Source organism: Cupressus sempervirens, chromosome 6, assembly GCF_028749045.1.
Source record: "Cupressus sempervirens isolate cs-2001-9-10 chromosome 6, ASM2874904v1, whole genome shotgun sequence".
In the NCBI taxonomy this organism is placed as follows: domain Eukaryota; kingdom Viridiplantae; phylum Streptophyta; class Pinopsida; order Cupressales; family Cupressaceae; genus Cupressus; species Cupressus sempervirens.
This window is the reverse complement of record NC_143123.1, coordinates 393609371-393753549: the sequence shown is the minus strand read 5'-3', so window position 1 is coordinate 393753549 and position 144179 is coordinate 393609371.

Here is a 144179-nt window from a genome sequence, read left to right as displayed (position 1 = left end):
TCAAGTCCCAAACAAGGTATCAAAACACAAAACACAAGTACTCTCTAAGTTTGGAAATCCTAAAAGTATACTAACTCAAGGGTTCCAACATAGATAGACCTCTAGACCCAGAGGCACCAAAAAGACACGTAGGAAACCTAATATGCAAGCAAGAAAATGTCATCGTAAAAGTCATGTAGAAGTTACCCGAGCAATCCCTTAGGAATCTTGGGTCCCTACTGATCCTGCGGCCACTAGTATCCTCTCGTACTGACGAGGCCTACTATGGAATGCAAGGTCGTAACCAAGCATTCTCTCTACCCCATCCTAGTCTATACTAGCACTCAAGGCATGGGAGAGAACATACAATTATCTTATTAGGTTCATTTTTTCTTATTTAGTGTAAATGTTTTCACTTATTAAAACAACTTACAATGGGTTACTCTAGGCAGCCTCTTAGGGCCCCAATCCCCATTGCAAGCCACTTCCCGACACTACACATAGATAACCTAGCCTAGGCTCATGAAATCATAAATCAAAGAATCATAATAAAACCACCTCAGTCCTATACAAGCAACTGAAAAGACATCATAAAAGATAAGCCACAAAACTACAACAGTTCTTCATGAGCAACAGATATGCACCAAATAATAATCATATGACCACGACAGTTCTCTATCAGCAACTGAAAGCATCAATGATAAATCACAAAATCCAATGGTTCTCCAATGAGCAACCAGAAAGTATCTCAATAGTAAATTACAATACTGATCGAAGACTCCAAAATGGTCAAGTCAAAACATGACATCATCAAGAACATAACAAACACTTCAGTCCTTTCAAGCGATTGAAAAGCAATCCAAGTATAACTAATCGAGACTCAAAAATGGTTAAGTTAGGTATCTCAAATACATACACCTCAGCTCCACACAAGGAAACTAGAAAGCAATAACAAACAGTAAATACATCCATCATAGAGCATACTATCACATTACCTTGGTTGGTTTGAAAAGATCGAGAACAAATCATCATAACATCACATTCATATAACTCCCAAGCCTCTGGTAAACAACCTAAATTGGTCAAAGCTAAGTCAACCCCAAAACATAAACAGTACAAGAAAACATCATAATCTCATAATTTGGTTTGATTTGAAAACACATAGTTTTGAGTTTAACAATAAGGTTTAAATTTTCCAATGTTCGTGTTCAAGTAATAGTCTCATAGTTCAATTTGATTGATAATATACTGTTGAGTTAATGTGAGGTTTCCATTTCTAGTTGAACGTATGTTTTAAACAGACAGAACCCATAGTTTACCCTTACAAATTATCTCATTCCAATATCCAAATGATACACACAATTACCCCTAATTGATTATAGTAAATTTTCTCAAAAATAGTCAAAGGTAATAATTTATTTATTAAATAATAATTAAATAAATTAAAATTTTCATTTTACAACATCCTTTATTAATTAACTTTAATTAAACTAAATTTAATTTAATTAATTATTAAATATAAAACTATATCAATATTATTTAATTGATTAATAATATGTAATAATAAATTTTATTAACAATATTAATAATTAATAATTTAAATTCATTATAAATTAAATTTAATAACATTAATAATTAATTATTTAAATTAAATACAATTTAAATAGATTATCATTTAACAGTTTATATTAAATATAATTTATTTTTAATAAATTAATAATTTAAAAAAAATCATAATAATAATTTTTTTTTTATAATAAAAACAACCAACGTATATTTGAAAAGCCCGCTGGCTTTTAAATGAAGCCGTGCGGCCTTCTGCGTCCGCAGACGGCCTACTGTTGCAGGCAGTAGTTATTACTACTGCTGCGTACAACAGTACATCTGCGTACGCAGAGTAATGTACGCTGCGAGGAAGGTAAGAAGTGGGGTAGGGGGGGGTTGGTGGTCCCCACCCTCCCAATCAAATTTTTTTTTTAATAAAATAAGACCCTTCACAATATATATATATAATTTTATTATTATTAATATTATTTTTAAAAACATTTGTAACCATAGTCTGATAGGAGAAATACGGACAACCATACAAATTTCCAACTTAGAATATTCAATTTTCAATTTTAATTCTTTCCCAAGTTATCTGATAGGAAGATTCGATTAACCGTTTTAATTTCTAAATTAAATTTTCTTTTAAATCTCAAAATCTCCCAGAAAAAAATGCAATTTTCTTTAAACTATGGACAAGGTTTTCAATTTAATTTATTTTCTTTCAACCATAATATAAGATGGGATATAATTCACACATCATAGATTTAGAACAAAAGAGCAAAAGATTCATGCAACGAAATCCAGAGAATCAATTTTCACAATCACTAAGAGGATAGGATTATCTAATTGCATAATTCGACCAGTGATCAAACACAAGACCCTACCTGAACCTGATGCTAACACGCAACCAACTGAGAATTGTGAGAAGATTCACTTCCAAAATCCACGTCCCAAATTCATCTCCCAAAATCTGTCTCCAAATTCCTGTCTCGAAATTCCCCAATTCGTGTCCAATATCTGTCGTCCTCTAAAATGAACCCCTAAAGTTGTGATAAAGAGTTTTCTCCTCAAGTCGGGGCACTAATTGTGCGTTCACCCGAGAAGACTCTTTGCTTAACTGAGTTAACTCCAAATTAACCTTTATTATCTTTTATTTTATTTTGCATTCATCTTTCATGCACATTAAGTTGATTTATTAAATAACTTTATTTAATATTCCACTTGACTTCTATTTTAAATTAATTTATTACTTTAATCTCATGTGCACTTTATGAAATTAAAATAACGTTATTAATTTCTATTATTTAATCTTTTAATTTAATTCTCAAATTTAAACTCATGCTTAGATCATGTGATCTAGAATTCTTAATAATTTTATATCTTTCAATTTTTAATTAATTTAGAAACTTAATTGATAACATATTTAATTAATTTAAATAACAATAATATTTAGCATTTATTTAAAAATGAACTCCAAATATATTATTATTAAATTAAATAAATATTATCCTGTTCTAAATTTATCTTTAAACTTTTATCTCTAAATTTAATTCTTTTATTTAATTAATTTCTCAATTAATTAAATATTGAAGACATCATATTAATTCTCCATTAAATTAAATCATTAATTAATCTTTTAATTAGACTTAATTAATAGAAAACACATCAAGGACTCATATAACAACATACGAAAACCCATCATAGAAAAACACATACTAAATCAAACAAAAAGGGTTATAATCTCGAAATTACATCATTTGATGCATTCAGAGGGTACTTAACTCAGATACTTGTCCTAATTATCAATTAGGACAATTGGCTAAAGGGTTTAGGATTTGGACTTAAGAGTTTATCTCCCCTCTCTTACCATTGAGACAATGCGATAGGGTACGCTCATCTTGGCAATTCAGGGAAGTCGATACCCGGTACCTGCAACCTACATAAAATCCACGCATGTACAAACACAATATTCTAAGCTAAACAGACAATGCCAGGAAGTGGTGCATCGTGTAGATCTCGACTAGCAAGTGACTATGACTCCCTTCCTTAACCACATCAAAAACACCATACATAAATAAAATAAACACGCACACCATACACATGCAATATGGGGTAAGTATCCATAAGAAAGCACATGGAATAATAAACCATCTAACTAATCATCATCGATAACTGAAACCATTGAATAATCATCATACATGCATGAAATATAGAGTACCAAGTAATCTCATCATGTAATAAACTGAGTGTAAAACAATATCTGATAATCTCTAAAATAATAATACTAATCATCAAACATAAATTGGCCTAAAAGAGTTTGGCAAGGATGACAGAAATGCGACTTAGGGGCAGGCACTACATCATTGTAACCTACCGACTCTATAACCAATGAAATCATTCTAATATTGAATTCCATGGTGATGAATTTAATGGAGGGCTCTTGTAGGTAATTTTTTCATGTGGAAAACTTACCAACAACATGGAATGTAGTGGGAGAAGCATTTAAGAAATTGATATAATTAGCCACCATAGGATGAACCATTGATTTGCTTGGTTTAACCATTATTGGGATTATTTTTCTTATAGCTGAAATCAATTAGAAGCTTTAAAAAAATTGAAGTGAAGAACTTGTGAGGAAATTAAATTAAGAAGGGTTTACACTAATTTATTGTTGTGTATACAATGCCAGCCATGGACAGAGTGAACATCACTGGGATCTACCTAATGTTCTACACAGAGAGCTCATCAATCATCATGAAAAGAAATCACAAATTTCAAAGTAGTTGAATAGTGGAGGGAAGGTGTCAGTCTGGATTATGTCAAGTCCTTGGTCTAATTTTTTGAAAAAAATTCGATGGCATTTAGAGAAGAAACTAAAGGTGCTCAAAAACAAAAAAAAATCAATTAAACACAAGGGCTTGGATAAAACCTAACTTGCAAATGGTTCCACATCCATATCAAAAACCTAGCAAAAGAAAGGAAAAATAGGCCAAAACATGTGGTGATCCTCCTTCCTACAAATACTCTCATCCCACAACATTCATTAATGATATCAAAACAAAAAAAAAGTTCTCTATCTTAGATAAGACAAATAGCCTGATCTGGTCAGTCAGGAAGTGAGTAAATGTCCTAAAATAGGGGTCATTCATGAAAAGAAGACAACAAGAGGTGAAAAGAAGGAAAAGCCTTAGGTTCCATCAAAAGAAAATAGCAATGCCTGAGTAATTATAAAGTCAAAGCAGGGTTTTTTTTAGCTCTCAATCGATCATTTTCTCTACTTTGAATCTTGACAAACAAATCCATTTCTTTAACCTTAACAAATATATAGATAAAAATAAAAAGACTATGTTCTCCCAACATATAGTATTTCTATCAGATTCCTTCTTGGAGCCCCTAAATCTACTTAAAATTCACTCTCCCTTGCTTTCTTCTAAAATCTATATCCTGCCTCAAAAAATCATGTTCTACCTAAGAAGCAGCCACCCATGGTTCCTAAACACATCTCACCCAAATACAAAGAAAAGATCATCATTTTTAGTAATTAGATTAGTGAAGATTGATGGCAGAAATTTCAAAATGTTGGTATCTTCAAATTTTAGAATGGACCTAAGTTAGAAATGTTCAATCTCATAAACTAGTTAGAGGAAATCGGCCAAAACTAGGTAAGTATCTCTCACCATTCTGATAGATTAATGTATATTCATTGCATTAATGAAAATGTTAAAAAATATTTTCTTTATTTTTTTTTATTGTTACTTCAAAGGATTTGTTTTTAAATTCTTTGAGTGGATTCTAGATTGTAAAGAAGAAAGGCTAGACTTTTTTATTCCAACTTGGATAACCCTTCAATCTCTTTCTTTGGAATTAATGCATATAGAAATTATCAAGAATATAGGTTTTTCTATGGGTGATTTGATTGGTATAAATGCATCTTTTAAATAATGTAATAATTTCATACTCTTGATAAACTATAAATTAAATATCATGGAATTCAAACCTATTAAAGTAATAACAAACACAACTATCTATAACTTAAATTACCTCAGAACTAAGGGTAAAATTTCAGAAATAATTAGATTGAATGATGAGAGGAAAATCATTTTTAAAAATATTCAACTTATTGCAAATCTTGAACAGCATTTCCTATGATAAACATTAGAAATCATAGAGAGCACCAAAGGAATGCCATTAATGTGAAAAACCTCTTGAAGACAACTCTGGATTCAGTAGGGATAGAAAAACTAGATATTAAAGATGGTATAGTGAGAAAAGACAAGTCTTCTTGATCAAACTCTCCCACTAATACTAATAATAACTCACTTTGTATTCCCAAGTAAGTTTTGGAAGAAGTGGTAGAGCTAATACATGAGGGTCTACAGAAGATAGAAATTGGGAAATCAAAAAGTTCAAAAAAAAACAAAGGATCTAATAAAATGTTAAGTGTAGATTTTGGTAAAGGAATCAACCCTAATGAACAAAGTACTGGTGAGGACCATAGACCCAAAGATCACTCTAGAATTAAAGAAATTCTTATACAAAATATGGATAATATAAGGTAGCAAAGTATAGGGATCAACAATAAAGAGGTTAAAGGAAAGAACAAAGAAAGTAAAGAAGGAAAAAAACATTAAATTAATCAATGAGGAAGGTAAATCATTAGGTAAAAAGTCGAAGGCCTTGGATAACTCAAGTAGAAGTATTGAAGAATTAGAGAATAACTTATTGTTCTCTGATGAAGGCTCTGAATTGGTAAAGCACATATATACAGAAGGAAAATTGGAGACTCCGCAACAATAGAAAGAAGAACATTTGTGGGAGAATAGAATCCCCCATAAAAATGAAATAAATAGATTCACAAAATTTTGGCAAACTCCACCTACTAGTAAAGTATCCCCCAAGTGTGACACTAGTGAGAAAAGGTAAAGGAAAGCATCTAGAGCAAGATTATTGGAACTATAATATAGGACTTTCATTACTTCTTGAACAATGATATTATCAAGGATGGAGACTTGGAAAAGGAAATTTTAGATGAGATTGAGAAAGAAAACTTGGAACTATTAACTAATGAGCTCATCCAAGTATTCAACTTTGAGAATATAGACAAGAGTAGTGAATCACAAAAAGAGAGATTATTGCATGGAGTTTTAAAACTTGGTGGAGATGATTATACCTTTGAAGACTTAAAAAGAGATCTATTAAGCATAGAAGAGGAAGACAAGAATAGTAAATACATATAGAATTCTGAGTACAAATCAATGGTAGAACAAGGCAGTAGGACTGAGGAAGGCAATGTCAAAAAGATTCTAGATAAAGATGATAAATCTATAGAGGTTCAAATAACCATTGTAGAAAAATTATTGAAAGAGCTGGAAAATGAAGGGAAAAATGAGATACAAGGAAAACAATCTAAAATCATCTTAAATGCATAAGAGAACATAGAGTAGTTGGGTATTTAATGAACCAAGAAGGGATAAATGTCCCTAGATATAGTAAATTGAAAGCTAAAAGAGGCAAGAAATCTTGTAAGGAACTTAAAGAAGTAGATGGGCAGGCAAAAGAATAGCAAAAGATCAGTTAGTTATTTAATCCAGGAAAGGGGAAGTTCCTTCCCAAGTTATCATGAAGATCTCTACTTGGAATGCTAGGGGTTTAAATGCTCCTAGCAAGAAACAACTACTAATACAAAACCTAAAACAATTTGAATCTAAAATTATTATGTTACAAGAAACTAAATTGAATAAGGAAGGAGTCAAGTTAGATAAGAAATTAGGTAGTTGGAATGTTAATTTACAAGAATCAAGAGGAGCTTTAGGAGGTTTAGGCATGATATGGAATCTTAGGAAAGTTACCCTTAATATATTAAATTCAAATAATTTTTAGATGAGCAGCACAGTAAAAATCTTAAAAACTAACATACAGTTCACCTTATTAAATGTATATGGTCCAATCCACAACATGGATAAAAAAATCCTATGGGAAAAAATTAGCATGTTTATTAATGAACATAGTAATGAAACATAGAGGAAAAATTTGGAGGCTTACAGCAAACCACCAAGCAACTAAGGATTTTTAAAATTAGGTTGAAGATAATAATCTAATTGATGTTCCTATAAATAGTGAGAAATACACTTGAAACAATAAAAGGAAAGATTTCTCCTATATAACTGAGAAATTGGATAGATTTTCTATCAAAGGAGAACTTAGTGATTTTAATTTCAACATTCAATCCTCAATTCTACCAATAGCAGGATCAGATCATTACCCTATTTGAATTGTTTTATCTGAACCAAATAAACCTATTAGGAATCCTTTTAAGTGTGAAAAAATGTGACTTTTAGACAAAAACTTTATGAAACTTATTAGAGATTGGTGGAAGCAAGGCAATTTTAAAGGTTCTAAAATGTATATCTTTGTTTCCAAGATGAAAATGATCAAAGAAAATTTACTTAAATAGAATAAAGAACATTTCAATATCATATTTGGAGAAAAAATCAATATTGAGAAAAGATTAAAAGAACTAAATATTGAAGTAATTAAAAAGTGGATGAGTAATAATAACTTTTATTTAGAAAAAGATTTACTTGCTAGGCGGGAAAATATATTGGCAAAAGAAGAAATCTTTTAGAGACAAAAGTCAAGAGAAAATGGTTAGAAGAAAGAGATCAAAACACAAAAAAAATTCATAATAGTACACTTCATAATAGAGCAATTAACGAAATAGTAAAAGTCAAAGATCCTCTAGGCATAACCATAGAAAATCTTGATAAAATAGCCAAGATTTTCGTGAGTCACTTTAAAAATATTTTAAATAAATTTGATAGCTCAAATATGGTAGCTCAAGCAAAAATGATTGAAGCTATACCTAAAGTGGTCTCGCCAGAAGAAAATAGAATGTTAAACAAACTCATCACTTTGGAAGAAGTTAGATTAGTGTTATTTAGCATGAATCCTAAAAAATCTCTAGGACTTGATGGATTCCAAGCTTTCTTCTACCAAAAATGTTGGGATATAATCAGTCTAGATCTCTAGAAAGCCATTGAAGCTTCAAGAAATGGTGGATCATTACTATCTGAAATCAATTTTACTTTTCTTACCCTGATACCTAAATAGGGGATCTTGAAAATCCAAGGGACTTCAGATATATTGCTTTATGTAATACTATATATAAAATCTTATCTAAGATCTTAGCTAATTAGCTTAAATCAATTCTTTCTAAGCTTATATCCAAAGAACAAACATGTTTTGTCCTAGGTAGATCAATCCTAGATGGATTACTAATTATTCAAGAAATAATTCATTCAACCAATAAGAATAAAGTGGCAAGCATGTTCATGAAACTAGATATTTAGAAAGCATACGACATGGTTCATTGGAGGTTTTTATGTAAAATCTTAGAAGTCTTTGGATTCTCACATCAATGGATTAATCGTATCTACCAATGTATTTCTACAACTAAAAATTTCAGTCCTCATTAATGGAACACCTGAAGGATTTTTTGAAACATCTAGAGGTTTAAGACACAGATATCCCCTATCTCCATTTCTATATATTATTATGGCAGAAGCCTTTGGGAGAGCAATAACCAAAGCTCATACTGAGGAAAAAATAAATGGTATCACTAAAATAGAAAATGTTCCCAATATTACCCACCAGCAATATGCAGATGATACTATTGTGCCAAGTGAAAGCACCATAAAGAGGCCCTAAATATCAATTCTATCATCCAACTATATATGGAAGCATCTGGTCAAAAATTTAATGCAGCCAAATCTGAAATTTATTTTATTAACACCAAACCTAATATTGAAAAACAAATTTGTAATATTATGGGGTATAAAAGAGGTACATTTCCATACAAATATTTAGGAATAGAGTTAGAGAAAGGAAGTAAATATAAAAAGGAGTGGAACATGATTATTAAAAAAGAGGATGTAAGGATAGGAGGTTGGAAAGACAAATGGCTAACAAAAGCTGGGAAAGTCACTAAGATCATAGCAGTTTTGTCTGCACTTCCAATATATCCCTTATCCTATCTTCCTCTATCTAAACACATTAAAAGGAAGTTCAAGGCAAAGCTTAGAAATATTCTCTAGAATGAATTTAATGATTGAGAAAAATTAGCTCTCATAAAATGAGATAATATATGTAAGCCAAAGGAGCTAAGAGGCCTAGGGATTAAAAATTTAGGCTAGCAAAATGAAGCATTAGGGGCTAAACTAACCTGGTGCCTTTTTGAAGAAAGGGATCGTAAATGGGCTAAAATCATGCATAATAAATACTTGGAATATTTAGAATGAGGTCCCTTCCTAAAAGATTCGAAAGCTAGAACTTTATAGCTAAAAGTCAAGCCCTTATTAGTAAATTTCTCACATGGGATATGGGTAAGGGTGATGGAGCTTTATTTTGGGAAGATTCATGGGATGGTTATCTCTTAATAGATAGTATGGGATTCCCAAAAACTAGTAAAGAGTAATTCATCAAGCTTTGTGGGAGCAAGGTTAGTGATTACAAAACAAGAAAAACTATTAATGGAGTCTCTAATTGGAAATGGAAATCCATAGAAATTTGGATATGGATCCAGCAATAAAAAAGGCATTTGAAAAGATAATCCAAAAAAGAAAAGTAAAGCAAGTAGATAGAAAAGACAATCTCATTTGGGTAGCATCAAAGGATGACAAGTATAGTGTCAAAAAAGGATATAGAGCTATCACTAATTCCCAAAGATGGGAAGAAGTGAATATTCCACTTAAACTCTTTTGTGATTCATCATGTCTGCCAAAGGCAAGATTCTTTTTTATGGCTGGCATTTTAGAAAAGGATCCTAACTATCGATAAACTTCAAAAGCTAGGTATTGAGGGTCCATCAATATGTGTACTGTGTAAGCAAGATAGTGAAGATTATGATCACATATTATACAATTGCACATATTCACAATATTGTTGGGATTGGCTCAGACATATGATGGGTTGAACTACTCCCATGCCGAAATCCTTAGTGGATTTCTTTAAGGGATGACCAACAAAGTGTAGTAGTGGTATTTATAGTAAATTATGGAATATTTGCCCATGTATCCTTATGTGGAAAGTAAAAAAAGAAAGGAATAGAAGAATTTTTCCTGATTAAGATATGTAGCTAGAAGATATTATTAAAAAAATTAAGACTTGTATAGTTGAGACCTTAAATTCTCATCTTAGGAAATCCCAAATAAAGGAAGGATCATTTTCAAGCTAGAATGGATTAATGAAAAAGAAATGGGTAAATCTAATTAATCTTTTACTTTTATATAAAAAGAAGAATAAAGAGGCTAGAGAAAATTGTAGATGGACCCCTCCACCAACTAGGTGGACCAAGTTAAACTTTGATGGAGCCCCAAGAGGTAATTGGAGTTCTGCAGGAATTGGGTGTATCATTAATAATGAGTCAGGTAAGTGGATTGCTAAAAGGGATAAATCTATAGAACCCACTACTAATAATTTAGCTAAATTAGAAGCCCTACAAGAAGGCCTTCAAATATGCTTAGATATAGGTTTACCTAATATTATTATTGAAGGAGATTCTTAGATTGTCCTAAATGCCATTAGGAAGAGAAAGACACCTAATTGGGTTTCAAACTCGAAACTGGAAGAAGTGTTTAATATTCAAAATCGTTTTACAAATTTTCAGATCCTCCACATTTTTAGGGAAGGAAACAAAAAAGTAGATCAGTTAGCAAATAAGGGGCTAAAGATCAATCTAATTTCTAGACTAAAGATCAATCTAAAATTCAAATTACAATAACTTAGCAAATTAGATTGATCTTTAATTTTCCTTCCCTAATTCCACATTTTACAATAACTTAGCAAATTAGATTGATCTTTAGTCCAGAAATTCAAGGATTTTAATTTTTAATTTTTTCACTAACTAAACTAATGTGTTTTTTGAGTGTTATTTTTGATGAGTAGGTCAATAAGAGGAAATCATCTCTTTAGAAATTGATCCTACCTAAGATACTAGATCCGGTTGAATTTTTTAATTCTCATTTTGATCAAAGAAGCCTGATTGATCAATTTTATATTATGTATCTTCTTGTACTCAAAATAAAAGATTAAAATAGTCAACTGGGGCATGCCCCTTTTAATTATGTAATGATATCGAACTATGGTCCTGAGCAAGACTAAAGGTTTTCTTCTCTGTTCTTTCCTACCAGTGCCTGTTTGAATGGAGCTACGTTATTGTATTTTTATTATTATTAATATAATTAAGTCCTTGACTATATACTGATCAAAAAAATTATATTTATTAAAATGTAGAAAAATATTCTCGAAAAGGAAACCTGCTAAAATGGAAACTTTCTTCGAAATAGAAACCTACTACAAATGGAAATTTTCCTGAAATAGAAACTTGCTACAAATGGAAAGTTACCAAAATGGAAACTTGCTAAAAATGGAAAATTTCCCAAAATGGAAACCTACTAAAAATGTAAACTTTCCAAAAATGAAAATTTGCTAAAAATAAAAACTTTCTCAAAATGGAAACCTACTAAAAATTCAAACTTTCTAAAAATGGAAACCTTCTAAAAATGGAAACCTACTAAAATGGAAACTTTACCAAAATAGAAACCTACTAAAAATGGAACTTTCCTAAAAATGGAAACTTGCTAAAAATGGGAACTTTCCAAAAATTGAAGCCTACTAAAAAATGAAACTTTTAAAATGGAAACTTGCTAAAAATGAAAATTTTCCAAAAATGAAAACCTACTAAAAATGAAAGCTTTCCAAAAATGGAAACTTGCTAGAAATGGAAACTTTTCAAAAATGAAAAGTTTCCAAAAACGTGGGTTTCTAATTCTTAATTCATATATAGATGATTTAAAAACAAGGAACAATGAAGTTTGCAACAAGGGTTTCAACCCAATTGAAATTCTAAAAACAAATTCACAAGAAGACATAGAGAAGACAAAAATTTCAAAGGACGAATCTACTATGTGAAACCCACAAGATCTTACCTAGTCTAATGCTAAACAAAAGACGCATGGAGCTAGCAAGCAAATCTTTTTCTTTTGAAAATCCTCTTCTCAAAAATGAGCTCCTCCAAACCTTAGTATGGAGAAAACAACTCTAATTTTCTAATAAAGAGTTTTTTCCCAATTTAGGGATTTGATTGTGCAATCACACAAAATGACTAGCTACACTTAGAAAGTTCAGAAGAATAAAGTTAAACAAAGTTCATTTGCCAAGCTTGACCAAGTGGACAGTAGGTGTTGAGAAAAGTTAGTGCAAGCCGAGCAAAGAGTTAGTTGGAGCCGAGTGAAAGAAAATTCTAGTGGATGTCGAGCAAGTTAGTGGATGCCAAGTAATTTTTAGTTGATGTTGAGCACTAGTAAAATCCAGTTGATACCGAGTGATTTTATAGTTGATGCTGAGTAACGTAGTATGTGCCGAGCATCAGAAGATTTATGTCGAGCTGTTGCATTATGACAAAGATCAAAGATTTTCCAAATAAAAGCTAACAAGATTGTTTTCTTGAAACTTGTGAATCAAGAGGAAGGTAAGATTGATGAGTTGGTGGCACAAAATATTATGTAAACCATTTTGGAGGTGAATTCAAATGGATTCTAAAAGAAATTTCTAGAAAAGATAAGATATGGGGTAGATACATTGTATCCTACCTAATCCATCAAAAACCCTAATTTTTATGATGGATAATGAGTGGGAAAATGTTCTAATTTCCTATATATAGGAATGTCTAGTCATGAAGCAAATAGTAAGAGAGAGAAGTTGATGTGAAAAATCTAATAAGGAGAATAAAAGGGGTTTTGCTTCATCAAGTGACCCAAATGAAGAAGTCTACAATGACATACTAAGCTAGAAGGCTTAAAGAGGATGAATGCTTGAAGGTTGAACAAGCTATCAGAGTTGCAAAGATTGGAAGCCAAGAAGAGTTGAGGAGTGAACAAAGATCTATAATCTGTAAGCAAGGTTGTAAGTTGTATCAGATCAAAGCTCTATTGTTACTTTCTATCAATTGTATCAGCCTAGGGTAAACCCTTTGAGTAAGGTTGACTTAACAGTCATTGAAAAATCCTTTAACAGGGTGGCATTCCAAGTTAATGGCCTAAAGTCTTCTAACAAGGCTCACTTTTAGTAGGGTGATTGAAATCCCTTAACTGGGTCACATTTAATAGTGTGTATTGTAACTTTTAATAGGGTTGGCCTTTAATAGGGCATCACTTCAAGAGAGTGAAAAAGGAGTAGCATGTTACTAGTGATTTTTTCCAAATTGGGTTTCCATGTTAAATCATTGTATCAAATGTGTTGATGGATGTGTTGTGTTTCATGCTTTACATTTTCACAAGTTGATTTGACAACAACATATAAGTTTTAATTTACATAGAATGAATGCATGCATAGTTAAAAAAAATTTATGGGTTCACTCAATTGTGAAAAAAAATTATTTGTACATTTGGACCTTGAATAACTGATTCACCCCCCTCTCAGTTATTCTAAAAAGAATTTCAACAATTGGTAACAAATTCATGTGCTTAAGAAGATTAGTTTTAAGGTGCTAGAAGCATAAAGATCAAGATGTTAAAAAGAGAGGTATCCAAGCTCAATAGAGATAACTTTCCTGCATGGAAAAGTTTGATGAAGCTACACCTTGGAGGACTTGGAGATTATGCACAATCTTGCATTGCAATAGAGCATGTTGATCTAGTAGGAGCCCTAACCACTGAAGATATGAAGAAAAAGAAAGAACACAATTAGGTGATGTTGGATATTGCATCTACCCTAAGCTATGCCAAATTTGATAAAATCAAAGGACTTAACAATGCAAAGAAGATGTGGGATGCCCTAGACACCATCTGTGGAGGAGAAAAAAATGTTCAAAGAGCCAAGTCAGAGAGCCTCAGAGGTAAGTTTGATGACATGAGAATGGAAGGAGAGAATATTGCTCAATATATTGCTAGAATAAAAGAAGTTGTTAGTGCAATAAAAGGTGCTACTAGTAAAATAGATGATGATACTATGATAAGTAAAGTCTTGAGGACATTGTTACTTGTGTATTCCATTAGAGTATTTGCAATCCAAGAGTTAAGATGTATATCAGGAAATGATCTAACCCTTGAAGGTTTGGTAGGAAGACTCGCTGCTTTTGAGCTATCTAATTTTGAAAATTATAGACTAGAGAGTATTGAATCAGCTTTCAAAGAAAAATTGTTATTGAAGGATTCTAAGGAGGTAAAGTAGAAGAAGAAGAAGAAAAGAAAGATAAAATATGCATCCAGTGATAGTAACACAAATGAGGAAGATATTAAACAATTGGAAGAATTGCTGGCTAGAAGATTTCACAGAGGAAAAGGCAAGTTCAAAGGTAAGTTACCTATCATTTGTTTCAATTATAATGAAGTTGGTCATATTGCTACAAGAAGTACATAGAAGAAGAAAAAATAGAAGAGAAGATGATGGAAGAGACTATAGAGACAAAGGAAAGAAGTCGTGCTATATTGCTGATGAACATAACACTAATGAAAATGATGATGAAGTGGTATATGTTGCAATGAAGGAGGAATCTAATGAGGATGAGGCAACTGCACTTATGACTTGTGTGAACAAGAATGATAAATAGTAAGATCATTGATAGTGGATGCTCACATCACATGACTGAAGACAAAAGTTGTAAGGAAACTTGGCAATAAAGAATATAACCGTTTCCACATAACCCATCATAGATCTGAAATAAACACAGAATTAAAGTCCACATGCAAGAGAATAGAAAACATACCCACAAAATGTGACACAAGATATACCCTGGGAAACCCTCATTGAGGGAAAAACCCAGCCTCCAAAAGCATCCATCACCATGTATTATTCAGCAAAAAATACCATTGTCATACAACCATGGAAGCCTTCATGGCCATAGCCACAACCGAGCAAACTATGTGAACAAGCATGAATCCACACATCCCATGCCATGCTTTCAACCTTCACAAATGCTCCCTTGGCTAACCTGTCAAGCCTTGTCCTGCTCGACTCTTGCCTTTTGTCTTTTCCTTTTCACTCTCTCTCTCTTTTTCTCTCTACAACAACTACCTTTGTGGCTGCTTATATAGTAGCAAGTCCCACAAAACCACCAAGTGGTATTACATAAACCATGTGCTAAAACCATGTGCTACCTAACCCACTGACCCCACATTTAATATTGGGCATTTAATTCTTTTCCCCAATATTAAATAATTACATCAAATATTATCACAATGTTACAATACAACTCATCAAGAATATTCCATGGGAATCTTTACATGTTGCACGTCCATCTAGGTACAACATTACATAATAAAATAAAATAATAAAATAACAATATGCAATGTGTGCAACACCCATTATCTCAACAATCTCCCACTTGTTGTATACATTGCATAGGGTCAATCCGTAGCCACATAAATGAACAAGGGAACAATCCCTCCAAGCACATCATGGATCCAAATAAACCAAGTGCTCCATCCTGGTACCCGCAACAAAATCAAAGTATCCAGCATCTCAAACATGAATAATCTCACCTCCTATTATGCCACTACCACTGGACATACATAGAAGCCATCCAAAGAGAAAACCACCCAACCTGTCGCATTAGAAGATCATAAAATTCTGTACCAACTAAAATTTCAAGCACATAAACCTGATCCAAAGGTAATCACATGTATCCGTAGTTGTCAAAATATCCATAGCTGAAATAGCACCCACAGCAAAGTGCCAAACCCATCCAACTATCCATACCTCAAAGGTATAACAAGTGAATCTCATATCACTGACATATCCAATCTATAACCTGCAATCACAAGCTTCAAGAGCAATACCTGCCACATATATACCAAGAAGCTCCCACTGCAAAAGATAATGTCAAATCTATAACCAATCCACTCACAACATCTCAAAGAAGTGAATCCATGTAGTATCAAGGACATCCACAATACATAAACTGATATCCTGCAAGAACAACTCTCCAATGCTCTCCCAAGTTCACCATAACCAACAGAGGAAAGAGATAAAGGAATAACCATGTCATCTCTCACATGACATACATGAGCACAAACCAGTGATCACAATCTCCAACCAATCTCAAATCCAATGTAAGCAAAAATTGAACATCCAGGAAGATAACCAAGATCGGAGAAACCATGCAAATTATAACCTGTATCATGTCCTTCTACACACACCTCTAGATGTAAACTGTGCAAGTTAGATCTCCTCCATAAAACCCCAACAAGAAGCCTCAAAAAACACCCAAACCATACCATATAACTCATCATAGATGTAAGCCTCTCACAAGAAGATCAAACTCAACAAAACCATTCCTAAACCAAGGAATAACCATTCCTAATCCAAGGAAAATGCCCAATATAAAACCATCTCCCAAATTCAACCAGCATAACAACATATGCAAATGGAGATAACCAATGCTAAACCATCTCTCAAATGAACCCTCCAGAACTAACTCATGTACCATAGCTCAAGATCCATATCCATGAAAGACAAGCATAAATATAATGTACTTGAGAAAAAACAATGGGCTATACCTCTCAAGTAGCAAACCGCCGAGTAGACCAAGAGTGGGGAATGAGAATGCTCATCAAGATACCCAAGTCTCCAACCAAGACTCATCTAAGAACAATCTCCTCTCAAGTCCATATCAAGTGACTGCCCCTCGGACTTCCTGCTGAAACCATCAACTGTCCCAACAAATACTTCTCTAATCTAAGAGAAATCAGCGTCACCACCGTCTCTAAGTATCCATGAGCACCTGTAACCAATCAATCCATGCCAACTCCAAATGCAACATAGCAATATCATGAAGTATCCAGCTTATGATTAGTGTACTCAATACCAAGAAACTAAACCAAGATCAATGTCAAAGTTCCAACCATGGCCTCAGGAACATAAACATGAAAACATGATCTTACCGTCTCAACTAAAGAGATAACATGCTCCATATGAACACACCATAACATGTCACAACTCTAAACGCGTATCAAGAGTATACCATGACATAATAATGAAACCATCCTCACACCAAGGATAACATGCCAAATTAAAGCATAAACCACACCTTTGCCAAGGACCCTATGAGTCCTCAAGATGCAACCATCTCCACACACCATGAAGAAAACCATCTCCACATACCATGAAGAACCATCTCCACACACCATGAAGATAACCAAGAACTCCATGAGTCCTCAAGATCTAACCATCTTCAAACACCATGAAGATAACAAGTGCACCATGCAAATGTCAAAGATGCTTCTGCAGCAATAGGATCTAAGACAAACCTCCAACATCTGCAAACACTCAATAAATATATCAATGCCAACAACTCCCACTCAACTGTGGTACCAAGTCACCTATGGCATCATAAAATCCATCCTCTCCAAACCAAGAAGATATAAACCAAACCAGGAACTAATCCTGCACTATCACCCCATCACTGTCACAAGCTCCCACTAAACCGTGTATCCAAGCTATCCATGACATCATGATGAAAAACCATCTTCTAACCATGAGAATCAACCAAATCATCAAACCATCAAAGAACTCAAAGTGCACATAATGAGCTCCTCAAAAGAAACTAAATAACCATGATCCTCAACCAAGAAGATATACCACCATAACTGAATCAGAAAATCCAAGCTAATAAACATCAAGGATGTACCTGTATATCCAATCATGTCATGCCAAAATCCATGGCACCATGATCACATCCATGAACCGAGCATCTGGCTCTCAATATGTCTAACCTGTCAGCATAGTCAACCACAATCCTCCACCATGACTATACCTGGTAACAACATCTCATCCTTTCAACATGAAGATAAAATCATGTGACTTAGGGCATAGACAACCCAAATCCAAGCCACCAATCTGAATATGCATCAATAATGAAAGATCAATGGGCAAAGAAAACCCATAACCAAGCTATAAATGCAACCTGTAAGTATAGACCGCTTACAACACTGCACAACTTGTAGACCCAACAAGTCATCATGCATATCCAAATCAAACACTGATAACCATATCATCATGAGACCAAACTGAAATATGAACTGAGTATACAATGACATCAAATCTTAAATTTCCAATGCCATAAACTCACAAGTTACCATAGTCAAAATATATCTATAAGCTGTTTAGATAAATATATCAACAAATAAATCATGCCAAACCTGCACCAAATCTGAACCAATGTGTAGAGCTCTCCAAGAGCTTTCCGTTGACTACTCGAAGTCCAAAATCCGACTCCGTATGCCCAAGTTATGCCCTAATTCGTGCTCAAAATAAACAACTTCTGACTTTAGGGCTCTTAAAACTTGACAAAATTTCAAAATCATAGAACCAAACCTACACCATCTTGTAGTGCTCTGAATTAGCTTTCCAACGCCTGTAAGAACTCTGAAATTCGATAATCTGAGAGAAAGTTATGGCCGTTTTACTAAGACAGTCTTTTTACCATTTTCAGTACGATTTTTCATTTTTAATTTTTTTTTTTCAATGACGAAAATTCCGACGGGATTAAATTTGACGGCCATTATGGGCTGAAACCAAAAAACTCTTTCATTTCCTCTTAACATGGCCAAACTAGGGCATAATATATATCAAATTTTATGGAAATGTCAACTCGGATCCAATGGTGAGGCCTGTTTTTACCCAGGAGGTCATTTCTGCAAGCTACCCCCTAAAACCCTCATTTTAAATGAAACATCCGAAAAATATTTTGTCCAACAATTTCCCATGCCCAAATCTTTTAACATCCCATCATAACAGCAAATCCAAAACCCTCAGATCTGCAATAATTATTCATATATCTTGCCCTTTCCTTTTATCCTCTCATGCATTCCCATGGATTCAATCTAGGGTTACAATAATGAAACCATAGCTCTGATACCACTTGTAAGGAAACTTGGCAATAAAGAATATAACCGTTTCCACATAACCCATCATAGATCTGAAATAAACACAGAATTAAAGTCCACATGCAAGAGAATAGAAAACATACCCACAAAATGTGACACAAGATATACCCTGGGAAACCCTCATTGAGGGAAAAACCCAGCCTCCAAAAGCATCCATCACCATGTATTATTCAGCAAAAAATACCATTGTCATACAACCATGGAAGCCTTCATGGCCATAGCCACAACCGAGCAAACTATGTGAACAAGCATGAATCCACACATCCCATGCCATGCTTTCAACCTTCACAAATGCTCCCTTGGCTAACCTGTCAAGCCTTGTCCTGCTCGACTCTTGCCTTTTGTCTTTTCCTTTTCACTCTCTCTCTCTTTTTCTCTCTACAACAACTACCTTTGTGGCTGCTTATATAGTAGCAAGTCCCACAAAACCACCAAGTGGTATTACATAAACCATGTGCTAAAACCATGTGCTACCTAACCCACTGACCCCACATTTAATATTGGGCATTTAATTCTTTTCCCCAATATTAAATAATTACATCAAATATTATCACAATGTTACAATACAACTCATCAAGAATATTCCATGGGAATCTTTACATGTTGCACGTCCATCTAGGTACAACATTACATAATAAAATAAAATAATAAAATAACAATATGCAATGTGTGCAACACCCATTATCTCAACAAAAGTAAGTTCATTACCTTAACCTATTATGATGGAAATAGTGTAAGCTTTGGTAATGATGCACTATGTTTGGTAAAAGGAAAAGGGTCTATCAAACTCACAGACAAGATTTCATGTGGCAATGCTTATTGTGTTAAAGGATTGAATTATAACTTGTTAAGTGTGTCACAATTGAATAATTTGGGATGCAAATTTGAGTTTGAAAATAAATCTACCAAGATATATGACACAAATGGAAAATTGATTGGAAAAGGTGATCAAACTAAAAGTAATATATTCTATATGGATATAGAAGATGTTGCTTGTCTTATTGCAAAATTTGATGATGTATGGCTCTGGTACAAGAGATTATGTCATGTTAATTTTGATAATCTAATAAGTATCAGTAACATGAAAAGAGTTAGAGGTTTACTTAAGTTGAAGAAACCAGAAAATATAATGTGCAAATAATGTCAGCTAGGCAAGATGACAAAGTCAAGCTTTAAAAGTAAAGCTTATACCTCTAAGGAAATAATTGAAATTGTTCATAGTGACTTATGTGGACCTATTGAAGTGCAAAGCCATAAAGGAGATAAGGATATAATGTTATTTTTTGATGATTACTTTAGGATGATGACAATCATGTTTCTAAAACAAAAATTAGATGCTTTTCAAATGTTTAAGTGGTACTTGGCAAGAGTTGAAAAAGAAATAGGTAAGTGTCTGAAATGCTTGAGATCAGATAGATTAGGAGAATTCACTTCAAATGAGTTTGATACATTCTATAATGACAAAGGAATCAAAACACAAACATCTGCACCTAGGAACCCTCCACAAAATGGAATAGCTGAAGGAATAAATATGTCTATAATGGACTATGTCAGAACACTCATGATGGAGAAGAATTTTTCTCTGAAATGCTAGAGAGAAGATGCAAGTACTATTTTATACACCTTGAACTATTTGCAAGTCAAGAAAGGTACTCATTCAACACCTTTTGAACTATGGTACAGATATCCACCTAATGTGAAATACTTTAAGGCTTTTAGAAGAAAATGCTATATTCTTAAAGATGTTAGGAGTGGAAAGTTTGATGCAAAAAGTAAAGAAGGTATATTCCTTGGTTACTCCACAAGAAGTAAAGCTTACAAGTGTTTAAATACTAACACTAAAAAAATTGTGAAAAGTGCAAATGTGAATTTTGATGAGTTTATAGAAGTACAAGAGGCTAAACCTACAAAGGAACTAGAAGAATCCAAATCATTTGTATACTATTATGAAGGAATGCCTGCTAAAGAATATGCTACAAATTATGTTGCAAACCAACAAGTGTCAACAACTACTGAGTCACAACCTATGAATGTTGAGTCACATTCATATGTTGATTTACAAAATGAGGGAAATGTACAATCTGACTCTGAGATTAGCACACATGAAAGAGATAGTAAAACACTTGACAGAGATGTACACAGTGACACTAGAGCTAAGAGATAGAATGTAGTTATAAGAACTAAGCCTAGACTATCCAAATATGTCAAAAGACATCATCCTACAGATCAAATTATTGGAGACAAAGATGCAAGGCCAACGACAATAAATAGATTGTTTGTTAAGCATGAAGGAACCTAAGATAGTGAAAGATGCATTGGAAGATGATGACTAGTACAGAACTATGGAAGAACAAATTTAGCTCATAGAGAAGAACAAGACTTGGAGTCTAGTTCCTAGACCAAAAGACAAGAATGTGATTGGCACAAAATGGGTATTCAAAAATAAGTTAGATGAGAATGGTGAAGTGACAAAAAACAAAGCAAGATTATTTTGCAAAGGGTGTGCACAAGAAGAAGGAATTGACTATGGTGAAACATTTTCCCCTATTGGAAGAATTGAAGGAGTGAGAATTCTGCTTGCTTATGCTACATACAAAGGTTTCAAAGTTTATTAGATGGATGTCAAGTCTGCATTTTTGAATGGCATATTAGAAGAAGTCTACATAGAATAGCCAGAAGGTTTTGTTGATAAAAATAATAAAAACATGGTATGTTGACTGCACAAAGTCATTTATGGATTGAAACAAGCACCAAGAGCATGGTATGAGAGACTTCATACTTATCTTGTTAAGATTAGATTTGAAAGGATAGATGATAACAAAAATTTGTGCATGAAGAGAGATAAAGAAAAATGTGTACTGTTATCTAAAATATTTGTTGATGATATCATATTTGGAGGACAAGACGCTTTGTGTAAGGATTTTGCAAACCAGATGAAGCAAGAATTTGAAATGTCAATGTTTGGTGAGATCAAATTCTTTGTGGGATTACAAGTATATCAGATGAAATATGGTGTACATATCACTTAGTCAAAATATGTCAAAGAGATATTGAAGATATTTGGACTAGAAGATTCAAAACCAGTAAGTACACCTATGGTGATAGCACTCAAGCTATCAAAAAATGATGATTCAACTAAGGTAAATCAAACATTATACAAATATGTGATTGGGAAATTGCAATATGTAGTACATAATAGACCTGATATTACATTAGTTGTGGGAATAGTTGAAAGATTCTCTACAAATCCTAGAGAGAATCACTTGATGGCTATGAAAAGGATAATGAAATACTTGAAAGAAATAGAAGAGTTTGGTTTATACTATAAGAAGAATGAAAAGTTTGAATTGAAAGCCTACATTGATTTTGATTAGGTTAGAAATATTGATGATGGAAAGAACACCAATGGAGGATCATTCTTCTTAGTCAAAAGGCTTGTTACATAGACTAGCAAGAAGTAGAGTTTTACTTCCCAATCTACTGTTGAAGCAGAGTATGTTGTCTCTGCTATTAATTGCACAAAAATTGTATGGATCAAACAACTACTTAAGGGAATGAAGGAAGAAATCACAGAACTAGTGACACTTTATTTTGATAATATAAGTGCTATCAATATACCAAAGAATCCTATAATGCATACAAAGTCAAAGCACATTGCAATCAAGTATCATTATGTAAGGGAATTGGTTCAAGATAAAGAGGTGAAGATTGAATATATTAACACAAAGGAGAAAATTGTTGATATCTTCACAAAAGCATTACCTAAGGATGCTTATGAGTATCTAAGAGGTAAACTAGGGGTGATATCTCTATCAAAGGCTATGTAAAAGACAGAGGGAGTACCCTACATAAAACAAGCTGACATTTATTTCATACAAATTGATGCAATGGGTCTTACTTTAGGAATTGCCTAAAGTAACTACAGGACTAGAATGACAAATCAGTCACAAGTAAGGTCATAGAGGGAGAAAACTGAAGAACCTACAAAACCCTATATCTGCATATATTAAAGATGCCAAGTGTTGAGTATGTCTTTGGCATTGTTGTCAAAGAGGGAGAAAGTACATTAAATTTATCAAGTGTAAGAAGAACAATGGAGAGACTACATCATCGAAAGATCAAAAGACTAAAAGAAAGAAAGAGGGAGAAAGTAGAAAATAATTAGAACAAAAAGAGGGAGTTATATTATGTAACCCAATCAAAAGATGGAGTTTTTGATAGAGGGGGAAATTTCAAATACAAGTTTTATTTTTGGTATTGTTTTACTATTTTAACCTAGTCAGTTTGATGGAACAAGATGTTCATCATTTGTTTGACTAGTTAATTAGTTTGGTTTGCTATCAATGCCAAAGAGGGAGATTGTTGATATCTGATAAAAGATCATTTGATTAGAAAGATTTCTAAAAAAGATTGTGTGTTTTAATCATTATTTTGTCACTGATGTCAAACTTACTACATGTTGGTAAAAAAATTTCTTATACATTTCAAGTACTATCACTTAGTTGATTGATGAGGAGGATTTCATCAACAAGATGTAACAAAAGTACCTAAAGGAAAGGTTGAGTTATGATTATGTATTGAAGTACAAGAATTAGTTAAGTTAGTGATAACATAATGTATTAATTATCTACTTGAGGTTACAAAATGACTAGCTACACTTAGAAAGTTCAGAAGAATAAAGTTAAACAAAGTTCATTTGCCAAGCTTGACCAAGTGGACAATAGGTGCTGAGAAAAGTTAGTGCAAGCCAAGCAAAAAGTTGGTTGGAGTTGAGTGAAAGAAAATTCTAGTGGATGCTAAGAAAGTTAGTAGATGCCAAGTAATTTTCAATTGATATCGAGCACCAGTAAAATCTAGTTGATGTCAAGAGATTTTACAGTTGATGTTGAGTAACGCAGTATGTGCTGAGCATCAAAAGATTGATTATGTTGAGCTGTTGCATTATGAAAAAGATCAAATATTTGTCAAATAAAAGCTGACAAGTTTGTTTTCTTGGAACTTGTAAATTAGGAGGAAGATAAGATTGATAAGCTAGTGGCACAGAATCTTATGTAAACTATTTTGGAGGTGAATTCAAATGGATTCTAAGAGAAGTTTCTAAAAAAGACAAGATATGGGGTAGATACATTGTATCCTACCTAATCCATCAAAAACCCTAATTTTGATGATGGATAATGAGTGAGAAAATGTTCTAATTTTCTATATATAGGAATAGTTGGTCATGAATCAAAGAGTAAGAGAGATAATTTGATGCAAAAAATCTGATAAGGAGAAGAAAAGAGGTTTTAATTCATCAATTGACCCAAGTGAAGAAGTCTGCAATGGCATACTAAGCTAGAAGGCTTAAAGAGGATGAATGCTTGAAGGGTGACAAAGCTATCAGAGCTACAAAGATTGGAAGCCAAAAAGAGTTGAGGACTGAATAGAGATCTATAATTTTCAAGTAAGGTTGTAAGTTATATCAAATCAAATCTCTATTGTTACTTTCTAACAATTATATCAGCCTTGAGTAAATCCTTTGTAGTAAGGTTGACTTAACAGTCATTGGAAAATCCTTTAATAGGGTGGAGTTCCAAGTGAATGGCCTAAATTCCTCTAACAAGGCTCACTTTTAGTAGGGTGACTGAAATCCCTTAATCGGGTCACATTTAATAGTGTGTATTGTAACCTTTAACAGGGCATCACTTCAAAAGAGTGAAAAAGGAGTAGCATGTTACTAGTGGTTTTCCCTATTTGGGTTTCTACATTAAATCATTGTGTCAAATGTGTTAATGGATGTGTTGTGTTTCATGCTTTACATTTCTGCAAGTTGATTTGATAGTAACATATAAGTTTTAATTGACACACAAGGAATGCATGCATAGTTAAGAATGTTTTATGGGTTCACTGAGTCATGAAAAGTTTTGATTTATACATCTAGACCTTGAATAACTAATTCACCCCCTCTTAATTATTCTAAAAAGAATTCCAACATGAGGAAGTCAATAACAGGTACCTATAATCTACATAAAACTCACACATGTACAAACACATATAATCTAAACCAAAAAGGCAATGGTAGGGAGTGATGCATTGTGTAGATCCTAACTAGTAGGTGACCACGACTCCCTCCCTCAACCACATTAGAAACATCATTCATAAATGAAAATATATAGGTACACCATACACATGCAAGTATGGGGTAAGTATCCATAGAAAACACATATAAATAATTCATTTAAATAACACCATGAAATAACTTGAATCATTGTATACAATCATCATCATCAAAGAATAATCATGCATGCATGAAAGGACCAATACCAAAGAAACTCATCATATAATCAACTAAGTATGAAATAACATTTAATCAAATCTGGTAACTATTGTCACTTAGGTTTGCACCCTTGTCCAAAGCTGATGTATGAGGACAACCTAGTGAAACATGGAAACAACCTCCAAGCTGTGGGACTTGAACTATGAGGTTGAGTCTCCAAAGAAGGCTGGCTTCCTCTTACTATGAAGATGCACCTAACTACTCTTGGAGAGGAAAAGGGAGAAGGAGAGCATGAAAGAAAATATATCTAGTCTAATCTAAAGAGGTGATGCACCAAAATAGAGTGTTCAGACCAATCTCTGCCCATGTATTCACTATTGAACTAGAATGAAACTAAGGATATACACATTCAGACTTTTCTTTAATCTAATAATCACATGTAGATCAGAAAACCAAGATGAATGACACAAGGAAGAGAGATTCACTTATATTATCATTCATAGGCCAGGGGGATACAGTCATGCAGATTATTGATTTCACACAAAACACTAGTGGAGGCAAAGAGTTCTTGCACTTCACACCAATGGCTGAAGGAGATAAGGTAGAAATCATACAGTTCAGAGGAAAAGGGAATTTTACACTAGAATTGTAGAGCAATAGCAAAGAACAATAGAGAATGATCGACCTTTACAAAATCTACAAAATTTTCCTTTATAGTTCAAGCATAACTGATATTTTCCCTCCAGAACCATCTTGCAACCACTGCCATCAAGGCTCTATCAGGAACAATCATGGAGAAAACCTAATCTGGATATGGATCCAAATGCAATGATATCTAATCTTTTGTGTCAAATAATGCCTTGAGAAGATAGAAACGGTGCCATAACTATACTCTGACCAAGTAGATGGATTGGATTGGAGGTGGAGTGTTCTTTCTTGTCTCGCATTCACTTTTGGGTTGGTTGGGATCGATCATAAATATCAAATCATGCAGAAAACTCAAGCTCCTATCACTTTTGGTGCATGAATCAGCAGAGTCAATGAGTCAACCTATCTTTGGCATCAGGATGAGCCATGTGGACTAATGATTTTATTTCCTTTTGCCACCTCATGGGGTCCTCCTAAGTTGACCATGCCTTTCTCTAACTAACTACGCCATCTTCTTAAAACCTTGACTACAATAGCTACAACATAACCGCTAGCCCTTAACTTTCAATCCTAGTTGGGCTCACAGAGACACATGTCACCTAGGTGCTATGTCGCTATGCATATCTTTTGAGTAGTTTCTCATAGCGCGATAGCACCTACCATGGATCCAGACAGATCTAATGATCATGAAGACTCGCTGAATTACTACGCTTTTCCCTTAAGACCTTTGGGTCCATGGACCACTTGGCATTTGACTTAGTAACTGTACCACATTGGACAACACCTGGCATCTAACTGGCAATTCACAGAGAAACTAGTCCCGCAGAGACACATGGCATCAAAGTGTTATATCACTATGGCAAAAAAGCGTGCAACTTTCCATAGTGACATAATGCTAAACGTGGATCAGATTCACATATATGGTGCTCAAAACTCCATAGAACTGTAAGCCAAGTCAGCTGGACTGACCAATGAGATGTTCCCTATCATACTCTAACTCACTTGACAATCTACCACAAAGGATGAGCTGCCTATTGATACCTTCTGAGAAAGTGGGCCCGTGATGTCAACTGTGCCACACGTCATCGAGGCATTATGTCTCTATGGGTATATATCTTGCAACTTCCCATAGTGCAATAATTCCTACCGTAGATGTTCCTTAATCTTGTGGTGAGCAAGATGGGTCTATCCTATCAGTGTATCAACCAATAAGAATTGGCCACGTGCCAACTATCTAAGAAATCTTCGTTTGTGGCTCGCCGAGGGAAGTAGGACCCACAACTGCCTGATGTCGTTGTAGTATCATTTTTTGACTGGGCGCTATGTTGGTAACGGTGAAAAGAACCAATTTTTGATAGTGCCATAGTGCCCTCCGGTGTCGTCAGCTTGCCACAATATTACTTTTGACTTACAAATTGCGGACTAACCTGCCACATGACCAAAAGGCATTATGTCGCTATGGGTAAACTCCTTGCATCTTTCCATAGCGACATAATGCCTATCATCAATCTACGACTAAGGACTTGCAGGCCTATCGAAACACTAACATGCATAGGGAAAGAAGAATTATAAGGTTAGCATTTAATTTTTTCCAATATCCTTGGGATGTTTAAAACAATAGTAAACCAGGAAGTGACCATTGAATAGGTTGGGCATACAAATTTGAATTTTTGGCAGGAGACAAAAAATGGCAACAGTAACCAAGTACTGCTAATCATAAAACATAATCATAAAATTTTCCTAAAAGAATTTTGTAATATGACAAAAAATTCAACTAGGGATAGGAATTGCAATGAGAGTTCTTAAAATGAAAACTTATGCTAAAAAATAATAAATTAAAGTTAATTACATACAAATTGACTCTCTAAATGGTGCTAAGTAGGTCTCCACCTTTATTTATATCAATTAATGGGTGCATGAGCCTTTAGCTGACTTAAAACAATAAAAGAATGAGAAGATAAGAAGAAACAAGCTTTTAGATAATCTGGAAGTCTCTGGAAGCTCTAAAAATGGAAGCTCAACCTTCTCTAGGCATTTCTAGGATTTACCTACCATCGAAATGCATTTTCAATGCATGGAATGCTCTAAATTAAAAACTAATGGTTAACTATTGGCACATTGCTTCTTCTTCAAAACTATTGGTGCACCTATGCACCTTGGTGTTAGGTTCCAAAAAATCAAAAATTTCTTCCAAGTGTCAAAACTAAATTTCTAGCATCTAGGTTTTCTTCCCCTTTACACCAAAATGATGTCTAAATATTTATTCTTGAACTTCTCTATTATCTCAGCTGCTAGGCTCTAAGCTTCAAATAGATCTAAAGCCTCATATTTATTCTTTAATACTTGCCTATAATTACTAACTTCCATCCTTGTCTCCATAAAATCTTCAAGCTTGGTATCTAGTTCCAACAATGCTTCTTTGATTTTGAAAGCTTCTTTGATGTCATCTTCTAATGAAGCTTCTTCAAAAGTTCATGAAAATGATTGAACTACTGACTACACGATAAAATATCCTAGTCTTTGACTCATCTTCAAAAATGTCAAGGTAGGTGGCATTATAACACCTTTCCACTTCCAAAAACTACTCTTGAGCTTTATCTTTAATCCTTTGGATCTCTTCATGCAATCCCTCCATAATTTGATTACCTGTCAATATTTTCTCTATCCAATCATCAAGCTTATCTAGCTCCTTTGTAGTATACATGTTCATTATTATCTAATACCTTTGACACTTTATTGATTGTAACACTTGTAGGTCCTTGGCCTAGGCATGTACTTTATCCATCAACCTAAAATCTTGGTTCACTATAGAAACCAACTTGTTAGCACTTTACTAGATGTGGTGCAATAGGCCCAAATTTCCTTGTATGATATGAACACTTTTTTCTTCAAAACTATTACACCATTTCTCACACACTTCAGAAAAAGGATTCAACTGCATTCCTACTTCTTTTCTTCCTAATGCTACTGCGAAAGTGATCTCTAGATTCTCTAGGACAATGGGGCCCATAACCTCATTCAAGTAGCCTCTTAGTAGCTCATTTTTCTTCTAAAACATTATCAATTCTAACTCATCTTGGTCCATGTGTCTAAAAACCTCTTTCATACCCTTGGTGATCATAACTTTTGTCATATTCACATGGACCTTCCCAACATAACCTCCTTGATTTGGTAATCCTTTAGAGTTAGTTCTTTAGTGTTGACATTAGGAGGAATGACAATATGTGCAAGCAGATTTTGATCTTGGTTTTTCATTATGAAGGCCAATGTTTTTGCATCACCCTTAGGTGGCTCAGCCCTCTTCACTACTTTTATTAATTCCTTAATTCCTTTCTATATAGTCAAGTCTAGTTTCCTTTTTTGATGAAACATAACCTCCCTTTCCATTCTTGCTAGTGTAGTTCCCATGGGTGACATATACTTGGTTGAAGAGGTTGGTTCTCGACCAGTCTCCTTTCCCTTATCACTTCTTTCTGGAGTCTTCTCACATTGAGAAAGATCTTAAGAATGAATATATATTCTTTTTGGGATATGGTCCTAGCCCCTATCTCCTTAGAAGATTATTGAATTTCTTCTAGTATTTTTCCTTCCTCAGATACTTCATCAGAAAGCTATTGTTGGAACTCTCCTGCCTCAATTTTTTGTTCTTTTGTCACTTCTTGAACACCTAGAGGAAGTCGATTTACTGAGATGGTGGTTATGGAATATCCAAAGGTCCCTAAGGTAGAGGTAGTAATTAATTCCAATACCTTCCTAAGGGATCACTTATAGGAGTATTTATAATTTTCTCTCCCACCATCTTAGTGCCCACTAGCATAAAATCAAAGTCTAAGAGGTTGAAGACACCAAATCCTCTACCTTCCATCTCTGCTATCCATTTTTTATATCCATCTTCTGAAGTTGGCACTTGGATAGGCTCCCTTGGAGTAGATGGAGGTGTCAATGTGGAGCTTGTTCTCCTCTCTTCCTCTATTTCCTTATACAAGTAGGTCCCTTGGCTTAAGAGGACAAATTCTATTTTGTACCCTTCTTCTTCATCCTCAACTTCTAGGATGCTCTTAAGCACTTGTGGGGATAGAGTTTTTTTCTTCTTTAGTCTTCTCCTCCATGTTTCTACCATAGTTGATTCAACTCTTTCCTTCTTTTGAGTTGAGGTGGAGGTTTCTTCCTCTTCAATTGATATTGGTAGTACCCTCTGCTCCTCTACCTATTCTTCCTCTAGTTATTCTAGTTGGACATATTATGGAGGCGCTTGTGTTGGCTCTTGTGCTTGAGGCACAACTTGACTCTTAGCTTGTTTAGGTTTTACCTATTCTTTTAAAGGTTCTTGAGCTTGAGTTATTTTCTTGTTTTCTATAGAAGGTACTCTCTTCTTCTTCTTGCCCTATTCGGCTTTGAAGTACTCAACATCCTACTCATGCTTATGTACCATTTCTAGCCTTACTAGGGATTAAGTAGGGAAGGTTGGTATAGTGACCTTTGAAACTTTACCTTTTATAGGTCTCACTATGGCCTATAGGGGTATAGCTTGTGGAATTGGATCCATATGAAATGGTTTTTGGGTCTATTCTATTGTTAACTCAACTATGTGCCTAGCCCAATGAGCTATGTCATCATTCTCATTCCTTCCTATCTCAACATTCATTATTAGCCAGTCATAGATTTTATCCCTATTATATAGAGGTTCCAAAACTTTTAGGCCATCCTTTTCTATAGCCTTAAGAGGGATCTTCATCTTTAGCATGTTTTATGCTAAATATAGAGTCAGCCTACAAAGTCCCTTATATAGATATCATAGTCATCTATAGCATTCATCCAATGATCTTCTAACACTTCTTCATGTACAAACTCTTTCTCTACCAGATGTTGTACCATCCAAATATTATCAAACAATGGGTGAGGGGATTTGTATTCTTCCAAGGGATATTGGTCCCACTCAGAGTCAAAGGTGGCAATATCATGTTTTTTCTTCACCTCAAAGGCACCAATTGTCATGGGCCAAACCCATGTCTTCTTATATTTTCTTCTCACTTCACAATATGCAAAAGTGAGTTGACGCATAATCTCTAGAAATATGAGCCTATCTAATGGGTAGCTTGGGAGTTTCTTTGGATACACTAGAGTACCAACTACCTAAAGATAGGTGAATGTCTTCAACTAAATGTATAGGCATTGATCTCTATGATTTTGGCTATTACCTCTATTGACATTTTCTTGGCATAGTCACCTTCAGTGAACCTGATGATTGTGAAGATAAACCTGCCATTCTCCACTCTTTATTCCACACTCTATAGTGGGAGCTTCTTCTTCACTAATTGAGAATATACTACATAGGGCCATGCATTTGCATCTTGCATACTTCCGTTTATGTAGAGGCTTGGGTAATCTATGGTTCTAACTACTAGTAAATACACAATGTATGATGGCATATAGAAGTGTGGGTCATCTTTGATGGCTACTAATTTCTCATCCAAGTTGTCAATTAGGATGGTAGCCTAATTAATTGGCATCTTTTCTATTTTGATGAATTCAATGAAGTGGACCATCTAGGTCTGAAGGTGACCAGCTGCTAGGAGGCCCATTAATCTACTCAATAGGAAAATTGCATATCTAATATCATCATTCATGTAACCCCTTGTCATATCAAATTTTTGCACTCAATAGCCCACTAGTGTTCTATCAATCAAGAAAGAGAATTGAACTTTTTCCTTTGCCTCTTTCTATTTTTCCTTGCACAATCTCTCTTCCCCTTCATAGAAGACTTGCAAATATTTACCTAGCCTTGGGAGGTGAAATACCTTCTCAATGTTCCTAGGTTGGAGGTGTATGACTATCTCTCCTATAATGCTCTCTATGACCTTCTCTTTGGTCACATAATGATCTGCAAGGGTCATTCTTAGTTTAAAGGACTAAAATGATGTTGGGTGAGATGTTGTCTTCACAAGGCTTCACTAGATGAGTGTCAATACCATAGAAGACCTCTCTTTGGGCATTTTTTAGATTGTGAGGAACACATTCTAATCTATGTGTCTAAGTTTTGTTTCCTTAATCTCAACATGGCCATCATGAAACCTTGACTTTTTAGGTGCCCCTTGATATTTAAATGTGACCATTTTTGGAGCCATTTTCTCTACCATGTAATAGGATGACAATGCCATCTTATTTGCACAAGAGAAACAAATATTAGTCAAAGGGTTAAAGCTTACCTAAAATAAACTCTATCTAACTCCAAAATAGGTCATGCAAAATGCAATAAAAATAGCTCTTCCCCCTCAAAATTCCCTGGCACAAATTTTAGGGCACCTAGCACACCCTTATAGGTGTTCAAGTCCACTTATTTCAGCCTTTGAATGGATTTTTGGCACATGTGCACACCTATGCACATGTGCAAATGCAAGTACAAAGAACGGGGGAGGAAACAGTCTAAGCTTTTATCTTTCCATAAGGTGTAGAGGTCTACATGTGTGCAACTTATGGAGGTGCACATATGCTCACCTTCAATAAGCCTCACTTGAAGGTTAAACGTGTTTTTGAATTTTCTTTTGTTGAGTTTGGGAAGGTACACATCTATGCACCTTATGGAGGTGCACATGTGTGCACCCTCCTTAGGTCAAGGAATCTTAGGATTCCTTATTAAAAAAATTTATGTTTTTAAGGTTGGAAGGTGCACACATGCACATCTTATGGAGGTGAGAATGTGCACACCTTTATTAAATGCTAACCTTTCCTTGGTATCTATTTGTAGGGGACTAAGAGTAGTAGAGGATTGTGGAGAGAACAAGTGCAAAGGTGCAGTGATATTTGGCAAGAAAAAGAAATTTTGGGAGCAGAGAAGGCTCAAGATCTTATATAGACCCTAGGGAAAAGAACACCTTGGAGTACTACATAGGTGTGCACCTCTAGATTTCCACATATGTGCAACTCTAGAGGGTGTGCAAATACACACTGATGGAAGGTGTGCACATGCACACCTCCGAGAGTGTGCAGATGCACACTTTTGGAGTTGTGCATTTGTGCACCTACAAAAGGGTGTGCATATGTGTGCCTAGTTTAGAGTACCAAATTTCCTCAAATGAGATTTCTTTTTTCCCTTTTTATTCCACCAAGTTACCCAATCCAAGACTAGGATTTGACCCAAACTCAGGATATCGTTCAAAAAAGACTAAGACTCTAGACTATGAGACTTATAGGTGAAAATTTTCTACTAGGTCCCTATTTCTAGGAGAAATGGGGCATGTTTTGTGATACCACAACAAGTATCAATATCTTCTTTGATTAGTACACCAATGTTTGCACTCATTGAGTCACTATCAATTTCATAATCAAATGCTTGTAGCCATTCCTTCCTTGGCTTAACTAGTTGCACAAATATGTTATTTGTGTCTACTAAAAGTCATATATTATTATAGTATTTCATTACCAATTCTTCTAGTATTCTCATCCTCATCTTTATTCTCTATTTGAATTTCTCAAAATATGTGTCCATGACATTTTCAAAATCTTCTCCTAACTAAGTTATGTATTCATTAATTTTCCTTGTCATAGGTTTCCCTTTCTCCCAAACAATATTACTAATACCATGAAAATACTTCTAAAAATAAAAATAAACACACATAATAAGTGATCCAAACTTACACATGGAAGTCTCCTCCTTTTTGATGGATATCATGTTTTATTCCAATTGAAGTTTTTTTAACTCAAAAAGATCATATTCATAATCTTTCATGACAATCTTTGATGCCTAGTCAACTGCCATACATGGTACACTATCTAGTCTATTGGATTGATAGAATTTGTGAGAAATTACTCACTATAAATTTAATCAATGGATTATTGATGTTTGAAATGGATAACCCTCGTCCATTCCACTTGGCTTCTATATTCTTCTTCTTGTCAAAAGTCGGATACGCTGTAACCTTGTGAATTATCTTCTTGATTATCTCAACTGGTCCATTATGTAGCCACACTTTCATGTCATGAATCCTTCTTAGCACCACCTTGATTCATTCAATCCTAAAATTCCTGTGAAAGTCTATGGCATGAATCAACCCTTTCCTCTCAACAATTTTTAATTCAGCTTTCAAAACTCCTTTGTTACACAATTTTTCATATGCCTCTCAAATATCATAGTCACCAACCTCTCCAATCTTACACATGTAGAAACTTCACACATCATGTATCATGATTACCCTAGGTGGTATCAAGGATAACATGCCCATTGAATTGCCTTTCATTGCAATCTTAGGAATACCTCAAAATTTTGGTGGAGGACAAGCGTCACTTCTCACCAATTGAATGCTCCTTACCTCTACTCCTTGTCTCTTTCTTGTAGATGATGCAGTCACCATATTTCTCTAATAAGGTTTTAAACTTCTTTCCTCTTGGTAACTTGGTGTAACTCAAATCTTTACATGATCAAAAGTCTATCTCTATTTTTCCCTTAATCACCTTAAGATCTCTTTCGCAAATTGCTCAAATTTCTCTATGCTATCATAATCTGTATGCAATCAATGTGAAACAATGTCTTAGAATTTCAATATATGCTTCCTTTTTCTTGAATTAGGTCTCCATTAATGTTGTGTATGCTAGTAGGTGCAAACCAACTATCTCAATCAATATGATGACTTTTGAACAAGGTCTTTACTATACAACTTGGTCTATTCCATCTAACTTGGCCTATACATTAGTTTGGCATCTAATGTCCTCAATCCATATTGCACTACCCAATCAATATAGACAATTTTACTGATGTTTGATACTGACATTATAAATGCTTTTTTTTTATTAGTCTTTTCATAAATCTATTCTTATGCATCTTTACTTATGAAAATATGAAATTTATCTCATTTATGTTAGGAACTGATGTAAGATATAACATTAAATATGTAGTTCCTTAGATACCTTTCTTGATTATTTTGAGGTGATATGATCACCTCCTCCATTGGATTGGGTGAGCTCAACTCTATTTGTTCCACTATTTTCATCTTCTATCTTTTTCTTACAAGTTTGTTTTATCTTTTTCCTTGTTTCCTTTATGTCCACTTTTCCTTTACCCTTGGTGTGATAATTATTTTCTAGTACTTGGGTCTTATAGTTTTCTCTTGAATTTCCAAACTTGTGACATTTCGAACATACATTTTTAGGTGCATAATTCTACCTTTTGTTAAGCCAATAGGGCCTTGCCTATGATATGCATTCATATGTTCTATGTCCATACTTTTGACAATTTAACAACAACCTTCAAATCTAAGTTTAGTAAGTATATTCTTCATCCTTGATCTACATTCATGAATTTGATGCAATTTCTTCTTGAGGTCAAAACAATAACCAACAAACTTTGATTTAGGGTTTTTCATAACATTTTTGCTTCTGTAGATGTTTGCAATGTAATTTACATTTTCCAAAATGATAACATGTTGGCTTGCCTTTTGAATTTTGATTTCTCATTCTCCACTCTCGGATGATTCTCCTTTCTTAGTAAATACATGATATTCTCTAGAGGTGCTACCAAATGATCTCATTAGTTCTTCAAAGTATTTTTTTGTTTCATTGGGTTTGTTCAATTTTTCCACAAGTTCTTTCTCAATCTTTAGTTCAATCCTCAATTGATCATTTGGTGATCTTAGATTTTCTATTTTCACATCCTTTTTGTTCAACTCCTAATTTACAAATATCAGTTGATTCATCATGTCTAGTTTATTGTTGGTAGGCCTCTACACATCAGATGACCTTTCTTCAAGTCTAATTTTCATTAGCCTTTTGTCTTCCTTAGCAACAACCTTGGCTTGTTCTAGTTTCTTCTTTTGTTTGGTCACTTCACATATCCTCACTAACTAGATACCATGTTTCCTTTTTAGCCCTTTGACTTCTTCATTTAGGATACTATTCTTTTCTAGTAGATTTTCAACAATTGCATCACCCTCACTCTCACTTTTGGTTCCAAAAAGTCATTGAGTTTCAACTTCATAATTAAACTCATTTATCTGTATGGACAACTCCTTTCTCTTTCTTAGGGACTTCCTCAATTCCTATCTTTCTACATCAAGTTTATATAGTATGAGTTGTATGTCAATCACCTAATTATCAATAAATTTTCCCAATTTTAAAGTCTTCATTTTGATGAATTAAACTCTCAAACTATTAGATTTTTTCAAGAGAACCTATTCTTTGATACCAATTTTTGAAAGTCTTATTTGGGAAAAAAAGATATTGAGAGGGGGGGGGATGTGAACTAGGATCTATAACACTTTAAGCATTTTTCATATTTTAACAAAAAATTTAGTGCATTTACCATATCTACTATCTCATATCCAAATGCATGCATAAGATAACTCGTAAATTCAAGCCATAGTAACATGTAGATATAATCTATCAATCACATGCATGAAATGTAAAAAAAAATATAAAGATTTGGTTACCCATAAAACCTCTGACATGAAGGTAAATTTGGGGTGGGGATGACACCCACAAATCTTCACTAATATAGTAAAAAATTCAACCTATTAGGGTTACAATGTTGATCACTTCTAATTATCTACCCTATGACGGGTTTTCCCTAGTAAAGGTTCTTAAGATTGTTAGGTCTTACCTTGTGAGAGGATTTTACACTTACAAAAAATTAAAGAATTGGTTAAGAGATTTAAAATGATCTATTAATAGATTATCCCTAACTCAATCTATTAAAATTAATTCAATACCTGATCGCCAATCTGCTTTGAAAAGCTAGTTTTGGATCTCCTCTCTTCAATCTGATCCAATCCCTGGTCTAATTTAGATTTACTATTCTTTATTACTTGACAAGGTCACTTCCTCTATTTTGCAATAACAAAACTTAACTCTTCGATTTTTGTTACAAAGTTTGCACTTTCACACTTGATCTTTGTGATCGCATGAATAGCTTGCTTCATCTCATTATCATCCCTCTCTTCAAAATAGGGTTTTGATCTTTTCTATTTAAATATTTCTTTAAAAAAAATTAGATGCTCCCTTATTTTATCTCTTTATCTGAATGGTTAATCATGATGCATAGGGATCTATGATCCACGTCATAAAATATGTAATAACCTATATAAAAACCCCTACAAATATTAAATATCATGTCAATGTCAACCTAAAATGGTTTACATAAAATTTTGTATCATTCTTGACTTAAATGTCAATTATTTGCTACTTGGCACTAACTATCTCTAATACTCAGTGTGCATTGTACATGTTGTTGATGCTCAAAACCTTCTCTATAACTTGACATTTAATGTGTTCAAACTACTTGACAATCAGTAGGCTCAATTTATACTTAAAATACTTAGCAACTAAAGACTTGCTCAGCTCCTATGGAGCTCAGCATATACATTTTTAATTACAAGTTTTAATAGGACCAGACCTTTGTAGAGTAGCTCAATGACAGTGATGACCTTCTGACTCTACCTAGTGTATGACTAAGTGTTTGACACTAATAGACAACAATAGTTAGAGATACCAACAAAAGATTCCAAATCTCTATTTATGTTCTCCTTTTCTTTATAAAAGTTCTCATTCTCCAATGGCATAGCCTCCAACTCTTCAGAGTCATGAGATTCACTATTATTTACTCTTCTAATTAATCACAATGTTATTTCCTCTTTTCTCTTAATATGTTGATTTTTTGTTTTAACTACTCAATGACATCCTAACCTTTTGCAAGTTTATTCTCAAGTTGTCTCATATATCTTGTCTATTTCTCAATATCTTCCATAAGGATCTTATCCATTCTATTAGGATTATTAAGAGAAACTTGTCTCTTATACAAGTTATTAATGTTATAAGGCACTCAGAAGGGGACAAATCAATGCAACCATCGTCCTGTAATCATTTTAAATTAACTTTCAAAATAAACATGATGTAATCAAGACTATAATATAAAGGAAAATTAACTCAAACACTCACAACATGAAACACACACTTATACATCCTTGATAATCCTAGATAATTGTGTCCAAAGAATAGTCCTCATATTACATAGGAACAATCCACAAACAAAAATCAAGGGGAAATGCCTCATCATGGCTTCTCTAATAAAAGGCATCCTTAAGAAATATAGAAACCATGTCGCCAAAGATTAAAATATTAAAGAATGGGATAAGACTCATTAACCAAACAAGTTAATAGCCACGTGGATTTATTACCATAGTTTAAGTTCTCTTAATAGGTTGATAATAATCAATGTTATCTAGGTCTAGAAAGGAATCATTCTATATTTAAGGCACATGATAGATCATGATAGTGTTTAGTTTTGATAAAAAATAATCTAATATAAAACAAATAATAATTGATAAAGATTTCTAGCGTTCATTAGGAAATTAGTTGAGAAAATTATATGCTAGCTTGATAGGTTGGTTATTGCTTCATGATTTGTTGACCTTGACATTTTGACTATGATTCCTCAAAGTTTTTGTCTTCTAGATTATTTAGTTGATGTTTATTGGATTTCTGAAAAGGTGCTGAATTTTTATTTTCTGAAAATATTTATTTTTATACAAAAAAACATACATATATTATTGTAAATTCTAGGATTTTTTGTTGTGCATTTTCAATGATTTTTAGGAAATTTCTCAAAATTTGTTTTGATCACTAAATAGTTCAGTACAAAGCATGATGCATTTATTTGTGCTTTGTGTCTAACAAGTCATAAGAGATTATGAGAAGATAAAGGAAATAATGGGATAAAATTGGGTCATAGGAGGATGGGGGAAACTTATTTTCTTTCAAGAACTATCTCGCAAGTTGATAAGATGTTAATTCAAGCTAAGGGATGTTAAAATATGAATGTCTAAGATAAAAATGAAGCTAGGAAATAATGATAATAAAAGATATTAAGAGTTGAATGCAAATGGAGAGATGGGGAAAATAATAGGTAGGGAGTTTCAATTGTTGGTGACATGTCACATGACGTTAAATTTTTACATTTTGCAAGATGTGAATGGAAGAGGTGAATTAAGAGATGAGAGACATTTGTATTATTCTTAAATTTTTAGATTGTGATCCATGTGAAAAAAATTAAACTAATAGGATTAGGAAGAATAAAACAATGAACAAATTAAATTAAAAAGGTTGATCAATCAATAACAAGAAAAATAGAATTGTAAAAATTAGATGATTAATGAATTTTTCTTTTTTTAAGTAACAGAAAAAATTGTTATGATTTAATATAATTATTAGATAATATTTATTTACAATAAATATGATTAAAAATAAAAAATAAAAATTTAGTTAATTAAGTTATGATAACTTTACATGTTCATTGTAATTCTTTCATTAAACTTTACCTAATGATTGCAAAAAATTAAAAAATCATTACTCTATGGTTTAACTTTATATACACAGACACCCATAGACATAGACTGTTGGATACAATTGATCAATTGTGTGTTTTTTTTTTATGTTATGCAAATTTCATATTAGTTGACAATTAGTGCATGCTGAGCTCACTTGTTCAATGAAGACAATTTTCCTAGTCTATCGAATGTTCTAGACTTTACTTTGTATAGAAGGCAGTTTCTACTAAGCTCACTCGAGCATCGAAGGAAGTTAAGCTAAAAAGAGTGCTAACCGAGCTCACACAGTTAACAAAGGAAAAGTTGAATAGAATGAGTGTTAAATGAGTTCACTCGGTTACTAAATGAATTTTCTAAGTTCACAATGTGAACTGAGCTTCTGTTGGTTAAAACAAAAAATCACTTCAGAATCAGTTTCTACCAAGTTGGGTTGGCTACCAAAGGATTTTTCTTATTTTTGCATATAAAGCTTAATTATTTTACCTATTGATTCTATCCAACTGAGGTGATGAATATTGGCTATTCTAATTTGTATTTTAGTTGACTTGACAATCTAAAAGGTATTAGTAAAAGGTCAAGTTGTGATTTCAAGCATGAGTGAGATGTGTGCAAATTGAATGAGTTGAAAGGAGATAAGAAGAGGAAGTGAATGTGAAGGATAAGTAGGTATCTTTGTGAAGAAGAAAAGTATTATTTGATCAGGAAGGATCAAGTATGAACCAGAGTAGAGATCTATAATCAACAATTTAGTTGCATCACAATCAAGTCATTTCATTTTTACTCTCTAACCATTGTGGTAGTGATCTAAAATCTCTTAATAGAGTTGGTTTAAAATGTTGGATACAATTGTTCAATTTTGTGTTGTCTTTGATGTTACAAAAATGTCATATCAGTTATCAGTTAGAGTCTACCAAGCTTAGAAGGTTTGCAAGAAGGTTTACAATGTCTACCAAGCATTCTCAGATTTTACCTTGTGCAAACAATTGTTACCAAGCTTTCAAGGTTAAAAAAGGAAATTCAATGTCTACCAAGCTTACTTGGTCATCAACACAAATATGGCAAAGAACAACTCTTACCGAGCTCTCATGGTCAGCGAAGGAGATTCAGTTCTTAATGAGTTAACTTGGCAACCAAAGGATTTTGTAGAATTTGCATTGTTAACTAAGTTGAGATGGTTAACTTAGAAAATTATCTCTGGAGTAGTGTTTACTGAGCTGGGTCGGCTAATGAAAGATTTCATTATTTTGGAAAATAAAGTTTATTTGTTTAATGTAATACATGTAGCTGACTGGTGTATGGTTTATTAGTAAATGTAACTTCTGAATGAGCTGACTTGATAATCTGAATGGTATATATAAGAGGTCAAGTTGAAAATTCTAAGTTTGTGATGGATTTGATGTCATATGAATGTGAAGGAGGACTGATTATTGTAAGAGTGAATTTTGAAAGATGACCAGAGATCATTGAGGAGTAGCAAAGCTATATTTAATCAAGGAGGATCTAATGGTGTAGAATAGAGATTTTTACTTAGCAAATTTAGTTGCATCTTATTCAAGTCAATTCATTGTGACTTTCTAACCATTGTAGTATGGATTTCAAAATCTCTTAACAAATTTGGTTTAACAATCATTTTGTAAATCTTCTAACAAGGTGACAGTTTAGTTGAATTGTTCTAAAGACCTCTAGCAAGGCCACTTTTAATAGGGTGATTAAATCCTCTAACAAGGTCTCACCTAATAGTGTGTTTTGTAACCTTTAACAGGGTTGGCTCCTAATAGAGCTCACTTTAGAAGAGTGAAAATTGGTAGCTAGTTGTTTAGTGGTTTTTCTCATATTGGGTTTCCACATTAAATCTGGTGTCTCTTGTGTTCATGTCATTTACTTTTGCATGCATGTTAATAATTATGAATGCTTAAAGATCAGTAACAAGTTAATCTACCGAGTTACAGCATTTTTGTGAAGTGTATACCAAGTATCAACTGTAACTAGTTATTTAAGACATCTAAGGGATCTAGTTTTGTTTTTGTGGTAACTAATTCACCCCCCCTCTCAGTTACTTCATCTATAATTCCAAAAATTGGTATCGAAGCTTTTGGTTTTTGTAGGAAAAGATTTCAAGGATCTAAGCTAAAGATCAAGATGTCTTACAAGAGGAAAATTTAAAGACTTAACAAGGACAACTTCTCAGCATGGAAGGGATTGATGAGACTTCATCTTGCTTCTATTGGTGATACAAGGCTGAAGTACCTTGATGAAAAATATGCAAAACCTACTGGCACATTATCTGTCAATGATATTTCTGAAAAGAAGACTCAAAGCAACATGATGATAGATATTGCATCTGCCTTAAGTTATGAAGAATTTGATGACATCAAAGATTGTAAAATTTCCTTTGAAATGTGGAACAAGTTGAAAGAGATCTATGTAGGTGATGATAATGTGAGAAGAGCCAAAATAGAAAGTTTGAGAGGTCAATTTGATCAAATGAGGATGAGAGAAGATGAAAACATTGTGAAATATGTTGAAAGAGTTAAAGCAAGTGTTAGTGCAATGAAAGCATCTAGAGGAGATATCAAGGAGGAAACAATTATAAGTAAAGTTCTTAGAACACTACTTCCCATTTATGCAATCAGAGTTTTTGCAATCCAAGAAAGAAGATGTGAAGCAAATCATAAGATAAATTTAAAGGCCATAGTTGGAAGATTGACTAAATTCGAGCTAGACAACTATGATAATTATGTTCCAGCTGCCAAGAACATTAAATCAGCATTTGAAGCAAAGCTTTCACTCAAGGAGAAAGGAAAGAAGATAAAGGATTCTCAATCAGATAGTAATGAAGAATCAAAGAAAAGTTTAGATAGCGATCTTGAGGTGGTTGAAGCTCGGCTAGCAAGAAAATATTCAAGAGGCAAAGGGAAATACACAGGTAAGGTTCCTCTAATCTATTTTTCTTGTGAAGAAATTGGACATATTGCTACTAGGTGCCCAAATAAGAAGAACAAGGATGAGAAGAAAGATCACAAGTGCAATGGCAAGAAAGACTTCAAATCATTCAAGGAATTAGGTAAGAAAACATGTTTCATGGCTAAGGATTCTAATGATTCTGATGATGAAGAAGAAGATGAAATTGTTTACATTGTTGTAAAGGATGAGTCTAATAATGATGAGGAAATGGCACTTATTTCTCATGTGAGCAAAAATGATACATGGATTATAGATAGTTGTTGTTCTCATCACATGACTCATGATAAAACTAGGTTTGAACATTTTGAAGACTAGGATGGTGGCAGTGTGAGGTTTGGTAATAATGGACCTTGTTGCATAAAAGGAAAAGGAAGAATCTCACTAACCAAAGAACTTGTATATAATAATGCACATAGGGTAGAAGGACTAAAACAAAATCTATTAAGTGTGGCACAGCTACTCAATAATGGATTCAAAGTGGAATTCATGCATAAAAAAGCAAGACTGCTAGATGGCAAAGGAAAGCTAATTGGATTAGGCACTCGAACAAAAGGTAACTTGTTTTATCTTGAACTTGGTGAATGTTCATGCTTTATTTCTCAAGTTGAAGAAAGTTGGTTATGGCATAGGAGGTTGTGTCATGTGAACTTTGATAACTTGGTGAGAATAAGTAAATTTAAGAAAGTAAGAAGCATTCCTAACATAAAGAAACCTGAGGTTGGTTTATGGTAGAATTGGCAAATTGGCAAGATGGGAAAGACTAGCTTTAAAATTAAAAACTATCAATCTAAAGAAGTTTTAGAAATTGTGCATACTGATTTGTGTGGACCTATTGGAATTGAAACTTATACTGGTGAAAAGTTCTTCATTCTTTTTGTTGATAATTACTCAAGAATGATTACTGTCATGTACCTAAGAGAGAAATTAGAAGCATTTGAGAAGTTCAAATAGTATTTGGCCAAAGTAGAGAAGGAAATAGGAAAAAGACTAAAATGCTTGAGGTCAAACAAAAATTGGCGAATTCATTTCACATGAGTTCAATAACTTTTGCATTGAAAGGGGAATCAAAATGCAAGTTTTAGCACCTAGAACTCCTAAACAAAATGGAATAGCTGAAAGAAGGAACATATCTATCATGGACTATGCAAGAACCTTAATGATTGAAAAAATCATTGCTATCAAATACTGGAAGTAAGCTATCAATACTACAATTCATACCTTGAATTGAGTATAACTGAAGAAGGACTCATTCAAAACCCCCTATGAGTTATGGTATGGCTAAAAACCCAATGTAAGTTACATAAAAGTATTTGGAAGCAAATGTTACATTTTGAAATAATCTAAAAAAGGTAAAGTTGATGTGAAGGGTGATGAAGGAATATTTTTGTGATATTCCTATAAAAGTAAAGCATGTAGATGTTTGAATTTGTCTACTCACAAAGTCATAGAAAGTGCACATGTGAAAGTTGATGAGTTTGCAGAAAGAACTAAAGAAGAAAACAAAAGGGAATCAGAAGAATACAAGAGATTTGTTTTCATTAAACTTGATACAGTGCTAGATACACCTATCAATCAAAAAACTTCTACTCCAGAGTCTTTAGTAACCCAATTGCAGGAAGTTCAAACTAAGCTGATACCTATCAAGCCACAAGGACCCAAGTTGCAAATAGAAGCTACCGAATCAATAGCTACCGAGCCCAAGCACTCAGAACTAGAAATTGAAACACAAGAAGATAAAAATGCAAGTCATTAAAAAGGCAAGGAGTTTGTGCTAGCCAAGTATGTCAGGAGGCATCATGCACTAGATTAGATCATTGGAGATAAATCTGAAGGAACTATGACAAGAAGTAAGTTGAAAGGTACTTTTTTACTTGCTGATTTTGAACCTAGAAATATCAAAGATGCATTAGAAAATGAAATTTGGATTGAATCTATGAATGAAGAGATAGAGTAGATAAAGAAAAAAAAAACATGGACTCTTGTATCTAGGCCTAAAGACAAAAATGTGACTAGAACTAAGTGGGTATTTAAAAACAAGTTAAATGAAGATGGCAAGGTGTCAAGGAACAAAGCTAGACTGGTGTGCAAAGGATACTCTCAAGAAGAAGGTGTAGAATATGGAGAGACTTTTGCTCCTATTGCAAGATTGGAAGGTGTCAGAACCTTACTTGCATATGATGCCTACAAAGGATTCAAAGTTTATCAGATGGATGTCAATTCAGAATTTCTCAATGGTATATTAGATGAAGAGGCTTACATTGAATAGCCTGAAGGTTTTTCTCATCCAGAAAAAAAGGACATGGTCTAAAAATTACATAAAGCATTGTATGGTTTTGAAGCAAGCCCGTAGAGCATGGTATGAAAGACTGCACAACTATCTTATTTAGATTGATTTTCAAAGAACTAATGATAATAGTAGTTTGTATATCAAGGAAGGACCAAATCATAAGATTGGTTTTACAAAAATATTTGTAGATGATACTTTGTTAATAGGAAATGATGATCTTTACAAAGAATTTTCAAAACAAATGAACAAGGAATTTGAAATGTCAATGTTTGGTGAGATCAAATTCTTTGTTGGTCTTCAAATTCAATAAAATAAGAATGGCATCTACATCACTCAATCTAAATACATCAAGGAGATACTAAAAAAGTTTGGTATGGAAGACTACAAACTAGTTGGGACTCCTATGTGTATTGGATTAAAACTTACTAAGGATGATGAATTAAAGGAAGTGGATCAGACATTGCATAGATCTACGATTGGAAAGTTGCACTATGTAGTGCATACAAGACTAGACATTTCCCTTGTAGTAGGTATTGTAGCAAGATTTTCAGCAAAACCAAGCAAAAACCACATGATGGAAATCAAAAAGATCATGAGATATCTGAAAGGAACTAAAGATTATGGATTATGGTATAAACTTGGAGGAAATTTGGATTTAAAAGTGTTTACTGATGCAAATTAGGTAGGAAACATTAATGATAGAAAGAGTACAAGTGGGGGAGATTTCTTTCTTGAAAAAAGGTTCATTTCTTGGACAAGTAAAAAGCAAAATTGTACATCCTAGTCCATAGCAGAGGCTGAATATGTTGCAACAATAGTAAACTATTCAAACATTGTTTGGTTCAAACAATTATTGGAAGGTATAAAAGAAGAAATTAAAGAACCCATTGTTATGTTTTGTGACAATACAAGTGCAATTAACATATCCAAGAATGCACTGATGCATTCAAAAACAAAGCATATTGCTATAAAGTATCACTTTGTTAGAGAATGGATGCAAGATAAGGAGATCAAATTGGAATATGTCCATCCAAAGGAACAAACTGCTGACATATTCACAAAGCCTTTACTTAAGGATGCATTCTTGTATCTAAGAGGTAAGTTAGGGGTCATTCCCCTAGTAGAAGCTCACTAAAATATAGTTTTAGTGATGCATCAATAGGAAAAGAATTGAAGATCTATCAGTTGATGCAGCAAAGTAATGAAGACATTGCATATGAATCAGTATTTGAGGTACAGTGAAATTCATTTTGAGTTGTCTTGTCTTTGGCATGTGTTTTCAAAGAGGGAGAGTTTACTGTCATATCTTTCTGAAATTTGCAAGAAAAAGAGAGTGTATGCAAGATGGAGAGACTAATATAAAAGAGGGAAATTATTGTATTTGAGAAGTTTTGTGGAATGAAATGTAAAGGGAGAAGCATTTTGACAGAAAAGACTTGTTTTCAAATTTTATTATGCTATGACATGTTGTGTTGACATCAATGCCAAAGAGGGAGATTGTTAGATACAATTGTTCAATTGTGTGTTGTCTTTGATGTTACACAAATGTCATATCAGTTATCAGTCAGAGTCTACCGAGCTCAGAAGGTTTGCAAGAAGGTTTACAGTGTCTACCAAGAATTCTCAAATTTTACCTTGTGCAGATAGTTTTTATCGAGATTTCAAGGTTAACAAAGGAAATTTAGTGTCTACCAAGCTTACTCGGTCATCAAAGGAAATATGACAAAGAATTGTTCTTACTGAGCTCTCATGGTTAGTGAAGAAGATTTAGTTCTTACCAAGTTAACTTGATAGCCAAAGGATTTTGTAGAATTTGCAGTGTTAAGTGAGTTGAGATGGTTAACTTAGGAAATTATTTCTGGAGCAGTGTTTATTGAGATGGGTCGGCCAATGAAGGATTTCATTATTTTGGGAAATAAAGTTTATTTGTTTAATGTAATACTTGTAGCCAACCGATCTATGGTTTATTGGTAAATGTAACTTGTGAATGAGCTGACTTGATAATCTGAATGGTATATATAAGAGGTCAAGTTGCAAGTTTTAAGTGTGTGATGGATTTGATGTGATATGAATGTGAAGGAGGACTGATTATTGTAAGAGAAAATTTTGAAGGATGACCAAAGATCATTGAGGAGCACCAAAGCTATATTTAATCAAGGAGGATCTAATAGTGCAAAATAGAGATCTATACTCAAAAAATTCAATTGCATCTTATTCAAGTCAATTCATTGTTACTTTCGAACCATTGTAGTAGTGATTTCAAAATCTCTTAACAGAGTTGGTTTAATAGCCATTTTGTAAATCCTCTAACAAGGTGATAGTTTAGTTGAATTGTTCTAAAGACCTCTAGCAAGGCCACTCTTAATAGGGTGATTAAATCCTCTAATAGGGTCACACCTAATAGTGTGCTTTGTAACCTTTAACAAGGTTGGCTCCTAATAGGGCTCACTTTAGAAGACTGAAAATTGGTAGCTAGTTACTTGGTGGTTTTTCCCATATTAGGTTTCCACATTAAATATGGTGTCTCTTGTGTTCATGTTATTTACTTTTGCATGCATATTAATAATTATGAATGATTAAAGATCAGTAACAAGTTAATCTACCAAGTTACAACATTTTTGTGAAGTGTTTACCAAGTATTAGTAATAACTAGTTATTTAAGACATCTAGGGGATCTAGTTTTTTTTTTTTTTAGTAACTAATTCACCCCCCCTCTTAGTTACTTCATCTATAATTCTAACATAACAACCATTTACAAATCCTCTAACAAGGTGGCAATTCCTTTGAATTTTTTTAAAAACTTTTACAAGGCCACTCCTAACAGGGTGATTAAATCCTTTAATAGGCTCACACCTAACGGTGTGTTTTGTAACCTTTAATAGGGTTGGCTCCTAATAGGGCTCACTTTAGAAGAGTGAAAAATAGTAACTAGTTACATTGGTGGTTTTTGCCAAATTGGGTTTCCACATTAAATCCTAGTGTATCATGTGTTCATGTTATTTCTTTCATACATGCAAGTAATTAATGATAACATATTAAGATTAACTAAAGTAATTCACACTCTGCATTTACCAAGTTACAACAATTTATGTGTGTTTACTGAGTAACAACAGTAATCTGTTTTATCAGTTTGAATTTTATAATTGACATCTAAGGGATTTGAGATTTATTTTTGTGGTAACTGATTCACTCCTCCCCCCTTCAGTTACTCCTCTTATATTTCCAATAATTGGTATCAGAGCTTTGGTGCTTGCAGAGAAGGTTTCAAGGACCCAAGCTAAAGATCAGGATGTCTTACAAGAGACAAATTCCAGAGCTGAACAAAGATAACTTTGCAGCATGGCAAGGACTTATGAGGCTTCATTTGGCTACCATAAATGATTTAGGATGCAAATATCTTGATGAAGAATATAAAACTCCCACTGGAACATTATTAGTTGATGACATTGATGAGAAGAAGAACCATAACATCATGATGATTGACATTGCATTTGCTCTTAGTTATGCTAAATTTGATGAGGTCAAAGACTATAAAACTACTTTTGATATGTGGAACAAGCTGAAAGAAATCTATGGAGGAGATGACAATGTAAGAAGAGCCAAAGAAGAAAGCCTCAGAGGACAATTTGATCAAATGAGGATGAGATAAGATGAAAATGTTGCAAAATATGTGGAAAGAATCAAGGCCAATATTAGTGCAATCAGAGCATCTAGAGGAGAAATCAAAGAAGAAGTTGTTGTAAGTAAAGTACTTAGAACATTGCTTCCTATATATGCAATTAGAGTATTTGCTATTCAAGAAAAGAGATGTGATCCAAATCACAAGTTAAGTTTAGATGCCCTAGTAGGAAGATTGATAGCTTTTGAACCTAACAATTTTGACAACTATGTTCCTACCTCCAAGAATATTGAATCTACATTCGAAGCTAAACTCTCACTCAAAGAAAAAGGCAAGAAAATAAAAGATAATCAATCACAAAGTGAAGAAGAAAATGAAGAAAGTTTAGACAGTGATCTTGAAATTGTTGAAGCTTTACTTGCAAAGAAATACTCCAAGAGTAGAGGAAAGTACAAAAATAAAATCCCTCTAATATGTTTTTCTTGTGAAAAAATTGGTCATATTGTTTTTAGGTGCTCAAACAAAGAAGGCAAGGAAGAAAAGAAAAGTTACAAGTAAAAAGGTAAGAAGGAGTTCAAAGGTCACAAATCCTACAAAGACAAAGGTAAGAAAACTTGTTTTATGGATAAAGATTCTGATAATAGTGAAGATGAAATAGTGTATACTGTTGTAAAAGATGAATCTAATGATGAAGGAGATAAGATCGCACTTGTCTCTCATGTTAGCAAAAATGACACATGGATCATAGATAATGGATGTACTCATCATATAACTGGAGACAAAACTAAGTTTGAACACTTTGAACACTATGATAGAGGCAGTGTAAGATTTGGAAACAATGAACCCTGTTGCATAAAAGGGGTGGCCAAATATTTTTAACCAATGAACTTGCATGTGATAATGCCTACTAATTTGAATGAATAAAACATAATTTGCTGAGTGTGGCATAGCTAGAAAACATTGGATTCAAGGTAGAATTCATGAATGGCAAAGCAAGATTGCTGGATAACCAAGGAAATTTGATTGAATTAGGCAAGCAAACAAAAGGTAACCTATTTTATTTTGATCTTGGTGATAGTTCATGTTTTATTGCTCAAGTAGAAGAAAGTTGGTTATGGAACAGAAGGCTATGTCATGTAAACTTTGATAATATGGTCAAGATTAGAAAACTCAAAAGAGTAAGAGGTCTTCCTAATTTGAAGAAACCTGATGTTGGATTATGCAAGAATCGTCAAATTGGTAAAATGGGAAAGACTAGTTTTAAAAGAAAAAGCTATCAGTCAAAAGATGTCTTGAAAATTGTGCATATTGATTTTTATGAACCCATTGGAATAAAAACTTATAGCGAAGAGAGGTTTTTCATTCTTTTTGTTCATGATTATTCTGGAATAATGATTGTTATGTATCTAAGAGAAAAATCAGAAGCTTTTGAGAAATTCAAATGGTATCTTGCTAGAGTAGAAAATGAAACTAGAAAAAGATTAAAATGCTTAAGATCAAATAGAGGTGGTGAATTCATCTCAAATGAATTTAATAATTTATGTATTGAAAAAGGAATCAAAAGACAAGTATCAGCTCCTAGTACTCCAAAGCAGAATGGAATAGCTAAAAGAAGAAACAAATCCATCATGGATTGTGCAAGAACACTAATGATTGAGAAGAAGATTGCTATCAAATACTGGAAGGAAGCTATCAGCACTGCAGCTCATACTTTGAACCAAGTTCAGTTGAACAATGACTCAAATGAAACTCCCTATGAGCTATGGTATGGCTACAAACCCAATGTAAGTTACTTGAAAGTATTTGGCAGCAAATGTTATATCTTTAAAGAATCTAGAAAAGGTAAATTTGATGTAAAAGGTGATGAAGGTATATTTCTAGGATATTCTTGTAGAAGTAAAGCATACAAATGTCTAAATTTATCCACTCACAAAATCATAAAAATTGCACATGTGAGAATTGATGAGTTTGTAGAAAAGACTGAAGAAGAAAGCAAAAAGGAACCAGAAGATTACAGAAGATTTGTCTACTATGAACCTGATACATTGCCAAACACATTTGACAAAAAGGAGACTTCATCTCTGATGTTGGCCAAATCTCCATCATCTACTGAGTTATAGGGACCCAATTCACATTCAAAGGCTACCGAGTTAATGCATACTGAGTTTGAAGAGCCCAAGCCACATATAGAAGGACTTGAGTCAAAAGTTGAAATTCAAAATGAAGATAGTGCAATTCATTCAAAAGTCAAAGAACTTGTATAGGCTAAATATGTCAGAAGGCATCATGCACCTGATTAGATTATTGGAGATAAATCTGATGGAACAATGACAAGAAACAAACTAAAAGGTACATCTTTACTTGCTGAATTTGAACTTAGAACTGTTAAAGATGCATTGGAAAATGAAATTTGGATTGAGGCTATGAATGAAGAAATAGAATAGATAGAAAAGACCAAAACTTGGACTCTTGTACGTAGGCCCAAAAACAAAAATGTAATTGGTACAAAATGGGTATTCAGAAATAAGTTGAATGAAGATGGAAAAGTGTTAAGAAATAAAGCAAGATTGGTATGTAAACGATATTCTCAATAAGAAGGTATTGATTACAGTGAAACTTTTGCCCCTATTGCAAGATTAGGTGTTAGGACTTTACTGGTGTAGCTTACAAAGGATTCAAAGTATATCACATGGATGTTAAATCTACATTCTTAAATGAAATTCTTGATCAGGAAGTCCACATTGAACAACCAGAAGGTTTTTTTGATCTAGACAAAAGGGACATGGTCTGAAAATTACACAAAGTCCTATATGGTCTTAAACAAGCTCCTAGAGACTGGTATGGAAGACTACATAACTACTTGATAGAGATTGGTTTTCAAAGAACAAATGATAACAGTAGCCTATACATCAAGGAAGGACCAGAAAAGAAGATTGTGTTGGTAGAAATATTTGTGGATGACACTCTATTCACAGGAAATGATGATTTATGCAAAGCATTTTTAGAACAAATGAATAAGGAATTTGAGATGTCCATGTTTGGAGAAATAAAATTCTTTGTTGGATTGTAGATACAGTAGAATAGAAATGGTATCTATATCACTCAATCTAAGTACATCAAAGAAATACTAAAAAAAATTGGAATGAAAGATTCAAAACTAGTTGGAACCCCCATGTGTACTAGACTCAAGCTTACAAAAGATGATGACTCCAAAGAAGTAGATCAGACCTTATATAGATCAATGGTTAGGAAACTACAGTATGTGGTACATACAAGTCTTGAAATTGCCTTAGCAGTTTGGATAGTGGCAAGATTCTAAACTAAACCTAGAGAAAACCACATGATGGCAATAAAAAGAATCTTCAAATATCTAAAAGGCACTAAAGACTAGGGCTTATGGTACAAACTTGGAGGGAACCTTGACTTAAAAGTGTTCACTAATGCTGATTAGGCAAGAAATCTTGATGATAGAAAAAGCACTAGTGGTGGAGCATTCTTTCTTGATAAAAGGTTGGTATCTTGGACAAGCAAGAAGCAAAACTGCACATCTCAATCTACAACAAAAGCAAAATATGTAGCAGTAGCAATGAATTGTTCTAATATTGTTTGATTCAAACAATTTTTGGAAGGAATGAAGGTTGAAATCAAAGAGCCAATAGTGATGTATTGTGATAACACTAGTGCAATCAACGTATCTAAGAATCTAGTGAACCATTCCAAAACAAAGCACAATGCTATCAAATATCACTTTGTAAGAGAATTAGTATAGGACAAAGAAATCAAATTGGAATATGTGCATACAAAAGAATAAAGTTTAGATATATTCACAAAGTCATTACCTAAGGATGCATTTTTGTATCTAAGATGTAAGCTAGGGGCCATTCCCCTATTTGAAACTCACTAAATAAAGTTTAGTGATGCATCAACAAGAACCAAGTTGAAGATCAATAGTGACAAAGGACATATTGTAGATGAATCTATATTCAAGGTACATTGGCACTAATTAGAATTATCTTTGGCATGTGTTGTCAAAGAGGGAGAATTCTATTGTCATATCTTTTTAAAATTTTGTAGTTCCTTCATAGAGGGAGAACATTATAAGAGAATTTTTTTGCCCAAAATCAAAGAGGGAGAAATGTTTTAATAGAGGGAGTCTTGTTCTCAAAATTTCATTATGCTATGACATGTTGTGTTGTCATCAATGCCAAAGAGGGAGATTTTTGAATACAATTGATCTATTGTGTGTTGTCTTTGATGTTACACAAATGTCATATTAGTTGACAATCAGTGCATGCCGAGCTCACTTGGTCAATGAAGACAGTTTTCCCAGTCTACCAAGCATTCTTGAGTTTACTCTATATAGAAGGCAGTTTCTATCAAGCTCACTTAAGTGTTGAAGGAAGTTAAGTTGAAAAGAGTGTTAATCGAGATCACTCAGTTAACGAAACGAAAGTTGAACAGAGTCAGTGCTAACCAAGTTCACTCAATTACCAAAGGAATTTTTTAAGTTTATAGTATTAACTAAGCTTCTATTGGTTAATAGTGTAAATTGCTTCAAAATTAGTTTCTACTGAGCTAGATTAGCTACCAAAGGATTTTTCTTATTTTGGAATATAAAGCTTAATTAGTTTACCTATTGATTCCATCTAATTGAGGTGATGAATATTGGCTATTCTAATTCATATTTGAGCTGACTTGACAATCTGAACGGTACAAGTAAAAGGTCAAGTTGTGATTTCAAGCATGAATGAGATGTGTGCAAGTTGAATGAGTTAAAAAGAGATAAGAAGAGGAAGGAAACTTGAAGGATAAGAAAGTATTCTTGTGGAGTAGAAAAGTATTATTTGATCAAGAAGGATCAAGTATGAACCAGAGCAAAGATCTATAATCAACAATTTAGTTGCATCACAATTAGGTCATTTCTTTGTACTCTCTAACCATTGTAGTAGTGATCTAAAATCTCTTAACAAAGTTGGTTTAATAGTCATTTCTAAATCTTCTAACAAGGTGGTAAAGGCCACTCCTAATAGGGTGATTAAATCCTTTAATGGGGTCACACCTAATAGTTTGTTTTGTGACCTTTAATAAGGTTGCCTCCTAGTAGGGCCCACCTCAAAAGAGTGAAAAGCAGTAACTAGTTACATTGGTGGTTTTTTCCAAATTGGATTTCCACATTAAATCTCGGTGTCTCATGTGTTCATGTTATTTATTTCATGCATGCAAGTAATTAATGATAACATCTTAAGATTCACTAAAGTAATTCACACTCTACATTTACTAAGTTATAGCAATTTATGTGTTTACCAAGTAACAATAGTAATCTATTTTATCAATTTTAATTTTATAGTTGACATCTAAGGGATCTAGGATTTATTTTTGTGGTAATTGATTCACACCCCCCCCCCCCCCCCCCCCCCCCTCTTAGTTACTCCTCATATTTCCAACAATAGACATAGGCATATACATATGAACACACATACACATACACATGTAGTCATATAGATACATGTATGCCATGATCATATATAGTTTGACATTTCTTTTAAAATGAAAGTTAACAACATAAAATTAGAAATTATAAGAAAATATAAAACTTTGTACACAAATAAAGTAGGGAAAATAGTAATTTTAAATTTTAAAAAAAAATACTTTAAGCCTAGTTTAAAGAAATGAGATAGTAAGAGAGATAATTATATTTATCAAAGTTCCAAGAAAGGGATCAAGAACTTATAATGAGGATCTTTTTTATAGATTGTGTCATGTTTATAAATACTATTGGTTGAGTGATGAAGTGTGTGACAAGTAACTAGTGATAGATTTGATAAGTGTATCGGTTCCTTAATAGAGTCAAATCTATATTAATGACTAATTTTTGCACATGAAAAAATAAATCATATTAATCTCCTTATGTATGCCAAAAAACATAATAGCTTTTTAATGTTTGGAATCTACTTGTGTTATCTAACAATAATTAGCTTTATGAAAAAATCACAATACTCAAAAGAAAATAGTTATAGGAGTTTTCTAAGAAAAAATAAATAAATTAAATCCCTCTCTTTTTTTTTTGAAATTAAAAGTGACCAAAAATAAGGGGGTTGGCCCTTAATAGTCAAAAGGCTGGTAACTAGCACATTACTAGCTAGTAACAAAACCAAACAAAAAGAACAGGAGTACCAGCACGCAGAGACTTAAACCATAGACCAGAAAGCTAGAACCAGAAAGCAAACAACCTAGTTACTAACCACATAGTCCATAAAGGCACCCAGGCCTAATAAAAACTTAAATATAGCTGAATACCAGCAAAACTATAATTGCCAAAAAAGTATATAAAGTCTTTGGATCCTTAGATCCCCATAACTGAACAGAACTAAAAAAGACTTAGATTTCTTTTTTCCCTTTTTCCCTTGCATGAAGTAGAATCTAGGCCCAGTCATCGACAAGAAACTTGAAGAGTAATTTTTTGTCCTCCATGGCCAAGCCAACTTCCTCCTTCTCATGTGCCAGCAATTGGAGGGTAGTTGCAGCAGCATGAGTAACTTTAAGTCCAAACTTGGAGAAGGTGAAAAACCCCTCCTCCAAAGCTTTGACCCTTTCCTCTAAGTTCATGTAATGCTCCTCCACTACCTCAGTCTCCTCTTTATGCTCCTCACCCTTCTTCGTAGCAGCCTCCTTCATTTTCTATCCCTGTGGTTTATCTTGTAGCATCCGTGGGTTAGAGAAAATCTTCAAATTTTCCTTAACAGGGGAAGAAATGGTAATTGGGGAATTATCCTCTTTGCTCATCTCATCACAAAAAGTAATAGGTTTAAGTGAGAAGCTGGAAAAAACATGGGTTGTCTTAGTATTCCTTTCTTTGTCATTTGACACTTGAGTTTGAGTATCATCCATTAAAATGCTCCCAAAATTGAAACTTTTTCCCCCCTCCTCATTACCTTCATCCTTTTTGGAGTTGGAAATATTTTCCTCCTCCCTTCTGTCACTACTATTGCTTGAGCTATGTTCTTCAACTTCCTCAACCTGGTATCTAATGGACTTCTGCTTAACCCTAGCCTAGGACTGAGCTAACCTACCAGACCTTCTTCTTGCTTTTCCCCCAATATCCTCACCAGAATCCTCTCCAACAACCTCAACCACCTTTTCAACTTTAATTTTCTTGTTTCCCTTTTGTTCTAGGGCTATGTTAGGTTTTTTCTTTTTCTTAGTATCCTTGCTAGGAGATGGCCTAGGAGTATGGATTTTCGTCCCCATATTGGAGCTCGAGGGGAAGCCAGACTATGGTGAGGGTTTTCCACTACAACCTCTTTGTGGGGACACAAAGCTAAGTGGAACTGGTACAGATGGAAAATTAATCCCTGATGAATAATGGTGAAGTTTAAGCCTTTATTTTTTTTTCCCTAATATCATTAACCATATCCTCGAGCGAATGCAGAAGGAAAAATAGAATGGAAATGAAATCCCTATTTCTAAAGTGATTCAACAATGGAAAATGATAATAATAGCACACTCCAAACTTGCCTTCTAGTGTGAGATACTTCATCAGGACTAGACACACATCATCCCAGGGCTCATGTAACTTATCCCTTTTAAACCCTCCTCTGTAGCGAATTGGCTCCTCATTCTCCACCAAGAAGTTATTCATGCTAGCCTCATATGAGACTTTAGTGACTTCCTTCCATTTTTTGCCCTTCACTGTGAGTCCTATTTCCATGGAAATTACCTCCTCCATGACCTGAAATGTAATGTCATTGATTGTAACGTTTCTATTGTTCCAATTATTCACAAATTGTAATGCAAAATTTTCACCGTACCCAGCCATGGACATCATATAGGGAAAAAAAACCCCCTTCTTTTAGAAGATACCAGGTCACCATCCTGTCCTTGAAGTTCTCTAATCTCGTTGGTTCCAACCGATTCAGATCACCCCCCATTTCAATTCCTCCACTATCTAGCCTCTCTTCCTCCAAAATACGCATCAGAACTTTATCACTTTCAAATTCTTTGTGGCTACTCTCTTGCTTAAATCCTTTGAGGGAATAAGGATCAAAATTACAGACCCATGTATGATGTGCTCCAGAATCCCATAACATCTTATTATGAGATTCGTGGGTATTAAAAAACTTGCTTTTCTCTCCCCGTCGATTTTTGACATTCCAATCCATAATATCTATCGTACTTCCTTATGGAGAGTGATTCAAAGCTTGCAACGAGTTTCCATAATTATGAAAAGACAATTTCCTTAATTCATAATTAATCCACTTGTCATTTGTACGGCCACGTTTGTCTCTTATTTCCAAAATGCTAAATTTTAATTTAGCGACAAAGTTTTCCATCTTGCCAAATTTGGCCTTTTAAATTTAGTGATCACCATTTTGAATTTTGTTGCTTTTTTCCTTGGATATCAACATCCTTAGATTTTGTTGATATCCACTAAATTTTTCCAGCACGTGATTGTCCTAACGTTAAACCCCATGGAAGCTACAGCGTCTACCACTTGATTACCCTCCCAATAGATATGTTGTAGGTGGACCATTCTCATTTTCTCTAGTATATTTTTAATATCCAGGATGATATTTCTAATCTTCCATCCCAATTTTGCCTCCCCCTTAACCTAATCGATCTCTAGTTTGGAGTCCCCTTCTATCGTTAACTCTAAAATGTTTCTTTCCCTAGCGAGTTGAAGACCCCATAATAATGTCGTAGCTTCTACCATATTATTGCTACCAATTCCCACCTGGCCTGCATAAACCAATAACACATCACCATTCCTATCTCTCAACACACCTCCATCCACTCCATGTCCTCCTTTGGCAGCTCCGTCAAAATTCAATTTATACTTTGTGATGGTGGGTGGTCTCCATATTGTCTGTTGTCTCCTCCTCCTAGCGAAGTTATCAAATAGGAAGAAATCCTCTTGACAACCCCAATTCTCAGCCACAATGCCTTCAAGTCTTCTGGGTTCCTCCTTTAGCATCTTGTATTTAGCTACCCTTAGATTTTCCTTTAACAGTTTGTTCAACACTCCAAAAACCACTTCAACCATCCTTTTTTCCTCCATGAATATCCTGTTATTCCTTTCTTTCCATATGTGCCAGCATACATATGGTGGGATAATATTCCATAAAAGGATTAGTCTTGGATGATGGAATGGGCAATCTCAATTATCCACAAACTATCCGAAGTTATCTTTTATGACCCAAGCCACCCCTAATCTTTACCAAACCTTAGTCCAGATGTCAACCACAAACTAACATTCAATGAAAAGGTGGTAAATACTTTCTTCCTTTTGTTCACAAAGGTAGCAATGGTTTGTTATGTAGAATCCCCTTTTTTTCAAATTATCAATTATTAAAAAAATTCCATGTTGAACCATCCACTAGAAGAAATTAATCTTAGGTATAAGGTTACTGATCCATACCTTGCACCACATAGTTGGGCATAGTTCCTTATTAAACTTTAAGGTATAAGTAGATTTGACAGTGAAGTTCCAATTCGGAGTTAAATCCCAAGCCATTGTATCCTCCTATGGCAATAATGGGAGTCTCTATTCCTTTATTAGTTCTTCCAATTCCTCTATGAGAATAACTATCTCCCACAGATAGTCCTCCTTATACAACTTCTTCCATCTCCTCCCCTGATCAATGTAGTCTCCCACTTTAACCCCTATGTCCTCCTTAAGGAGTTCCATTATACCACTATATTTACTTAAGGCTAGTGGTTTCCCATCCATCCACCTATCTTCCCAAAACCTTATATTGAAGCCATTTCCAACAATCCACCTCAATCCTTCTCTTAGTAGCCCTCTATTTCTAACAATGTTTTGCCAGATCTTTGAACCTCCTGGGAGGTCATTATTAAATAGGTTCCACCAAAAGGAGATATTAGATAGATATTTAGCTTTCATTATATTTCCCCATCCCGTGTTTCCTTCTGCTAGTCTCCATCCAATTTTTGTGAGAAGAGCTTTATTAAGGTCTTTCATTCTTCTAATCCCAAGCCCCCCCTTAGCTTTTGGTTTACACACCTCCTCCCAGTTGACTAGATTCAATTTATTTTTCTCTTCAGTCCCTAACTACAGGAAGTTCCTTTGAATTCTCTTAATTTTCTTAGCCATATTTAGATTAACCTTGAATATGGACAAGAAATAAATAGGGATTCCCTGAAGAGCAGCAGCAATCAGTTGTAGTTTTGTGGCATTGCTTAATATCTTCCCTTTTCACCCTGCAAGCTTCTTTTGAATTCTCTCCACTATTGTATTCCAAAATTCATTAGAAACCTCCTTAGTAGTGAGGAGGAGGCCTAAATAAGTGTTTGGGAGGCAAGCGGATTGGCAATCCAAGATTTTCCTAATCCTTCTTTGAAGTGAAGAATCAGTGTTAAAGAAATAATTTTTTCTTTTATGGTAGATCACCCATTGCCCTGAGCTTTCTTTGTAATTATGTAAAATCATTTTTGAGGCTTCAGCCTCCATGATTGAAGATTCCCCAAATAGGAAGGTATCGTCCATAAATTGTTGTATAACCTCAACTTTAGCATTAGTGGCTAGTTTAACAACTTTAATGCAGCCTGAATCCACTAATTTATAGAATGATCTTCCTAAGACTTCTGCTACCATGATAAACAGGTAAGGTGAGAGCGGATCACCCTATCTTAGGCCTTATCCTACCATTATGTCACCCCATGGGGACCCATTTAGTAGGACAGAGTACTACACTGAGCTCATCATCAACATGATCAGGTTTATAATCCTATTGTTAAATCCAATTCTTTCTAGTACATCCTGAAGGAAGTCCCAATTGACCTTATCATAAGCTTTGGAAATGTCCAACTTGAATGCCATTCTTGGTTGCCTGCTCTTTTCCATTCAATGGATAACCTCATGGGTTGTAATAGCCGCATCAACGATCTGCCTTCCTAGCACAAACCCCTTCTGAGGACTACCAACAATTTTTTGAGGACTACCAACAATTTTTTCCAAGAAAGGCTTTAATATGTTCACTAAAACCTTGGCAAAGACCTTGTAGATAGTATTACATAGACTTATAGGTCTAAAATCATTAAAATTTAGAGGATTGGAATTTTTTGGAACTAGGGCAATAAAGTTCTTATTTATGCTCTGTAGAAGTTTATCAGTTCTAAAAAAATCCCTAGTCGCCCAAATTACTTCTGATTTGATCACCTCCCAAAAATACTAAAAGAAAGCAGGTGGGAACCCATCAGAGCATGGGGCCTTGAAAGCTTTCATTAAGAACACTGCCTTTTTCACTTCCTCTTCCGTGATCTTATCAAGGATCATATAATTTTTCCTCTTCTCTTATACTCCTTGGGATTGAATTAATCAGACTTCTCTTGATCACCTAGTTCCCAGTGAAGTTATCTTTCTTAAGCACCTTACTGAAGTGGTCTACCACAAGTTTCCCCATTTCCTCCTACTCTTTCAACACCCTTCCCCCTTCTTCATTTAGTTTTGAAATAGTGTTTCTTCTTTTGTGGTTAGAAGAAGATCTGTGAAAGAAAGTAGTATTTTTGTCCCCTTCCTTCAACCATTGAATTCTAGATCTTTGTTTCTAGAAAATTTCCTGCTTTTGGAGGATCTCTTTCCACCTCCTTCTAAGTTTCCCCTCTTCTTGAATATTCTCCTCCAAGTTATTTCCTTATGCAATAACCCCTTGGAGTTTTTTAAGCTTTTCCTCTACTTCTCTTTTACTTTTAAAAAGGTCTCCAAATGAACTTTTAGCCCATGCTCTGACATTTCTTCGAATGTTATCAAGTTTTTGGGTAAGTCTGTACATTGAAGTACCTTCTATTCTTATATTCACCACTCCTAAATCTTATCTTTGAATTCTGGATGTGATTCCCACATGATTTCATATCTGAAAGGTTTCTTTCCCCCTTTAAAGCCATCCTCCCAATGGAATAAAATGGGTGAGAGGTCAGACACCGTTCTGTTGAGATTCTCCAAGTAGGAGTTACCCATACTATTCCAATTCCCTAACAGTAATAATCTGTCTAGCCTAACTTGAATGAGATCCTCTCCTTTCCTATTACTATTCTAGGTGTATGGGTTACCCCTCAACTCCACATCGATGAAGCCCAACTTCCTCGTAAATTCACTTAGGTCTTGCAAGCTCTCCTCACATTTTTTGTTGTCTCTCCTCTTCTCTGAATGGTAAAGAGGAGTATTGAAATCACCCATACACATCCATTGCTCCTTCAAGATGGTTTTAGATATTCTTATCAAATTGTCATACATTTCCTTCCTCCCTAATCTACTATTAGGTGCATAGATATTAATTAGTTTCCAACTGTGGCTATCGATTGGAAATGAGTAATTAAAAAGTTTTTTTCCCTCCAGATCTCATAGCCCTTCAATGAGTTTAGACTCCACATGGTAGTAATTCCCCCCGAAGCTCCACCTAAATCCCTATGTAAATACCCCACCCCTTGCCATATATAGCTAGCAATTTTATCAAAATTTGAACTAGACATTTTTGTCTCTTGAATTAACACACGGTCTATTTTTTCCTGAGATATTAATTACTTAAGATCATACTACTTCTGGAGATTATTCAATCCCCTATATTCCATGAAAGGAGTTTCATTTCTTACCTTTTGTTACTGTCTCCAGTGTAAGCTATTTACCACTGGCTGCATCTCTAGTAGTTTTCTTTTTCCTGGTAACTCTTCTTGATGGTCTTCCTACTGTTCCTGATACTCCAATATCTAGTTTTCTCCTCCCCCTTCTCTTCTTCTTTTGCACTTCCCATTCACCATTATCCTCCTCCTGAGGTGAAGAGGGGCTCATCTCCTTATCCATATTATCAATGCTTGTCATTACTCTCACTGCTATCTCAACTTGCGAGGCCTTGACCATCCTCACAGGGGTGCAAACTAACTCCCTTAAATCACCTTCCTTATGCTTATGGTCCCCCCCCCCACCCCTTGTTGTTGAGGAGCCCATAATAGAGGGGGTTACCCCTTTCTCCTTAGAAGGGGTTTCAAGCTTACTTCCCCCAATCTAGATTGTTGTCAAATCCTGTAGAGTGTTAGTTCCTTCTATTTCTCCATCTTCCAGATACTCCTCTGTTGAATTCCTCACCAAAGGTGAGCCTAGAATATCCTCCAAATCTCTTTCGAAAGGGTATTCCTCTGGTGCCTTCTCATCTTCCTTAGTATCCTTTCCCCTTGGACTCAAACAATTATCCTATGTGGAGGTCATATTGAGCAAGGTCATAGAATGTTTTGTTACTGTCTTCTCAGTTAGTACTGAAGGTTCTCCAATGGTCTCCATAACTATCCCTGGAGAGCTCTCCTTCTATTTATCTTTTTGCATTTTAGCTTTGTAATCCATGATAAGGTGACCAAATTGCCCACATCTTTGGCAAAACAGGCCTGCATTCTTATATTTTATGGGCTAAGCTCTCTCATCCCATTTAGTTTTTAAAGTGACCATAGTAGGTAGTGTTCTATTCAGCGCTACATTCACATAGAATCTAGCATAGACAAGTATTGATTTTTGCATTGTCACTTTGTTAGTAGTAACAAAATGACCAACAGAGTTCCCCACCCATCTTAATATCCTTTCATCCCAAAATTCTAGAGGGAGGCTAGGTAATCTTACCCATACTGGGGCAAACTTTTTTAGCTCCAAACTAGCATCAAAGCCTCGATGCCATCTAGTTAGGACCAGATAGTGTTTCTCAAAATACCAAGTCCCAGAAAGAACTGCATTGAGATCTTCTTCCATGGTAAATCTGAAACAAAAAAGACAACTTGGCATGGCAGAAACACTTATAGTTCCTTTGACCTTCCACTTATGGTCCACCCATTTCCTTACCATCTCGATAGAAGGGCAAAAAGCAACAAATTCACCTACAACACAAAGTTTGAGGCCAGAAGTCACATTATCCATCATACTATCAAGGAGTGCAATCACAAGACCATCTTGTCCACAAGTTACCATGGGATTCTCTGTGTCGGGGCTGGACATCATGGTACCCACGAGCACACTCTTCCATCCTAACAGAGAACCCACATCCAACTTTTGGGCACCTCCCTACTGATAACAAGAAAAACTTCCTCCCCCCAGCTTAGTCCACTCTCGATCATCCTTCCTCCAAAGCCGACTTCGCATTACCTAACCCATCTACATCAATGGACCCATTGCCAATCAACTGGCCTACATCTCTACACACCGCAAGCACCTATTGCAGGTCCGGGCATGGTGGTGGATCCAGAGGTTTAGGCCCCTCCATCATTCAAAATTCAAAATTCAAAAAGAAAATGGGCAAAAAAGTTGCAGAGCAAATTTAATGTTTCTAAAATTGACCATAAGGATCCCTCTCTCTTTTTTAAACTCATTTTTCTAACTTAATTATTTTCATGTAAGCATGAAAGATTAAAATATGTCTATTTTATGCCTAATATATATTCTCATGCTGACAATTTAAAACAATGGATCTACAATTTATCTTCCTTGATCTTTAAGAAATTATTGGTTTTCGTTTTATACAAAACTCAGTGCACAAGTTAACATGTTTCATATTCACTAAAAGTCTACTTAAGCATTTAAATTTTGAACGATCATTTCCTATCACAAATCTGAGTTGACATTCTTTTTATCTAATGAATTCTATGAATTTTGTAGTTTTGAGCTTAAATCATTTTTATGCTATGAATATAACACAACATTTTAAAATTTAATTTCCAATTTTAATCTAGAATTATTTAAATAAAAATATATATAAATTCAAAAAATAAATTAAATATGATTAATAAGATATATACACAGACATATCAAGAAACATTTATACATATATTTATGTGTATTCATACATATATAGATACATTTGTATGTATATATACATATAAGAAAGAAGAGAAGAAAGGTTTTATATATAAATATATTATTCTATATTTATTATTATTTTAAGAAATATTATTACTTACTCAAATTTCAAAATGCATCTTACGATTAAATTGATAATGATGGGGACACAACCCAAGGCAAAAATGAATGCAATAGGAAAAGGGGAATATTATTATCAAAAGTGATATGCTATTACATCTAGTACAAAAAAAATAGACTCCATGACATGCCCTATGGTTTTACAATGTTATCAGATACTAGAGAAAACCCTTCTCATAGTTCCTTCTCCCAAACTCCACAAAAAATACCTTTACAATGCCAAAAATGTCCTTAAGTAAGCCAAATTAGGTTTAGGGTTAGGATAAATTTTAGAATATGCCATTTGGCATCCACCACCAAAACAAAAGGTTCTAGAAAACATGTTAGAAGTTGGTGTAAAATTAGAAGAATCCATAAATGGTAGTCCAACTTCTGGGAGGCATAACTTTTGATCTGGGACTCTGATTGACAAACCATTTACATTTTTGGAAATCTTTCCAAGCACTCTATAGCCTTTTGGAAAAGCTATGCTTGCCCCCCATTTTTTAGGCATGTACAAGGCCATTTAGTGCCTCAAATCTGACTTTGAAGTGCACTTAGGAGGTTTCCAGGCAACTAAAAACTACAATAACTTTCAAACTATAAAGCCTTTTGACCTAACTCTTTTTATGGAGTACTTAAATTACAAGTATAATTATCCCTCCAACTTACACCCTCTAACTAATTATAATTATGGCTCATTTACAAAATAACTTATTTTCTACATTGGCACATATTCCTAGGTGCTCAAAAACTCTAACCCAAAAAACGAATAGTGGAACTATGAGAGTTGGAATCTTTACTTGACCCAAATGGGTATCTAGAAATGAAAACACTTAAATAGAAACTAACACTAAGCATATTTTTGGGTGATACAAGATTGCCCTTACACCACTACATGCTCCTGCATCAGATAATTACAAATAATTATACTCCAAATTTTAAATGATTTAATAAATAATACTTTAAACAATAGATTTTGTTCTCTACTAGACATGGCCGGAAGAAAATAGTGGGTCAATACAATCATATGAAAACCCATAAATAATTACTCATTCTTTATTGGTGAAAAGAATTTAGAAATAACCAAATTGAGCTCACACTTCAACTGCATTCTTTGACTACATGTGTTCTCAAAATGATCACACATTAGTCAAAGAGGGGCAAATATGTGCACCCTAAAAATGGTCTTCTAGACTATGGGTACCCATTTTTTAATTTATCAATTTCCTAAATCAATTTATCAATTTCTTGAATCAATGCATTGCAATATTTTATTAAATCAATTCAAATCATTTTCCTTCATCAAATTGCAATTGATTTAATTATTTTAATATTTCCTAAGGTTTGATCATCTTGTTCTAAATCTTATTTAATTAAAAGAAAACTTCACTTTTAATTAAATAAAATAGCTCCTATTTAATTAAAAGAAAATCCCTCTTTTAATTAAATAAATAGATCCTTACTTAAATCTCTCTTTACGATGAAGAAAAAGGAAATAGATTAAATAAATTTAAAAAAATAAATTCTTTTTCTCTACACTTGAATGCACATATTTCAAAGTGGGATTCCTTAATTTCCTCTTTCCACTTTCTTCTCAAACACTCATCTTTTTTCATTAGTGGAATTTTGTCTCACATGGATCAAACTCTATTATCTCATATTGGTTGTGAAAAGCCTCCCACCTCCACAATTTACTATATAAGGAGCCCTCTCCTTATCATTTTATAAGAATAAGAACAAGAAGAACAAGAAGAATAATAAGAGGAAAAAAAAGAAGAAGAATAGATGTTAGTTGCTATAGTATTGTTATGCCACAGTTTTGGAGAGTGATTTTGGAGAAGAAGTTTGAGCATTAGGGTTTGAGCCTTAGGGTTCGGACATTGGAGCTTCATTGCAACTTCTCTCTTCTTGTCTTCTTCTCTCATGTATCTATGGCTTCCATCATCAGGTTTCATCCTTGCATTTTCTGTTAGGATAAACCACAGACAGAAATAAAAACTACATGCAAATATAACCAATAACAGAAAATAATATAACACACAGAAATGAACACAAGGCACCAAGATTTAACGTGGTTCACCCAATCCCTGGGCTACGTCCACCAAAAAGCAAGTCCGATCTTATTACAATCCAGTGATTACAACCTGATTACAATCCGTAATCCCTTATAGCTCAATACTGCCACAGGAACCAATTTCATATCACAATATTATGAAAAATACCCAACCCTAAGCTCTTTTATACAAGTATTAAACCGCTTTAGGGTTATAACATGTCGACCATATGTCGGCCATAATATGTCGGCTACCATGTTGGCTACTACCCAAAAAAAAATTTCGGGCCGATGCCCCGAACCCCACTATTTATGAAGTATGTACAGTACTTTCCTGATCAGTCACCACAATCTAACATTTTCATATTAGCTTAGAGTCATATTTATTTTCCTAGATTAATATTGCATTGTTATTTCCTTTCATAGACTAGATATCCTTTCTTGCATTGCTTTTCATTTTTATCATTTAGATTAGCTTGCATCTTCATTTGCATGTATATTTGATGATCATGGAGACTAGCACTCTTTCTTTTCCTCTTTGAATCTCTCATTTTATGGTGTACTTGTATGGGCACAAACTAGGTCAAACTAAGGACCTTCATTACAAACCCTTGCACTCCATGAATAGAGAGCTATGGATTACCATTTGAGATCTCATTCTTGAGCAATCTTGGATGTAATGATTCATAGAAGTGTGTTAAAATTTTATCACACACATCTAACTCAGCCTATACATTAGTTTGGCATCTAAGGTCCTTAGTTTATATTGCACTGCTCGGTCAATATACACAATTTTACTAATGTTTGACATTGACTTTGTAAATTCTTCATTTTTACTAATCTTTTCATAAATCTATTCTTATGCATCTTTACTTATGCAGATATCAACTTTAGCTCATTTATTTTAGGAAATTATGTAAGATATAACATTAAATGTGTAGTTCCTTATATAGCTTTCTTGATTAGTTTGACATGATATGATCACCTTCTCCATTGGATTGGGTGATCTCAACTCCATTTGTTTCACTATTTCCATCTTCTATCTTTTTATTCCAAGTTTATTTTATCTCCTTCCTTGTTTGTTTAATGCCCACTTTTCCTTTACCCTTGGTGTGATAATTATTTGTTGGTACTTGGGTCTTGCAAATTTTTCTTGAATGTTCAAACTTGTGACATTTGGAACATACATTGTTAGGTACATAATTCTTCCTTTTGCTAGTTCAATGGGGCCTTTCCTGTGATATGCATGCATATGTTCTATGTCCATACTTTTGACAATTGTAACAATAACCATCAAATATAGATAGGTCTAGCAAGTATATTCTTCATCCTTGATCTACATTCATGTATTTGATGTACTTTCTTCTTGAAGTAAAAACAATAACCAATAAACTTTGATTTAGGGTTTTGCATACCATTTTTGCTTCTGTAGATGTTTGTAGTATCACCAAGTTTTCTAAAATGATAACATGTTCGCTTTCCTTTTGACTTAAATGCATTTCTCAGTTCTCCACTCTTGGATGATTCTCCTTTCTCAATAGATGAATTATCTTCTCTAGAGGTGCTGCTAGATGATCTCATTAGTTCTTCAAAGTATTTCATTGCTTCATTAGGTTTGTTCAAATTTCCCACAACTTCTTTCTCAATCATTAGTTCAATCCTCAATAGATCATTTGGTGATCTTAGATTTTCTATGTCCACATCCTTTTTGTTCAACTCCTAATTTTCAAACATTAGTTGATTCATTATGTCTAGATGAGTGTTGGTAAGCTTTTCCACATTAGATGACCTTTCTTCAAGTCTAATTCACATTAGCCTTTCGTCTTCCTTAGCGACAACCTTTTCTTGTTCTGGTTTCTTATTTTGTTCAATCACTTCACATAGCTTTTCTGACTAGATCTCATGTTCCCTTTTTAGTCTTTTGACTTCTTCATTTAGGATACTATTATTTTCTAGTAGATTTGCAACAATTGCATCACTCTCACTTGAATTTATGATTCCAACTAGTCCTTGAGTTTCAACTTCATAATTAAACTCATTTATCTATATGGCCAACTCCTTTCTCCTTTTTAGGGATTTCCTCAGTTCATATCTTGCTACCTCAAGTTTCTATAGTACGAGCTGGATGTCAATCACCTAGTTCTCAATAAATTTTCCCAATTTGAAAGTCTCCATTTCCATGACCTAAACTCTCAAGCTGTTAGAATTTTTCAAGAGAACCTATTCTTTGATACCAATTTTTGGAAGTCTTAATTGGGAAATTAAGGGGGGGGGGTCGGGTGTGTGTGAATCAAGAAGTGCATTTATTAATTCTACCATCTCATATCCAAATGCATGCATATCATAACTTCTAAGTTCAAATTGTACTAACATGTAGATAAAATCTATCAATCACATGTATGAAATGTAAATAAATAACATAAATATTTGGTTACCCAAAAACCCTCCAAGGTGAAGATAAAACTAGGGTGGGGATGACATCCACAAATCTTCACTACTGTAGTAAAAATGTTAACCTATTAGGGTTACAATGTTAATCACATCTAATGATCTACCCTATTACAAGTCTGCCTTATTAAAGGTTCTTAAGACTATTAGGTATTACCTTGTGAGAGGATTTTAAACTTACAACAAAGTAAGGAATTAGTTAAGAGATTTAAAAAGATCTGTTAAAATTAATTTAGTACTCGATCCTCAGTCTACTCTGAAAAGCTAGTTTTGGATCTCCTCTCTTTGATATGATTTGATCTCTGATTTGATGTAGCTTTACTATCCTTCATTTCTTGACAAGGTTGCTCCCTCTATTTTACAATAACAAAACTTAACTCTTTTTTCTTCTTTGCAAAATTTTCACTTCACACTTGATCTCTATGATCGCATGAATAGCTTGCTTCATCTCACTATCATCTCTCTCTTTAAAATAGGGTTTTGATCTTTTCTATTTAAATATTTCTTAAATATTTTTCTAGATGCTTCCTTATTTTGTCTCTTCATCTAAATGGTTAATCACGATACATAGGGATTTGTGATCCATGCCATAAAATGCATAACAATCTTTATAACAACCTCTAGAAATATCATGCCAATGTTAGCTTGAAATGGTTTACATCAAAGTTTGTATCATTCTTGACTTGAATGTCAATTATGTGTTACTCAACACTATCTCTAATACTCAGCATTCATTGTACACATTGTTGATGCTTAGTCTCTACTATGTTGGGAACCTTCTATATAACTTGACATTTAATGTGCTCAAACTACTCAGTAATCATTAGGCTTGACTTATACTAAAAATAGTTGGTGACCAAAGACTTGCTCATCTCCTATGGAGCTTAGCATATACATGTTTATTTACAAATCTTTATATGACCTAGCCTTTGTAGAGCAGCTCGATGATAGTGATGACCTTCAGACTCTACCTAGTATATGACAAAGTGTTTGACACTAATAGACAACAATAGTTAGAGATACTGACAAAAGATTCCAAATCTCTATTTATGCTCTTCTTGTCTTTATAAAAGTGGTCATTCTCCAATGACATAGCCTCCAACTCTCCAGATTCATGAGATTCACTATTATTTTACTCTTCTAATTAATCAAAATGTTATTTCCTCTATTTTCTTAATTTCTTGATTTGTTGTTTTAATTTCTTAATGACATCCTCAACTTTTGCAAGTTTATTCTCAAGTTGTCTCATATATCTTGTATATTTCTCAATATCTTCCATAAGGATCTTATCCATTCTATTAGGATTATTCAGAGGAACTTGTCTCTTATACCAATTATTAATGTTATAAGGCACTGAGAAAGGGACGAATCAATGCAACCATAGTCCTATAAGCATTTTTAATTAACTTCCAAAATAACCAACATGCAATCAAGACTATAATATAAAGGAAAATTAACTCAAACATCCAAAACATGAAGAAAGTACTTATACGTCCTTGATAATCCTAGATGATTGTCCTAAGAAAAGTCTTTATATTACATAGCTACAATCCACAAACAAAAATCAAGGGGAAATGCCTCATCATGGTCTCTCTAATTAAAGATATATTTAAGAAATATAGGAACCATGTCACCAAAGATTAAAATATTAAAAAATGGGATAATAACTCATTAACCAAACAAGTTAATATACATGTGGATTTATTACCATAGTTTAAGTTCTCTTAATAGGTTGATAAAATCAATGTTATCTTGGTCTAGAAAGGATTCATCTATATTTAAGGCACATGATAGATCATGATAGTGTTTGGTTTTGAGAAAAAAAATATCTAATATAAAATAAATAATAACTGATCACGATTTCTAGTGTTCATTAGGAAATTAGTTGAGCAAATTATAGGCTAGCTTGATAGGTTGGTTGTTGATTCATGATTTGTTGACCTTGACATTTTGACTATGATTCCTCAAATTTTTTGTCTTCTAGAATATTTAGTTGATGTTTCTTGGATTTCTAAAAAGGTGTTGATTTATTTTTTTGAAAATAGTTATATTTTTTAGAAAAAAAATATTATTGTAAATTCTAGAATTTTTTTTTGTGCCTTTTCAATAATTTTAAGGAAATTTCTCAAAAAAAAATTGATCACTAAATAGTTCATTGCAAAGCACGATGTATTTATTTTTCTTTTGTGTCTAACAAGTCATAAGAGATTATAAAAAGATGAAGGAAATAATGGCATAAAAATGAGTCACGAAAGGATGGGGGAAACTTATTTTCTTTCAAGAACTATCTCGCAAGTGGAAAACATGTTAATTCAAGCTAAGGAATTAGGATATGACAATTTAAGGTGGTGAAACAAGGTCTTTACAAGAATGGGGCTAGTCCAAAGTATGCAATTGTATTAGAATCCAAATTAGAGGTGAAAAAATATTTGTATATGATTGGTCATGGAAATCTTGAGGTTTGACATTAAGATGTTAAAATATAAATGTCTAAGATTAAAAATGAAGCTAGGAAATAATGATAATAAAAGAGATTAAGATGTGAATGCAAATGGAGAGATGAGATAAAATAGTAGGTCGGGAGTTTCAATTGTTGGTGACATGTCACATGACATTATATTTGCACATTTTGTGAGATGTGAGTGGAAGAGGTGAATTAAGAGATGAGATACATTTGTATTATTCTTAAAAATTTAAATTATGATGCATGTGAACAAATTAAACTGATAGGATTAGGAAGAAAAAAAGATAATGAACAAATTAAATAAATAAAAAATTAATCAATCAATAGTAAGAATAATGGAAGTGTAAAATTTAGATGATTAATGAAAAATATTTGTTTAAATAATAGAAAAATTGTTATGACTTTATATATATATATATTTAATCGATTGAAGTCTAGATTATTTATCATTCATTATTATTATTGTTAGATTAATTATTATTATGTGTTAATCTCAAATAGATTTGAACCCAAGACCTCCCTGATGATAGGTTTGCAATCTACCGATGCGTTGTAGGCTCTTGCCTATTATGACTTAATATAATTAATTGATAATATTAATTTAAAATAAATTTGATAATAATTCAAATAAATAGAGTATTTAGTTAATTAAGTTAGGATAACTTTAGGTGTTCATTGTAATTCTTCTATTAAACTTTGCCTAATGATTGCAAAAAACTAAAAAAATCATTATTCTATGGTGTAACTTTATATACATGTAGACACCCATAGACATAGACATATACATATGAATGCACATGCACATGCACATGGACATACACATACACATGTAGTCATACATATACATGTATGCCATGATCATAAATAGATTGATATTTCTTTTAAAATAAAAGTTAACAACATATAATTAGAAATTATAAGAAATAAAAAACCTTGTACACAAATAAAGTAAGGAAAAATAGTAATTTAAAATAACAAATATATTAAGCCTAGTTTAAAGAAATGAGATAGTAAGAGAGATCAATATAGTTATCAAAGTTACAAGAAAGGGATCAAGAACTATAGATTATGTCATGTTTATAAATACTATTGGTTGAGTGATGAAGTGTGTGCCAACTAACCATTGATAGATTTGATAAATGTATTGGTTCTTTATTAGAGTCAAATTTATATTCATGACTAGTTTTTGTACATGAAAAAAAATTATATTAATCTCTTTATGCATGCCAAAAAGATGAGAGTCTTTTAATGTTTGGAATCTACTTGTGTTGTCTAACAACAATTAGCTTTATGAAAAAATCACAATACTCAAAAGAAAATAGTTATAGGAGTTTTCTAAGGAAAAAAAAAAAAAAAATCTTCTGTCTTTGTTAAACTTGTGTTTCTAACTTAATTATTTTCATATAAGTATCAAATATTAAAATAAGTCTATTTTATGCGTAATATATATTTTCATATTGACAATTTAAAAAAATGGATCTTCAATTTCTTCTTTGATCTTTGAGAAATGATTAAGCTTTCTTTTTATACAACACTCTAGTGTACAAGTTAACATGTTTCATAATCACTAAAAGCCTACTCAAGCATGTAGATTTTGAAGGATCATTTTCTTTCACAAATTTGAGTTGAGATTCTTTTTATCTAATGAATTATATGAATTCTATAGCTTTGAGCTTAAATCATTTTTATACTATGAATATAACACAATATTGTAAATTTTAATTTCTAAAAATTATTTAAACAAGAGTTGTGATACTTGAGTCCCACCTAATGTAAAAAGAGAAAAATGAAATGTGCTTTATAACTTTGAGAAATTGTGATATAACTTTAAGAAAATATGTAGTGTATACAAGTTTTACCAATAGTTTAATAGATATACAATAGTCATATAACTTGGTTTATCAATGGTTTTTTTAGGGCAGCCATATAATGTAAAAAAAAATTAAGTATATAAGAATTTTTCTTCATTTTTTATTGACTTTAGATACAAATAATGTACTAGTGTTTCTAAGTTTATGGAGTTATATTAATGTAAAAAAACTAAAATATGTATAAGACTTTTTTTTTAGAATTGTAGAAATATTTATTTTGGAAATTTTTAAAGAAATGTAAAAAATATTTCATTTCCTTATTTTTTTTTTATTGGTGTCATAAGAAACATTTTGAGTTTTTTAAAAGAAAAACAAAAAAATACTAACCAAAAAAGTGAGGAACCAATTAGGAAAAAGAAATAGATCTTAAAAAATAAAACTAAAAATAAGATAATTGTGAAACATTACAAATGTAATTAACATCTCTAAAATGGAGGCAAATCAATAGTAGAGAGAAATATTTTGAGTTTTAAAAAAAAAAATTTTAAAACCACTAGCAAAAATAAGAGGAACCAATGAGAAAAAAGGAATAGCCTTTAAAAAAATAAAATATAAAAATATGAGAACTATAAAACATTACAAATGTAATTTACAATAGAGGCAAACTAATAGTACAAAATGAGGTGAAAACATAACTCTTCTCTTATACTAATAAGCACAAAATTGAATTCAAAAAATATATTAAATATGATTAATAAGATATATACATTGAGACATATCAAGAAACATATATGTATGTAAATATACTAGAAAGAGGGAAAAGAAGGTTTCATATATAAATATATTATTCTACATTTATTATTATTTAAAAAAAAAAATTGCTTATTCAAATATCAAAATGCATCCTACAATTAAATTGGCCATTACAAATAATTATACTCCAAATTTTAATTTATTTAATAAATAATACTTTAGATTTTGTTCTCTATTGGACATGGCCAAAAGAAATTAGCTAATAAACACAATGATATCAAAACTCAGAAATAATTACTCAATCTTTATAGTGAAAAGAATTTAAAAATAATCAAACTATTTTTTTAAAATACTTGTCGTTGTAGTTTTATAGTGCAAAGTTATTAGTAACTAACATTGTTAGATTTTCTAATTATTTAAATAGATTAAACATTGTTAAATTTTATAAAAATTAAACATATGTTTTTATATTAATTTTATAAGGAAATTGTTAAAAAATATTTAAAGTTGATTATTTAGTTTGATAAATTATTATTTTTTATTTAAGTATTATGAAAAAGATTTATTAATAAGTTATTATAATTTTAAAATGTGAATTTTATTGTAAGTGTAATTTTTTATTCAATGAAATCAAAAGACATAGTTCTTTTGAAGTTGTGAAAATTATGTTTTTATATTAATTTTTGAATGAACTATCTAAAATTTATTTTAAATTGATTATTTAGTCATATATATTATTACTTTTTATCAAAGTATTATAATAAGGATTAATTGATTGTTTACTTAATTTTAAAATACAGATTAGTGTGATATTTTATACAAATTTTAGTAAGGTTAGGCTATGAGATAATTAATGTTTTAAAAAATATTTTTATTAATGTAGATGTTACTATAATTAAATTTTCATAATCTATAAGATTAAAATTATGAGAACCCTCGGAAAAAAGGCTCCCATAACACAAAATCGTATCACCCAATCATATATTTTCTAAACTATATAAAATTAATAAACAAATTATAAAACTTTTGAAATGGTTCAATCATATGAAAATAGTTGCTTGTGATTGTTAAAAACTAATGAGAAATAGGACTAACTGAATGCAATAGTTCATTACCAAGTATAATAAGACGTTCAAAAAGAGAGTTAATGATTTGTTCTTTACAATAAAAAAAGAAATTGTTTAGCAACTAAATAGTTGTGAAAAAAATAATTATATTTTTTTGCCATTAAAGTCTCTCTCTCATCTTGTATAACAATGACAGCCCATTGCCTAATGTCATCTCATGTTGAAAAAATGACACGAAATTGCTCAACTTTTTATAAAGTAATTTGATTCTTATGTAAAACCAATGGCTTATATGAAGTGATATATAAAACATTCTTCCCCCTCATACCCCACATCAAAACAACTGCAAACAATTATCTCCAATGTAATTTCTCAAAATGAAAATTTAAATTTAAAATTGTTTCAACTGATAATGTTTCAATCCAATCAATATATTTATAAAATAGTTTTTCAAGTTTAAAAATAGATATTAAAATTGTGAAAAGGTGTTGATAATATTCATAAATATGATTTAATAGAAAAAAACTTAAATTTCACACATCATGCCAACAGATAACAATGAAGAAAACAACTTAAAAAGAATCCGAAGAAAAAGATAATAATTTTTTTTTTAAAGGAAGGAAAGATTCGACAATAATAAGTATTCATTATGATATTGACAATTAGTGTTTTGGTGAACTCGGAACAAAATATTTCACAATCATGATTATGCATTCTACTTGTGGCCAGCGATTGATAGGATTGCTGCCCGAAAATTATATATTTTTGAAATGATGTAAGTAATAATTTTCATGCTGATAATCAGTTTTGATTCAACGAATTTCTGTATATTATATATGTAATGGAAGGGCCATGCATTTCAACTAGCTGATCTGATAATGCGTAATGGTAGGACATGAAAGCTTCAAGGTGGTCAAAGTCTTGGCATGCATTATGATTCTTTGGCAATAATTTATAGAGAAGAGTAGCCATTATATGACAATAGACAAGGGATAGTTTTGTGTCCGTTCTTAGGGTAAGACTTTGGGGTTTTATGATGAGATTTAGTTAGGGTTTATAGAAAATGTTTAGTTTTTCTATGAAAATTAGTTTATTATTATATTTGAATGGAAAAGTATAGTAAAATCTATATAATAGATAAGTAGTGGGAATCATAATTTTAAAAGTTAAAAGTTAATATGAAGAGTCATTATTGAAAGGGTTCTTCTTATAGATCTTTATTTTCAAGAATGAATGTTAATTTATGATGGTGATTGTTATGTTTTTCTTTATGATTAACAAATTTATGTAAATTAAAGAGGACTTATTTTAAGATTTTGTAGTGGGTTCAAATAATTAGCAATTGAATGCAATCATGGATTTTAAAATTTTAATTTTGATGAAAGAGTCTATTCTTGAGAATAATGGGTTTATTCCGCAAAAAATACATTTTCTTGATTAAGCCAATCTATTATGGCTTTTTTTTTAATACAAAAAGTCAACAATAGAAATAAATGCCTTTGTTATGATCTTGTTGAAATATCTAGTAAACCAATCATCTACCATATGCAAATTTGGCTTGGTTATGATCTTATAGAAAGTGTGATCAATGTAAGGGATATAATAAGATCTATAGAAACATACATTAACATCAATATTTCAACCACAAAGAGATTGTTAAAAATATTAGCATTCTTAATATCAAAAGACAAAGGAAACATAAGAAGCAGCATAACAAATCAATAATAATGAAATAACTTCAAATGCATGAATATGCAAACCAAAAGTCCTCTATGTCATTCTCCTTTTCAATGAAATTATGTTGGCTCTCAGTACTGAGTTCAAAATATGTCAACATGTGAATTCAAATCAATTATGGTTTGTAGTTTCAAAAATTAGAGAATTAGATCTCTATTTATAAGAATTTTAGGGATTTAAATTAGGATTATGTGATTGAAGAGTTAAAACTTAGAGTGAGTGAGAGTTCGGCTAAGAGTGATTATTGAGTTAACCAAGTTGTTGATTCTATTAATAGGGTGAATTGAAATTGATTGGAGACTTAAATGGTTGTATAGAATTTAGATTTGATTGATTATAATTTAGAACTAAATGCATAGAATTAATTATAAGATGCATAATTTAGAAGAATAAATAATTAATTTGAGTAATTAGTTTAACAAAAGAAGGTAGAGGAATTTACAAGGTTAATTGCATAGATATGAAGGCTAGTATGAGTTTGGCTTTGGAAGAATAAATATGATAAGTGAGTTTGAATAGAAGGCTAGTATAAGTTTAGGTTTGGAAGAATAAATATGATTTAATAAATAAAGGAGGTTATCTATTTTGTCCATGTGAGATATAAACAAATTATTGCTTATTAATTTATGAAATGTGAATAATTAGTTAGCTAAATATTTATTTAATCATGAGAGTGAAGATTTGATTTAACTATTACATAAATACAATAATTAGAAATGTAGAGAATATTTTTTAATAATATAGTTTATTTAATTAATTATAATAAGATAGGGAATACTTAAATAATGTTTAATTATTTAGGGTAAATGCATACAATTGGGTGCATGATTAGGTATAGAACAATGGTGAAAAACAAAACAAACAAAAAAAGTACAAATCATGAGTAGAAAACCTAAAAATATAATAATTATCATTCATCTCCTCTCGTCCTCTCTCCTCCCTTCCTCTTTCTCTCTCCTCCCTTCCTATTTCATCATTTTCTATTTCTCTTTCCCTTTCTCTGTCCTTTACTTCTATTTCTCTCTCCTCTCTTTCTCTCCTCTCTCTCTTCTTTCTCTCTCCTTCCTTTGTCTCTCCTCCCATCCTCTTTCTCTATCCTCTCTTCCTCTCACCTCATTTTCTCTTCCTCTCTCTTTCTTTTCTTTCTCTTTCTCTCTATAAGAATTTTCCTAAGGGCAAAATTCACCCAAGAACTAAGAACTCAAACACAAGCACAATTGAGGCCAAGAGAGAGTATGATCAAAATGACAATATATTCAATATGCCATATTAAGAGTACACTAGGAGTGCCTGAATATAGAGGCCTCTGAGATACATCTAGAATGCCTCGTAATCAGCATCATGATAAGTCATACAACCAGACACATGTCCACCAAATATGGTTTATCCTCCATTAAGCACGGAAGTATGTGCAATGATGAGAGGATAAGCCTACAAAGGTGTGACATGCAAAATAGTGTTGTAGACACCATGTGCTAAAATAGAGTTGTGTACTCCTATGTTCTTTACATGACAACTCAAAAAGGTGCGCAAACTCCTAACTGTCTCACAAATAAAAATAATAAAATAATGCATTAACCTAAGTAAACTTAAGTAAGTGTAAATAGTAAGTACATATTTACACCAACACTCTCTCTTCCTCTCCCCTTGCCTTCTCTTTCCTCTTTAAATTTCTACTTTTTAGATGTTCATTTAAATTTATATAAGTGTAAATAGTAAGTACATATTTACACTAACACTCTCTCTTCCTCTCCCCTTGCCTTCTCTTTCCTCTTTAAATTTCTACTTTTTAGATGTTCATTTAAATTTATGTTTTAGATGTTTGGATGTATTTAATTTATATGTCATGTAATTATAGTTAAAATGATGGATGGTTACATGCATTATATGTTTAGATTTTTTTTAAAGATGTATTTATATTGATGTTTTAGATATATTTTAATTAAATAGTAACTGCAAATTTTTATGTTGTACATATATGAATATTATATATTTGTAAATAGAGAGTTATTAAACCAAACTAAATCCTAATCCTAAATAAATTTAATTGTAATCTTTAACCTAATCCTAATCTAATATTTAAGATTGGTTTAAACTTTAATCCTATCCAAGTTCCACACAACTTGCAGAAAATGTTTATATTAAATATTTTATTTTGATTGGTAAAAGGTTGAGGCCAAGTATTTTATTAATTAAATTAAATTGTGCATAATATTTTTTAGCATGGTCACTAGTAGGAAAGAAAAAAGAAGAAAACCTCCAATCTTTCTCGAGATCTATTCTAGATTATAGAATACATAAATCATAAAGAGGCATACCTCCTTATACAAAAGTTTATTAGGGCATACCCTTGTGTTATCCCCAACTAATGAGGTAACTAAGAATGCTACGAATGTATGTGAAAGAGTCATATTATTTGTCATGTTATCATTGATGTCAAAGTCTTAGTTGGCTAGACATTATGCTTATTTAGTAGAGTTCCATATCACTTGATTGATGAAGAGGAATTGAAGAAAGTATAATGATGAAAAAGTTGATAAGTATGGTATTCTTGATGGGAACTTGAATGAGTTGGATAGTGATAATGTAATATTGGTTTTATTATTTTACAATCATGTAATTATGTAATGTAATGATGAATTTTACATATTCATCAAGGTATACAAGCTACACCAAGTGACAAGGTGAAAGAAGGAATACAATATTGCTTGAGCTACTACGCTATTAACTAAGAATTTGAAGACTTAGATAGATGAATTTTAGTGTTGATTGAGAAATTCATATGTTAACTGAGTTATGTATTACATGAGTGAACTATAATGTTCACCATGTGTGAGCTAGAAGAACTATTGTGGTTTCACAATGCATGCCCCATTTCTCCTAGAAATAAGGACCCGCTAGTATAATTTTTTTTATTTTCTAGATCCCTAGTCTGGGGTCTAAGTTTTTTCTAGGGTTCTACCTGGTATTTATGCCTAGTCTGGCTCTCTGACTAAAAACCCATTTGCCAAAAATTGGAGTTTTAAGATGAAAAAATGAACTTTGTATGTGAAGGGGCGCACTAGCACACCTCTCAAGGTGCACTAGTGTGCTAAGTCCCCTAGTACAAAGCACTTCCCTTTGGAAGTGTGCACACATGCATAGGCGCAGGTCCTAGGCCTATAAAAGCCCAGGATGCCCCTCCTCTCCATTCACTTTCTTCTCCTTCATTTAGGCAAGCACACCTCCGCACTTTGTGACGTGTGCTAATTTTCTTTGAGCCTACACACACACACAAACACTATGTTAGAAGGTGCACAACATGCACACCTATCTAAGGTGTGCAAGGTGTGCACCTTTTTCCCTAAAACACTTAATAAAACTAATAAACTAATCTAAATTCACCAAGTAAAAGGTGCACATGTACAAACCTTTCAAAGAAAAAGCATCCCCAACATGCAAAGTAAGGGTGTGCACATAGCACACCCCACAAGGTGCACTATGTGGGCACCCTTTTTATTTCAAACATAACTAAATTTTGCATTGTAGAGTGTGCACCTAGCACACCCCACAAGGTGCACTAGGTGTGCACCCTTATTTTGAGGGTTTTTTCTTAGGAATGGTGCACCTAGCACACGCACAAGGTGCATCAAATTTTGCCCATCATAGCTAGAAATAGGGTTTGTTGAGTGTTTTAATAGTTTTTAAAGTTTTGGGTCATAATTTTTGGTAATTAGGGTTTATTTAAATAAGTATTTTTCATTTTCTAGAATAATGGATGTCTATTTTGGGTAGATTAAATGGCTTCCTCCTCATCCTCCCTCATTGCAAAGATGGCTCCAAAACTAGTGATCTTCAAATTTCAAGGTGTTCTATCAAAATCACACTTCTAGGTTGCTCATTCAAAGATCTGAGACACTAAGCTAGGCCATATTGACTGGAACACATTCTTGGTCCTATGCAACAAACCAAATCATAGGCCCCCAATGGTGTCTGCACTCATCAGATCAAGGTTAGTAAATGCAGCTTCACACCCAATTTCAATACAATCTTCCAAGTTGATCATGGCATTAGTAGAGAATTATGTTTTGGAGGAAAGGGTGGTAAAATGTATAATAGGGGAGATCATCCTAGATCTATGGCCTAAGAATATAGAGAAAGTTTTCCATCTTTTGAGAGTAGATCAGTACATTAGGTTGACATACCATCAAGTAGAAAGATGGTACAGAGAGCATGAACAAGAGGCCATAGAAATTATTCAATCCTCGTATCTCAATTATAGGAATCCTCTTGGGTGAAAAGTAGGTAAAGTAGATATGACAATAGGTTATATGAAAGATAATATTGAACATTCCATAGTGCTCTTGAGTAGAATCATGGGATTACTAGCAGCAAGACACTTAAATATATGGATGGTACACTCTATTGAAGCCATCAAAATAGAAAAGATGCCAATTGACTGAGCCTCAATTCTTAGTGAGAATTTAGATGAATAGCTAGTGGTAGTCAAAACTGATATAAGGTTCTATATGACATCTTATTTGGTGTATCTATTAGCAGCTTAAGAATAACAGATTATTCAAGGTTGTTTAAAAGGGGTAATTTGTAAGATGCTAATGCATGGCCTTATGTGGTATACCCCTAGCTGGTAAGGAAAAATCTTTTAGATCAAAATAAGGAATACATAATAATGAATGCTACTTTCATTTTTGCAGTCATCTGATTCATTGAGGGAGACTATGCAAAAAGGATGTCAAAAGAGGTAGCAACAAAGATTACAGAATTAGGTGCCTACTACATCCAATTTAAGACATTCACCTATTTAAGGGTAGTAATTACCACTTTGAATCCAAAGAAGCTCCCTAGGTATCCATGTGATAGACTCATTGTTAGAGATTGCACAACAACTCTCATCTACATATGACAAAGTAAGGAAGCAACATAAGAAGATCTAGGTATGGCCCATCACTATAGGTCCATTTGGTGTCAAACATAAGTACGATATTGTGACTTTTGAGTCAAAATGGGATTAATATCCCTTGGAGGATTATAACTCCCCTCGTCCATGTTTTAATAACATTGGTAGAGTTCAGCACTTGGCGAGAAAATAGTTCAAACATGAAGATGTCATAGAGGATCATTGGATGAATGTAATAGATTACTACGAGATCCAAATCAGGGATTATTGTAGGATGACTCTTTATTTGGCAAGTAGTGCCTTGAAAATGAAGGTCCCATTAAAGGTTGTGCAGCAAGACACTGAAGAGGTCTTAGATCCCTTATATAATTGAGATAAGATATATGATTAACCTATAATGAATGCAGAGATTTATAGAGAAGAATAAATAGATATCAATCATAGGGAAAGGAATATCATCTAGTTAACTAAGGAATGGATTAAGAGACCATTCAACCTAGATCTGATTCCACAAATAGTAGTTTTCCAAGCTACAACCTGCCTAGTGAAAGGTAGAGGAGCGAAAGTGAGAGTGAGAGTGCCAACATTCACAGCTCAGTCTCCAATAAGGCTAGAAATGATGCATTAGCTTTATAAATAATTTGGATATTTTAGGGCATAGAAGGGTAAAAATAAAAGGAAAAGAACTTCCCCTTAACAAGTTGGGCCTAAAGAAGAGGAAACTCAAGCACCTGAGAACCAAGGGGTAGAGAATGTAGAAGTCATCTAGACTCAAGATAATCCATTGGTACCACCACCAAAACAAGGGTAGGAAGCTGAAGTTGAAGCATAGGAAGTTTCTCCACGTGCCCAAGAGGAAGAATTCTCTCCATTAGCTCCCAAGAAAAGAAAGATAAAAAACTCCAGTTAAAAGGACAAGGAGACAAAAGGTGATAAGAAAGGTTATTCCTCTTCCATTAGTCCCAAAAGTTATTTTAGAGGAAGAAGAATAGGATGACAAAGATGAAGAGGATAGCCTTCCATTGAGTCAAAGGACTTGTCTTCATAGGGCTACTGAGATAGAACAAAGAAGGAGCTCCACTATAACACCACCATCCATTCCTACACAACCTATTCAAGTTACAACTTTGGAGGATGAGTTACAACAATGAATTAATGAGCAAGAGGATCAAGGTGTTGATGTCTTTAAGATGTTAGATTTTGATTTCATACTTGTAGGCATTGAACTTGTAGGAGATCAAATAAGGGATACACCAAAAAATCAACCTCCACAAGAGGATTGGAGTCAATTATCACCTCAACCACAAGGACCTTTAATTTCTCCACCATCACCAAGTCAACATTTATCTTGCTTGGATAAAGGTTTAGTTACTCCTCTCCCTCTAGATAATGAAGAAGAAGTACAAGCTAAATAGGTAGAAGAGCCACAACAAAGACCCATCGATGAAGTATGAGAGGAGGGGAAAATAGGTGAGGAACCTCAATAGACTTCCCAATATACATAGGTGATGACTATAGACTCAACAAACATAGAGATGTTCAATATAGATCTCTCACAAAAGGAGAAAAATCTAGAGAGGAGCAATAAGGAAAAGGGCCTAGCTGTACAAGCTCCCTCTTCATCTAAAGATAAGTCTCCAATGGAAGATATTCCAAGATGGTTGATAAAAGAGGTGATGTTTAGAAACAAAACGCAATTATATTGTACTGAGGAAGAGGGAATGAGAGAATTATTTGAGGATCTCAAGAAACCTGAGCCACCCATAAGTGATGGACGAACATTGGCGACCCCAAAAGATTATCAAATCAAAGAGATCTTTCTTGGAAAACCCACTATGGATACTACCAAATTGATGGTTACTATGGGAATCAAAGAAGTGTTTAGGCACTTAGAACAGGACAAGTCTGAATTGTTAAACCTCAAAAAGTAGAATGAACTCATAAGAGGTTATTTGCACAAAGTATTTGGTCCATTGGATCCTAAAATTCCTAAGGAGACTTTAGGTGTGGCACTTGATAGGAGGGATAAGGAGAATGTACAATTAGATCCATTTTTGAAGGCTTGTCAACAATGGCAGGAAAGTTTTGAAGAAAAAGGTGTATAGATCATACAAGGAAATATTAAATTACTACACTACATGTAGAATAATGTAGACAAGTTTGTTTCTATATTGATCTAGGATTTTGGGTTGATGGATGAGACACATACCTAGGGTAAAGAGTTGCAAGTATTACAATCAATAAAGGGCCAGAGGTATCAGATGTTGATGGATGTATATACAGTAGATGAGTTAGATAAGATAGATGATTAGATTGAGAAGATTTCAAAAGGTAATAAAGTAATAGAAACATTACATGTGGATATTCATAAGCATAAGGATCAAGCTCAAGAGCATATTTTGGAAGCAGAGAGACATTACAGTGATGCTTGCCTTGATATTTTTGAAGATGATTCAAGGGATAGACTCATGACTATGCAAGCAATTGGTCAACAATTTCGGAAGACTTATCAAGAAGCGTTCACTGATGAGGATATTAGACAAACATTTAAGACCAAAGAGGCATTGCTAGAATTGGATGTGAAATTGGGAGATTTTGTAGAGACTCGCATGGAGGTGGGCAACTATTGATTAAAAGTAAAGGATAAATATGATGCTTTATATTTTTTAGATGCAACCCAAGTGATGGAGATTATAGAGAAATTCATGAACAAATACCCAGGCATAGCTTTGGTATGAAGGGGAACAAAACCTAGAAGTTAAAATTTTAGTTTTGACACTTGGTAAAATTTTGCATTTTTTGAACCATGTCTTCTAAGGTGCGCTTCTCCAAGGGTGCACAAGGTGCACTTCTGATGCAAGGATGTTTGATCCAATCTACAAATCTACATATCTTCATAACTATTATTTCTTTATGAACATAGATTAGAGGCTTTCAATATTTTACCATCCCCATAATAATAACTTTTCCTACTTGTTATGATAATATCAACTTGGATATTAACTCACCATCCTCTCTTCTTACATGCCAAACCAACAAAATCAAACTATAATAAAAAAAATCATTTTACCTCACCATCAATCTTACCAATATATGTTTTTACATCTGTTGGATACAATTGTCTAATTGTGTGTTGTCTTTGATGTTACACAAATGTCATATTAGTTGTGAGTCAATACTTACTAAGCTCACTTGGTCAACAAGACAATTTTCCTTGTCTACCAAGCATTCCTAATTATTACTCTACTAAGACAGTGTTAATCAAGTTCTCATGGTTAGCAAAGGAAATTGGATAGAGTAAGTGTTCACCGAGTTCACTCAGTTGCCAAAAGTTTTTTGCAAGTTCACAATGTTAACCAAGCTTTTGTTGGTTAACACAAGAAATCATCTCAGAACTAGTGTTTACCGAGCATGGTTGGCCAATGAAGAATCTTGTTGTTTTGACATAAGAAGATTAATTACTTTAAGTATTATTTCTAGCCGACTATGATGATGATTATTGGTTATTGTAATTGAGCCGACTTGACAATCTAGATGGTATAAATGAAAGGTCATGTTGAGATATTTAGTGTGTGTGAATGTGCTGATTAAATTGGGAAAGAAAGAACAAGAGTGAACATGAAGGATAAGCAGGTATCCTGAAGGAATGTGAAGGATATGTTGATTAAATTGAGAAAGAAAGTGTAAGAGAAAACATGAAGGATAAGTAGGTATCCCTATGGAGCAGAAGTGTTATACGATCAAGAAGGATCAAGTATGAATCAGAATAGAGGTCTGTAATTAGCAATTCAGTTGCATCACATTCAGGTCATTTCATTGTTACTTTCTAACCATTGTATTAGTGATCCAAAATCTCTTAATAGAGTTGGTTTAACAGCCAATTGTAAATCCTGTAACAAGGTGACAGTTCCATTGAATTATTTTAAGACCTTTTTCAAGGCCACTCCTTATAGGGTGATTAAATCCTCTAACAAGGTCACACCTAATAGTGTGTTTTGTAACCTTTAACTGAATTGGCTCCTAACAGGGCTCACTTCAAAAGAGCAAAAATAGTAACTAGTTACATTGGTGGTTTTTCCCATATTGGGTTTCCACGTTAAATCCTAGTGTCTCATGTGTTTATTTTTTTGATAAGAAAAATAGGTTTTAAGGGATCCTGAAACCCATAAGTTTTACAAAAAAAAGGCTGATAATAAGCCAAAGAAGCCCAGCCAAAATAGAGGTCCAACAGCTAAAAAAAAGCCCAAAGGCCCAGCCCAAAACAAAGGCCCACAGAAAGGCCAGAAAACAAAAAAACTAAAATAGACTACAGAAAGCCTGTCGAAAAGCCAAAAGCCAAGAAGACAAAAAGACAAAAGACAAGAAAACTAGTCTTCAGTTATCTTCTCCATTTCCTGCATAGTCTGAGCTACCTCGATTAGCTTTTGCTGCTCCTTTTCCATTTGATCCTGGACTTTCTCCATGCCCTGATCCATACTGGTGAGAGTACTAATTGTGGCCTTGTCATCATCTGACCTGGCCTTATCCTTGTTCTGTCCTCGCTCCTCCACTAGCAAGCCCCTATCCTTAAGTTTACCAGTAAGGGATTGGATGTTGTCATTCATCAAACTCAGGAGAGAAATCATCTAACTTGCTAGGTTGTGGTTGTAGTTTTCAAGATTTCTTAATCTCATTTTATTTAAGCTTTCTCTGTTTTCCTGGTACTCCTGGCTATCATTACCTGTCTTATTCTTAATACTTTCATCTGGGATACCCTTTCTCTAACTTCCTCTAGCTCATGGAAGAGCCATTTGATTGATCTAAAGTTGTCAATCATACTACTACGGGCATTATTCAGAAGGTTCATTCCAATCTCCCTTACGTTGTCCGAGATGGCGAGGATAGCTGGGTCTATGAGCTCATTGAGCCTAGGCTGCTCCAGGTTGTCCACCAGGATCTGAGGGTTCATAGCTTCCCTAAAAATCCCCATAGTAGCAGTCCTCACATTGAAATTTTTCCAGGCCTTTATCCTATTTTTGACCTGCACTTCCCCCTCGTTATCACCAGTGATGACATTCACTTTTTGCTCCGAAGGAGGCTGAGACTGGACATGGGAGAGGGGAAGAGGAATAGCATCCGTCCTCTGATTTCTAGTCTCCTCAACTCTCACAACCTCCCTTTTCCATTTTTTCCCAGGTTTCTCCTCTTCCACCTCCTCCTCCAACACTTTGTTAGAATCTTCCGTATCCATTTCCTCCTCCTCCTTAGCATAACCCTCTTTTGCTTGAGCTTGGTTGTGATCCCTAGGGCTTTTCCTGCTAGGAGTTGTAGCAGTGGATAGTTTTTGGCTTGACCTTTTTTCTTCTTTCCTGAGGAAAAATTCTCCTCCTCCGAGCTAATGCTCTCAATGTCATCAGAGTCAGAAGAAAAGCTGGAGCTACCTTCATCAACATCCTCAACATGAGGAGGGTTCTTGCATATAGACTAAGCTTTGAAATGCTCATGGATGAGGAGCAATAATCCCTCATGTAAAGTAGGGTTAACAGTGGCTTTCTTCTTGAAACTAGAGATTTCCTTGTTCATAGAAGTGAGAAGGTAAAAGGGAATGGAAATTCTTTTCTTATGGCAAAAATGATTTAAAATCACAAAATGGTGAGTTTTGACTCGATCAAACCTAGGGTCCAGGGTAACATAATCAATGAGGGCATATAAAACATACCTCCAAAACTTCTTTATAGTCTCCCTCACATAGAAAGACTCTTTCTTTTCCAGCTTGTTCATCTCTGCAAAAATTTTCACAAACTCCTTGACTGCATTGGATGAAAGTTTCTTGTCCCTATAGAATTTGAAACCCTCCATAGGGATACCAGTGACCTTTGCAACCACCTCCTCTATTATTTGGAAAGAAACTCTGTTCACCTTGACCTTGCCATTGTTCCATGAGTTCACCATGCTGTTGGTGACCTCAGGGTTAAAACCATGGAGTTTCTCAAAAAAATTCGCAAATCTGCCCTTTTCCAATTTTTTCCAAACTTTCCCCATATTCTTCAACTTCTCCACTTCACCCGTCAGCTCCTTTCTGCTCTGTTCTCTAGTCATGACGTCCGTTTTTTCTTCAACAATTCTCATGAGCCCCAATCTCTGCAAAAAATTTCTAGCCAAGATTTTGGCTCTGTTTCTATTATTGGGTTCGTGGTTGTTTGCCTCTCTGATACAATAGCGAGTGAAATGATAATGATCCTCCAAATGTGTCAAAAAGATGGAGAAAATCCCTTGAGATTACGAAAACCAAGAAACATATTATTGCTTGTACCAACATCCATTCTTTCTTTATTAAACATGATTACAATTAGATTGACCCGTACTTTCGTGGATTTTCTCTAGCTCGATTAGTGACTTAGCCTCCATTGGAATATCTTTTTTGGAATGCCAGATCATCTCTTTGTCTGATCCCATCCCTTTGTTAGCGAACTAGTCAGCAACTGGGTTTGCCTCTCTAAACGCATGAGTGACGTGGACCTTCTCAAATTTTGTGAGGGTGGCACGTGTCTCATCAATTATATTTGCAATTAACCATGAGGGAGGGGAGATACCATTAATATTGTTAATTATGTTTTTGGAGTCCCCTTCAAGCCAAAGTTTGGAAACTCCAGCTTCAAAAGATAGCTTTACCACACTGCACGTGGCTCTGGCTTCAGCCAAATGGTTGGTCTGGGTTCCAAGCGAGAGAGAAAAGGCCACAATCTCCTCCCCAAAACTATTTCTTATAATTCCATTGCTTCTAGAGGGGCTAGGGTTGCCCTTAGAAGCGCTATCGAAGTTGGCTTTTGACCATCCTTCTGAGGGTAGAATCCATCTGGCATCCTAACTTTTGGGATCCCTGTCTTTTTCTTTAACCGTCTTCCTGTCCCCTATATGAACTTCCCCCTCCTTCATCACTTGAAGGTTTTCTTTTATGTTTTTCAAAATATTCCTTCCCAGAATTATAGCCGGCTCCTCTCTATCCCTAAAAATTTTTTTGTTCCTTTCCTTCCAGATACTCCAGCAGAAGTGAGGCAAAAACCAGGCATAATTATCTTGTTGGCCTACAATTTTACAGAGGCTTTTCCAATAACTGAAAAAGTTGATAAGGTTATCCAGCCAGCACCAAAGAATCTCCATTTCTTGATTAAGAGAATTCCACACCTCCCTAGCAAAGTCACATTGAATGAAGATATGATTTCCTGACTAAGACTAGTTTTTACAGAGCGGGCATCTACTGGGCATAACATGGCCTCTCTTCATGAGGTTATCTTGTGTTAGAATTTTTTTCTGAAGGGCCAGCCAATAAAATATGTTGATCTTAGGAGTGAGGCCTGAGAGCCAGGCATCCGCCCAAGGGGGTTTCTCCTTTAAACCCCAGAGAGAGTTGTAGCCAGAAGCAACAGAATAACTTCCATTGGGATTATCCCTCCAGACCATCTCATCCTTATTATTACTAGGGATCAAAGCGTTAATCATAGTCATTATTGGTTTCAAGTCCTCAAAAATGAGGGAAAGGTCTCTCCATTCCTGACCAACCCTATAATTGCTTACTTTAAACCCATATAGCTTCGTGCATTCTTGCACCCATCTCTCAAAAACTAGGTTGCTAGAAAGTGGGCCTTGACATAACCACCTGTCAGACCAAAACTAAATATCCTCCCCATTTCCTAGTTTCCAAGAGACCCTAGCCTTAGCCAGGTCCTTGGCCTTCAGGATACCATTCCAAATAGTCAACCCTTTAGGGATGTCCTCATTGAATAAAGTAAAATGAAGAGAGGGTCTTCTGAGGTATTTATTTTCCAGAATGTCTCTCCATTCACCAGTGTTATTGAAGATACGCTAGATTTGTTTTGCAAGAAGTGTCTTATTGAGATGGGTAAGCTTTCTGATGCCCAGACCTCCATACGTCTTGGGGAGGCAGACCTTCTCCTAGGCAACAAGAGGGTACCTTTTCTTTCCTTCCAGTCTGGTCCATAGAAAGTCTCTTTGGATTTTCTCCATTTTCTCTGCAAAATTCACAAGAATTCCAAAAAAGCTCAGAGCATAAATGGGAAGGCTCTGAAGAGTGGATTTGACCAGTAGACATTTCCCAACCTAGCTGAGAGAGGCACCTTTCCATCCAACCATCTTCTTGTTGAATCTGTGCAGAATACCATTCCAGAAAGAGTCAGGGGGAGAAGAGCCCAAGGGGAGTCCTAGATAGGATGAAGGGAGAGAGCCCACCCCACAACCAAGGATTCTGGCAATTTTCCTTTGTCTTACTTCAAGGGTGTTAACAAAGAAGGTCGAGCTTTTGTTAGAGTTAATTAGCTAACTAGTCCCTCTGAAGTAAGTATCAAGAACCTCTTTCAAAGTCTTAGCTTCTTTCACAGAAGCTTCCCCCCCCCCCCATTATAGTGTCTTCCACAAATTGTTGGTGAGTGAAGGGGTCATTTCTCAAAGAAGGATTAATCCCTATAAGACTTCCATCAGACTTTTTACGTTTAATAAGCCTCCTAATGCAGTCAGCTAAAATAATGAAGAGGATAGGTGATAGGGGGTCTCCCTACCTGAGACCTCTAGAAGGTTTAAAGAACTTAGAGGGGGCTCCATTAATCAGAATAGAAAGAGAGGTGGTATACACCAATTGAGAAATGATTTTACACACTTTATTGTCAAAACCAAAGGCCTGAAGGGCCTTTCCAAGAAAGGACCAATCCACCCGATCATAGGCTTTTGAAAGATCCAGTTTGAGCAACATACCTTCCCGCTTGGAAGCTTCTAAAGAATGAATAACCTCATGAACCATTAGCACCAAGTCCAAGATTTGTCTCCCAAGAACAAAGCCCGATTGTTGCTGCAAAATCATCAGATGTAGGATTTTAAGCATTATGGAAGTGAGAACTTTAGAGATAATTTGTAGAAAGAGTTGCACAAACTGATGGGCCTGAACTAGTCAAAAGAGTCAGCCCCTAGGGATTTAGGGATGAGAACCAAGAAGGTAGAATTAATCTCCTTAAGAATACTTCTAGCTCCAAAGAACTCCTGAACTACCTTTACTACATCCCCCATGACCACCGGCCAATACATTTGAAAGAAAAAGGTGAGAAACCCGTCCAGACTAGGTGATTTATCACCAGGTAGGGAGAAAAGGGCTATCACCAGGTAGGGAGAAAAGGGCCTCTCTAACTTTCAATGCATTAGGAATAGAATAGAGAAGTTTATTATGGTGGGGTTGAATAATTTGAGGAATACAAGAGATGATATCCTCTTGATCCACCTTGGAAAGCAGGGGGTCCTCGGAGAGAAGAGAAGAGACGAAGGAGATCGCTTCAACCGAGATAACAGGATCTTCAGACAACAACACCTGCCCCTTCTTGACTCTAGAGATCCTGTTGTTAGCCCTATGTTTTAGGGTGGAGAGATGAAAGAACTTCATGTTCCGATCTCCATCCTTAGGCCATGAGATTCGAGATTTTTTCCTCCAAAACTTTTCCTCCCTGTTGATGATGTTATGAAGATCAGACAGGATCAACAACTCAGCCTCCCTGTTACTCTCATTATATCCTTCCTTCTGAATACTATCTTGGATGACAGATAGATTGTCTGACAACTCCTCCTTGTCATGGAATATATGGCCAAAATCAGACTTGTTCCAAATTTTTACCATCCTCTTCACATTTTTGAGCTTTCTAGTGACTCTGAACATGGCTGAGCCATCAACACTTATCCCCCACCATCTTTTGACATTATCAAGTCTGGGTGAGTGGTCCACATTTTCTTGAACCTAAAAGGGCAGTTTCTCCTAGGCTCAAGAGGGGACACCGAAAGAGAAATGGGAGAGTGGTCAGAACCAACTCTAGGAAGCAGAGATAATCTACAGCTAAAAGAGTGCAACCAATCCGGGGAGATTAAAGCTCTATCCAATCTAACCTGAATGCAGTCCTGACCAACTCTCTTGTTAGACCAGGTAAAGGTACCCCCCGAGAGCTCCAAATCCATTAGGGCTAGGTCATTGATGAAATTGGAAAGATCTTGCTTGCATTCCCAATCTGGGGGCACTCCTCCCATCTTCTCCTTGTCCTCCAGCTGAGAGTTGAAGTCTCCCAAGATAATGCCTATTTTAATGTCACTGGCTTGCACCAAATTTCCAACTTTGACCCAGTATTTTTTCTATCTCTCTTGTTGTTGGGAGCATAAATGTTCGCTAAAAACCAGCATTCATTAGTTATCAAATGTTGTACTCTACAAAAAATGATGTTATCCTCATCATACTCGGGCACAATATTGAAATTTTTGTTATTGAATAATAGCAGCAGCCCTCCAGATGCTCCTTCTGAGTTTGAGGCAATTCCATTCATGTTGCTATTGAATCTAATATTTTCTATATTTTCTTTCTTCATTTTCATTTCTTGAATAAGAAAAATATCGGGCCTATGATCCCTTATCATATTCCTTACAACTTCTTGCTTGTGGATTCCATTGAGTACACGAATATTCCATGAGAGGATCTTCATGCTTTAATTGATGAGCAGGCTTCCTAGATGGTGTGTTGCATTCCATCCATGATGTTTCTTCTTGCTTCCTCCTTCCTGATTTCTTTCTTGTTTTTCCTTCCCACCGGGTTGGTTTTATGACCAAGATCTACCTTGACCTTTCTTCTAGTTGAAGAAGGAGAGGCAGGAGAGGGGTCTCGGCTATTCTTCTTCTGACTTCTATCTAGGGTGGCTCTTCTTCTTCTTTACATAAATCAAACAAAGCATCTAGCCTGCCCAGTTCTTCTGATGTTGAAGCAGATAGCCATTCTAAGATTCTATTCACTATTACAGGGGGTTCCCTACTAATTGGGTTTGTGGAGTTTTGAGACAATGGTTCCCCTTCCTTTTGTTCCTCCATAGAGTTCAGGACAGAGGAAAGGTTCAGATCAACCTCCTCAGAACTCTCAAGGATTTGAGACTCCAAAATACTTGCCTCTTCGAGATTATCCTTGGGTTCCTTCATTTGGGAAGGGCTGGTTTTTTCCTCAGTTGTCTCATTCCCTTCTCCTTCTAGTGCATCCACTACAACCTGGAGGTCCCAGGGTTCAACTTGGAGGTCAGTAATAGAATCATTAGCTTTTTCTTCAACCTCTCCATTTTTCTTGACTTGCGTTTGTTTCTTCTTCCAAGTCTTTTTGGGAACATGAGCAGCTTTCTTCCCACCATGAGGGCAGGCCCTTCCCCCCATTCCCTTTCCTTTGAATAGTGGGCAGAATCCAACCTTGTGGTCTACCTTTTTACAATGGAAGCACGCAAAGGGTGTAAGGAAACTTGGCAATAAAGAATATAACCATTTCCACATAACCCATAATAGATCTAAAATAAACACGGAATTAAAATCCACATGCAAGAGAATAGACAACATACCCACAAAATGTGACACAAGATATACCCTGGGAAACCCTCATTGAGGGAAAAACCCAGCCTCCAAAAGCATCCATCACCATGTATTGTTCAGCAAAAATACCATTTCCATACAACCATGGAAGCCTTCATGGCCATAGCCACAACCGAGCAAACTATGTGAACAAGCATGAATCCACACATCCCATGCCATGCTTCCAACCTTCACAAATGCTCCCTTGGCTAACCTGTCAAGCCTTGTCCCGCTCGACTCTTGCCTTTTGTCTTCTCCTTGTCACTCTCTCACTCTACAACAACTAACCTTGTGGCTGCTTATATAGTAGCAAGTCCCACAAAACCACTAAGTGGTATTACATAAACCATGTGCTAAAACCATGTGCTACCTAACCCGCTGACCCCACATTTAATATTGGGCATTTAATTCTTTTCCTCAATATTAAATAATTACATGAAATATTTTCACAATGTTACAATACAACTCATCAAGAATATTCCATGGGAATCTTTACATGTTGCACGTCCATCTAGGTACAACATTACATAATAAAAATAAAATAATAAAATAACAATATTATGCAATGTGTGTAGCACCCATTATCTCAACAATCTCCCACTTGTTGTATACATTGCATAGGGTCAATCTGTAGCCACGTAAATGAACAAGGGAACAATCCCTCCCAGCACATCCACCATCATGGATCAAAATACACCAAGTGCTCCATCCTGGTACCTGCAACAAAATCAAAGTATCCAGCATCTCAAACATGAATGATCTCACCTCCTATTATGCCACTCCCACTGGACATACATAGAAGCCATCCAAAGAGAAAACCACCCAACCTGTCGCATTAGAAGATCATAAAATCCTGTATCAACTGAAATTTCAAGCACAAATAACCTGATCCAAAGGTAATCACATGTATCCGTAGTTGTCAAAATATCCATAGCTGAAATAGCACCCACAGCAAGTGCCAAACCCATCAAACTATCCATACCTCAAAGGTATAACAAGTGAATCTCATATCACCGACATATCCAATCTACAACCTGCAATCATAAGCCTCAAGAGCAATACCTGCCACATATATACCAAGAAGCTCCCACTGCAAAAGATAATGTCAAATCTATAACCAATCCACTCACAACATCTCAAATAAGTGAATCCATGTAGTATCAAGGACATCCACAATACATAAACTGATATCCTGCAAGAACAACTCTCATAACAAGTCTCCAATGCTCTCCCAAGTTCACCACAACCAACAGAGGAAAGAGATAAAGTAATAACCATGTCATCTCTCACATGACATACATGAGCACAAACTAGTGATCACAATCTCCAACCAATCTCAAATCCAATGTAAGCAAAACTGAACATCCAAGAAGATAACCAAGACCAGAGCAACCATGCAAATCATAACCTGTATCATGTCCTTCTACACACACCTCTAGATGTAAACTATGCAAGTATGATCTCCTCCATAAAACCCCAACAAGAAGCCTCAACAACACCCAAACCATACCATATAACTAATCATGGATGTAAGCCTCTCACAAGAAGATCAAACTCAATAAACCCATTCCTAAACCAAGGAATAACCATTCCTAATCCAAGGAAAATGCCCAATATAAAACCATCTCCCAAACTCAACCAGCATAACAACATATACACATGGAGATAACCAATGCTAAACCATCTCTCAAATGAACCCTCCAGAACTAACTCATGTACCATAGCTCAAGATCCATATCCATGAAAGACAAACATAAATATAATGCAACTAAGAGAAACAATGGGCTATACCTCTCAAGTAGCAAACCGCCGAGTAGACCAAGAGTGGGGAATGAGAATGCTCATCAAGATACCCAAGTCTCCAACCAAGACTCATCTAAGAACAATCTCCTCTCAAGTCCATATCAGGTGACTGCCCCTCGGACTTCCTGCTGAAACCATCAACCGTCCCAACAAATACTTCTCTATTCCAAGAGAAATCAGCATCACCACCGTCTCTAAGTATCCATGAGCACCTATAACCAATCAATCCATGCCAACTCCAAATGCAACATAGCAATACCATGAAGTATCCAGCTTATGATTAGTGTACTCAATACCAAGAAACTAAACTAAGATCAATGTCAAAGTTCCAACCATGGCCTTAGGAACATAAACATGACAACATGATCTAACCATCTCAACTAAAAGAGATAACATGCTCCATATGAACACACCATAACATGTCACAACTCTAAATGCGTATCAAGAGTATACCATGACATAATAATGAAACCATCCTCACACCAAGGATAACATGTCAAATAAAAGCATAAACCACACCTTTGCCAAGAACCCTGTGAGTTCTCAAGATGCAACCATCTCCACACACCATGAAGAAAACCATCTCCACATACCAGGAAGAACCATCTCCACACACCATGAAGATAACCAAGAACTCCATGAGTCCTCAAGATCTAACCATCTTCACACACCATGAAGATAACAAGTGCACCATGCAAATGTCAAAGATGCTTCTGCAGCAACAGGATCTAAGACAAACTTCCAACATCTACAAACACTCAATAAATATATCAATACCAACAACTCCCACTCAACTGTGGTACCAAGTCACCTATGGCATCATAAAATCCATCCTCTCCAAACTAAGAAGATATAAACCAAACCAGGAACTAATCCTGCACTGTCACCCCATCACTGTCACAAGCTCCCACTAAACCATGTATCCAAGCTATCCATGACATAATGATGAAAAACCATCTTCTAACCATGAGAATCAACCAAGGCATCAAACCATCAAAGAACTCAAAGTGCACATCATGAGCTCCTCAAAAGAAACCAAATAACCATGATCCTCAACCAAGAAGATATACCACCATAACTAAATCAGAAATCCAAGCTAATGAACATCAAGGATGTACCTGTATAACCAATCATGTCATGCCAAAATCCATGGCACCATGATCACATCCATGAACTGAGCATCTGGCTCTCAATATGTCCAACCTGTCAGCATAGTCAACCACAATCCTCCACCATGACTGTACCTGGTAACAACATCTCATCCCTTCTACATGAAGAAAATAGTAAATCATGTGACTTAGGGCATAGACAACCCAAATCCAAGCCACCAATCTGAATATGCATCAATAATGAAAGATCAATGGGAAAAGACAACCCATAACCAAGCTATAAATGCAACTTGTAAGTATAGATCGCTTACAACACTGCACAACTTGTAGACCCAACAAGTCATCATGCATATCCAAACCAAATACTAATAACCATATCATCATGAGACCAATCTGAAATATGAACTGAGTATACAATGACATCAAATCTTAAATCTCCAATGCCATAAACTCACAATGTTACCATAGTCAAAATATACCTATAAACTGTTTAGATCAATATATCAACAAATAAATCATGTCAAACCTGCACCAAATCTGAACCAATGTGTAGAGCTCTCCAGGATCTTTCTGTTGACTACTCGAAGTCCAAAATCCGACTCCGTATGCCCAAGTTATGCCCTAATTCATGCTCAAAATAAAGAACATCTGCCTTTAGGGCTCTTAAAACCTAACAAAATCTCAAAATTATAGAACCAAACCTACACCATCTTGTAGTGCTCTGAATTAGCTTTCCAACGCCTGTAAGAACTCTAAAATCTGATATTCTGAGAGAAAGTTATGGTCATTTTACTAAGACAGTCTTTTTACCATTTTCAGTACGATTTTTTATTTTTTTCAGTGACGAAAATTCTGACGGGATTAAATTTGACGGCCATCATGGGCTAAAACCAAAAAACTCTTTCATTTCCTCTGAACATGGCCAAACTAGGGCATATTATATATCAAATTTTATGGAAATGTTGACCCGGATCCAATGGTGAGGTCTGTTTTTACCCAGGAGGTCATTTCTGCAAGCTACCCCCCAAAACCCTCATTTAAATGAAACATCCGAAAAAATCTTTTTGTCCAACAATTTCACATGCCCAAATATTTTAACATCCCATCATAACAACAAACCCAAAACCCTTAGATCTGCAATAAAACATTCATATATCTTGCCCCTTTCTTTTATCCTCTCATGCATTCCCATGGATTCAATCTAGGGTTACAATAATAAAACTATAGCTCTGATACCACTTGTAAGAAAACTTGGCAATAAAGAATATAACCGTTTCCACATAACCCATAATAGATCTAAAATAAACACGGAATTAAAATCCACATGCAAGAGAATAAACAACATACCCACAAAATGTGACACAAGATATACCCTGGGAAACCCTCATTGAGGGAAAAACCCAGCCTCCAAAAGCATCCATCACCACGTATTATTCAGCAAAAATACCATTGCCATACAACCATGGAAGCCTTCATGGCCATAGCCACAACCGAGCAAACTATGTGAACAAGCATGAATCCACACATCCCATGCCATGCTTCCAATCTTCACAAATGCTCCCTTGGCTAACCTGTCAAGCCTTGTCCTGCTCGACTCTTGCCTTTTGTCTTCTCCTTGTCACTCTCTCACTCTACAACAACTACCCTTGTGGCTACTTATATAGTAGCAAGTCCCACAAAACCACTAAGTGGTATTACATAAACCATGTGCTAAAACCATGTGCTACCTAACCCGCTGACCCCACATTTAATATTGGGCATTTAATTCTTTTCCCCAATATTAAATAATTACATGAAATATTTTCACAATGTTACAATACAACTCATCAAGAATATTCCATGGGAATCTTTACATGTTGCACGTCCATCTAGGTACAACATTACATAATAAAAATAAAATAATAAAATAACAATATTATGCAATGTGTGCAACACCCATTATCTTAACAAAGGGGACACTTTCATAGTCAATCATTTGAAATCTGCTTCCCAAACAAGATTGAAATTCAATAACTTGAGGCATATCCTATCCTTTGGTCACTCCTACACATATCCTTGCATAGGTAAGTCTCTTCTTAGCTGCCGTTACAGGATCAATGGAAAGAAGCTCTCCAAAAGATGTAGCAATGCCATCAAAGACATCCTCATGCCAGTATTCCATGGGCAATTCTGGGAGTCTAATCCATACTGGAGCCTGGGATAGGAAATCATTATTCAAGTCTAGATTGGAAGATCATTTCTGCAAGATTAAAGTAGATCTCCCTAGAGACCAAATCCTTGCGCACAGGATTCTGGAAAAGTCTTCCGAGCAAGAAAACTCAAAAGTCATGAAACCTTTTGCCATTGCTGTCACCTCTACATGCCCCTTTAAATCCCATTTGTTTCTAGTAAAAATCCTCACAACATCAATGTTGGGCCTTGGCCCTACAAATTTTCCCACCAGGGTATTCGCCATACTAAGGATATTGTGGTCTATAATTTCTCGAGGAACTTCCAGAGCAAAGATGCCCTTCTCCTTGTCTGATTTATCAATGACTTTTAGGAATGTCAACTTACCTGATGGTTTGACTCCAAATAGGTTCGACCAGTACCCCCAGGCCCCAGGCGGCCCACCACCTGAGTGAAGGGGAGGAATCTTCTCACTTGGGTGAGGTAGCAACTCTCGTGGGTCCCCATCCTTTGAGGCATCTACATCATTCACCTCTGATTCCTGCCCTGCACTTGTAGATTGCCCCCCAACACCTATGTTCTCTCAATTCCTGCCTAGCTGCTGATTCAAAATTCCATTCCCGCCTTGCTGCTGATACGAAAACCCATTCCTACTCGCATCACATGCTCCAGTCATTGTTCTTCCTTAGTTTGTTAGAAACTAAGGAAACTACAATTCGTCTCATGTGTTCATGTTATTTCTCTTAAGTTTTCAAATTAATCACTATGAATGTTTAAGAACAACTAAAAACAAATCACTTTGCGTTTATTGAGTTACAACATTTGTTGTGCGTTTATCGAATAACACTAAAAAATAGTTTTATTTGACATCTAAGTGATTTGGGATATATTGTAGCGGTAACTGATTCACCCCCCCTCTCAGTTACTCCTTCTATATTTCCAACAATTGGTATTAGATCTTTTGGTGCTTGTAGGAAAGGTTCCAATGACCTAAGCCAAAGATCAGGATGTCTTACAAGAGAGAGATTCCAGAGCTTAACACAGACAACTTTTCAGCATGGCAAGGACTCATGAGACTTCATCTAGCTTCCATTAGTGATTCAAACTTGAAATTCCTTGATGAAGAATACACAACTCTCACTGGTACACTATCTATTGGAGACATTGCTGAGAAAAAGAACCATTACACCATGATGACTAATATTGCATCTACTCTTAGATATGATGAATTTGATGATATCAACGACTACAAAACTATGTTTGGTATATGGAACAAGCTAAAGAACATCTATGGTGGTGATGACAATGTGAGGAGAGCCAAAGCATAAAGCTTTAGGGGATAGTTTAATCAGATGAGAATGAGAGAAGATGAAAATATTGCCAAATATGTGGAAAGAATAAAAGCTAGAGGTAGTGCTATCAAAGCTTTTGGAGGATAAATCAAGGATGAAACCATTGTAAGTAAAGTTTTCAAAACATTATTTCCTATCTATGCACTTAGAGTATCTTCTATTCAAGAAAGGAGGTGTGAGACAAATCATAAGATAACTTTGGATACCTTAGTAGGAAGATTGATAGCTTTTGAGCTAGACAACTATGACAATTATGTTCTAGCTTCCAAAAATATTGAATCTGCATTTGAGGCCAAACTTTCACTTAAGGAGAAAGGCAAGAAAGTAAAGGACATTCAATCAGAAAGTGAAGAAGAATCAAAAGAAAGTTATGATAGTGATTTTGAAGTTGTTGAAGCTTTACTTGCAAGGAAATATTCTAGAGGCAGAGGAAAATACAAAGATAAAGTTCCCCTAATCTATTTTTCATATGAAGAAATTGGTCATATTGCTGCCAGGTACCCAAACAGAGAAAGCAAGGATGAGAAGAAAAGTCACAAGTGCAATGGCAAGAAGGATTTCAAAAATCAAAAATCATTCAAGGACAAAGGTAAGAAGACTTGTTTTATGGCTAAAGATTCTAATAACAGTGAAGATGAAATAGTATACATTGCTATGAAAGATGAATCTAATGAAGAAGAAGATAAGATGGCACTTATCTCTCATGTTAGTAAGAATGACACATGGATCATAGATAGTTGAATGTTCACATCATATGACTAGAGACAAAACAAAGTTTGAACACTTTGAAGACTATGATGGTGGTAGTGTAAGGTTTGGAAATAATGAACCTTGTTGCATAAAAGGGAAAGGTTGAATCTCGTTAACCAAAGAACTTGTATGTGACAATACCTATTGAGTTGAAGGAATAAAACATAATCTACTGAGCGTGGCATAACCAATCAACAATAGATTCAAGGTGGAATTCATGCATGGAAAGGCAAGACTACTGGATGACAAAGGCAATCTAATTGGACTAGGAAAAAAAACAAGAGGTAACCTATTTTATCTTGATCTTGGTGATTATTCATGTATTATTGCTCAAATAGAAGAAAGTTGGTTATGGCATAGAAGGTTATGTCAATGTGTAAACTTTGATAATATGGTCAAGATAAGAAAATTTAGAAAAGTGAGAGGTATTCCTAGTTTAAAGAATCTAGATGTTGGTTTATGCAAGAATTGTCAAATTGGCAAAATAGGAAAGACTAGTAATAAAAGCAAAAACTATCAGTCTAAAGATGTCTTGGAAATTTTGCATACTAACCTATGTGGACCCATTGGAATAGAAAGCTATAGTGAAGAAAAAATCTTTATTCTTTTTTTTGATGACTATTCAAGAATGATGACTGTTATGTATCTTAGAGAAAAGTAAAAAGCATTTGAGAAATTCAAATGGTATCTAGCAAGAATAGAGAAGGAAACAAGGAAAAGATTGAAATTCTTAAGATCAGACAGAGGTGGTGAATTTATCTCCAATGAATTCAATAACTTTTGCATTGAAAGAGGAATTAAAAGATAGATATCAGCCCCTGGTACTCCTAAGCATAATGGAGTAGCTAAAAGAAGAAATAGAATTATCATGGATTGTGCAAGGACTCTAATGATTGAAAAGAACATTGCTATCAAATACTGGAAGAAAGCTATCAGCACTGTAGTTCATACTTTGAACTGAGTACAGTTGAAGGACTCATATAAAACTCCCATGAATTATGGTATGGCTATAAACCCAATTTAAGTTACCTGAAAGTATTTGGAAGTAAATGTTATATCTTGAAAGAATCTAGAAAAGGAAAGTTTGATGTGAAAGGTGATGAAGGTATATTCTTAAGATATTTTTGTAGAAGTAAGGCATATAGATATTTGAATTTATCTACTCATAAAATCATAGAAAGTGCACATGTGAGAATTGATGAGTTTGTAGAAAGGACTGAAGAAGAGAGAGAAAAGGAACCAGAACATTACAAGAGATTTTTTTACATCAAACCTGATACATTTCCAAACACATCTATCAATAAGGAGACTTCTACTCCTAAGTCTTCCTCAGTTACCAAGTTGTAAGAAGTTGAAACCGAGTCACAAGGACCTGAGTCACATTCTGAAGCTACCGAGTCTGAGAAACCAAAGCCAGAAGTTGAAATTCAAAATGAAGGCAATGGAATTCATTCAAAAGGAAAAGAACCTGTATTGGCTAAGTATGTCAGAAGGCACCATGCACCTGATCAGATTATTGGAGATAAATCAGAAGGCACTATGACAAGAAGTAAGCTAAAAGGTACATGTTTACTTGTTGATTTTGAACCTAGAAATCTTAAAGATGCATTGGAAAATGAAAGTTGGATTGAGGCTATGAATGAAAAAATAGAACAAATAGAGAAAAACAAAACTTGTACCCTTGTTCCCAGGCCTAAAGATAAAAATGTGATTGGAAAAAAATGAGTATTCAAAAATAAGTTGAATGAGGATGAACAAGTATCAAGAAACAAAGCAAGATTGGTGTGTAAAGGATATTCTCAAGAAGAAGGAATTGATTATGGTGAGACTTTTTCTCCTGTTGCAAGATTAGAAGGTGTTAGGACTCTACTTGTGTATGCTGCTCACAAAGGATTCAAAGTATATCAGATGGATGTTAAATCTACATTTCTTAATAGTATTATTGATGAAGAAGTCTACATTGAGCAACTAGAAGGTGTTGTTGATATAGACAAAAGGGACATGGTCTACAAATTACACAAAGAATTGTATGGTCTAAAAAAAACTCCTAGAGCATGGTATGAGAGGTTGCACAACTACCTTATACAGATTGGTTTTCAAAGAATTAATGATAACAGTAGTTTTTACATCAAGGAAGGAGTAGATAACAAGATTGTACTGGCAGAAATATATGTGGATGACACTCTATTTATAGGGAATGATGATCTATGCAAGGAATTTTCAGAACAACTGAACAAAGAGTTTGGAATGTCCATGTTTGGTGAGATAAAATTCTTTGTTGGACTTAAAATATAACAAAGAAAGAATGGTATCTATATTACTCAATCTAAGTATACCAAAGACATACTCAAGAAATTTGGAATGGAAGATTCTAAACTAGTTGGAACCCCCATGTGTACTGGACTAAAGCTTACGAAAGATGATGATTCAAAAGAGGTATATTAGACCATATACATATCAATGATTGGAAAATTATAGTATGTAGTTCATACAAGGCTTGATTTTGCTTTAGTAGTTGGGATAGTGGCAAGATTCTCAGCTAAACCCATAGAAAATCATATGATAGCAATCAAAAGAATTTTGAGATATATGAAAGGTACTGAAGACAATGGCTTATGGTACAAACTTGAAGGTAACTTAGACCTAAAGGTATTCATTAATGCTGATTAGGCAAGAAATCTTGATTATAGAAAGAGTACAAGTGGTGGAGCATTCTTTCTTGGTAAAAGATTGGTATCTTGGACAAGCAAGAAGCAAAACTACACATCCCATTCTACAACAGAAGTAGAATGTAGCTGCAGTGAATTGTTCTGATATTGTTTAGTTTAAATAGTTGTTGGAAGGCATGAAAGTTGAGATCAAAGAACCAATTTTCATGTATTGTGATAACACCAGTACAATTAACATATCAAAGAATCCAGTGATGCATTCCAAAACTAAGCACATTTCCATTAAATACCATTTTTTTAGAGAATTGGTGTAGGATAAAGAAATTAGATTGGAATATGTTCACACAAAAGAATAGATTGTAGACATATTCACCAAGCCATTTCCTAAGGATGCATTCCTATAGCTAAGAGGTAAGTTAGGGGTCATTCCCCTATCTGAAGCTCACTAAATAAAGTTTTTGTGACACATCAATAGGAACCAAGTTGAAGATAAATTAGTTGATGTAGCATAATCAAAGGAAATATTGCATATGAATTCATACTCAAGGCACATTGATACTAATTTGTTATGTGTTGTCAAAGAGGGAGAAGATTACTGTCATATATTTCTGAAATTTGTTTATATCTTTTTGAGGGAGAAGTATATTATCATAGAAGTTAAGTAATTCCTTCACAAAGGGAGATTACTACATGTAAGAAGAATTTTTTGGTAAAAATATAAGAGGGCGAAACTTTCTATCAAAGGAAGTCTTGTTTTCAAATTTCATTGTGCTATGACATGTTGTGTTGCCATCAATGCCAAAGAGGGAGATTATTGGTTACAATTGTCTAATTGTGTATTGTCTTTGATGTTACACAAATGTCATATCAGTTGTGACTCTGTCCTTACTAAGATCACTTGGTCAACAAGACAATTTTCCTTTTCTACCAAGCATTCTTGAAGATTACTCTACAAAGATAGTGTTAACCAAGTTCTCATGGTTAGTGAATGCAATTGGACAAAGTTAGTGTTCACCGAGTTCACTCAGTTGCCAAAAGTTTTTTACAAGTTTGCAGTGTTAACCAAGCTTTTATTGGTTAACACAAGAAATCATCACAGAATTAGTGTTTACCGAGCAGGGTTAGCCAATGAAGGATCTTGTTGTTTTGACATAAGAAGCTTAATTATTTTAAGTATTATTTCTAGCTGACTATGGTGATGATTATTGGTTATTGTAATTGAGCTAACTTGACAATCTGGATGGTATAAATGAAAGGTCAAGTTGAGATTTTTTGTGTGTGTGAATATACTGATTAAATTGAGAAAGAAAGAGTAAGAGTGAACATGAAGGATAAGCAAGTATCCTTGTGGAGTAGAAAAGTGTTATACTATCAAGAAGGATCAAGTATGAAGCAGAATAGAGATCTGTAATAAAAAATTTAGTTGCATCACATTCAAGTCATTTCATTGTTACTTTCTTACCATTGTAGCAGTGATCCAAAATCTCTTAATAAAGTTGGTTTAATAGCCAGTTGTAAATCCTCTATCAAGGTGATAGTTCCATTGAATTCTTTTATGACCTTTTGCAAGACCACTCCTTATAGGGTGATTAAATCCTCTAACAAGGTCCTCTAACATAAACCATATTGGGTTTCCACGTTAAATCCTGGTGTCTCATGTGTTCATGTTATTTCTCTTATGCTTGCAAATTAATCATTATGAATGTTTAAGAACAACCAAAAGAAAATCACTCTGTGTTTACCAAGTTATAGCATTTTCTATGTGTTTACCAAATAACAGTAGCAATCAGTTTTATTTGACATCTATGGTATCTAGGATATATTTTAGTAATAATTGATTCACCCCCCCTCTCAGTTACTCCTTCTATGTTTCCAACAACATCCACCATGGATCAGGACTAGACTCCATTACCATGGAACCAATTTTGATTCAAATATGAACAAGGTGATATATTCACCACCTTACCTCCATTAGTATATAATAGTTTAACTCATTCTTACTTGATTCTTATTAAACTTTTTGACTCTTAAATTTGCATGTAATTGTTATTCTCATTGCTCCCTCTTATATCAACACCACTAAAACCACCAATACCCTCTCCTATTCCTCATAGTCTTCAAACACACCACCACTTTATCTTTTCATGCTCTACGACTTCATTTTCTTACTAAGCTCCTCCCTTAGCTTTATCAGGTTCTTCCTTCTACTGTCGCCACCTTTCTACCTCCATCCCAAATTGAGGGCCTTTTCTTCTCCTTGTCATGTTCAACTTCCTCCCCATGCACTTGATTTGTCTCTTCTTCTTTATGGCTATATTATTATGCTACCATCTTACCTTAATAGAAAATCAAGCCTTTCACCTTGCATATTTGGTTGTCTAAAAAACCACCACCTTTCTCCTTCTATGGCCAATGTTTAGGAGAATATGATGGAGCATTAGTGACAAATATCTCTTAATGTACATATAAGAAAGAAACCTTTTCTATCTTTGTAATGAACAATCAATTTTTTGAATATGTTCCATAAATAATAAAACAACCATCAAACACCTGATAACCATGAAGTATACATAGAATCCTCAAGGATGCTATGAAACTCAACACCATCCTTATTAAACTGATATATATCATATTAACTTGAATATATCTCAAACCCTATAAATACATGACTTAGTAAATTGAAACACCAATAAAAATAAATACATTTCCATTGATATATCATCTGCGAATTACAAAAATATATGGTTCTTTGGCTACTACCAAAGAACTATTTGGTGGTTCTATTTATTCACTCACTCCCTATTGACTACTCTTTACATTGAAATATGTCTTCTTTTAAAGACCATCTTGACTATTCAACTACCCTAATATCCTCTATATTCCATGTCCCTTGTATTCCATTGATAAAAATATCAAATAAACTTATTACAATACATTTTCATCACTAATTAATGATTTAATGGACTTCTACATCAAATAAAAGTATTGAATTTGAAAATAGAAGTGGTGCTCTTGCACCAACTTCTCCAAAGGTGTGTTGTAAGTTTTTGAAGAATTCAAAGGTGCACCAATAGTTAACTACTAGTTCTAAATTTAGAACTTTCCATGCATCAAAAACTCATTTTGACAGTATTTTAACTCCTACAAACATCCAGAGAAGGTTGAGCTTCTATTTTTGGCTTCTCTAGAGACTTCTACATCATCTAATGGATTTCTTCTTCTTATTTTCTCATGATTTCTTTGTTTAAGACATGTAAAGCTCATGCACCCATTAAATGATATGAACAAGTGTGGAGTCCTACTTAACACCAGTTAGAGAGTTAGTTTGTACATAAATAGATTTGTTTTATTAGTTTTAAGCATATATTTGCATGAAGGAATCTCTCACTCTCAACACAAATTGAGGAATTAAATATGTATTCTAGGCCATTATTTTGATGCAATAATATATGCTATTGGAGCTCTAATTTAGAGTGTAGTTATTCTTACCTAAATGTGTTATATTTTTTGAATGTATATTTATGGAGTGTAATGGAGCCAATAGTTTTATTATGTTTTCTAGTGTTTGCCACGTGTTTACAACTTCCACTGATGTACTTAGTTGGAGAAGAGATCACCCTATTTTTCTTGCATAGCATTTTGTCTCATATGAGCACACTTTTAGTGGCCTTTTGATGAAAAGTGAAACATCTTATGGTTACTAAATTCCCATCGATGATTGCATTAGTGGAATTAAGGAAGCGTTCTTGCTATTTTCATTGGTTACTTGTTGATCTTTTCAAAGACTTAACTCAAAAACATGTTGTTTTTGTGGCTTATGTCCATTAGTGGTTTACTTTTCAAGTCATTTTCTTAAACTTCATATTACCTTATCTTCATTCTTTTCTTTTATAAACACTTGGTTAATTTAGGAATTCATATAGTTGCATAGTCAAAATTGCATTCATTATAAACAAAAATAAAAATAAAAAAATATATTTCTTTTTGTGTGGTTATTCTTTTGAGATAGCAAGTAGATTCAACATCTTATCCAAAATTGGTTAGAACCAGAAAAGGCCTCCTTGTGAACACTCACATTTATCTTCTACTAAGTAGATTTCATTAGGTCATAAGATCGCCCGGATCCTTGGAGTTGATCTCAGATTAACTTTTTAAGTGAGGAGTTTGACAGGATTCCTCTCATTAAGCATCATTAAAAATGATAACTTAACAAGAAAAATTTAGAAATATAGAATATAAGGCCAACATATGGTGAAAATTAAGAATTTTTGAGAAGTTCAAAGGTGCGAGTCAAAGTTAGTTACAATATATATGACTGGATGAGCACAAAGTTCAATGAAAGTTCTATTTTCTAAATGACTAAGTATATTGAATTTGAGATCAACATATGTGATTAAGAAACAAAACTTGGAAGGATCTGGAAGCAAAGAGCATACTATTTAAGGAGATTTTGTAACAAGTTTTTTGTTGCTAATTGAGTCACTAGTAAATTTGCACCTATTTTTTGATGAGGGTTGGTCAATTTTTTGACCGCTAATGGTCAAATAATTCCATCATTATAATTTCATCAAAATTTTGACAAAATTAAAGGCTTTCTATATTTGATTGACAATATCATCAAAAATGAACCCAATCTCTATCAAGAGGCGATGTCAGACCATAACTACTAAACATTGAAACATTGACAATAAGAAGTCGTTATCGATGAGCTTGTCATGCCGTTGATGGTAGGCCTTGTCAAAATATTAAAAAAAATCATCAAAACCTTATGAGATTCTGATGATGTTGCCATGTAAATGATGACAATGACAACAACCATCAATAGATTGACTAATGGTCATAGAAACTTTGACAATATCCCTAGTTTGTAAAAAAATAAAATCATAACAATCCTATTTATTTGGTGATCCAAAGTAATTGGTGACTGTCATGTTAGCATCATTACGAATGTAAGAATCCTATTTTTTTGTTGATCCAAGGTAATGAAATTATCAATATATGGGGAGTAATTGTCCCTATTGATTTAAGAGTGGAGGAACAGATTTTCTAGTTTAATAGGTGAGTGTTCCACATGTTTAGTTAATTTTCATAAGTTTAACAAAGTTAAGGATGCTATTGGAGGTTTAGTATTAGATATTAGTTCAAGGGTATGCTGCAAGTAACATCCTTAGGCCTAAAGAGAGTCAAGGACTAAAGGGTCAAGGGTTGGATAAATGAAAAGATGTAATGTGGGTTTGTTGGAAGAGAGGGAAAGTTACATTTTATTGTCTACATGTGGTAGTGATGGTAGTTGTCAATTGACATTAAGGATGGAACATAGTGTGTTTGAAAAACCTAAGGGTGTAGAAATAGGGAAGGAGAAGATGTCTCGTGATGAGAGTGTGATCAAAAAATATGATTGAGATTAGAAGTTAGACCTTGCAATATGATCAACAGTTGATAGACTGATCAAAGTTTGAGGGCTTGATGTTTAAGTAGTTGAGTTTTGAATAGTGACATTGATAAGGGTAGTGTTGGAAATATTCAAGACTATGCTAAGTTACTGAGAGGGGAGGGGTGAATTAGTAACTTCTAAAACTTTGATAATTTCAATTATTAATCCAATAAATCAATTAGCACTTAATTCATTACATCTAATCTAATTGAATGCATGAGAAACTAAAAACATGAAAGCATCTACAACACTTGAACACAGAGATTTGATTACGTAGAAACCTTCCAAATAGAAAGTAAAATTGGGGTGGGGACGATACCCACAAACTTTAGTATTTTAGCATAAAGTTGGCCTATTAAGGCTTACATTGATCACTTTAGATGATCTGCCCTATTAGGAGCAAATAAGACTGCTAGGTCCACCTTGTGAGAGGATTTATAAACACACAATGAAGTATGCACTCAGTAAAGAGATTTAAGGAAGACTGTTAGGTCTACCTTGTTAGAGGATTTTGATTGGTTCACCTATTAGGATGAAGCAATTGATCTCTAATTTTCAATTGAGTATATTGATAGAGATTCCTTAGTGTACTAATCACCTTTCTATGATAGATATGTCTCTGCTGCTCCTTATACTGATATGGCCTTTATAATTCTTTATCTATTGCATTCATAACCTAAACTTTTTTCTATCCACATATGCTCACATATTCAAATTCTTGTCCTTACATCTATATTGGATATGATACAATACATTACACGTATATACCAATCCAAAATTACAAAGTTGGTCATGACACAAGTTAACACAAATATTACAAAGTCGGCCCACATGAAGATACTCAAGTTTTGAAGACTGACTCAATGAGGTTCTAATACATGACATCCACTATCACTGCTTGGCATCATTATGCTCTTGGTAGATGTAGAAGCTCAATCGATACTGATCACTTTCAAGTAGTCTTGAACTTGGTCTGCACTAGTGACTTGGTAGATACTGTGTAACTAGGAAAACACTGAATCACTTGATTACCATGAAGTAGCTTGCTTAGCACTGGCTTTGTATGCCATGAACTACGAACTTGATAGATACTGCAATCCTTAGTAAATATAGGCTTCACGTCACATGAATTGTGAACTCAATAACCACTGATAAACTTGGTTGTTGAACTTCACACTGGTTGAATCTACTTGGTAACCATTGGGATTAGTCCAAAAGACTTGATAGCAACTGTAGAGCTTGATGGCTACTAAATTACATGGAAAACACTATAAATTGTTCAATGAGCTTAGTAGTTGTATAGATTCTAAATAAGTGTGTGTCACTAAAACCAAACTTGACTAATATGTCAAAAGGTAGATGATGTGAGAAGTTGTATCTTACAAATAGTTGATAAATTATCCTTATTTAAATATTGTGTGTAACTCCTACTTATAACCAACCAATCTATGCTTCGATGGGTGTGCCTCTTTACATCCTTGCAAGATATAAGATGGGATTCAAACTCTTTTCAAGGGGGGATTAGCCAAATAATTTTATATTACAATATTATCCTTTACATATTACTACAAGTAGAGCAGCCTTAATAACATTCTATCCAGTTGGAATAAGAAGGAGAAGATCATCGATTAATGTTCCTCATTCAACACCAAACATGTAACAAAACAAAATTATGCAAGAATCTTGAAAAAAGCATTGTCATCAATATTTTCCTTCTAGATTCAAACCATAAATAGATTCAGTCCCTACCTAGAATTACCCTCAAATTATGGAGAGATGCTTTATTTACCTTGCAACCTCAATTTATCATTCAATTCTATTACTTGATGCCCTACAACCAAATACAACAAAATCATGATCAATTAGCATTACAAAATTAAGATGTTGAAATTTTTTGAGATATGTTCCAATTTTGTTGCATTAGTGAGTGTGCCATATGCATATCAAGATCTATAGTATTAAAACAAAAAATTTAACAAGACTAAGATCAATATGTTACCAGTATGGTTGCAATTAGTAGAGATCAATTTTAGTGAATGAAGGCATGAAATATTTCAACAAAGTAAGTAAAACATTACTTTTAATAACATCAAAATGTAGAATGTAGTAATAGTCATAATAAGGAACTTGGCGATAGAACTACAATATAAATAGTGAAGAATCATTGTCTGTAGCCACTAAAGCATCCATATGTCTTTGGTTTCTCTCCCTTCCATTAAAATAAGATTCAACCACTCTAAATCAAGAATGCATGTGCAACAATGTTCCATATGCATGGATAGTAGGTGGAGTTGAAAAATGCACCATGTTTACATTAATGACCTATATCAAAAATACAAACATGTTGTATTTTTCAACTCCACCTGATGTCCTATGCATATCAATTAAAATTACACATTGAACTAGGGCCTCCTTTTGTATTTCTTGAAACTAAGAGATTGACACAGTTAACATCTAATACTATCTCTATTAATTTGGTAAACTCAAGCATAATATTTTAATTTTTCTTTGAAACTTAAATAGTAAAGGATATCCAGCATTTTAACTACCAATTTCTCTTGAATATGTTCACTAATGGGATCAACTCACAAATAGAAAAAAGTGACTGATGCAGATGCAATGAAGAGTTTAAGTGTTGCTTCAATTACTTTAGATGGCTACAAAATAGAAATAGAAGACAAGCAAATTATCAGTATTAAGTGCAAGATTCTCAACAAGGTATGTAAATTCATCATAGATTCTGGTTACATTAAATGTGGTAGATTTAACAATGTATAAAGGTCCCATTCCATCTATCTCACAAGTATATTCATACCTCTCTCAAGTCACTGCCAAGTTGCCAAAGCAAAGTTATATAAACCCCTTGAAGCTGGGAATGGGAAAAAAATAAGGCACAAGACATACATGGATTATCTTATCAAGTGGAAGGACACACATGATAATGAGGCTACTTGGATCCTTGAAACTAACTTCAAGAAGAGAGGAATCAACCCTCAACTAATTACCCCTATTGTCCCATGACAATTGCTTTCTTTGTGGAGGCGAATGGTGTAGTGGTACCCTAGTTTTGGCTTGCAAGAATTAATTTTTAGTTATAGATATAGAATAAGGCTTTCTTAACAACTCAAGTGTGTATTTTTACCTAAATGTTTGGTTTATATTGCATCATGCATTCATTGCATTCATTTTCTTTGTCAAACTCTCAAAGAGCTTCCTATGCGGTCAAAAGTGGTCAAACAACCACAATATGGTCACAAGCATGAAGAAATGTGGAGTGAGGTGTAATAAGGTTTTAAAAACCATAATACATGCATTTTTCCTCCATTGGTGGAAATGAATCCAAAATTTTTCATGCAATTGTCAACTTTGCAAAACTTGTAAAAATTAAAAAGTTGCAATGTTGCAACTTTGTAAAATAGGTAGGATGTTTGAAATAATAGTTAGTTTTTACACTAGTTATTTTTGGCTTGTAAAACTCAATTTTGAGTCATATATATGTAATAAGGGTTTCTCAACAACCCAAGTGTGTTTTTTTACCTAAATGTTTGGTTTATATTGCATCGTGTATTCATTGCATTCATTTTATTTGCCAAACTCTCAAAGAGATTCCTAGGTAGTCAAAGGTGGTCAAACAACCACAATATGATAACAGGCATGAAGAAATGTGGAGTGAGGTGTAGTAAGCTTTGAAACACCATAAGACATGCATTTTCTCTCCATTGGTGGCAAAGATGCCAAAAATTGTCAAGCAATTCTCAACTTTGCAAAAATTGAAAAGTTGCAATGTTGCAACTTTGGAAAGTAGGTAGGATGTTTGAAATAAAGTTAATTTTCACACTAGTTAATTTTGGCTTGCAAGACTCAAATTTGGGTCATAGCTATAGAATAAGGGTTTCTCAACAACCCAAGTGTGTATTTTTACCTAAATGTTTGGTTTATATTGCATTCTACATTAATTGCATCCATTTTCTTTGTCAAACTCTCAAAGAGCTTCCTAGGTGGTCAAAGGTGGTCAAACAACCACAATATGCTCACAAGCATGAAGGAAGGTGGAGTGAGGTGTAATAAGGTTGAAATACCATACGAAATTTATTTTTCCTCCATTGGTGGAAAGGAAGCCAAAAGTTGTCATGCAATTGTCAACTTTGCAAAAATTGCAAAAATTGAAATGCTGCAATGTTGCAACTTTGTACAACTTTAGAAAATAGGTATGATGTTTGAAATAATAGTTAGTTTTCACACTAATTAATTTTGTCTTGCAAGACTCATTTCTGGGTCATATATATAATATCAGGGTTTCTCAACAACCCAAGTGTATTTTTTTTACCAAAATGTTTGGTATATATTGCATCATGCATTCATTACATTTATTTTCTTTGTCAAACTCTCAAAGATATTCCTAGGCAGTCAAAGGTGGTCAAACAACCATAATATGGTCACAAGCATGAAGAAATGTGGAGTGAGGTGTAATAAGGTTTGAAACTCCATAAGACATGAATTTTTTCTCCATTGTTGGCAAGGAAGCTAAAATTTGTCATGCAATTGTCAGCTTTGCAAAAATTGCAAAACTTGAATTGTTGCAATGTTGCAACTTTGTGCAACTTTGGAAAACAGGTGGGATGTTTGAAATAATATTTAGTTTTCACACTAGTTAATTTTGGTGTACAAGACTCAATTTTGAGTCATAGATGTGGAATAAGGGTTTCTCAATAACCCAAGTGTGTTTTTACCTAAATGTTTGGTTTATATTGCATCGTACATTCATTGCATTCATTTTCTTTCTCAAACTCTCAAAGAGCTTCCTAGGTGGTCAAAGGTGGTCAAACAACCACAATATGGTCACAGGCATAAATAAATGTGGAGTGAGGTGTAATAAATTTTGAAATACCATAAGACATGCATTTTTCCTCTATTGGTGGCAAGGAAGCCAAAAGTTGTCATGCAATTGTCAATTTTGAAAAAATTGAAAAGTTGCAATGTTACAACTTTGGAAAATAGGTAGGATGTTTGAAATAATAGTTAGTTTTCAAACTAGTTATTTTTGGCTTGCAAGACTCAATTTTTTGTCATATATATAATATAAGGGTTTCTCAACAAACCAAGTGTGTGTTTTTACCTAAATGTTTGGTTTATATTGCATCATGCATTCATTGCATTCATTTTCTTTGTCAAACTCTCAAAGAGCTTCCTAAGTGGTCAAAGGTGGTCAAACAACCACAATATGGTCACAAGAATGAAGAAATGTGGAGTGATATCTAATAAGGTTTGCACTATAAGACATGTATTTTTCCTCCATTCGTGGAAAGGGAGCCAAAAGTTGTCATGCAATTGTCAACTTTGCAAAAATTGCAAAACTTGAAAAGTTGCAATGTTGCAACTTTGTGCAACTTTGGAAAATAGGTAGGATGTTTAAAATAATAGTTATTTTTTACCTTCTTTAAGTTTTTAATCATATTTAAATCACATACAATCCTTTTCAAAGGCAGTTTTATGGGCTGGAGACAAGAATTTTCTCAAACTAAATACCAAACTGAGTTTTTCACAATAAAAATGTTGTATTCACCTGTTGTTCCTATGTTTTTGTGATTGAATGGGAAATTTTATTATTGTTGGTGTAAATAGGTATTTACTATTTACACTTTACTTAATTTTACTTAGGTTGTTGCATTATTTTATTATTTCTCTTTATGAGACACTTAGGAGTTTGTGCATCTTCTAGAGTTGTCATGTAGACAACACAGAAGTACGCAACTCTAATTGTGCACATGGTGTCTAAAACATAGGATTTTGTATCATTCATTGAGTTTTCATGTAGACAACACAATTTTTCACACTTTGAATTTAGCACATGTTGTCTACAACACTGATGTGTGTGTTTCACCTTTGTAGGCTTATCCTCTAATCATCACACTTACTTTCGTGCTTAATGGAGGATAACCCATATCTGGTGGACATGTGCCTGGTTGTTGGACTTATCACGATGTTGATTCTAAGGTATTCTAGATGCATCTTAGAGGCCTTTATATTGAGGCACTCCTAGTGTACTTGTACATTGTACTGAATACTATATAGTTATTCTGATCATACTCTAGTCTAATTTGTGCTTGTATTTTGAGTTCCTTGGTCTTGGGTAAATTCTACCCTAAGGTATATTCTTACAATTATAAATATGAGTTATATATTACTGTTAGTATTTTTTCTTATATAGGTCTTATTTTCCCTCCATTGAGTTTTTTTATATATGTCATTCAATGTGCTAAGTGCTGCCAGTTTTTCCTTGTAACTGGGTAGTTTTTACAAAATGCAGTCTAACTCTTATCACCATGGTTGAAAACTCATGAAACCTTGGAGAGAGGAGGTATACTTAGTTTACTTTAAGATGCAAAATATTGGATTTAGTGATAGTCATTTTTTGAGTTTTGCCAATAATTTTTAGGTGGGTTGATGGTGAATCCTAGTAGAGATAAATGAAGAATTGTGCTTGCAAAATATATAGGAAGAAAGAAAATTGCATGGTTTCTTTTGCATATGAAAGAGAAGTGAAAGGAGGTCCTTACATAGAAAGGGGAAGGTTTCATAAATCCATTGAAGGGTGTTACAAATTCATTTGATGAATACAACCAAGAAAGGCTTCAAAACCCTAAAAAACTATCCATTTTGGGATTTTTGTTGTATGAACAAAGTTGGGAAGTAAAACCACTAAAATCATGTGCAATATCAAAATGGGTATCTTGAATGGTGAATAGTTTGGTAGGTTGTTAATAAAATTTTTCAAATCAAAGTCCAAAAACCTTGTTTGGAGAGCTAAGTGCAAAGGGCTACTAGGAAGTAACCAACTAGTTTAGAAATTAGTAGACAAAGGGAGTTTGGGGTGATTTTGATATGGAGTCTATAGCAATGAACATAATAGACACATCTACATCAGTATGGAAGAAATGATAGTCATTAATGACTATGGTGAAGTTCCCCAACCACTCAATGATGGGACCATATATTGGTGTTTAGTTTTGATAGGTTTAGTTTGAGCTTCACTTGGTTTTGAGAATCCTTTCATATTCTCTACTTAACAAGGCCAACCATGTGAAGGTGGAAGCTCATTTGTCCTCCCCCCCTCCCTATAATCACTCTAAATTCCCCGTTAACATATAAGTAAATATTTCATTCATTCATTTAAGAACTATGTCATTGAATCATTATAATCACATAACATTCATTAACACAACATGCAATTCATTAATATGTATAAATATTCATCAATAATTCATGAAAACATCAATCATTGTAATCACATAACATTCATTAACATAACATATAACTCATTAATACATATAAACATTCATCAATAATTCATGAACACATCAATCATTATAATCACATAACAATATTCAATAACATGACATATAAAATTCATTAATAAGTGGCATTCATAAAAAAATTCATCAACACATTCATCTTCAAACAAGATTTTAAACATTCATTTCTTCTTTTCTTTTTTCTTTTTTTGAAGATAAAGGCTAATAGGAACATTGTGACTATCTTCCACATTCTTTTGTGGCTCTTGTAGCTCTGATCTTATGACATTAGGCTTCCTCTTCTTTTTTCAAACATAAGGTTGATGCACCCCTGCAATAAGAGATAAATGGGTTTAATTCTAAACATTTTTTTTTAATTTTATAAGTATTTCATTAATCTAAAAACAAAATAGGGATTTTTCTTTATCTAATAGTGCCACATAATCTACTATCACATTTTGTTCATCCCCAACCTCAACATGCTCAACACTAGTATCGCACTCGACTCCATCACCATGACATCCTACATACTCACAAATTATCACATAAAGCATATGCCAATTGTAATTTAAGATGTTAAATTTTATTAATAATTACATAATTAATTTTCAATAGAAATTGAATATGTACCTCTATCACTATGATGCACATTAGGGTCTTTGTCATGTGTAGGATATCTGCCTTCGTCATCATGAGTAGGATTTGTGCCTTTGTCATCATGAGTAGGATCTATGTCGAGAGTAAAAGGTTGTAGTAACATGTCATGCACATTCTTATCATTGTTTGAAATTAACATCAAATAGATCATTTCTCATGAAGTTCTCAATTTTCATTATGATTAATTCATTAGGCCTATTTTTGAACCAATGCACCATAATCTTATACATCTCTTTGGCCACTAGAATCTATGTGGTGTTAGGCAACCACTACTTTATAGCCTTTCTTGAAGCCAATTTGGTTGTCCTCTTCTATGGACTCTAGATTAAATTCAATGCCCTGCATTGTTTGCATAATATCATCAATATTTAATGTATTTCTTATTTGTAATTTTATATAAAAATTGATACAAAATTTCATTTACTACTACTTACAAGTCGTGAGTGAATATTCATATATCCACCAGAGCCAAGATGGTGTTGACCAACCTTATCTTTTCTAGCTTGTGTAGCCTTTGATGTGTCTTGCAACCTATATATGTAAACTTTGAAATATATTAGAAATATTTTAGATTATATAAATATAAAGATTACTTATTTGTTCATAATTACATTAATACTACTACATACCTATTTTATTTGGTGGTGGTCTAATTCATTTATCTCTTAGTCTTATCTCTTTTGCATCTTCAATGATTTTATTCCACTCTAGCTTTGGAACCATAGGAGGATGCTCGTACTTTGGGTTGACCTTTAGAGCCCTTCTATAATGGTCTCTCACAATCTTTAGATGTTTGCAAGATTTGTTAAGAATTTGGGCTCTTTTAAAATATTTTGATCAAAGAGATCCTCTATAGATTTTATGAGTTGATATTTTAATTTAGAGCCTTTCTCATTCCACCTTTTAACAAAAAACAAAATTGTTCGATAAAAAAATTAGTTCAAGCTATAAACCTTGGATATATTACAACAAATGAATGAATGGAAAAATGTAGCAACCAATTATATGAAGCTACGTAGCTATTATGTAGTGTGGGCCCAATTATCTTCAATGTTAAATAATAAAAAGTTTCATAAAAAAGATCATTTCCTGCAAAATCATCACATGATAATTAGTCAGAAATGATTTATGAATAAGAAAACTACAATTACACTCTAAATAATTACAATTTTAAAGTACTCAAAATCTTAGGCAATTTTAAGCGAATCATATTATTCTCAACCATCAACAATAATTCCTCTAATGATCTAGTTGAACTAACATGGGTTGCTTCATGAAAGGCTAGTAAATTATCACTATTATCAATATATGTTTTACCATCATGAGAAGGTGTATATGTCACTACAAAAAGTTATAAAATGTTATACCATGATCAAATGAACAAGAAAGTATAAATCAAATCATATTTAACACAAAAAAAATGTAGCAAAACAAAGATTTGCAAGCTCTAGTTGCAGCAGGCATGGATGTTTGTATGCTCCTTGTTGTCAATATTGCACTCAACAATCTTGGAGTATTGGTTACCCTTGTTGAAGGAGGAATATGCACATCATTAGGACCTAAAAAATAATCATATATATAATTTATTGTATTTTTAAAATATGAATTGCAAAAACATGACAACAATAATATAAAGTTGTCAATAATAATCATGAAGAAAATAATATGCCTTCTAATGATTGAAAATTGAAATCATATTCCTGAAGAAGCTCCACTAGTACCCTCATCAGGTGGAAAAACTTGGTGAGGTTTGTAAAAATGTTGTAAAAACTTAGATATTTTGATTCATGATCAATAAATTAGTATAAAACATAAATCTTTATTGAACTATTGTCCTAGCTAAATATTTATTGTTGCTTACTTCTAGACAACGTGCTCTCTAACACAATTCATTTCTTGCCATCTCTTTCTCTTTGGTTGGATTTGGATCCATCACAAGCATAAGAATTTTTAGATTGATGCTTTTAATGCTCTTTTTACACATGCTTATAGGGTCACTAGTATATATGATGTCATCATCACATAATACTGTGGCCACCATATCAACAACTAATTACTCTTGTGCAATATATTCTTTTCCCTTTTTCTAAGCCTTGAATTGTGACAAAAACATTAGTAAAACTATTAAAACAAGTACAAAACCTTCACAAAAATAATATAATAATATGACTTTTTTAAAATTATAATTACATAATTTTTTATACAAAAGGTTTACCTATGCTAAAGAAGGGGTGGGAGCAACATCCCTACCTCTGTCATTTGATGGATTGGCCATGTCACCCTATGACAAAGAATATATATATATATATATATATATGTATATAGGAAAAAAAACTTATTAATAAAATGGTATATTGTACATTGGAGTTATTAAATGGAAGTAATTAATTTAAATATTACATATATAGTACTTACAAGTCTCATGATAGTAAATTTCTTTATATCTATATGATTCAAATTGTAATCTATTAGCAATTTTTCCCCTGCACTTATTGATTTTATCACACATAAAAAAATATGATTTTCCTCATGCGCCTCAAAAATGAAATTGGGTGGCTTATTAGTTGACCAAGGACACATACTATTTATATAACCTGCAATGTTCCATGTTTCTTTTGGCCTTCCATCAATGTACACAACAAGTCTCTTACTGTGCTCATTTTCTTTCCATTGCAAATAATTTTTTGATAGTGCATACCTATGCATACTTTTTTTATTGAACTATCTGCATCTGATTACTGTAATTATAATAAGGTCCTACATACTCCATCAATTCAATAACCTTTTTATAGTTGACCTTTATGCCATCCATGGAAAATAGGCCTAAACCATGTAATGATGATGTAGCTATGCGATATATCCTCTCATTAACACAAAAATTAGTGTTAATTGGAGGTAATTTTTTGGGTACCCATTCTTTCTGAAGATGTGTGTAACTCAAGGGAACCTTGATGTCACCCTTTGTCTCATCATAATAAGAACATGAACCCCCTTGAACAAGGAAATATTGCATGTGTTTATTGAATTTTCTTCTAGTCTTTTGACCTCTAGTTTTTCTCTCTTTCATAGACCTACTACATGTCTTGTTAGAAATAATAGTCCACCAAGATAACTGAGAGGGGGTGGGGGGTGAATCAATTATGTAATAATTAAAATTCTTATCTTCTTTAAACAAACTTAACCATTCACTCAAAGTAAACAATAACCATATAAATATGCACATAGACAATCACACCAAATATGTTGACTAGGGAAACCTTTGATCAGAGGGAAAACCCTAGTGGGAATGATGTCCACAAGATGATGTACTAATATAAATATTCCTTTTTAGAGGTGTTGGATACAATTAATTAATTGTGTGTTGTCTTTGATGTTACACAAATGTCATAATCATTATCAGTCAGTATATGTTGAGCTCACTCGAGTAGTGAAGATAGTTTTTTATGTCTACCAAGCACACCTATGTTTTCCTAGTTTAGAAGGTGATGTCTACTGAGTTCACTTGGGCATCAAAGGAAAAGGTGCAAAAAGTGAGTGTTAACCGAGCTCACTTGATTAATGAAGGAAATTTGGATGGAACCAATGCTAACCAATCTCACTCAGTTGCCAAAGGATTTTTGCGAGTTTGTAGTATTAACCGAGCTTCTATTGGTTAACAAAGGAAATCATTTTTGGTTCAGTTTCTATCGAGCTAGGTTGGCTAATGAAGGATTTTCTTATTTTGGCATATTAATCATAATTGATTTATCTATTGATTCTAACCAACTAAGGTGATGAATAATGATTATTCTAAGGTGTATTTGAGCTAACTTGACAAAGTGGAAGATATAAGTAATAGGTCAAGTTGTGAATTCAAAGTATGTGTTCATGAAGATTTTATTGAAAATTTAAAGATGTGAAGAGGAAGTGAATTTGAAGGATAATAAAAATATCCTTGTGGAGCAAAAAAACTATATTTGATCAAGAAGGATCAAGTACAAGCCAAAATAGAGATTTGTATTTAGCAAATCTATTGCATTCAAATCAGGTCATCTCATTGTTACTCTCTAACCATTATAGCAATGATCTAAATCTCTTAATAGAGTTGGCTTATTAACAACCATTTGTAAATCCTCTAACAAGGTGGCAGTTCTATTGAATTGTCTCAAGACCTCTAACAAGGCTATTCCTAACATGGTGATTAAATCATTTAACAAGGTTGCACCTAATAGTGTGTTTTGTAAATTTTAATAGGGTTGGCTCCTAATAGGGCTCACTTCATAAGAGTGAAAAATAGTAACTAGTTGCAATTGGTGGTTTTTCCCAAATTGGGTTTCCACATTAAATCATGGTGTCATATGTGTTCATGATATTTTCTCTTATATGTTTGCAACTTAGTTAAAGTAATGGTAATCACAGAAAACATCTAAAAGTTTATATGTTAAGCATTTATCGAGCTAATTTAGTTATTATTGAGTTATAGCATCTTATGTGTGTTTACCAAGCTTCAATAGTATTCAGTTTTTAGTTTTCATTTTTGTATTGACATCTAAGGGACCTAGGATTTATTATAGTGGTAATTAATTCACCCCTTCCCTCTCATTTACTCCTCTTATATTTCCAACAAGAGGATAGACCCTGTTAGGAGTCTGTCACAATATTTAGTACAATGAGTCCTTATTAGGAGACTTTGAATCCTTTTTAGGAGATTCCAACCCTATTACGAGTTGTGCTAACCCTGTTAGGAGTTGTGGTATAATGTATGCAAGAGGAGCCCACTACCCAAACATGCAATTTCAACAACAAGAAGATCTCATTACTCAAAAAAGTAATTACTATTATCTTCTTCTATCCTGTCAACCAGACCAATCACTGTCAGACCTTGTAGACAAGGTCACAAACCTCTGATCTGAATACCAAACTTCAAATCACTCAGTAAAACCTCAACAATGAATTTTCCTTTACTTCCACACTACTCTTCTCAACTTCGCATTCTGCACTCTTTGATGCTTTCTAAATATTTACAATTTTCATTCATCCATACCTTGATAAAGGAAATTTTCCTTCTCTTATATCAAAAACATAAAATAATTCCTAAGTCAGCTATTAGTCCTTCTCAATTAATTATTATAGGACCTCACTAAAAACATGTTACACTTAGCGATAACCTTAATCTTCCTTTTTGTAAATTGAATAAATTTTTGTACACATAATATTATGACAAGTGAGCTTAGCCATATCATCCTTAACATGTCTTCTTCATGTCCTCAACCTTAATCCTCAAGATATCAACTCTACTAAGAGATATAACAAGTTTATCAAAACACACCTCTATAAACTCTATCGCAGAACAAACATCACCAAAATTCACATAACTTCTTCTAGACTTATCCTTTTTTCTTTAGGTGTTAACTGCATATACCAGATACTCCAAAGTATCTCTCATAACCTTAGGTCATTATCATATTCAGCTAATCATTCATACCAACTTAATCTTTCTATTATTCTTATGTCAGATACCACAGAAGACATCAAACATGCTATGTTGATATCAATGACAAACTCAGTCATGAATGTAACATATCATCATCAAACCAATCTCTCAAATCTTCCAACAATCTTGTTAATCTTCCAAAAATCTTCCCCTTTGGCATTGATGGCAACATAGATGAAAAACATCTAATTCTAAGAATACCAACAAAAGACAGACAGTCTTCAAATCCTCTTCATCAATCATACTCCCCCATTGATATACCTCAATGTGCTCTATACCAAATTGTTATTTCAAATTCATGCCAAACCCTTCCCCATACTCATGTTGAACATCTTCTCAACATAAAGTTTTTCATTTCAATCTCTCCCCCCTTGATATCAATGTCAAGGTTTTCTGCAACCAACATCTATGCATCAAACTTTGCAACAACTAATACTTACTAGCTCAAATGTCAAAAGACACTTTTCAAAACAATATCAACAAGAGTCCTAGATGACTTTGTCCATCACAAATAATCCTGCATACAGGAAGCATCAACATCTAGTCTAGAAAAACAATGGTGATGTGTTACCTTGGACCGATGCACTCTTGTATCTTCTTACTCTGATGTAGGAAGGGGCATAATCTCAATCATACTTCACAAATAATCAAAAGTCTCTTTGGGAAGAGGCTTAGTGAATATATCTACAATCTACTCTTTTGTGCTCACATACTCCAATCTAATTTCCTTTTCTAAAAATTTCTCTCTCAATATATGATACTTAATAGAAATGTGCTTAGTCCTCAAATGCAATACTAGATTCTTAGACATATTTACCATGTTTATGTTTTCACAACATATAAAAATAGGTTCATTGATTTCTATCCTTATATCCTTTAGCATCTGCTTCATCCAAATAACTTGATTGTAATTATTTGCTACTACAACATGCTCTACTTCTGGTGTGCTTTAAGATGTACAATCCTGCTTCTTGCTTAACCAAGAAACCAATCTTCCTCCAAGCAAGAAAGCTCCTCCATTAGTGCTCTTTCTAGCACACATACTACTTGCCTAATCTACATCAGTATAAGCACTTAGAGTGAAATCATTAGATCTATCATACCATAATCCAAACTTGGATGTTCCTTTCAAACATCTAAATATCCATTTCACTTTTATATAATGTGCTTCTCTAGGATCAATCTGGAATCTTGCAACAATTCCAATTGCATTTTCTATATCTAGCCTTGTGTGAGTCAGATATTGTAATCCTCTAATCATATATCTATACTTCTTCTACTCAATAGTAGTTATCTCAACCTCAGTAGATAACTTGTGTATATTTACCATTAGTTTTCCAATAGGTTTACATGTTTACAAATTAAACCTTTTTATTAAATCCTTCAAGTACTTAGTCTAAGAAATAAAGATTCCTTCTTTATTCTTTATAATTTGTAATCCTAGGAAATATTTCATCTCTCCTATCATACTCATTTCAAATTTTTTCTTCATTTCTTCCACAAACTTCTTAATTTCTTCATCATTTCCTCCAAATATGATATTATCAACAAATATTACCAAAATTATCAAGCCATCATCATTTTCTTTCCAATATAGATTACTATCTACCATATCTTTTCTATATCTGAGCTTTTTCAAATGCTTGTCCAACCTCACATACCAGGTTTGAGGTGCTTGCTTCAATCCATACAATGCTTTCCTCAGTCTGCATGTTATGTCCTTGTCATCTGTCAAAGGGCATCCTTCAGGATGCTCAATGTATACCTCTTCTTCAAGATCTCCATTTAGAAATGTTGACTTGACATCCATCTGATATACTTTAAATTTCTTTTGTGCTACATACACTAAGAATAATCTTACTACTTCTATTCTAGCCACTAGAGCATAAGTCTCATCATAATATATTCCTTCTTGCTATGATTAACCTTTGCATATCAATCTTTCTTTGTTTATTACAACTTCTCCTTTCTCATTCATCTTTTTCCTGAATGTCCATTTAGTTCCTATCACATTCTTATATACTAGTCTATGGACCAATTCCTATGTTTGATTCTTTACTATCTAATCCAATTCCTCTTTCATAGCTTTCTTCCAATAGTCATCTATACATGCTTCATCTGCATTCTTAGGCTCAACTTGAGATATCAAGCATAGTTCTTCATTCACTCTACTTCTTGTCATCACACCTTTGTCTTTGCTTCTAATGATCTGTTTGGATGGGTGATTTTTTATCATGTTCTTTCCTAAAGTAGGAGTTACTATCTCAACTCTCGGCTCTACTGAAGGTTCTGAGCTTTGTTCTTTCCTTTTGTCTTCTTCATTCTACAAATCGTTGTTAGTCTCAAGAAATACCTCATCATTCCTTGGCTTAGTAAAAATATCATCATCTAAATTGTAATCAACCATTCTCTCTTGTACTCTAAATTTCTTATCAATTCTTACATTCGCACTTTTCATACTAGTCTTAGTTTTCTAATTATGACATCTATAAGCCTTTCTTTTCAATGAATAACCAAGAAACATACCTTCATCACTTCTAGCATCAAACTTACCAATGTCATCATTTCTCTTTATGTAACACTTACTTCTAAATATTCTGAAGTACTTAACTATAGGTGAGTTACCAAAGCATATTTCATAAGGTGTCTTATTTATGTCCTTCCTAACTTGAACTCTATTCATAGTGTAGACTATTGTATTCACTACTTCTCTCTAAAATGTCTTTGATACATCATTTTCTACTAACATATCTCTAGCTACTTCTGTAATAGACTTGTTCCTTCTCTCTACAATGGCATTTTGTTCAAGGGTTCTCGGAGCTAATAGTTGTCTCTTAATTCCATTTTCTTCACAAAACATGTTGAGCTCATTTGAAGTAAATTCTTCTCCTCTATCTGATCTTAAACATTTAATCTTTACACCATATTCATTCTCAACTCTATTCTTGAATATCTTTAACTTTTCAAATGCCTCAGATTTCTCTTGAAGTAATGCAACCCACATCATTCTAGAAAAATCATCAACTAGAATCATAAAATACCTTTCACCATATAATCCTTTAGTCTTTGTAAGATTTTTGAGATCTGTGTGTACAATCTCTAACTTCATTGTAGTGGTAAACTTGTTGCTGGGAAAAGAAATTTTTTTATGCTTTCCCAAAACATACTCCTTCAAACTATGTTAGTAGGCTATATAATCTTCATCAAATCGATTACAGCAAACATTTTACTAGTCCTCACAATACTATCAAATTTTATATGACAGAATCTCTTATGCCATAACCAACTGTCATCTACCTTTGTGACCAAACATGTAATTTTAGTAGGATTCAACTGAAATACATTACCTCTAGATTTGGTTCCTATTCCAATTACCTTTCAATTTTTATCCTTGATCATGCATGTCTTTTCTGTGAACTACAACTGATAACTTCTTTCTACTAGTTGTCCAACACTTAAAAGATTATGCTTTAAAACATCAACAAAGTATACATCCTTAGTATTAGTGTTACCATCAAGAGTTATAGATCCAATACCTTTTACTTGGCATGCAACACTGTTTCCAACTCTAACCATTCCTCCATCTTGACTCTTAAAATTGAAAAACTTGTTCATGTCACCAATCATATGATGTGAACAACCACTATCAATTATCCAATTAGATTTCTTCTCAACCTATGATAGCAAAGCTATCTTCTCTATAATTTCTTCTTTAATTGCCACAAATCCAATTTCATCATCACTATCACTTAATGCTTGATCATCAAAATCATTATCCTCATTTGCATACAAACAATCTCTATCTTTTCTAGGCTTATGATTTCCCTTGTACTTTTTGTAAGAAATGAAAAGATAGAGCAAGGAACGAAAACAATCCAAGTAAGTTAAATGTGAAACAATGTTACCATGAGATAAGTAAAATCCAAGAGCATACACCAAGATGCTTCAACAATGGAGACAAGGATTTATAAGGGGAAAGCAAAGAAAACCCCTTGTGAGTATTATGAATGAAGGCAAATGCCTAGAGAAGAGAGAGAGAGAGAGTGTGTGTGTGTGTGTGTTGGAGCAAAATAGCTCAATACAATAACATCAAAGTGATGTGTAGAAAAAAAAGAGAGAGGAGCATCTCTTTTAAAGAGATGAAAAAGGAGTTGCATGTGTAACTCCCATTTCTATGAATGCCACATTCATAATAAGTGTGTGCAAAGTGTCAAGATCCTCTTAAGGAGGATAAACTAAATTCCTTGATAAATGAATTATAAAAATGAGTTGTCCTCACATGTGGAATAAAGGACAAATAATGACATGTCCTCCACATGTGTACAATAGGACAAACTACATTTAGGGATCCTTGGAATATCCCAATTAAATACATCCAAGGGAAGATTAATATTTCTAACACCCCCCCTTAATCTTTACTTGGGGAGTTTACATCAAAGGGTTGTAAACCAAAATTTTTACAATGAAATTGAAATCTCTATTTAGAAAGTGCTTTTGTCAAAATATTAGCCACTTGATGTTCACCTTTACAATAAAGAAGAGTAACTTTCTTGTCTTCAACTTGTTCTCGAATGAAGTGATGTTGAAGTGAAATATGTTTGGTCTTTGCATGAAAAACTGGATTCTTTGCCAAGTCAATAGCACTTTGATTGTCACAATGTAGAGGGGTAGGTGCTTGTGGAGGTAGACCCAAATCTTCAAGAAGTCTTCTAAGCCATAAGGCCTCCTTAGGTACATTGGTACAAGCTTTGTATTTAGCTTTAGTTGAGCAAAGGGAAATAGAGTGTTTTTTTTTACTTTTCCAAGAAATTGCACCTAAACCAACAAAGAAACAATAGCCACAAGTGGATTTCCCATCATTGGGATCTCCACCTAGATCAGAATCAATATAGCCATGTAAAACAAATTAAGAATTGGCATCATAGAATAATCCCATATTAATAGTTCCTTTAATGTACCTTAAGATTCTTTTAGCAACTTTAAAATGTGTTTGTTGAGGTTTAGACATAAATCTAGAAACTAAACCAACACTATAAACAATATCCAATTTAGTAAGAGTTAAATAATTTAAACTTCCTACCAATTTCCTAGACAAAGTTTCATCAACAAAGGGAGTATTCATATCAACCATTAATTTAGTTCCTAACTCACATGGAATTGAAACATGGTTAGAATCATTCATCTTAATTTTTTCTAAAAGGTCATGAGCATAGTTGCTTTGAGAAAGAAAGATACCCTTAGGGGTTTGCCAAATTTGTATCCCTAAAAAGTAATGTAAAATACCTAAATCAGTCATTTGAAATTTCTATTTAAGTTGAAACTTAATATAAAAAATCAAAGCATTTATACTAGAAGTGAGAATTGGATTATCCACATAAACAATAACAATGATAATATCATATTTAGTATGTTCAATATACAAATTAGGATCATTCTTACTTCTAGAAAACCCTTGAGAAATAAAGAATGAATTAATTTTAGAATACCATTCTCTAGGTGATTGTTTAAGACCATAAATAGATTTTTTTAATTTGAAAACTAAATTTTCACTACCTTTCTTAACAAATCTAGGAGGTTGAGCCATATAGATTTCTTCATGTAAATCACCATTTAAGAAGGCACTTTTAACATCCATTTGATGAATGGGCAAGAACTAATTTGATAGTAGGCATTTTAGCAACAAGAGCAAAAGTTTCATTATATTCTAATCCTTCAATTTGTGCAAAGCCTCTAGCAACTAATCTAGCCCTAAATTTACTAATTAAATTATTAGCATTCAATTTTTTTTTGTATAACCATTTACATCAAACTATATTCTTTCCATGAGGTAAATTGACTAAGTCCCAAGTTTGATTAGCAATCAAAGAGTCATAGTCCTCTTGCATGGCCTTTTGCCAATGAGGTTGAGAGTTAGCTTGGTCAAAAGACTTAGGATCATTAGAATTCATATTAGTAGTCACCAAAGCATGATTACAATAATTAATCCTTCTATGTTTAATTCCACCAAATCTAGAAATGTAGTCATCACTTTCATTGATTAAGTTTTGAGCCCATTTAGGTTTAGGTTTAGTTGTAATAGAATCATCACTAGAGGAAGAATCATTATCAATAAAATCATCATTAGTAGCTACTTGAGTATAATTATTAGTAGAAGTAGAAATAATAGGTGGTGCTTGAGTTGTAGGGTTAAGAGGAGGAGTAGGGTTAAGAGAAGGAGGTTGGTCCTCCACTAGCACAATTTTAGTGCCACTGAATTTCGCATCATGTGTAGTAGAATAGTCATGAACACCATTTTTTGCAATGCAAACATCTCTAGCAACTTGAACTTTGTTAGTAGTAGAATCATAAACATGATAACCCTAGGTGTTTTCATCATAACCAACAAAATTATAAGGGGAAGACTTAGCATCTAATTTATGTCATTTCTGTTTAGGAGTATGAACATAAGCAATAGATCCAAAAATTTGCAAATGATGTAAATCAAGTTTCCTACCAAACCAAGCCTCTTCTGGGGTAATATCCTTGAGAGCTTTGGTAGGAGTCCTATTAAGAATATAAGTGGCACAAAACATGGCTTCAGCCCAATATTTATAATGCAGATTCTTAGCATGTAACATGCATCTAGCCATTTCTACAATGGTTTGATGCTTTCTTTATGCCACACCAATTTTGATGTGGTGTATAAGGAATAGTAGGCTTGTTTTTAATTCCACGTGATTTCAAATAAGAATGAAAAGCATTATTCACATATTTCTTTCCATTATCAGTTCTGAGAATTTTAAGTTTAAAACCAGATTGCCTTTCAACATATAACTGAAATTCAATGAATATATCAAGAACTTGATCCTTGCTATGCAAAAAATAGATCCAAGTTTGTCTAGAAAAATCATCAACAAAGGTAAGTGCATACTGAGAACCTTGGATGGAGTTATTCTCCATGGGGCCCAAAAGGTCACTATGGACAAGGTGCAACTTATGAGTTGCCTGCCATGATTTACCACTTGGAAAGGGCTACCTATGCATCTTACCACTCATACAACCAGTACAAGAAATCTTAGAAGGAATAATGTGAGGTAAGCCATCAACCATATTGCTTTTTTGCATTAAAGTAATATAATCCAAATTTAAATGGCCAAGTCTTTCATGCCATATATTGAAATCAATGGAAGTATGTAAAGAATATCATGAACTAGCAAATTCATGAAATTTAAAAAAGTTGTCATTATCCATTTTAGCATGAGCAATCACTTGTTTAGTTTGAGGATCTATCACATAACACATATCTTTATAGAATTAAACTTTATAGTCCTGACGTAACTTTGAAACAAAAAGCAAATTAGTTTTCATATCAGTTACATACAATACATCATGCAATTTACCATTAGGAATAGTGACATCACCTAAACCTTCAACTTTACAAGTCTGATTATTAGCTAACTAAATAGGAATGTTAGCAATATCAGGTTGTCGAGAATCAAAAAATTCTTTATGAAAAGTTACATGTTGTGATGCACCACTGTCGACAATCTACTCTAAAGGTCTACAAACATTAAAGCTACAAGTAAAAGCATGACGAGAATTGGAACCAATAGAGTTACCTTTTTTATGATTTGATTTTTTATTATGGTTAATGTCGTTCATAGGTTTTTTATCATTTTCTTTTTTTAAATAGTTATTGACAACATGACCATCTTTGCCACAATAAGAACAATGAGGTTTGGAATTTGAATGATTTCGTTGATTATTATTATTATGATTGGTATGGTTATTGTTATTATTGATATGTTTCATATTAGATTTATTATTAGAATTATTAATATAGTGTTTGTTATTATTATGATGATGATTATTATATGAACGAAAATTATTACTATTTAATATTATTTAATGTAGGAATAGCAAGTTGTACATGAATATTAGTTATAAACTATTGAAACTATCTAGGAAGACACTTTTTAAGAATAATATGAATTAAGTGAATGTCATCTAACTGAACACCTAAAGCAACAAGTTGAATTTTAATAGAATCAAATTTTAACAAAAATTCATCCATGGTCTTAAAATCTGTATATCTAAGATCTTCAAGTTGATCCTGCAACTACATTTTGCGGGATTCATCTGCATTGTCATATTTGGTTTGTAAAATTGACCAAACGTCATGGGCTTTAGAAAAATGTGCAATTAAAACATATAAATCTGGAATAATGGAAATACTAGTTAAACCTAAAGCTTCTTCATTTTTAAGTTTCGAAGTATCTTTTTTATCTTGGGTAGGCGTTGAACTAGGTTCAACAGAAGGATCAGTGGCTATCTCAAATAGGTGTTTAAAATGAAAAATAAATGAAATATGTGTTTTCGAGGAATGATAATTAGTACGATTAAGTTTTATTTCTGGAATTAAGGTTGACATTTTTATGGAAAAAAAAATTCCTCCTTATAGAAATATGAATTAAAAAGAAATAACTAGAATTACTAAGGAAACTATGATTATGATTCTGAAAAAAGAATGATATAGCCCTGCAAAGAAATGTTAGAAATAATGATTAATCTAAAAATAATAATGCAGAGGCATTTCAGAATAAAAAAGAATAAAGCAGAGGCGATTAGAATACTTAAATGATTATAGCCTTTAAAAAGGATGATGAAATAATTATTGCATAAAACAAATGCCAGACAAAGGGATCCAACTCGCTATACTTAGGATTTCAAATGATGTAAAATGATTACAAAAAAAATTATAAGGGGTCAAATTTTGAAGTTATAAATTGATTTTATAACTTTATAATTTTAATAAAAATTTAAAAAGTATTTAAAGGATAAACCAATAAAGTCCTTAATGAAGAAATGATAATGATTTTTTTTTTTTAAATACTTATATTAAATCTTACTAACAAAAAAAGATTTTAAAAATAATAATAATAATAAGCCTTAACAAGGCTTAAGAATGCTTAACAATGCTTAATATTTTAAAACTTAAAAGACCTATTAAGGCTTTTTTTTAAAAACTTGTTAAGGCTTTAAGCTTTAAAAGACTCAAATAAAACGTAATAGACTTTTTTTCAAAAAAAACATAATACTCTTTTTAAGAAACGTAATACTTGCATTTCTAAAAAAATGACTTAAAAAAACTGCAAAAAAAAAAGTTTCACAAATCCAATAAAATGTTTTAAAGAGGATGTAAAGAGGATTTGGGTTAAAAATAAATCAGCAAAGCAAAAAAGGACACCGTACTCACAAGTTGAGTTTTACATGTCCATTGCAAAAGGAAGGTCGCGTGTTCAATCCATGCTCATGCTCACTGTTATAGGGTTTGAGCGGTGAAAAAAAAGTGGTGATACTACAAACCGTGTGTGGAAGCTTCAGAGCCAGGAGATCAAAACCAATGGGTGGAGAGAATATCAAAGCAAACAGAACAACCAAAATTGAAATGAAACCTAGGTTCGTGCCCCACGGTGGGCGCCAACAATCCCACAATGGCAAAATAGTAAAATGAGATTAAGAAATATGAGACTCCATCGAATGAAACCGTTGACTTTGTGCTAACCCTAAGCAATGAGTGAGAATGAAATCATCCACTGCAAGAAAAGAAAGGGGAGATCAATATACTGCTTCTCTCAGGAGAGGCTACCTATCACTCTGCATAATTTACACAAGTCTGAACTAATTTCAAGGAGTGGGAGACGAATGAGCAAGTGAACCAATTGCAATGCAAAACCAGGAAAGAGGCAAATGAATGAGATATAGAAACCCAAGTTGGAAAAGGCAAAAAATCGGTTTCTTTCCAAACAAAAAAGATAATCGGGTTGGAAAGAAAATTTCTAAAAAATCTAAACGAAGATTTGGAAAAAATGAGATATTTAAAATCTCATAGATTTAAAAAATCTTTTTATATTTCAAAATAGATATATTAAGATAATTTTAAAAAAATATAGGATGAGTATTAAATTTCAAAAAAAGTAATATTTTAGAGTTGAAATAAATAAATAAGAAATGTTTTAAATTTTTAAAACAAAATGCATAAGTTTAAACTAATCTATTGTTAGTTCTAAGGTTGTTAACAATCACACTTAGAATTATTATTTGCTTAATATTATTGAAGGAATTTTTTTTAATTAAATGATAAGTTGAATAAATATATAAAATATTTAAAATTAAAAATTGCAAAATTTATAAAAAATAAGTGCTATATAATAAATGCTTCTTGTTTTGACGGCATTCCTTCCAAAACAAGAGCAAAAAACAATTGAAATTTTTTTGATAGGAAAACCCTTTGGCAGCAAGCCTTCCAAAGCGGGTTAGTAAAAAAAATGATAAAATAAAACCTGCACACAAAAGATGTTAGAATGAGCAAACAACCACAACACAAACTTCTTCTCTCAATAATGTCTCCAACTAAGGTTTTCTCCAATGAATGGAAACCTTCAACAAAAAACCTAAAATGAGGATTAGTAACCAAGCTCTGATACCATGTAAGAAATGAAAAGATGGAGCAAGGAACGAAAACAATCCAAGTAAGTTAAGTGTGAAACAATGTTACCATGAGATAAGCAAAATCCAAGAGCATACACCAAGATGGTTCAACAATGGAGACAAGGATTTATAAGAGGAAAGCAACGAAAACTCCTTGTGATTATTATGAATGAAGGCAAATGCCTAGAGAAGAGAGAGAGAGAGAGAGAGAGAGAGAGAGAGTTGGATAAAAATAGCTCAATACAATGTGTGGAGAAGAAAGAGAGAGGAGCATCTCTTTTAAAGAGATGAGAAAGGAGTTGCATGTGTACGCATGTGTAACTCCCATTTCTATGAATGCCACATTCATAATAGGTGTGTGCAAAGTGTCAAGATCCTCTTAAGGAGGATAAACTAAATTCATTGATAAAGGAATTATAAAAATGAGTTGTCCTCGCATGTGGAATAAAGGAAAAAATAATGACATGTCCTCCACGTGTGTACAATAGGACAAACTACATTTAGAGATCCTTGGGATATCTCAATTAAATACATCAAATGGAAGATTAATGTTTCTAACACTTTTTCTCCCTTTTCAGACACTTAGATGCATAATGACCATATTCATCACAAGTCCAACACTTAAAGATTTTCATATCTCCTTTTTCTCTTCTTACCAAAAGGGGTACTACTTTATCAATCTTTTTGTATTCCTTAGATCTGCTACTACTAGCAAAATCTCCTCTAGCACTTGTGCTCCTTGATATGTTAGTTCAAATATTTAAGGCACTAAAAACTATCTTTGTTCTGGTCAATTCTCCAAATTGTGTAAGTTCATTCTCAACTACTTCAAGTCTTCTAAGCAATGTCTCCTTTGTGAAATATTTGGTACATGATATCAAAAAATGTATCATCTGAACTATTGGCTTGAATGGTGGTGTTAGGGTCTTCAATGTCTTCCATATAACCTCATCATCTTCTTTGTTTCCTCGTTAAGCTTTAATACCTATAGTAATTTCTGATATACTGCCTATATATGTTCTTATAGATTCATCTTCCATCATCTTAGCATCTTGAAATGCACAAATCTAACTTTGTAACCTCAACTTCTTAGAGTGTGCATCACCCTCAAAACTATTTTCCAAATCTTTCCAAATCAAATGTGAAGTAGGAAGTGATTTTGCCTTATTATACTCAATTTTAGGAATTGCAGTCAATAATGCTTCCCTAGCTCTCATGTCACAGATGAAAAGATCTCTTTTCGCATTGGAGAAACTTTCCAACTCATTTTCTTTGATGATTGTCTTTGTTGATTTTGTCAAAATCCAATATCCCAGACCCATACACAACAAATGTGACTTCATCTCTTCCTTCCAACTATCATAGTTTATTCCATCAAACTTTGGACTATCTTTCCTGAAAATGTTCACCATGGATCTCTTAAAGTTGTTAAAAATTTTCTTCAAGGACCTAATGCTCTAATACCAATTGTTAAAAACAAGAGTCCACCAAGATAACTAAGAGGGGGGGTGAATCAATTATCCAATAATTAAAATACTATCTTCTTTAATCAAACTTAACCATTCAATCAAAGTAAATGAAAACCATACAAAAATGCATGCAGACAATTACACCAAATATGTTGACTATGGAAAGCCTTGATTAGATGGAAAACCTTGATGGAAATGATGCCCACAAGATGATGTACTAATATAAATATTCCTTGTTAGAGGATAGACCCTATTAGGAGTCTGTTACAACATTTAGTACAATGAGTCCTTGTTTAGAGACTTTGAATCTTTATTAGGAGATTCCAACCCTATTAGGAGTTGTGCCAACCCTACTAAGAGTTGTGGTATAATGTATGCAAGAAGAGCCCACTGCCCAAACATGAAATTTCAACTACAAGAAGAGCTCACTACTTAAACAAGTAAGTTATTGTTATCTTCTTCTTTCCTCTATCCTTTCCTTTGTCTTGTGAATTAGACCAATCACTCTCAGACCTTGTCGACTAGATCATGAACCTTTGATCCAAATACCAAACTTTGGATCACTCAGCAAAACCTCGGTAATGAATTTTCCTTCACTTCCACACTACTCTTCTCAATTTTGCATTCTACACTCTCCATTTCTTTTTGAACATTCATAATTTGCATTCATCCATACACCTTTATACCAAGTCCACAAAACAATTCTTGAGGTTCTTATTAGTCCTTCTCAATTAGTTATTATAGGACCTCACTAAGAACATGTTACACTTAGAGATAACCTTAATCTCTTGTTTTGCACCATGAATAACTTTTTTTACATGCATTATTATGACAAGTGACCTTAGACACATCATCTTCAACATGTCTCCTTCATTTCCTCAACCACAATCCTCAGGATATCAACTTTGCTAAGAGATATAACAAATTTACCTGAACATGCCTTTGTGAACTCTATCTCAAAATAGACATCACCAAAACTTACATAACTTCTTCTAGACTTATTCTTTTTGCTTCTGATATTAATTACATTTACCAGATACTCCAAAGTATCTCTCATAACCTTGGGTGGTTCTCATTCTCAACTAGCCATCCATACCAACTTAATCTTTCCACTATTCTTCTATTGAATACCACAAAACACATCAAACATGCTATGTTGACATCAATGACAAAATTAGACATGAATTTAACATATCATCATCAAACCAATCTCTCCAATCTTCCAACAATCTTGCCAATCTTCCAACATGTCTCACTATCCTCTTCTATTCCTGCATTTCCCTCACTCAAGGAAGACAAATTTGATAGATACCTATTTGGTGGTATCTATAGCCCATCAACTGATCAATATAGTTGAAGGAACGAAATATTTTTCTATAAAATGAGGCTAATATTGATGAAGTTTTCTCAAGGTTAATGTTGAAGGTAAAGTGAAAGCAAGCATGTAATAAAAATATACCTCTCGATCCATGTCATTGTGTACAATCCTCATCAAAGGGTATAGTTTCATGTGTATGTAAATCATTTGTCTTAAGTTATCTATAAATTACATGATACTTATGTTATAAATTACATAGGACATAACATGAACAATATGTATACATCATAACCATTGTATACCTTTTAATTTGTATATAAATATTTGCACCTAATTAGCACGTAATACATTGTCACTGATCATGTCATTGATCATCTTCTTTGTCCATCTCATCATCATGAACATCATCATTATTGCCATCATCATCCAAATCGACACAATGACCATCATCATCATCACTATGACCATTATCATCATCATCACCATCACCATCACCAACATCATCATCACCACCACCACCACTACCACCACCACCACCACCATCATCATCATCATCATCACCATCATTACCACCACCACCATCATCAATTCCATCACCATAATCATGAACATCTTCACCATCATCATCATCTCCTTCTTCATCATCACAATCATCATCATCATCTACTTTATCTTCCACTTCTTTGGTATCTTCTCCTTCAATCACATTATACTTTATCAGTCTTCCTCTTGGATCATATCTAATGATGAATGACCAACCTAGTTTATATAGAATGTCAAAGTAAAACACTTGCTCACATTGGCTTGGAAGAACACAGGGCTCATTTCCAACTAGATCAAATGACCTTGTATTAATCATTGTAAATCCATTATCATGTTCAATAATAGTTCTATCAAGATCATTTTGATTTAGTTGAGGTTGTACCATTTAACAATGAATAGAACTAGTTTGAAGGAATTAAATGTTGACCTTATGGTTAGACTATTTGTTAGTCAGTGCCAAAACACTTAATCATATGGTTGGTTACATTGTTAATGACCATGATAAAGTTAACCTTGCAGAAAGTGTCAACTAGTCCAGCATGGAGTGTAAATGAAGGAGAGTAGCTAAGATAGTGTTAATCAAGCTAAATGAGTTAACCAAGTATAATGAATAGTAGTGTTGACCAAGCTTCAATTCTAGCTGAGTTATTGCAGTGTGAACTAAGCTCTATAATATTTTTTGAGTGATCAATGTTAATCGAGTTCATAGCTACTCCTAAGTGATCAATGTGGATTGAGCATCTATGTCAACCAAGTGCCAAAGACTTTTGAGTTCACTATGTTTCTAAGTGTCAAAATATGAACTAAGTGGATTTCTAAACCTAAGTATTAGTACTAAGCTTGTTAGAAACAATAGTCCACCAAGATAACTAAAAGGGGGGGGGGTTTGAATCAATTATCTAATAATTAAAAGATTTATTGACCTTTAATAATCTTATCCATTCAACCAAAGTAAATAACAACCATAACAAGAGGCACATAAAAAATTACACCAAATATGTTAACTAGGGAAAGCATTGATCAGAGGGAAAACCCCAGTGTGAATGGTGCCCACAAGATGATGTACTAATAATCCTTCTCTATACAAGTTCTTGCCCAACTATGAAAGCAAAAATAATCCTTGTTAGAGGATGAACCCTATTAGGATTATATTAAAAAATTTAGTGCATATGAGTCCCTTTTAGGAGACTTTGAATCCCTATTAGGAGATTCTAAGCCTATTAGGAATTGTGGAAGACAAAAGGAACCATTATCCAAATAGCTTCTAGGGCAAGACCACTGAACTCACTGTCCAACTAATCTCTCAACTATTCCTTGTAGAATAATCGTATGTACTCTACTTTAACTTCTTTCCTCTATCTTGTCAACTGGACCAATCACTATTAGACCTTTTAGACCAGGTCATGAACCTCAGATCCAAGTATCAAAGTTTGGATCATGCAATAAAACTTTGGCAGTAAAGTTTCCTTTACTTCCTCACTGCTCTGGTTATCTTAGCATTCCACTCTTTGTGCTACTTACAATCATTCACATTCCTCCATAGATGATAAAGGAAAATGCCCTTCCTTTTTTTTGAATCCATAAAAAAATTCTCTGAGTTGGTTGTTACACCTTCTCAATTAATTATTATAGGACCACCTTAAGAACACGTTAAACTTAGCGATAACATTAATCTTTCACCTTGCAGCTTGAATAACTTTATGTACACCTAACATTATGATGAGAAATCTTAGCCTTGTCATCAGCAACATGTCTTCTTTACATATTTAACTTTGGATTCTTAGAATAAAAAATTTACTAAGAGATATAACAAGTTTACTAGAACATGCCTCTATAAACTCTATCTAAGAACAATCTTCACCAAAACTTGCATAACTTCTTCCAAACTTAATACCTTATGCTTATAAGGTTAGCTACATATAGTAGACACATAGTATAATCTCCTTCTAACCTCACTACTAAGAGTACTCAATGATTTATCTGCACTAACTTGATCTTTACCATTGTTCTTCTATCAGATACCATAGAAAACTGTTATGTTGACATCAATGACAAACACAATCATGAATGTAGCATATCATCATGATAACAATCTTATGATGTTTCTACAATACTCACCCATCAGAATATCAAAATCATTCATGCTTCCAACAATCTTCCCCTTTGGCATTGATGGCAACATATATGAAAAAGTCTAGTTCCAAGAATACCAATTGCAAAAGACTATTAACCTTACTTTTCAAATCCTCTTCATCAATCATTCTCCCATTGATATACCTCAATTTCCTTTCCATCAAACTATCTTTCCATGTTGTACTTTTTCCCTTTTTACTTCTTTCGAACATGTTGTACTTTTTTTCATGCTATACTGCTGCCCCATTGACATTAATGTCAAAGGTTTCAACAACCATCAAACTCTACAACAACTGTTTCTAACTAACTCAAGTGTCAAAATACACTATTCAAAAACAACATCCAAAAAGAGTCCTAGATGACTTTATCCATCATAGATACTCCCCCATATAGGAAGCATCAGCGTTTAGTCTAGACAAACAATAGTGCTCTGTTACACTAGACTGATGCACTCTTGCATCATCTTCTCTAATTTAGGAAGGGGCCTAACCCCTAGCATACCTCACAAATACTTGAAAGTCTCTTTGGGAAGAGGCTTAGTAAAAATATCTATAATCTTCTCTTTGGTTTTTACATACTCCAATCTAATTTTCTTTTCTACAACTTTCTCTCTCAACATGTGATATTTAATAGAAATGTGTTTGGTCTTAGAATGAAACACTAGATTCTTAGATATATTTATTATGCTTGTATTGTCATAATGTATGACAATAGGTTCACTAAATTCTATCCTTATTGTTGGAAATATTTAAGATATGATAGGTTACTAAGAGGGGAGGGGTGAATCAGTAACTTCAAAACTTTAAACAATTCAGCACTTTAACCATGTATACTATTCACCACTCATTCATCTAATCTACTACATATATGAGAAATCAAACATCCATAACACAGGTACACAGAGATTTGGAAACCTAGAAACCTTCCAAATAGAAAGTAAAACTAGGGTGGGGATGATACCCACAAAACTTTGTTACTACAATATGAAGTTGGCCTATTAAGACTTACATTGACCACTTCTAGTGATCTGCCCTATTAGGAGCACAAAGTACTGCTAGGTCCACCTTGTTAGAGGATTTTACAAACATACACTAAAGTATGCACTCTGTTAGGAGATTTATACAAAGACTATTAATTCTACCCTGTTAAAAGATTTACAAAACTGAATTCACCTATTAGGATTAAATAGTGGATCTACTTACAACTTGATTGCTAATTAGATCCTTGAAGTACAGATCACCTCTTGTGACTGATGAATCTTTACTGCTCCTTGTAGACCTTGCTGAATATTTTACTCTACTACTAATTTTCATTTATTCACCTCAAAATATTACATGTCCATCTTGATACTTACTTTCATTACTTTGTAAATGATATAATACATTACATATGTACCATTCCAATAATTACAATTGCAAGGTTGGCCAAAACACAAGTGAACAAAATATTTCTAAGTCAGCCAAACAGTAGAAAACTTAGGTTCTTCAAGCTAACTTGGTAACCTTCTAATACTTGGAGTTCACTGCATTACTCAACATCATCATGCACTTGATAGAAGTGAAGGCTTGGTCCATACTAATGACACAACGTAGCTTGGAACTCAGTAACCATTGGAGACTCGGTAGATATAGTATAACTCGATAAAAATTGAATCCTTCATTTACCTTGCTTTCACTCGATAAACACTACACTTTCATTACTCGGTAAACACTGGGCTTCCATCACTTGATAAACACTATGAAGCTCAGTGAACACTATATGCTTGGTAGATACTGCTGAGCTACACACCTACTCAGTAGCTTCATGAATGCTTGGTATGAACTTCTTAAGTGATGAACCTACAAGGTAACCACTGAATGCTCGGTATACACTATAGACTGAGTGATGAACTCAGTAATCATTCATAATCAAGTAAGTGTTGTCACTAATGACAAATACAATATAATGCCAACAATCTCCCCCTTTGTCATTAGTGACAAAACACTTATAAGCCAAAACATATGTACATAACCTGACTCAATGAATTTTGGTTTTTCAAAATTGATCTTTGTAGAACTGCTACATATACATTTCTATATATATCTTCTTGATGATGTATATACAAAGATACTTATGTACACATGCTAACTCTATTGAGTGCTAATTCCCCCTATCACTTATAGTGATAACTCTCCTCACTTATTATGTTGAATCTCTCCCCATTTTTGACAATAATGCCAAAGGACTACATAGATACAGTTTATATGACTACACCAAAGTGAGATAGCAATTCTTGATGTACCTTAAGGATGATGGAAAACATATTATCCCAAGTCTGCTACAAATTTTGAAAGGTGGAGAGAGCAATTTGAGCTTCTGCTAATAATTGGATTAAGTGATTAGCCACTGAGAATTTCTGATCTTGGACCAATTTTTTGCAATGAGTAATATGTTTTTACATTGTGTCCATGATAGGAAGGATCATGTGTTGGATGTCTATGAGTGTAGACCGGATCCTTGCTTCCTCTCTCAATAATTCTACCTATACATCTGCCAAATATCTGATTTTGGTGTGATAGGAGGTTGTGGAGAAGGATACCACTTTTAACTTGGATGCACTTGATTGCATATCAATGTCAATCTTATTTAGCTTATCCTTTATTTCTTTAGTAAAACCATAAACATCACAAAGTTTGGCAAAAAGTGATTTTGCATTATTAAAAGAATTTTCAAAATTTCCCAAAAATGTTGACAATTCAACTTGCTTGATTGCTATCTTTTGAGAAATATGCTCTAGCACCTTATTATCAAATATCCTTTCAGCTTTCTCAATAAGTTTCTCTTGTCCAGAAGAGTCTTCATTAAATTTCTGTACTGCCTCTTCTAACTGAATCAAAATGTGTTGAGTAGAATCTACTTCAACACCTATAGCATCTATAATTATATCCTTGGCATTCTCAATTATTATGTATTCCTTATCCCTTTCTGATCTTAACTATTTCTATGTAGCTTTCATCTCTATGAGTTGACTGGCTAACCTCATCTCTTCACTAGTAGCAATGTCATAGTCAATCTTTGGAATCACTATTTTTATGTCTAATTCAATGTCTTCTCCAATTTCCTTTCTAGTGATCAGAAGTTTTAATGGATGCTTTTGTTTGACTTATGTGATTACTGGTTTGACCTTAGGAATAGACACAATAGTGGAGATAAAAGGGCTAGTAGTGAAAACTGGGATAGGACTCAAGGATTGAATGCCAATAGAAGTGCTAACCGGATCAAAAATTGAAACATTTTCCAAAAATGGTATCACGCTTGGTAGAGTACCCATAGTAGTATCTAAACTAATTGGAGTCAAAGTGGATATAGATGATGCTGATGGAAACAAAACTATAGAACTTACTGGAATTGATGAAAACAAAACTGTGGAACTTACTAGTACACTCATTTTTGATGAAGGAGCTAAGGAGGCTGACTCGATGGCTAAAGAGGTGATAGATAGCTTGGTAGATAAAGTGCTTGGCACTTTAGTTTTAGATACCTAGAGCTAGGAGGTGGCTAGTGAAGATTGAGCAATTGATGGGACTGTTGTGCTCACAATCGCACTTGCAGAAGTTATCTCCAAAGTAGATGTTACAGTCTTTGGTGGAAAGTGAGGAAGGGATGCAATAACTTTTTCTGCAATTTTTACTGGATCTTATTCATCTTTTTCTTCCTCATGTGCTTCTTCCTCCTTGTCTTCTTCCTCTTTCTCTTCCATTAGTGCATGCAGCTCTCCTAGAGTAACTATGATGGATGGAGTGCTATCAAAATCATCGTTGTCACTGTTGTCATCATCCTTGATTTCAACAAGATCATCACTAGGCTTTTGCAGATGATAGATGTTCTTCCACATGTTTCTTGCATCTCTTACAACATGTTCAATGTCCTTAATTAAAATAAAACATGTGTGAAATCTAATCATCATTTTGCCTTCATTGTTCTTCATTGCTGCCTTTATTTTTGTTTTAGTGAGACTCAGTAGAAGATTCTTCAAGGATTGCTCATATATGTCTTTGACCGTTTGGGTGGTTGATTCCCATCTTGGTTGTGATCTCTCCAACAGCTCTTTGGAGATTTGAGGGGCAAGCTCATCTGGGGAGTATTTCCATTTTCCCATCTTATTGAGTACCAGTTCCTCAATTTGCATTTTCTCTACATCAATCCTTGTTTCAAATTTCAATGCTTTGAAATTTGTGATGCCAGATCCCTCTTCCAATTTTTTTAGCCTTTCCTCAAATGTGAGTGGAGGCCTAACAAGTACATTTTCATGCTTGCCTTGTCTGGTTCTTCTAGAGAATACTGCAGTAGGCTTCTTCTTAGGTTTGGTGATAATTGCCTTCCCTTTCTTCTTTGGAGGTTCCTCTTCTTTTTCAAATTCAAGTTCTTCACCTTCTTCTTCTTCTTCTTCTTCCTCACCTTTTCCTTCAATAAGCATAAGAGGGCCGGTTGTAGTTTTCAACTTTTCTATATTTCTCTTGCCTTTGCTTATAGCCTGGGGTAGCTTGATTTCAATCTCAATTCTAGTCTTGGCTTCATCATAAGTGCCAAAGGCAGTAAGCTTAGGATCTATAGGTTCATTTACTAGTGCTTCAATAATATCCCTAGCCTCATCAATATTCACCTCATAAGGAAGAGGTTTCACCCATGCAACTCGGGGTCTGACTGCCTGAATGTATACCTTATCACAGTCAACCATGAAGTATACATCATCTTTGTAATCTTAAACTAGTTTGGGTGGAATTTGGAACCTTTTGTTCATTCTTTCCTTGAAATCTTCAAAATAATTATCCATAACTTTTTCAAAGTTTACACCCATGTCAGCAATAAACTCATTAATCTGATATAAAATTAGAATATCTTTTCTCCATACTACTGAGCCCTTTGATGGAAAGAATTTTTGAATATAGAAAAATAAAAAAATTAACAAAGAACCAAATTTTTAGGGATTATTCTTTGAAGTCCTTATGCTATCCATGTTTTTGTTCAATTGTTTCAACAATAATTCTAACAGGTCAAATTCAAGATTTTTCTTCACAATTTTGAATGCCAAATCAACAACCTCACAAGGCACACTGTTCAAATGACTGGAGCTATAAATTTTGTGTGCAATGATGTGAATGCCAAACCTTAATTCAATATCAGATACAGTGCTGACCTTCAAACCTCTACCGTCCCATTTAGCTAGGGTTTTCTTCTATAACTCCTCCCAACCTAGGGTTTTAGTAGTTTTTGCTTTATTTAGCATGGGGAGATGGGTAATTTTATGAATCATCTTCTTGGTGATTAACACTAGCTACTCTAACCATAGTTGTCCATTGTGAACATGACTGAGTATGTACCTAATCCATTTAATTTGGAAACTTCTTGGCATATGTGAGATATGGGTTGACCCTTTCGTCTCTAGATGCTTATGTTTGGGTTTCAAAGAGCCATCAATACTCATTTCTTTAAGGGAATTTTCCATCTCTAGGTTCCCAATCTCTTGAATAGAACATTTGAAATGTGTACAAATGTCATTTATGAGAAGTACCTTTGGTGGAGTTTGTGATTGAGCTCCATTGGAGTCGAGTGATTCTGCAATTGCTGGAACTATCTTGAAATTCGGCACCTTCCACTCCACACCTTTAACTAGCATTTATGAACCTCTTTTTGCCTTGGTGCTACTGCTACTCCCAGATTCCATCACTGCTTGATAGGTGTAAGAAAATTTTGAACAAATTCTTCGCTTGAAAATTGTTTAAAATCGCTTCGAATTTTCTTTGGAATTGCTGGAAATTTTTTCGCTCTGTAATCGCAGTGAAGAATGAAATCAAATTCTGCCTTTTTGATGAAAATTTTGTAATAAATGCTTGGTACGAAGGTAGCTAAGATGACATAGTGCTTGATAGGCTATCATTCAATTTCTTGGTAGAAGCTTACAATTTAGTGATTGAACAAAACTTTTTTTTACTCCTGATCTAGCTCGGTAAGGTCTTCAACTGACTTTCCTCGGTAGATGCAACTTGGTGAAAGATATGCTTTCTTTGATCCTTGTGTATCTGGAATACTAATTTGATCATTTTTCTTTCTTTTATTTTGGAACTAATTTAGATATTACTAGAAGATGTAGTTCCATATCCTTGTTTATGGATCTAACTAGAGATGGTGGAGTCACCCACTTCTTGAGTGACATTGCCATCATTTGAGCTATCGTGTTCGGTAGATTTAGGAATACACTATTGCCTCATCTGCTTCCAAATGTTTTCAGCTTAAGCTTTCTTTTCATCTTCAAATTTTCTTATGTTCCTGCAATTTTTAGCAATATGACCAAGTTTTGTACATGTATAGCAGCTTACAGTAGTGTCCTTCTTCCTTAGGTGATGTCTTACACAGTTTATACCAATATGTCCATATTCTCCACAATAATGACATCTACACTAGGTATTGTAGTCCCATCAAAATATTTCTTTAACAAGTTTTTTAGCTAGATTGAATGATTTGGATTTGCATTGGAATGCCTTGTGACCATACTTCTTGCATTTGTGACAATTTCCTTCAAATTTTTGTTTCTCCTTGCATTCATTAGCTTTATGACCATGCTGACAGCAACTATAGAATTTACCATTGAATTTACCTTTTCCATTGCTCCAACACTTGTTTGATGTGTGACCTAACTTACCATAGTGATTGCAAGTAGGTCTTTGATTCCTTTGGGCACCTTTTTTGGAGGTTTCAACTTCTTCCTTATAACCAAGTCCAACTTTACCTTTTTGTCTATGAAGATTCTACTCACTTTGTTGATTTAATTGAGTCATGTCTGCTTGAGATTTCATCATTCTCTCATTGATTTATTTTTCAGCATTTAGGTCATTTTCCAAACTTTCATTGATTTGTCTTTCAGATCTTAAGTCACTTTGTAAGCTTTCATTGAGTTATCTTTCAATGATTAAATCATTTCTCAGGCTTCCATTTTTAGATCTCAGATTCATAATTTCTTCATTTGCATTAGATAGTTGATCCACAAAATCTCCATGCTGATTGGATTGATTATTTCTTGTCTCTAAGTCTTTATTTTTCTTGTTTCTCTATTCCAAAACTTCACATAGCCTGATTGATTAGATTTCTTGTTCTCTTTTAAGCTTTCTTACTTCTTCCTGCAGAGAGCCATTCTTTGCTAGGAGTTCCTTGATTGCCTCATTAGCTTCATCTGAACTGCTTGATGGTAAAAGGTCTTCAATCTTTTCTTCAACATACTGATGGTCATTCATTTGTCTTGCAAGTTCCTTCCTTCTCTTTAGGGATTGAGAAAGATGCTCCTTTGCTTCTTTGAGTTGAGCCATGGCCATTTCCAGATCTAGCTTTTCATTTTCAATAGCTTTGTCAAGCCTAAATATCTCCATTATCCTTGATC